The 144,179-nt window shown below is 39.5% G+C and overlaps 4 protein-coding genes, 1 long non-coding RNA gene and 1 pseudogene across 13 annotated transcripts; 2 read left to right on the top strand and 4 right to left on the bottom strand.

Annotated features, from left to right (window-relative positions):
- Positions 1–28,850: 28,850 nt before the first annotated feature.
- LOC148126035 (uncharacterized) lies at positions 28,851–48,681 on the bottom strand. Its single transcript, XR_015742709.1, has 2 exons — positions 48,548–48,681; positions 28,851–29,040 (listed from the first exon to the last, which is right to left on the bottom strand). It is a non-coding gene; the product is annotated as an uncharacterized LOC148126035 (long non-coding RNA).
- On the top strand, positions 48,608–113,639 carry ADA (adenosine deaminase). Of its 3 annotated transcripts, none has more exons than XM_087929056.1 (11): positions 48,608–48,737; positions 53,099–53,160; positions 54,694–54,816; positions 58,823–58,966; positions 63,821–63,936; positions 69,604–69,725; positions 73,984–74,055; positions 74,999–75,100; positions 77,179–77,246; positions 77,474–77,603; positions 113,493–113,639. In XM_087929056.1, exons 1-11 carry the CDS (start codon positions 48,702–48,704, stop codon positions 113,499–113,501), a joined length of 984 nt encoding a protein of 327 aa, XP_087785182.1. In that variant the 5' UTR covers positions 48,608–48,701; the 3' UTR covers positions 113,502–113,639. The 3 variants fall into 3 exon arrangements, with proteins under 3 accessions (XP_087785182.1, XP_026553337.1, XP_087785183.1); XM_026697552.2 differs by lacking the exon at positions 113,493–113,639 and adding an exon at positions 82,144–84,815; XM_087929057.1 differs by lacking the exons at positions 48,608–48,737; positions 53,099–53,160; positions 54,694–54,816; positions 113,493–113,639 and adding exons at positions 54,938–55,135; positions 82,144–84,815.
- On the bottom strand, positions 60,746–62,850 carry LOC148126034 (uncharacterized; annotated as a pseudogene).
- Positions 83,207–109,634, bottom strand: PKIG (cAMP-dependent protein kinase inhibitor gamma). Of its 4 annotated transcripts, XM_087929060.1 has the most exons (4): positions 109,368–109,553; positions 105,437–105,613; positions 89,636–89,811; positions 83,207–86,973 (listed from the first exon to the last, which is right to left on the bottom strand). In XM_087929060.1, the coding sequence occupies exons 3-4, from the start codon at positions 89,781–89,783 to the stop codon at positions 86,906–86,908; spliced, it is 216 nt and encodes a 71-aa protein (XP_087785186.1). In that variant the 5' UTR covers positions 89,784–89,811; positions 105,437–105,613; positions 109,368–109,553; the 3' UTR covers positions 83,207–86,905. The 4 variants fall into 4 exon arrangements, with proteins under 4 accessions (XP_087785186.1, XP_087785187.1, XP_087785185.1 ...); XM_087929061.1 differs by lacking the exons at positions 105,437–105,613; positions 109,368–109,553 and adding an exon at positions 109,570–109,634; XM_087929059.1 differs by lacking the exon at positions 105,437–105,613.
- Positions 113,640–121,705: 8,066 nt separating the features above from the next.
- On the top strand, positions 121,706–133,906 carry SERINC3 (serine incorporator 3). The gene is made up of 10 exons (XM_026697548.2): positions 121,706–121,842; positions 124,088–124,249; positions 125,336–125,493; positions 126,059–126,138; positions 127,729–127,866; positions 128,932–129,101; positions 130,014–130,104; positions 130,349–130,523; positions 132,559–132,780; positions 133,112–133,906. Exons 1-10 carry the CDS (start codon positions 121,804–121,806, stop codon positions 133,248–133,250), a joined length of 1,374 nt encoding a protein of 457 aa, XP_026553333.2. The 5' UTR covers positions 121,706–121,803; the 3' UTR covers positions 133,251–133,906.
- Positions 133,907–134,426: 520 nt separating this feature from the next.
- TTPAL (alpha tocopherol transfer protein like) lies at positions 134,427–143,657 on the bottom strand. Of its 4 annotated transcripts, XR_015742708.1 has the most exons (6): positions 143,560–143,632; positions 141,341–141,794; positions 140,609–140,802; positions 138,631–138,741; positions 137,055–137,416; positions 136,899–137,011 (listed from the first exon to the last, which is right to left on the bottom strand). XR_015742708.1 is itself a non-coding variant. In XM_026697551.2 (5 exons), the coding sequence occupies exons 2-5, from the start codon at positions 141,777–141,779 to the stop codon at positions 137,141–137,143; spliced, it is 1,020 nt and encodes a 339-aa protein (XP_026553336.1). In that variant the 5' UTR covers positions 141,780–141,794; positions 143,584–143,657; the 3' UTR covers positions 134,427–137,140. The 4 variants fall into 4 exon arrangements, 3 of the variants coding, with proteins under 3 accessions (XP_026553336.1, XP_026553334.1, XP_087785181.1); XM_026697551.2 differs by having other exon boundaries at positions 134,427–137,416; positions 143,584–143,657; XM_026697549.2 differs by having other exon boundaries at positions 134,427–137,416.
- Between the last annotated feature and the right edge of the window lie 522 nt (positions 143,658–144,179).

Here is a 144,179-nt window from a genome sequence, read left to right as displayed (position 1 = left end):
TGAATAGATTAGGTACGCGCAAGTGGGAATAGAGAAATGAGCACCTATATCACAAAGCCAGGCAGTCACCTTGGTCATTTTGCAGCATCAACCCACATTCAGTAGTCCTGAAGAATCTACTCAGGGGAAGAGGGAACAGCAGCTTGATATTTCTGCAAACCCGGGCATTCCCAAACACAACCTATTTCCATCTTGACCAGTGTTTCTTCATGAGTGGAGGATTTGGGGAATTGAAGTCCACGCATCTTAAAGTTGCCCAGGTTAAGAACCACTGCTCTTGACAATGGAGATATCATTTGGCTCTATGTATGACCTAATTCCCCTAAAGTTGGAATGTAAAATAGTCATTTATTACGCCAAATTATTAGCCACTTACCAGTCACAGAAGACGATGTCCACAGTGGTGGCATTTGTGCACAATACTTACTCATGATTAATTAAATATATTCAATCTAATTCTCTTGGATTTGTACAACCTGCTCAGTTGTCATCCATATCTCTGGGTTTGCAGAGATGTGTTTGTGACACTAATATGATTGGCTAATTTGTTAATCATTGTCTTGTACAAAAAGACAGGACATGAAATGAGCAGGAGTCTGGACTAGAACCCATCCAAGGTTCCTTCCAGCTCTCTTCTGATTTGATTTGTATAGAATATACTGGCTCAGTGAGTTACTTTCTTCCTTAATTTTAATAAGGAATGTTTGTCTGTGTATAAAAATGTCAAGGTGACAGCAGTGATTGCAATTCAAATCTTGCCAATTTTTAACATGCATTGCATGCACAATACATGTAAAAAAAGGGTGGGGTTTTGACCACTCAGTCATACTGAATTTTTTGGCATTCCCCACCCAAATATCCCTCATTTTATCCTTATTTCATAGTCTGGACCTGGACCTTGTCTCTCTTTCCTTCTATTTTTTAAAAAAACCCTTTCACAGATAATAAATACAGATTCTTTAATAAGAACAACTTGATCTCATAATCATTTTGTTAAGTTGGAGCAAAAAACCATGTTTTTGATATGCTCTCCTTCATTTCAAAGTTATCATGTGGGATGAATTCATCACTCTTCTGGAATTTCACATCTGATTTGACCAAAGTAAAAAAAGAAGAAAAAAGTGTATGTTGTGTTTGTATATTTTGAGATCTCTTTGTTCTTTTATACAAGAAGTCAGCCTACAGCAGGCTGTAGACTTGTGCTTTGCAAGCTGGCAGATGACTTCCTACTCTAACAAATGGGTATTTTCTAACTGGCAGCCATTTTGTGAATGCAATGCTTTCATGGCTATCATTTTGTGAATGCACACATCACCTGCTGTTTTAATTTCAAAATGTTCTCCCCGCCTAAAATGACTGCTTTCCTCTGGTCTAAATCTCCAGCATCAGCTTTCCCATCACCTGCCTCTCAGAGCCTTTTAATAGGAGTTTCAAGACTGTCTTTTGACATATTCTGACTTTGGAGAGATGAGGTTAGTCAAGTGCTGCCATTTTTCACAATTTATATCCTCTAAACCAAGCGGCTTAATTTTTTTATCCTCTTGAGCCAATAAAATCAATAAAAATGCAGCTGCAACTGTGTGTGTAAGAGACCATGAATGTGCCTGTATTATATGTGTGTGTGATTCAGCCGATAAAAATAAACTTTTGGTCTAGTCTGGTTATGAAAGCAACGATGTCGCCTAAAAGCTATGTAAGGCCAAAAAACATCCTGTATTTGGAGGCATAGGCGGATGGGAGGAGCCGGATGGATTCAAAATCAGTGGAAATCATTGGGAAACATAATTGCTCTGGCTCCAGCCGTGAACTGTCTGAGCAATATAAAGAGGCTGAGAATGTAGGGAATGCAGAGTAATTTGTAAAAGGTGTTTGGCTTCTATGTTAAAACAAGTTGCCTTTATGATAAGCAGATGGCAGTTTCTCTGCTCTTGAAACAATACTGAGATGATGTTTCATGTTTCTCATATTCATACATATTACTGTATTCTCTAATATTGAGTGATGTTTATTATCATCCCAGTGCATGGAAACACTTGGTATTGGTGGAAATCTGTTCTGCATTTAATCAGAATGGCTTTACATAGCTATATATTGATGTATTCATTCCAGATCTAATCTGGAGGGGCTCCTATCACAATTCCTTCCACATTGATAGGATAGCTATCCTTAACGAAGACTATGTTTTAAACAAGGGGATCTGCAACCTACTAATCAAATTTAAACAAATAAGCCTAACAAGCAAAAAATCAGCCTATGAGCAAAACAATGCCACAATAGCCATTCCCAACAGATCCTGTTTCCCAACAGATCCGGAGTCATTCAGTTATCCAGACCAGGGATATCCACCAGAGGGGGGTGTTCGGGTGTGTCCAAGAGTTGAGTTGAAGTTGAGGCTAACCTCCCTTAAATATATCGTATGTTTTTGATTCAAAGATAAGGTACTTCAGAGCATGTAAAAATACTTACTTTGCAACTCTCTAAACCAAACTAATCTCTCCCACTTACTCATCCACCCCTCCCAGGATTGTGCTGTTGATGCAGGGAATAACTGTGTTATCCAGAAAAGATACAGAAATTTTAATAGAATAGCAGAAGGGACTTTGGAGGTCATTTAGTCCCAACCCCCTGCACAAGCAGAGAGACCCTATCATTCTGGGCAAATGACTGTCCAATCTCTTCTTAACAACCTCGTGATGGAGCATCCAGAACTTCTGAAGGCAAACTGTTCCACTGGTTGATAGTTTTCAATGTCAGGAAATTTCTCCTTAGTTCTAGTTGGTTCTTTCCTTGATTCGTTTCCATCCATTGCTTCTTGTCCTGCCTGTTGGTGCTTTGGTAATAGTTTGACTCCCTCTTCTTTATGGCAGATTCTCAAACACTGGAACACTGCTATCATGTCATCTGGTCCTTCTTTACACTAGCAATTGTTCATGTGTTTTAGCCTCGTTAATCAACTTTGTTGCTCTTCTTTGCATTCTTTCCAGACTCTAACATCTTTTTTATATTGTGGTGCCCAAAACTGGATGCAACATTTCAAGTGTGGTCTTACCAAGATATTATAAAATGATAGTAACACTTCACATGATCTTGATTCTATCCCTTTGTTAATGCAGCCTAAGGTTGCATTGGCTTTTTTGGTCGTTGTAGCATACTGCTGGCTCATATTTAAGTGATTTTCCACTAAGACTCCAAGATCACTTTTGCAGTTACTGAAAATTGAACCAGATTCCACCTAGTCTATACCTGTAGATTTGATTTTTCTTGCCTAAGTGTAAAACTTTACTTTTCTCACCAATGAATTTCATTTTGTTAGATAGGGCTCAGTGTTCAAGTATTTTGAGAGCTTTCTGGATCTTGAGCCTATTTTCTGGGATGTTGGCTAGTCCTGCCAACTTGGTGTCATCTGAAAATTGGATAAGTTCCCCTTATCAATTATATAATTATGGTGCTATTAATGCCAGCTTGTTGTTGTCTGCAAATTTAATAAGCTTTAAGGAGGAAAGCAGGTAAGTACTTGCACATTTCTGCTTCATTCAAAAAACTTTCTGTCTTAAAATCTAAATAAATATGCAGCCCTCTAGAAGAGAGCAGGAGATAAATACTACTTTCTCTCTCAATGCTTCTGATTCAATCTTAATTAAGGAATCTTTCAGATATGTACCTATTGTAATTATGTTTTTGAATTATGAACTTCTCATGTTCAGGCCACTTTGTTCAAGCAATCCCAGTTACCAAAGGATTTCTGGCTGTAATTTTGTTCTGCTCAACAAATTCTGCTCTGCCCAGATTCTGAGCTATGCTTACAGTTCATGTTTTCACTTGCCCTTAAACACATGGCTGTATCTCCAGTATGTTGCCCTTCATCAGACTGCATGAGATGGGGTGTTGGTTCTTACCTGATATGCCTGTTCTCTTTGAGCTGCGAAGAGCATCCAGTAGTGGGAGGTGCTTCAGTCTCTGCATCCATAGGCTGAGCTTGAATTGAGGAACGCTCCTCCTCCATGTGACTCCTCCACAGCGTTCTCCAGTTTTGGCGAAGACGGGAGGAACAAATGCTCTCATCCTCATGACCTAAAAAGTTCTTTGGCCGAAACAAGACCCCACCAGATGGAAAAAAAGGGTGGGTCTGGATGCTCTTCGCAGCTCAAAGAGAATGGGCATATCAGGTAAGTACCAACGCCCCTTCTCCTATGAGTTGCTCAGAGCATCCAGTAGTGGGATATACCAAAGTTTGGCCTGTCCTACGGGAGGGGCTCCGTCTGGTCCGGAATCCCCTCGGGGTCCCTGTGAACCCATTGCAGAACTCTCCTGCCGAATGAGGCCTCCGCAGAGGCAAACACATCAATTTTATACTGTCTAATGAAGGGCGATTGGGAAGCCCAAATCGCCGCCTGGCAGAATTCAGTTATTGGAGCCTGTGTGGCCCAAGCTGCCAAAATTGCTGCACTCCTACTTGAATGAGCTGTTATGCCCTTGGGCACCTGCAGAGATTGAGACTGATATGACTTAGCTATTGCCGCCCTTATCCAACAGCCTATTGTAGATGGTGATACCTTGTAACCCTGTGTATTGGGCTGAAAGGGAATAAATAAGGCCTCCGATTTCCTGAAGGACTCTGTACGCTTGATATAGATTCGCAGAGTGCGCCTTACGTCAAGCTTGTGCCATTGGCTTTCCATCGCCTGCGATGGCCTGGGACAAAAATTTGGAAAGATGAGCTCTTGTGCTCTATGGAAGGACGAATTGACTATGGGCATAAATGTGGGATCAGGACGAAAGGACCACTCGAGCGGCATGAAACACACAGAGGTCTTGTCTGACAGACAAGGCTGCAATTCCCGATATGCGACGAGTGGAGGTGATCGCTACAAGAAAAAGTACCCTGTATGTCAAGAATTGGAGACTTGACTTCCTCGAAGGTTCGAAAGGCTCTTTGGTGAAAGAACCAAGGACCTTGTTAAGGTCCCAGGTGGGGTAACGGTACACTGCTGGGGGACGTAAATTGGTGGCCCCTCTAAGGAAAGACCTTATGCATTGGTGATGTGAGAGAGAACTGAGGTCCTTGCAAGAAAGAACTGATGTCAAGGCAGCTACCTGCCTTTTCAGTGTATTAGGTGACAACCCCTTATCAAGTCCCTCTTGTAGGAACTCTAAAATCTGAGCGACAGATGGGTAAACAGGGTCAATTTGAAATCTACTACACCATTTGCAGAAAAAGGACCATGTGGCATTGTAAATCCGAATGGTTGAGGGGCGTCTGGCAACTAGAATGGTGTTGATAACTTTATTGGAGAGCTTTTCGCTCTTCAAACCACTCTGCTCAACCTCCATACGGTCAATTGAAACCATTGAGGGTCCAGGTGTAGGAGGGGCCCCTGAGATAATGAGATCCTGTCTGATGGAATTCTCCAGGGTAGGGCTACCGAGAGGCTGCAAAGGTCTGCAAACCATGGCCATCTAGGCCACTGTGGTGCCACTAGAAGCAGTTCTGCTCTCTCATCTAGTAACTTCTGGATGACCCTGGGAACCAGTTCTAATGGACGGAATGCGTAGAGGAGCCCCGGGGGCCATTGGCAGTGGAGCGCATTGTAATTCTCCGCCCCTTGGGATGGATACTTTGAAAAGAATCTCGGGAGCTGAGTGTTGAGAGGGGAGGCGAATAGGTCCACCACCGGTTGACCAAATGCCCTTGCTGCTTCTTGAAACAGGGATGGGTGGAGGCACCACTATGACTGATCTATGGTAAACCTGCTTAGCCAGTCTGCCTGTATATTTGACAGGCCCGAAATGTGTTCTGCTTTGATGGACAGTATGTTGTTCTCCGCCCAGCGACACAGGTGCTCCGCTTCCCTCATTAGCTTTTTGGATTGTGTGCCCCCTTGCTTGTTTATGTGAGCTTTGGCTGTCACATTGTCTGTCAGGATCCAGTTATGCGCTGACCGCGTACCTGGGGAAGGAAGCTGCGAAGGGCCAGATGTATTGCGTGAAGTTCCAGCCAGTTTATGCTGCACGACTGTTCTATTGCTGACCATCCGCCTTGGGTTGTGAGTGACTGGACATGAGTGCCCCATCCAAACAGACTGGCATCTGTGGTGATGGTGAGCCTTTGTGGCTCCTTGAAGAGACAGCCTCTGTTGATGACCAGTTTGGACCACCAGAGGAGAGACATGAGGACCTTGGGTGGTACACTGACCTTCTGTTTGGAATTGCTTCTGTCGGATCTCTGGTACAGTAGCAGGAACCACTGGAGTGATCTAGTCTGAAGGCGGGCCCAAGGGATAATAGAGATACATGATATCATTTTGCCCAACAATTTTGACAGATCCAGCAAGGACACCTTCTTAAGCCTTCTGATCTCCTTAACTGATTTTTGAATACTATTTAGTCTATCTGGTGACAGATAAACCTTGCCTTCCACTGTGTCTATAACGGCCCCTAAATGAATTATTCGAGTCAATGGTGTTAATTGACTCTTCTTCCAATTTATTAGGAAACCATGTTCTTGTAGGGAATTTAATGTGGCCTAGGTGTCTATAACTGCGTGATGGATGGAAGGGGATAAAATCAAAATGTCATCCAGATAGCACTGGAGGCGAACGGGGATGTTCCTGAGATGGACAGCTAGCGCTGCGAGGACCTTGGTGAAGGTCCTGGGGGCAGAGGCTAATCCAAATGGGAGGGCCACATATTCAAAGTGATTATTGTAGCAGAATCTCAGAAACTTATAATGTGAAGGCCGAATAGCGATATGCAGATACGCTTCCGTCAAGTCTATGGACGTGAGCACGTCCCCCTGTCTAATGCCCAGTAAGATTGATTGGAGGGAATGCATTTTAAATTTGCGATATACCAGGAAACGGTTGAGATGTTTCAGATCTAAAATCACTCTCCACCCCCCCTGAATGTTTTGGCACAATGAAAAGATGTGAATAAAAACCCCGCCCTCATTGCTTGGTCGCTACTGGTTGGATGGCTCTTATGTCTAAAAGATGTTGTATAGCGGAATCCATGAGATTGCACTTAATCGGATCTCTGGAAGGGGGCATGACATGAAGAAATCTGGGGGAGTGGATTGAAACTCCAGAGCAAGGCCAAATCTAACCGTGTCTCTGACCCAAAGGTCAGAGGTAGAGGAGTCCCAATGGTCCGTGAATAATTTGAGGTGACTGCCAATGGAAAATGGGTCCCTTGAATGATCTTGGTCATCGGAAGGGCCTGTTTCCTGTTCCCTGAAGGCCTTTTTGTGTTGACCGCCCCTTCTACTCCTGTCCACTGAGTCGGACCTATCATGTTGATGTCCTGATCTGAATGAAGGAGGTCTCTGGTATATGGGAGGCGAAAGGTCCCTGATAAAAGGAGTCGAAAGGATGCCCTCTGAAAGGACTGGGGATTTCCTGGGGATCTGATCTTCGAACAAGGGAGGGCAGGAATTTCTTTTCGCTGCAGGTTTCGTTAGCAATGGATCTAGGGAAGGGCCAAACAGTTTGTCCCCCACAATGGGGGAGGAAGCCAGCTTGGATTTATTCTTAAAGTCTGCTTGCCAGTGTCTTAGCCATAGCAAGCGACACTGTGACATGAGATGTGATTGCCCTCACTGAAAACTTGACTGCGTGATATGTGGCATCAGCAGAGAATTCAGCAGCGGCAGTGAGTTTGGCAATGTCTTGGTGAGCCCTAATGTTGGAAGTAGGGATGTGTTGTTTCAAAAGGTGAAGCCATCTAAGAGATGACCACGTGAAGAAGGAGGCGGCCCTAGCTGATCTGATAGCCCATGCATCAGATTGATGTGCTCTGCGCAGGGCTTGCTTGGCCGTTTTTCCTCTGGCTTTAAGACTTCCAGCGCGTCACTGGTAATAGAGGGGGATGCTAAACCCACAATGGGTTCATCTACCTTGGGGGTACTGAGTAGTTTTGAAAAATCGGGGTCCAGGTTTAAATATTTTCTATTGTAGCCAGTTGGGGGTGAGTACACCGCTGCAGAAGCCCACTGCTTCTGCACCAGGTCGAGAAAACATGGGTGGGACTGGGATGACCTCTGCCTCAACAACCGGTTGGTTGAAGATCAGGTCCTCAGGCCCCTCCTCTGAGGGGATAGGAGTGTCAGATGGTGATTGCTTGCTTAGGTGTGCGATGTTCTTCAGCCTTAACCAATAGGGATTTGAAGCGCTGTGGCGAAATAGGCCCGTAAAAACAGGCTGGTCAGGGATAAGCCCTTCATCCTCAGACATTTCTCCCTCTAAGGGGTCTGCCTCTGACAGGGGGCTCGCTATCCTGCATCGACCCCAGTCGGACTCATTTGCTTGCATGATCTGATCCACTTCCTCCTCCTCCTCCTCCCGCCCTTGGAAGGGTCTCCCCCTGCCTAAATATATCTGGGTCTGGTGCTGGTCCGACCTGGGCAAGGACCTCAGTGATTGTGACTCCAGGTCCAGGAACCACAGGGTAATGTCTGGGCATGGTTGCTTGTTGAAGCCCAGCCGTGATCCCCTGGCAAATAGCCAGCTCCATCCATGTTCTCATTCTTTCCAGGACCTCCTCAATGGGGTTTCACCCTGGCAAAGGCCATTGGCTATTGGAGTGAAAGTGGCCTCTGGGGCCCTTCTGGCCGGTGTCCAGGGAACTGGGATCTAAGGGTAAGCTTCGCGCCTGGATGAGAAGGAGAGATCTAGGGGAGGAGTGGGGGATGAAGTAGATGGACTGGAAAATGGGAAGCCCTGAGGCACAGGGTGTGCTTCCCTGGTACGCCCAGGCAATCTCTTTCTCTAAGGCCTTATGGCGCCTTAAGGCGTCCCTTTCTGAGATTTAGGAGTTTCTTTAGCTTGTTTGTGAGTTTTGGTCTTTGCCTTCAAGGAAGGGGTCTGAGAGGTGTTACCACCTGCCATTCTGATTAAATTTGTATTGCAGCAATTTGGATTTAAATAGGATAAGGCGGTTGGCTTGCCCAGGGTCGATCTGAGTCAAGAAGCAGTTGCCCTGATAAACACTTCGCCCCCTTTTAAACTGATATCTGCATGTATGTGTGTATATATATATATATATATATATATATATATATATATATATGAGATATGAGAGATATGACTCACTATATAGTGACTCACTATATGTGTGTGTGTGTGTGTGTGTGTATATATATATATATATATATATATATATATACACACACACACACATATAGTGAGTCATATCTCAGTATAATATTCTATAGTTAAAATATTATACTGTCAAAATATGTATTAATATTGATGATCATTAAACTTGTAATAAATATTGTAATATTGTTGTTAAAGTTGTGTTGTTGCTCCCTAAGGGCAGAATTATAAATGATAACTTCAATATTATTGAGAAGAAAAGTATTGGAAAGAACCCAATCAATAAATTTGAATGCCTAAGGCCCAGGGAGTATAAGGGCCTGCCGCAGCATTCCTGCACAGGAGGACACAGGCCTGGGTGCCTGCTGCTGCGTAGCTGAGATTGAAAGAGCTGTGAGGGTTAAGCCAACATCTTCCAATAAAGAGAATAACCTCGAGTGCTATATAGCCAAAGCGAGGGTAACTCGAAAACTCAAAAATCCAGCAAGGATCCTACTGCCTTGAGTTTAGAAATACCTCACACAGCTTGGATGGTGGTTGAAAATGGTGCGCAACCACAAGGTGGCACTCAAAATGGTGTCTGCCAGTAACTTTTCCTACGCATGCTTCTCAGTAGCTGCTTCCCGCCTTGCCACAAAACTAGAGATTGAATTAAGGCAAAAAAGTGGCGGAGAAAGGGAGAGTTTACTCAAATCAGCTTCCCCACTAAAGGAATGGCGTTCGGAGGGAGGAGCGATACGACTAGCTGCGTTTTAAAGCGGAGCGAAATCAAGCCGCTGACAATGAAAATGGAACAAAGGCAAGCGGCAATCAAAGCAGGCAGAGAGTAAGGCTGTGGGGTGGGGTGCAGAGCAACACCAAGACCTCCGCCACACCTTCTTGGAGGCGCAAATGGCGCTTTCCTAAATAGCAACTCTCAGAATAGCTAAGGAATGAGGCTAAGGACAAAAGAGCAAAAATGCAATCAAACCTGTTCAAAATGGACTAAAATTCCTGTCTTCGGCTAAGGAATGTTGAAAAGCACTGCCTGTCTCGCATGAGGCTGAGCAAAAACTGGGGAACACTGTGGAGGAGTGACGGGCGCATCCAGGGCGGACACCACTTGGAGGTGGCAGACCGCTCGTCCCCCTTTCTGATCTCCTTAACTGATTTTTGAATACTATTTAGTCTATCTGGTGACAGATAAACCTTGCCTTCCACTGTGTCTATAACGGCCCCTAAATGAATTATTCGAGTCAATGGTGTTAATTGACTCTTCTTCCAGTTTATTAGGAAACCATGTTCTTGTAGGGAATTTAATGTGGCCTAGGTGTCTATAACTGCGTGATGGATGGGGATAAAATCAAAATGTCATCCAGATAGCACTGGAGGCGAACGGGGATGCTCCTGAGATGGACAGCTAGCGCTGCGAGGACCTTGGTGAAGGTCCTGGGGGCAGAGGCTAATCCAAATGGGAGGGCCACATATTCAAAATGGTGATTATTGTAGCAGAATCTCAGAAACTTATAATGTGAAGGCTGAATAGCGATATGCAGATACGCTTCCGTCAAGTCTATGGACGTGAGCACGTTCCCCTGTCTAATGCCCAGTAAGATTGATTGGAGGGAATGCATTTTAAATTTGCGATATACCAGGAAACGGTTGAGATGTTTCAGATCTAAAATCACTCTCCACCCCCCCTGAATGTTTTGGCACAATGAAAAGATGTGAATAAAAACCCCGTCCTCGTTGCTTGGTCGCTACTGGTTGGATGGCTCTTATGTCTAAAAGATGTTGTATAGCGGAATCCATGAGATTGCACTTAATCGGATCTCTGGAAGGGGGCATGAAATGAAGAAATCTGGGGGAGTGGATTGAAACTCCAGAGCAAGGCCAAATCTAACCGTGTCTCTGACCCAAAGGTCAGAGGTAGAGGAGTCCCAATGGTCCGCGAATAATTTGAGGTGACTGCCAATGGAAAATGGGTCCCTTGAATGATCTTGGTCATCGGAAGGGCCTGTTTCCTGTTCCCTGAAGGCCTTTTTGTGTTGACCGCCCCTTCTACTCCTGCCCACTGAGTCGGACCTATCATGTTGATGTCCTGATCTGAATGAAGGAGGTCTCTGGTATATGGGAGCGAAAGGTCCCTGATAAAAGGGTCGAAAGGATGCCCTCTGAAAGGACTGGGGATTTCTGGGATCTGATCTTCGAACAAGGGAGGGCAGGAATTTCTTTTCGCTGCAGGTTTCATTAGCAATGGATCTAGGGAAGGGCCAAACAGTTTGTCCCCCACAATGGGGGAGGAAGCCAGCTTGGATTTATTCTTAAAGTCTGCTTGCCAGTGTCTTAGCCATAGCAAGCGACGCACTGTGACATGAGATGTGATTGCCCTCACTGAAAACTTGACTGAGTGATATGTGGCATCAGCAGAGAATTCAGCGGCGGCAGTGAGTCTGGCAATGTCTTGGTGAGCCCTAATGTTGGAAGTAGGGATGTGTTGTTTCAAAAGGTGAAGCCATCTAAGAGATGACCATGTGAAGAAGGAGGCGGCCCTAGCTGATCTGATAGCCCATGCATCAGATTGATGTGCTCTGTGCAGGGCTTGCTCGGCCGTTTTTCCTCTGGCTTTAAGACTTCCAGCGCGTCACTGTTAATAGAGGGGGATGCTAAACCCACAATGGGTTCATCTACCTTGAGGGTACTGAGTAGTTTTGAAAAATCGGGGTCCAGGTTGAAATATTTTCTATTGTAGCCAGTTGGGGGTGAGTACACCGCTGCAGAAGCCCACTGCTTCTGCACCAGGTCGGAAAACATGGGTGGGACTGGGATGACCTCTGCCTCAACAACCGGTTGGTTGAAGATCAGGTCCTCAGGCCCCTCCTCTGAGGGGATAGGAGTGTCAGATGGTGATTGCTTGCTTAGGTGTGCGATGTTCTTCGCCTTAACCAATAGGGATTTGAAGAGCTGTGGCCGAAATAGGCCCGTAAAAACAGGCTGGTCAGGGATAAGCCCTTCATCCTCAGACATTTCTCCCTCTAAGGGGTCTGCCTCTGACAGGGGCTCGCTATCCTGCATCGACCCCAATTCGGACTCATTTGCTTGCATGATCTGATCCACTTCCTCCTCCTCCTCCTCCCGCCCTTGGAAGGGGGTCTCCCCCTGTAAATATATCTGGGTCTGGTGCTGGTCCGACCTGGGCAAGGACCTCAGTGACTGTGACTCCAGGTCAGGAACCACAGGGTAATGTCTGGGCATGGTTGCTTGTTGAAGCCCAGCCGTGATCCCCTGGCAAATAGCCAGCTCCATCCACGTTCTCATTCTTTCCAGGACCTCCTCAATGAGGGTTTCACCCTGGCAAAGGCCATTGGCTATTGGAGTGAAAGTGGCCTCTGGGGCCCTTCTGGCCGGTGTCCCGGGAACTGGGATCTAAGGGTAAGCTGCGCCTGGATGAGAAGGAGAGATCTAGGGGAGGAGTGGGGGGTGAAGTAGATGGACTGGAAAATGGGAAGCCCTGAGGCACAGGGTGTGCTTCCCTGGTACGCTTGGCAATCTCTTCCTCTAAGGCCTTATGGCGCCTTAAGGCGTCCCTTTCTGAGGATTTAGGAGTTTCTTTAGCTTGTTTGTGAGTTTTGGTCTTTGCCTTCAAGGAAGGGGTCTGAGAGGTGTTACCACCTGCCATTCTGATTAAATTTGTATTGCAGCAATTTGGATTTAAATAGGATAAGGCGGTTGGCTTGCCCAGGGTCCGATCTGAGTCAAGAACGGTTGCCCTGATAAACACTTACGCCCCCCCCTTTTAAACTGATATCTGCATGTATGTGTGTATATATAGATAGATAGATAGATAGATAGATAGATAGATAGATAGATAGATAGATATAGATATAGATATGAGATATGACTCACTATATAGTGACTCACTATATGTGTGTGTGTGTGTGTGTGTGTGTGTATATACACACACACACACACACACACACACACATATAGTGAGTCATATCTCAGTTATAATATTCTATAGTTAAAATATTATACTGTCAAAAATGTATTAATATTGATGATCATTAAACTTGTAATAAATATTGTAATATTGTTGTTAAAGTTGTGTTGTTGCTCCTAAGGGCAGAATTATAAATGATAACTTCCAATATTATTGAGAAGAAAAGTATTGGAAAGAACCCAATCAGCCAAATTTGAATGCCTAAGGCCCAGGGAGTATAAGGGCCTGCCGCAGCATTCCTGCACAGGAGGACACAGGCCTGGGTGCCTGCTGCTGCGCGGCTGAGATTTGAGCTGTGAGGGTTAAGCCAACATCTTCCAATAAAGAGAATAACCTCAAGTGCTATATAGCCAAAACGAGGGTAACTCGAAAACTCCAAAAATCCAGCAAGGATCCTACTGCCTTGAGTTTAAATACCTCACACAGCTTGGATGGTGGTTGAAAATGGTGTGCAGCCACAAGGTGGCACTCAAAATGGTGTCTGCCAGTAACTTTTCCTATGCACGCTTCTCAGTAGCTGCTTCCCGCCTTGCCACGAAACTAGAGATTGAATTAAGGCAAAAAAGTGGCGGAGAAAGGGAGAGTTTACTCAAATCAGCTTCCCCACTAAAGGAATGGCGTTCGGAGGGGGGGGAGGCAATACGACTTGGCTGCGTTTTAAAACAGAATGAAATCAAGCCGCTGACAATGAAAATGGAACGAAAGGCAAAGCGGCAATCAAAGCAGGCAGAGGTAAGGCTGTGGGGGTGGGGTTGCAGAGCAACACCAAGACCTCCCACCACCTTCTTGGAGGCGCAAATGGCGCTTTCCCTAAATAGCAACTCTCAGAATAGGTAAGGAATGAAGGCTAAGGACAAAAGAGCGAAAATGCAATCAAACCTGTTCAAAATGGACTAAAATTCCTGTCTCGGCTAAGGAACGTTGAAAAGCACTGCCTGTCTTGCATGAGGCTGAGCAAAAACTGGGGAACGCTGTGGAGGAGTTACGTGGAGGAGGAGGAGCGTTCCTCAATTCAAGCTCAGCCTATGGATGCAGAGACTGAAGCACCTCCCACTAGTGGATGCTCTTTGCAGCTCATAGGAAAAGCACTGTAGTTATTTCTACACTAATGATGTACATACAATGTCTTCATAGCATCACCCAGCTTTGGATGGTGGTTTTCCAGTGATAGCTGATGAGACAAGAAGTGGGAACCAACCAAGTCAAGCAAATCTACCAATGCTTTTCCTAACTTTATCCTGCAGTAAGTAAATAAGGACAGTGCCATTCGCCAGCTTCATCATTGTGGCAGAATACGGATCAGCAGCAAGAAGCACACATTATACAGCCGTATTTTTTCTGCTAATTCAAGGATTAGTGAAAAAACAGCATATTAACTGAGTCATGAGGAATACACACAAACACACATCCAATTACTGTATATGGCGTGTATTTATGGCATGGTTATGTATGCATCAGAAAAAGGTCAGGCTCTAGGAACTGAAGCAATTGGGACAGTAATTTTTATGCTGATATAATTTTCTGCCAATTCAAGAGAGGATAGATTATAACTCAATAATACGGGCAGGAAAAAGCTTAGAAGGAAGTCCTATATGGGTGCTCCTTGGTGCAGATTTTCATTCCATATAATGACCTTTTGTAGCTCAATTCATTTTGTTTTTGTTCTTGATATTCTGTATTCTTATCTGCCAACATACTCACTAACAGAGAAAGCCTGGGAAAGCAATCAAAGGCTTTCTTTAAAACAAATCAGAGCAATATATCCTTTACTTGTGTCATTCCACCCACCTCCAGCTGTAGTAAAAAGAACTTGAATTTTCATCTAAGCCCATTAGTCAATATGTCTCTTTCCCTATGACTTTCATGATTCACTATTTTTTTATCCAATTTTTATCTTGTTTCTCAGTAGAGTTGCTTTCCAGATAGGAAGAGCACAATGTGAAATAGGCTCTGGGAAAGCTATGGAATCTGAGGAATTTCCTCAGTGAAATGGGCAGCAGCTGAAGTTTCCACTGTCTGGATCTCCATAATATGAAATGGCAAAAAAAATTAACATCAGGCAGACAGACATTGCTACTATGGAAAACAGATGTCTATATATTTTCTATTTGCCAGACTTTCAGCAAGAACATCAGATTATAGGAGGAAATCACTAATTTTGTGGGAGACTGGCTTGCACTCATTCAGCAACAATCCTATTTATCTAAAACTGCTGTTGTTTAAATGGAGTGACTGTGATGGCAGTAGACAAGGACAAAATTGCATGTGGAGAAACACATGAATATAGCCCTGCTGTCTAATGTTTTTGCAGATAGCAACATGAAGTCCCCAGCAGAAACAATGATATGAGAGAGGCTTGAGACCACACTTAAGGAAAAATATTTAGCATTTAAATCTTCTCCAATACTTAAAACAGTTTAATATGCTCTAATATAGTTTTCCATTGCCTTCTTCTCAATTTTCTCATCTAACCTTTACATTTGTGGGTGATCCCTCATCCAAGTACTCACAAGATCTAAGTCTGCTTTGCTTTTTGAAGTCATCTAGGTACTCACACCTAGTCCTACATACTCCGTTATCAAGCATTTGGTTGCTTATAGCTTTGTATCTCATGCTTACTCCAGGAACTCAAAATAATGTACCCAGTGGCCTAGTACCCACTATAATATTTAAAATTATTATGCAATCTTACAAATGTTACTGAGGATATTGTAACCTCTGTTGGTCTTTGCTTTGTTTTACCATCTTGTATATTAGCCAACATTCCATAAAAAGGGGTGCAGTCTATTATAACACATAATTTGGTCTTCTGATGTCTGAATGAATGCATGCAGGGTTTCTTTTGGCTGTTGGAGCAGCACATGAACTGCATTAGAATCAAGTATTTATTAAACACAGAATACAATGATCACTAAGCATCACTACTGGAGCAGACAACATGCTTTCAAATATGGAATCTGATCCAGAGACATTTGTGTTCGTTTTATCTGCTGAGATTTGTTTTGCATACTTCAAGCAGCATAAAGAGGGGCAAAAAAGATGGAGGGAACAGAAGATAAAAAAAAAACCCAGGAACTAGCTATGACTCTTTCCTGACTCTTTTTAAATATTACAAGCATCTTCATCTGCAGCAAATTCAGAACAGAAAAGTAAGTGTTTCCTGTCTCGGCCATTTCTTGACATATTTATTTAAGAAAACTTGAGAGGAAATAAGGCAAATACAAAAATGCAAATTGAACTGCATCTTGCATTTGTCCATAAGCTCTCAAAGGACAGATGCTTTTTTCATAACTGTGGTTTTGTCAGTATGGGTCATACTCAATTGCAAACCAAGAAATATATCTTCCCTTTCTTGCAATATTATTCTAAAAACTCATGTCCAAGATCCCCAGAACTCCTTTTTTGGACAATAGCAGATAGGCTAGTCATTGAAGTGAAAAGGAAATATTGCTTTATAAGGTGATCAAATTCAGAATCCAATTTGAGTCAGTCACTGGGACCAAAAGTTTATTCTTACAAGCTTTTGGGCTGGTGCTTGTGTTCTTGCAATCTGATGGAATGAAGAGACCTGAACTCAATGGTAGCTTCACACTGCAATGAACAGACATGCATTCAATTCTGTAGCTGTTATGATTGTTGACCAAGCAAGGATAAAAATAGCCAGAGAAATGATTGAAACTTGGGAAATGGGCCCTACAATCAAAAGGAATGCTGATTTACTACCAGATTATCAACACTTAGGGTGCAGCAGCATAAGGAGCCAGCCATCAACACCCTTATTAACAACTACAAATTTCACACAAAGAGGCACCATGTAAATGTAAGGAGTAGAACAGCCCAGTGCACATATTCTTGAGAGAGACAAGTTCCCTGATTATGGGCTCCAGCATGTGCCCGAAACTTGGAAGAATAAAACTTTGGATTTGCAGGATTGGATCTTACAATGTTGTCCTGGAACAAATATTCATTTGTGATCAAATTCAGCCAATGTTTAACAACACAAGGTTACTGTAAGCAGTGATATTTAAGAAATCTGAATCAAAGAAGAATCATTTTGCAACTTTTTTGGCAGCACTGAAAATTGTGTTCCGGGGATCCTAGGACCAATTTTTAATTAATCTTTCAAATAATTAAAACAGTATGATCAAATATTGATTACTATGGTAAACCTTTCCCAGATGGAGAGTAATTACACTCACTGCAATTTGGCAGATGAAAAACTGAAATATGGGAGATATTTCTCCCACTGCTTCATATTCTTTTTTTTTCCTGCTTCTTGTTCAAAGAACACATTTTCATCCCTATGTATGTTGACTTGACCTCAACAAAGGCATAATTTCAGCAGAACATGGTGCACTTGTTATACTTATCCAAACCTACTAAGAGAATAAAACAACAATTTTGGATACTTTTAATTCCTACGCTGAGTGTTTACACAGCCAAACACCACAAAGGTTATTAGCAGTTATAAAAACTGACAGCACATGGGTTGATTTGTACATAGGCATTGGGGTCATTTCCAAAATAGTGACTTACGGCATTTAGCTGTACCCAGCCATCATTCAAAGGATATAAAAATTGCTATTTTGGCACAACAACTGTTGGATGACTTTAGAAGACCCTATAAATTACTAATGAGGAACTGAACTAGGTGGCAACATTTTGTGATTATTTGCTTTGTCTATAGTGTTCTACTGTGATATGTAGGGAAATATATACTGCATGTCCGACCGAGAGAACATGTAGCATAACATTATTTAAAAAAAAAACCCCACAATCCCTCTGGAAATAGATTTCTGGATAACACTAACAAAAATATGTGGTGGGATAAACATAAAGACTGAATAGTATTTATCCTTCCTTCAAACAAATCTGCAAAGACTTGGAAATGATTTTTTTTTTCTAAAGGTTTTAAAAATCTGGGAAAAAGCTCACCAGATTGGAGGAGGATGAAGAAAGCTTATTATTTTTACAAATAACTCAAGGCAGTGAACATATCCAACGTAGCTTCCTCCTTCTATTTTACCAACAACAACAATCCTATGAGTTAAGATGCCCTGGACTGGCCCAAAGTCACCCAGTTTTCATGGCTAAGCTGGGACTTGAACTCATGGTCTTTTGCTTTCTAGCCAGGTACCTCTTAACTTACCTCTTTTACAACAAATATACATTTCTGAGAGATTCTATTTGCGTTTTCTTTAACTTTTAAAGATTTTGATGAAGCTTACAACAATGCCACACTTTTTTTCAAACAAAAAGCACTGGTGATGTTACCCAAATTGGATAATGAAACATCTGCAAGAAAACAACCAAACTCAGAGGACACAGGGACCCTTCTAAGTTTCTTCACTTCTCTTTTACTTTCTGGGACACTCATATGACTGTGTAATGTTATATGTTCACATAGTCATTTGAAAAAGTATGAGAAAAAAGACTGGTGCTGTGGTAATGTGTTGGACTTTTAAAATCTAAAGTAAACTCTCAGATACTTTGTAATATCCTACCAGCCCAGTGGTCTAATGGATAACTGTTTTTGGATTTAAAAACAAATTCTTATAAAAATATAATAGAAACAGAACATTGTCTTGTGGAAAGAGGCAGAGGAATGATTGCGGTGAAGGCTGGGGCATCTCCATAGATTTTTGGCTCCAATGGCATTACACAGAACCCTAAATCCAATTGATTTATTGGTCCTACCTCAATGTGTGGTAGTATTACATCATGACCTTCAGACACACTGAGAAGTTCCATGTCCCTGCCCATACTTCTTATGTAGCAAGTGTTCTGGAAAAGGTAGTAGGCTAAGTGTTCCTTGAAATTAAAGAATTTCTAAGTTATTCAAGAACAGGCAGGACAAAAATGGATTAAAAAAAAAAACCTTTCTCCAGAATAAATCTGTGCACACCTATGTGTTAGAGAAGAGGAAAGGGGCCATGTATTTTCACTTTCTTTCAAAATCCAAACTTTTGTGATGTTTTTAGAGAAAAAAGAAAACTTATTTTAGCCTAGAATTGCATCACAATCAAGGAATGGTTCAGAAGAGTGCCAATTTCCTAAGAGACGGTCAGCCGCCTGCAAACTAAAGATGATGATTCCCCAATGATATGTTCCTAATTTTTTTACACTTTTTTCCTTGCCAAGATCCACACAAAATAAATGGTTTTAGTATTTCTATAGAGTAGCCAACAATGTGAAGACAGGGTCCCTTGAAAATTTCTGGGGAAGAAATGGGTATTGTTGGCTATCAATGCTGTCCATATAACATAATGAAAATGGACAATGGTTCTGAGTATGCTAACTACAATTCCCAACAGCCCTAGACAATATGACAATGGCAAAGTTATTTTAGTTTAGAAACTGCTGGCTCAAAGTTTTAAAGATATTTCCCATATTTGATAGCTTCTAAACATGGGAATGTCAGCTCCTAGAATTTCTCAGCCAACATGCCATGTTCAAAATTCTGTAAGTTACCAAGGCTAGTAAACTCTACTATACATAAAACAGAATGAAGCATTTGGAAGCTCTCTTGGGTGAAATAGAGCTTATAGATCTATTTCAGCCAGAATTTAAGATTTGTTTTGGCACCGAAACTATTACCATTTTCTGGATGATCTTCATTGGAGGAGAGACAAACTTATTGATCCTTCTGAACTTCTTGGTGACTTATAATGCTACCAGCTATGTCATCCTTCAAGAAAAATTATCCAAAATATTTATGGGAAAACACCATCCAAATAAACTTCTCCAAAAGGTGGATTTCTACTCAATCTCATGTTGTTTGCACTGTGGGGCTTTATTAGCTTTCACTTACTTCCCATGATATTTATCTATGAAATAACCAAATGCTAATCACATCCTCCCTACACACAGAATCATACCCTACTCCTGATCCCATCATGATTGAGGGGGAGCAGTGTTTTGAAGTTAAAGACACATTGGACTCTCACATACATCGAGGGAAAATCCAGTATTTAGTAGCACGGAAGGATGGACCTCTCTCAGAGACTGAATAGGTTGGTGCCAAACATATTAAAGTTTCCAGACTGCTTAAGAAATTCCACAAACAGTACCTAGAGAAACCCCAATGATTGTGCACTAAGTATGCCTTTTCTGTATGTTTCTCCCTCTCTTTCCTTTTCTCTACAAGACTAACGTCTCTGTCAAGGGAAGCAGAATGTCAGGTCGGCCATTTTTGGCTTGGCGCTTTGCCGGCATCCTGCCATCAAAGGATAGAAGGGAGGGGGGCATGTGGGGGAGCAAATGGGGAAGCAACCTGCCTGTGTACATGATGGGAAATTGGAGGAGGGAATGACAGCTTGATAAACAGCAGGGAAACTTGGAATCAGTTTGACCACACACATACCATGAGAAAGAATGTGGATTACCCTAAATATCTCAGCATTCTCAAAACACCTAGGCAGCCTCTTATTGGCTGAAGACGGACTAGATATGGGGGTGGGTGGGCTGGGATATGCCAAAACTTTCTGTATTGTTTGAGCATGGGAAATTTAGTTCTAGCCTGACTCTACTGCAACCAACATCTTTTAGTAAAAGAACCTATCAATTCAACCAAAAGGAATTCAGGGTCTTTCTTTCCTAAGGGATTGGACTGGGACAGGTCTGACAGTAACTAAGGTTCCAAGTTTAACTTGAAGGTATCATAAGCTACTCATAAGGTATTGAAGGATGGCATTCAGCATGTTAAAATAAATATATGAATGTTATATGCATGGTATGATGAATGAAATATATGCATTATTTATATTCTGCAGTATGAATGTCCATAACAATAATAATTTTCTACGTAATAATCTTGGAAGAATAGGTCCTTCTGCAATGCCCTCCTCTTTATGCTGTTTCTCTAGTCATGAGGAACTGTTTCTACTGGGATACCCAATATATTCTTGGGTATGTGAATGTTTGAATGAAAGGATCTTTGAGTTCAGAAAGTAAACATTAAAAGAGGTTTGTTGCAGTAGTCAGGCTAGAACAAAATTTCCCATGCTCAAAAGACACAGAAAAATTCCACACATCCCAGCCCTCCCGCCATGACCAGTCCACCTTCAGCCAATAAGAGTCTACCTAGGTGTTTTGAGAATGCTAAAATGTTTAGGGTAATCCACATTCTTTCTCAGGATGTGTGGCCTTGAATGCTGGCACAAACTTGTTCCAAGCTTCCCTGCTGCTTGTCAAGCTGTCATTCCAGAAGTCACTTTCATCTTTACCTACTTTGAATTTATCTCACATATTTCTGATATTGATTCTTCAAATATTTAATATTAACTCATGCTTCTGCAATAGGAGACTGCACAGTTAGCAGTCTCATTCCTTTGGAAAAGGTAAACAAATAAGTTATACCTACTTTGAGTGAGTGAGTGTGAGTGTGTGATTCATAGGGTTTGTTTTTAATCTCTTGAAACACGTAAGCATCAGTCTACAGTCACAATGAAATGAAAATGGTGATACATGTGTCATCTTTTTGTATTGTGTTGCAATGTTATCCAAAAGGATATAAGTGTAAGAAGGAAGTGTAAGAAGAAAGATGACAAGAGTGGGGCATGTAATGAAACATGCATCATAATATCATGATGCATGTTTCATTACGTGCCCCACTCTTGTCATCTTCCTGCAGACACCAAAGTGCAGACAGGAACAGGAAACACCTTAGTTTAAAACTTTAAAAACCTAACAACCAGTACAATACAACCAGATGCCTTGACTGCAATACGGTGTTTATATCTGCATCACTCTCAAAATTCCCCAGACAAAATGATCTTCCCCTGTTGGTTAAGAGTTACAATATGATCATAGCTGGATGGTCACAGTATATCCTCCTTCACTGTGTATGGAGCAATTCATCCAGGGAGTTTCTTTCCAACTTACTGAAGAAGTGCTTAGAATAAATTAGAAGAAGGAAAGAATCAATCAACCATTTCCCCATGTATCACAGGGGAAGTATAAAAAGTATATTTAGATGTTTTGTTTCATATATTTGTAATGTTTCCTATTTTGTACAGACCAAATATTATTTATTTGTTTGTTTGTTTGTTTTACAGTATTTACAATTGACCCCAATCTACAAGGATTACAGTGGCTAACAAACAAACTCAGAAGAATGATACCCAACTAAACCAAACCAATGATTACAATATATGCAATAGCATAAGCTTGCAAAGAAGCAAATGACAATAAAGAAGCAGCTATACAACTGACTGTGTGAAACAAACTAGCTATTACATGATTAATGATATGGTTGGTTGATATGCCATTAGCAAAGATGTTAGCAAATATTCAGAATCACTTTTGAGCAATATTTGCACAGAGGTTGAACAACAATATTCCTATCTAACTACATTATCATTTAGCACCTGGAATATTACATCCAATTGTAGGTACAGAACTTCATTTTAGGAAGAACATTCATACTTACAAAGTGGAGTATGTCCTGTCAAAGATGGCCAGGAACCTGGTTAGAAAAACTTATGAGAAAAGATTAGTGTCAATTATATTGAGTCTGGAGAAGACTGTGTGGTCATGATATAAGGTCAGAAACAAGAGTTTTAATTCCATGGAGCAAACATCTGCTGATATCAAGAAAATATTCCTAATGGTAAATACTATTTAGTGAGACTGCTTTGGAAGATGGCAATTTGAAGATCCACCCACCAGGAATGCTATAGTACAATAAGTCCTCAGTTAACACCTATCCTGTTTAACAATGGTTCAAAGTCACAACAGTTGAGAAAAGGTGACTTTATGACTTAATGATTGAAATTACAACTACCACAGCATCACATGATCCTCCCTTGCAAGCTTCACACCTGGCTTCTGACAAGCAATTCAATGGAGAAGTCAGCAGTAAAATGGCAAGTTACAGTCACATGATGTTTTATTTCACAGCTGTGGGTCAGTCATAATTCTGGCATAGTTGTGTGATGTTTCGGTTGATGTCTACATCATTTAGCAATAGAGTTGCCAGACTCAACTGTGGTCTTTAAGTAATGATTATCTGTACTGGATTCCTTCACTGGACAGGGAGTTTAGTCAGATGACCTCTACAATCCCTTCCATGCTATGGCTCTTGAATTTGGTATAGGCTGTATCAAAGAAGCCTATACTGTATGCTGATGATTCATAATATCACATGAAGCTATAAAAATAGTGAGCTAATTGGGTAACTCAACTATGATGAAGCTAGTCATGAGGAAATCTTGCAATCACCCTTTTCCTTAAGTTTTGCTCTGCATTTATTTTTTGTGGTTCAAACTGCAAAATAATGTCTTTTCATAGCCTCATTGTATAAAGCATTCTCACACTTAATTGATTTCTAAATTCTTCACCAAAATGGAAAAAGTGAAAGAGGACCATAAACAGCAATAAGCCAGTGCAGAAAAAAGTTTGAATCAACACATTTTCTGTTTTCCTCATCTGAATTGTCTTTTCAATAAATGTGACTCTAAAAGGAAAGTGAAATCAGAAAAAAAGACAACCAAAAGCAGCACAAAAATATTCTGATTCTTAGTGTGTTCCTTGAACTGATAGTCAAAAGCTTGATAGAATAGCAATCCCCACTCAATCTCAGAAAGAAATTGGAATAAAGTCCTGACATATTTTGTTAAAAAGATGTTGGAGTCAAGATTCAGTTCTGAGCTGAATCTCTGATATTAGAGAACTTCAAAAAATACAGCATGTGGATAAAATATTGGCCATGCAGCTAGCACATAGTGTCCTCTAGTGGCTGATCTACAGCACATAGGTAGAGAAAGAGTCATCAGAAACGCTTTTAGAAGAGCTTGTATTGTCTATTTAATGTTTACTAGGAAGGGGGCTCATTCACTGAAGCTTTGCAAATATTACATAACATTACAATAGGGTAAACTAGGCTTTTGTTATCTGCTATTGTGAATACATAATTGTTCACAACAGCAGTTGATGAAAATCAGCTTTAATCATTTAGTCTCCTAGAAGTGAGTCATATTGCTGTTTGTGAGCTTGGATGTGTAAGTAGTGACTGCGTGTAATATTTAAACATTTTTATTGTTAGATGTCTAGAACAACTGGTTTGAGATGGACAACTATTTAAGTTGAATGAGCAAATGAACTGACAAATAATTAAGACTACAAAGGAAGGAGCAAACATATTTAAGTGCCTTTTCTTTGGTGCAATAAACCAGAATTTCTCCAAAATTCTGATCTCTACTTGTTTTAGGCTACAGGTCCCATCATTTTTATCTCTAGGCCATGCTGGCTCTGGGGATCCAGAAGGAAGTATATTTATGGAGGGTTTTGCCAAATATTTTTCCTTCATAACTGGAATGTGCTCAATCTTATCATTCTTATTTAGCTACTGCAGTGGTGTCAAACTGGCGGCTCATGGACTGGATACATCACATAGGCCATGCCCACCCCAGCTCCACAAATGGGAAAAACGTCACAAAATATCACTGATGACATTATTAATATTGACCAACACTATCACCATCAATGAAGGGGAAAAAAAACGGTTTTCAAGATGGCTGCGCACATGGATGCTGTGGCTAACCGCTCCTTCTTTCAATGTTTGGTGTGTATGATTCTGTGTGTGTTTTGGATCCTTTCCTTGATTGAATCCTGTGGGGCAAGGAGCATCTATAGTTGGCATATTGGACTGAAATGTGTAAAGGCTATTATGGATGATTTTATACATTCTCATAACATACCGAAGGAGGCAGCTAGGCCCCTGGGGGAGCCATGGATCACTATCCCTGTAGGAAGGAGGAAGAGGTGGAGAAAGAAGAAACAGGAAGAGGAAGAGAGGATGCCGTGCTGGGGTTTTCTTTAGGCTGAGTAGTTTCCACACAAGCCTTTAATTCCAAGTATATTTCTACCAATGCAAGATCTCTGATTAACAAAATGGATGAATTAAGGCTACAGATTGCAAAGACTAAATTCATCAAGAACCGCTGTGTTTTGCTAATCACAGAAACTTGGCTTCATTCACTCATTCCAGATGCAGCTGTTGAGCTGGAAGGCTATATAAGCCTTCCAGTCCTAAAGTAGGAAAGTCCTAAAGTAGGACAGGAGTAGAGATTCTGGCAAGATCAAAGGGGGAGGTTTAAGCCTTTATGTGAATAAAAGCTGGTGTATCAGTACAAAGACTGTAGACAGCCACTGCTTCATGGATTGGGAATATACGATTCTTAAATGTAGACCCATATATCTTCCACAGGAATTCAGCGTGGTTTTGATTACTGCAGTCTATGTCCCACCTGATGCCAATACTACCATAGCTTTGGGATTCTTATATAACATTGTTAGTAATCAGCAGAAAAGTATCCTGATGCTGTGCATATCATTGCAGGGGACTTTAATCAAGCTGATTTAAAAGAAGTTATCCCTAAATTCTATCAGCATGTTAAGTGTGCTACTAGAGGAGCAAACATATTGGACAATGTATATACCAACATCAAACATGGCTATAAGGTTATACAATTACATTTGGGACAATCAGACCATAAGTCACTGCTTTTAGCACCAGCGTACATCCTTCTTAGGAGACGGGCTCTGCCTATAATAAAGACAGTGAAATCTTGGCCAGAAGATGCTTCCCAACAACTTCAGGATTGTTTTGAGAACACAAATTGGGATGTCTTTTACCACCCTGACCTAGAGGAGCACACTGCAACTGTTCTGTACTATATCAAACACTGCACAGATACTATAACTGTGGGTAAACATTTTAGGATCTATCCCAATCAGAAACCCTGGATGACCAAGGAAGTCCAGCGCCTCTTGCGTGACAGGACCAAGGCCTTTAGGTCTGGTGATGGGGCAAGATACAATGTTGCCAGAGCTAATCTGAAGAAAGGTATTTGGAAGGCCAAGACTGAGTATAAGAGGAAGATTGAGGATAATTTTTATAGCAATAACATGAGGCAGATGTGGCGAGGGATTCAACAAATTACAAACCATCAACCTTCCAATGTCATCCCTGCTGAGGGGGATGCTTCATTGGCAGAGGAACTGAATCATTTTTTTGCTTGCTTTGAAGTGGAGACATCAGAGACAGATAAAATACAATCACCAGCCAATTGTAGCCCCCGCCTCATTGTGGAGGAACAGGAGAGGAGCATTTGGGGGCTGTGGACCCTAGAAAGGCTGCTAGTCCTGACAGTATCTCTAGCCGAGTGCTTAAAGACTGTGCTGATCAGTTGGCTGGAGTCTTTACCAGGATCTTCAATTGGTCTTTATCCCAGTCCACTATTCCATCTGGTTTGAAGGCTTCCACCATTGTTCCGCTGCCAAAGAAGTTCCCTATCAATAACCTCAACGATTACAGACCAGTTGCACTCACTCCTATCATCATGCAGATGATACAACAGTGGTGGGACTCCGGGGGGGATGAGTCGGCCTACCGAGATGAGGTGAACCTGTTGCTTTCGTGGTGTGGAGACAATAACTTGGTCCTCAACACCAATAAGACCAAGGAGCTTATAGTGGATTATAGAAGGAACTGATCAGACATTCAGCCCTTGCTTACCAATGGAGACCAAGTGGAGCAAGTGGCCAATTTTAAGTTTCTGTGTGTTACCCTAAAAGAGGACCTGATCCTAAAAGAGGACCTGACCTCATTTTTGGGTGCCCACATTGCAGCCCTGGTCAAAAGGGCCCAGAAGAGATTATACTACCTGAGACTTCTCAGAAAACATCAACTGAATGAAAAACTGCTGGTGACCTTCTACCGCTGCACCATAGAGAGCATTTTAACATACTGCACCTCTGTATGGTTTGCCAATTGCACAGTGGCAGATAGGAAAGCACTCCAGAGGGTCAATGTCATTGCCCAGAAAATCATTGGTTGCTCTCTCCCCTCTTTGGAAGAGTTTTATAGCTCCCACTGCCTTAAGAAAGTTCAAAGCATTCTCAAATATCCATCTCATCCTGGGTACCCTTTTTTTGAACTATTACCATCTGGCAGACGGTACAGAATAATAAAAACAAGGACAAATAGGCTGAAAAACAGCTTCTATCCCAGGGCAGTAGCTCTTTTGAATTATGCTGTATAGTGCAGTGTTGGTGTAGTGTCTGGGATTTTCAGTTCAATGTGTGAAGGGTAAAGAATGTGTGTTTGTGTTTATTTTCATGGTCATGGCCATGATGTGCACTGAAGTTGGTGTTTGATTTCGTTGTACGAGGTGCAGTGACAATTAAAAAAAAGTAAACAAAAGGTTTCTTACACATATTATTTGAAACAAGAGGAATATTCAAAACTAAGTAAACATAACCCATGCTCCTTGCAGATACTGAAGAAAGAAAAGCAGGAAACAAGGAACTACTTTGGAGCCTATAAATTGTCTGAAAATTTGAAGGGAGAGGGGGGGGGGAATGCAATAAATTAATGATAAATACATTTTAGGGAAGGTCTTACCCTATAGGGCTTTTATGTTCTTAAAACTTGCATCATAGGAAAATGGCTATGCTAACTGATTTCGTGGAGGTTTTGTCGCCTAAAGAAAAAGGCTGTATCAGTTTTCACCCTTTAACTGTATGGTGAAGGCTGATAAACTTCATTTTCTCAATGAAAAAAAGCCTCAATCTAGCAAGGGTTTCAAAGGTATGATGCATACATTTTATATTGACTGTGTTTTATTCATTCTTTTTTTCTGAAAAGAAACGAATGGAAAAAGATGAACAAAATTAACTTCATACTATCACTGTAGAAAGTGGATCTGATTAACTTCCACAAGCGTTGTTTGGTCATTTGCATGTGTCTTAAACAGCTTTCAGGATTTACCCATCAAGCAAGCAGATTAAAGCCATTTCTAGAGGATGAGAAGATTTGGATCAATTCTAAACATGTACAAAATACCTACCGTAACTAAGACTCAGTAGAATGGTATGTATTCCTAATTTAAATAATAGCAATTGTTTCTAAACCCATTTTCCCCACCTCTGAAAGAGAGAGGTACTTGTGTGTAACTTGTAACTTCAGGGCTCTTCTGTTATTCTTAGAGCTCCCCCTACCATGACTAATAAAAATCAGGTAGGACACCTGAGTACTGAGGTGGTAATATAAGCCCTAAAATAGCCGTATCACAGGAAACACATTTCCCTAAACTCACCTCTCAAATCAGTCTGAAGCACTTTTCCAATATAATCCTACCAATTTGTGGTCATTAGTCCTTCAAAATATGCACACCTTAGTTTTTGATCCCTAAATAGTCTATTCCTTAAAATAAATGAAACTAAACTGAAGTTAGTGTAGCAATAATGGTGTTGGGGTTAAGATGCTGGGCTTATCAGCATCTTATTACCCTTTTGGTTAAAAGGGTTGGCAGTTCAAGAACCAAGTACCAAATGATGGGGTGAGCTCCCAGTCTTGTTCCAGCTCCTACCCATCTAGTAGTTCGGAAGTATGTAAATGCAAGTAGATAAATAGGTATTACTTTGGTGGGAAGGTAACAGCACCCCGTGTACCTTGGTGTATAAGCATCCTGGCCATGTAACTATGGAAGCCTCTTCAGACTATGTTAGCTCACTCAGCTAGGAAATGGAGATGAGTACTTTCCCTAGAGTCCAATACAACTATGATATATACAGAAACTTTTATCTTTAAAATAAAATTAAATATTTCAGAGGAGACACTTGGCTTCCAGCAAGAGTTACAAATGAAATTCAAGGCAGACGCAGATATGTTTTCCTGACAAGTTTCAAAAGGCTTCCATTATTCATGGCTCTGTTCAAAATACTGAAAAAACACTGAATCATTCAATATTAAATTGTAAAGAATGATTGTATAATGAAAGTAAACGTCATTTATTTATCCATCAAGTCACTTCCTTTATAAGATCTCCAAAGTCTTCCACAAAGTTGAAAAAGGATAATGACCAAACTTCTTAAGCAGCAAGAAGGAAAAACGTCAGGAGGTTGGAGTAGACAATTTCCAATGTTCTTTCCATTTCTTCCATTCTATGAGTCTGTGAAAATTATCTGTAAATAGGTAATGAAATAATTTATAAAATGACGGTCATTAATTCAACGGGACTATATATGATCTCAAATACAGATAAAGCATATGACAGAATTTAATCTATTTTGGACAATCTCAAAAAAGAAAAACCTTGCAGACTTGAACCCAGTTAGTAATTCAATAGACGATGACAAAGAAATTGCAGGGGTATAAGGAAAGGTTGGTGGCTATTCTACTGTCTTCTTCATGTTAGACAAATACCTCCCAGCCGAACATTTAATTTAATTTTCTTCATCTATGCTAAAACAGCTTTTAATCAGCCTCACCTTTGTTTTAATCCTGATGGTTTGATAGCTTTAATTTCTCATTTTTGCCTATGGATACTGAATTGCTTGTTAACATCTCAATGGAAACTGCCGCTGGAAGGCTAGTAAACTGTAACAAAAAGTAAAATAACTGACTTGGCAAAAGACAGTTTTTATGTTCCTCAAAAATTACTTGGACCTAAAATAAAGTCAAGAGAATTTCCCTAATCTTTTCTAGATTTTAATCTGATTTAATCTCTCAGGATCAGTGAGACTCTGTTCAGATAAATATAGCTCTTCCCAGGGCATCTGAATGGCATCTGAACGTGGCATCTATCTCAATGCTAAAAAAAAAGTTTTTTTTCCAGATTTCTACCAGCTGCAGTTGTGAAAAAATATGCAGCTATTTTAGGGACCTTCTCTCACATTAAAAAAAAGTTTCAGAGAGGAGAAAATACAGTATTGTATCCCTTGGCTTATAAAGAGAAACTTCAACTAGACTAGGGCTGCTAAAACTCACAGCCCACGGATGGGATGCGTCATTTGCTGCCACAGCCATACCTGGTTTAATGAAGGGGGTAGTTGCAATGTCATGTGACAAATATGAATTTACACCCCTGAACTACACAGACAGAAAATTTGTTGATCAATATAAAGTATCTCTATTTAATCCAACATATCCTTAACTGGAAGCAAGTAATAGTGCTAGTTCCTAATCAAAGTACATGCCACAAAAATGAAATTCCTAATTTTTTAAAAAATATAACCCATCATGCAGGGACAAATCAGATTCCCCGAATTTGAGTTATCTTGAGCTATAATTCCCATGATTTTAGGTCAGAAATGATGTGAGTTCACAACACCTGGGCAACAGGTTAGAATAAGTTAATGTTGACAGGGGAGAGAGATTTTTTTAAACACCTCCTTTTGCCACATGATGAATTCACATTTTAGAAAGAATTAACATCCCATGTTAACATTAGCATAGGACTTTTACTATGGATTGTACACATCTCAGTGGATATTCAGTGTACAATGTTAAAGAAAAAGCAAACAAAATGGAGATGATCTGATTGGGGCTGCAGAACCAGGTGGCCTCTACATGGGCAATGAAATGGGGATGGGTAGTGTATCTGCTGGCATATCTAATGGTGGTATAGAATTTTGCAGAGCAGACGTGGCAGGTCCAAAGAGATAGAAAGTATGGCTAAAGGAATAAAAGTAGCTCTGCCCATCAACAGCCACCCCACCCTTTGGCAGCTCTTCTAACAAGAAAATAATCTGTACAAACTATCTGGCCTTCCAGTAAAAATGACCTCTGTCCTGTTTCTTTTTCACAGACACACAGGCACCATTTTTCTGCATTTCCAAACTGTAGTTAGTCTGGGTTCACACATCATATGCATCATGCATTATATCGTTTGTTTGGTTTTACTGGAGCATGATGTATAAATCCAGCCAACTGTGGCTTGTTCATCAAGCAATACTGTAGTAAAAACAGCTTACACATTCAGTTTATTTTATACAAGTACCACATGTAATTAAGTTAACATATTGTAGTAAATTATAACATGGTATATTTGATTTTGGCCCAGTCCATTTTTTGGTTTGTAAATTGTAACTTTAGATCTAGATAGATAGATAGATAAATAGACAGACAGACAGAAAGACACCGTGTTTCTCCAACAATACGGCCTCCCCCAATAGGAAGACCCAGCATGTTTTTTAGGCATAAAATGAAATTAAGCCTCTCCCCCCAAATTTAGGCCTATTTTAAAACATGAAAATGGGGGGAAGGGCGGGGGGACTTGCCGTTAGGAGCGCCCCGTGGGTAGCCATGCCTTGCCACCAGCTGCTCCTAATGGGCGATCATGGTGGAGCACGGAGAGCTCCCTACTCCTGCCAAGCACATTTGCTGCAGACCCGAGACCTATAGTGCTTGCCGCTGTTGATTTCCCTTCTGCCCATACCGCGCCACGTTTGGAGCTACCGCTTCTACATTTGGAGCACCATCGCCGTTTGGAACTGCCGCTTCCGCATTTGGAGCTGCTACTGTGTTTGGAGCACCGTCACTGCATTTGGAGCTGCCACTTCCATGTTTGGAGCGCCGTCGCTGTTTGGAGCTGCCACTGCGTTTGGAGGACCACTGCATTTGGAGCTGCTGCTTCCATGTTTGGAGCATCGCTACTGCTCCAAATGGCAGCCGTGCTCCAAACGCAGTGGCAGCTCCAAACATGGTGGTGCTCCAAACACGGAAGCGGCAGCTCCAAACGCGGTGGCAGCATGGGCAGAAGGGAAAGCAACAGCAGCGGGCGCCAAAGGTCTCAGGTCTGCAGCAAAGGCATTTGGCGGGAGTAGGGAGCTTTCTGTGCTCTGCCATGATCACCCGTTAGGAGCGGCTGGTGGTGAGGCTGCCTGCGGGGTGCTCTAGACGAGGATGCAAGTGGGGGAATTAAGTCACCCCCGAAAAGACAGCCTAGCCGTTTTTTCGGGGCTCAAAAAAATGTAAGACCCGGCCTTATTTTATGAGAAACACGGTAGATAGATAGATAGATAGATAGATAGATAGATAGACAGACGAAAGAAAGAAAGAAAGAAAGAAAGAAAGAAAGAAAGAAAGAAAGAAAGAAAGAAAGAAAGAAAGAAAGGAAAAGAAAAGAAAAGAAAAGAAAAGAAAAGAAAAGAAAAGAAAAGAAAAGAAAAGAAAAGAAAAGAAAAGAAAAGAAAAGAAAAGAAAAGAAAATTCTGGTAGTTGATGAATTGTGCTAAAAACAAGCTAACAGGTTGGACAGTGAATTTAGTCTTTTAAAAAGACAGCTGCCTAACAGCTAAAGAAAGTTCAGTGACTTTACTTGAAATCCTAGATTTATTTCCTGCAATTGAAAAGTAACTATGAGGTCTTCAGCAAACCATAAAGATGCAAAATCATGACACATGATGGTCATCAAATATTGTACTATCCTTCCTTCCTTTGTCCAAACATCTGGCATAATTACATTCGGTAAACCACAAGTATTTATATGAGATTATCATGTAGCGCATTTGCTGCCTTTTGCTCTCAATAGCCATGAAAGTAACCTCAGAATACTTAAAAGAATTTTTGTGAATCTACTTCTAGTGCCATTGGAAGACATCTGTTTTTGTTTAAAACATGGGAAATCCCTTGCTTAAAAAGAAAATAGTTTCTGCTAATGTGATGTTCTACTAGTTAAAAATGCTAAAGATTTTGCACACAGGCATTGTTAAAATTTCTCCCAATAATTGCCGTAAAGAACCTCTAGATGAGAAGCCAAAGCAACTTATTACAGGATAAAAATAGATGCCCTGGATCAAGATCAGCCCAGTTTAAAGCACCCTGACCCGAAAGACAAAGCTTCTCACAAGAGGATTGTGTGCTTTATAAACAAGAATACAGGTGTATACATTCTTTGGAAAAGTATCCCGAGCTGTGCTGACTCAGTAGGACAAATACATTTGACTTCTCCCTGTAATGCTTTCTAACAATCAGACCTTTGTTACATATCCATACTCAGCCTTTCTTGTCTTGTTTAAAAAGAAACACCTGCTCACACACAAATAAAAGCCAAGCAAAAGATTGTGGTGGCTTTAAGTGTTTAAATGGTTTTATCTTGTTTTTTTCCTATAACCTGCAGTAAATTACCATCCGGTCACTATTTAGAGTTGGCATACTAATGCCTAGTTTGTACATGAAGGACAGAATTTCCATTCAGTGCAACATGTAAGGCAGCAAATTAAAATTCAAGGTGTGTCCAAATTTTAAGAGCAGTGAAGGAAGGATTTCTTGGAAGAAGAAGGTTACAATCATTAAGCTAATGAGTAACAAAGAAGTGAGGGGGCTTTTGATTCTCAGTCCTTAAATCAACAGAGAAGTGCAGTAGCTTACTCTGCAAGATATTTGCCCAGAACCAGAGTGATGTTTGAAAGTCATTAAACCTGTCACTCTGAGCAATTACCAAAGCTTGTTTCTTCCCCAGCCCATTTTAATGTATATAAGAGAAGCACCTCTCGAAGCTTGTAGCAGCCTAATTGAAAAATGTTGGACAGGGAATTCTGGGACCTGAACTCCACACACCTTCACTTTACTGAGCGTGTGAACCACTGGTCTAAAGCTATCCTACTAGGCAGATGCTGCTATGGGAATATGTCATTCATTGCATCACCAATGAGTACAGAGTAGAATAAGCTTAAAAATGCTTTTAAAGTGAAACAACAAAGAACCAATCTAACATATTCTGTCTGCACAACAGGCTGGGAATGAGACAAAGGCCACCCCATACGAATGGGTCCTTCCACATCAGCTAGTGAGGCATTATTTTGCTACACTGCAAAATAATGAGCAGGTGTCCTGTATTATTATCTCAGTAGCAATTGTGTTTCCCTGTTGCTATTTATTTATTTGTTTGTTTGTTTATTTATTTGATTGCTATTTACTCTATTTCTATTATTTCTGCTACTATTTATTCATTTATTAATGAAGTTTCTCTATAGTAGAAGTGTCAAACTGACGGCCCATGGGCCAGATGTGTCATGAACAAGCCACAGCCACCTCAGCTCCGTGAAGGGGAAAAATAATGCAAAATGGGCGTTGGTCTTACCTGACACGCCATTTCTAGTCGAGCTGCGAGGATCATCCAGAGAGTGGGAGGTGCTCCAGTCTGCGTCTGTGTAGGCTGAGCTTAATTATTAGGGAACGCTCCGCCCTCTGTCACGTGGTCCCTTGTAGCTTCCCAGTTTATGCAAAGTCGAGAGAGGAGGAAAGTCGTCTAACTCTCATCTAACTAGACCTAAAGTATCATTGGCTGAAACAAGGTTCCCCCAGACGGAAAAAAATTAAAAAGGGCGGGGCTGGATGATCCTCGCAGCTCGACTAGAAATGGCGTGTCAGGTAAGACCAACGCCCATTCTCCCTCGAGCTGTTCGGATCATCCAGAGAGTGGGACATACCAAAGCTTGGCTGTCCTACGGGAGGGAATCCGTCTGGGGTGGGAGCTCCCCTGGGTCCTCGATGACCCGCTGGAGGACTCGTCTACCAAACGAGGCCTCAGCTGACGCAAAGATGTCAATCTTATAGTGCCTAATGAAAGGGGAGGGGGAAGCCCAGGTGGCGGCCCGACAGATGTCTGAGATTGGAGCCTGGGTGGCCCAGGCCGCAGAGGTGGCCGCACTCCTGGTGGAATGCGCCGTAACCCCACTGGGAACTGGCAAGGCCTGAGACAAATAAGCCTTGGCGATGGTGGCTCTGATCCATTGCCCGATGGTGGAAGGGGACACCTTGTGGCCTAAGGACTTGGGCTGGAAGGAGAGAAATAAAGACTCTGACCTTCTAAAGGGTTGTGTGCGGTTAATGTATATGCGGAGGGCCCGCCTGACATCTAGGGTGTGCCATCGTTTCTCCCTTTCCCGAAGGATTGGGACAAAAGTTCGGGAGTGTAAGCTCCTGAGCCCTGTGGAAGGCTGAATTGACCTTGGGCAAGAAGGTCGGGTTGGGCGTAGAACCACCCGATCGGAATGGAAGATACAGAGGTCCTTTCTCACCGAAGGGCAGCAATCTCCGAAATTCGGCGAGCGAGGTAATTGCCACCAGGAATACTACCTTAAAGGTCAAAATTTGGAGAGAGGATTCTCTAATGGGTTCGAAAGGAGGTTTGGTGAGGGCCACCAGGACCTTGTTAAGGTCCCAAGTGGGGTACCGGTGCACAACAGGGGACGGAGGTTAGTAGCCCCCTTAGGAAGGCTCTGATATGGGGATGGTGAGAGAGGACCCAGATTGTCGCCAGAGACGACAGTTGAGAGGGCCGCTACCTGGCGTCTCAGGGTATTAGGTGAGAGACCTTTTTGAGCCCATCCTGGAGAAAATTCACAATCTGGGCCACCGAAGGCAAGAGCGGGTTGACCATGTATGAATGGCACCACCTGCAGAAGCTGACCCAGGTGGCATCGTATATCCGATTGGTTGAAGGCCGTCTGGCGGCCAGGATCGTGTTAATGACCTGGTCAGATAAATTCTCCTTCCTCAACTTTTCCCGCTCAACCTCCACACGGTTAGTTGGAGCCATTGGGGCTCCGGATGTTGAATGGGCCCTGAGACAGGGAGATCCTGTCCGGAGGGATTCTCCACGGGGAGACACCGAGAGGTTGCGGAGGTCTGCAAACCACGGTCGCCTGGGCCAACAGGGGCCACTAAAATCAGATCTGCCTTCTCCTGGATCAGCTTCTGAATGACCCTGGGAAGCAAAGCTAACGGGGGAAGGCGTACAGGAGTCCGGGGGGCCACGGACAGCGAAGTGCGTCATGATTCTCGGCCCCAGGGGAAGGGAACCTGGAGAAGAACCGAGGGAGCTGGGTGTTGCGGGCGGATGCAAAGAGGTCCACTAACGGGAGATCGAAGATCATGGTCGCCTCCCTGAAAAGGGATGGATGAATGCGCCACTCGGACTGGTCCACGGTGGCCCTGCTTAACCAGTCCGCTCGGGTGTTTGAGGCCCCCGAAATGTGTTCTACTTTGATCGAGAGGAGGTGACGCTCTGCCCAATGGCAGAGTCTCTCGGCCTCTCTCATCAACCGAATAGGCCTTGCCTGTTGACATGGGCCTTGGCGGTAACGTTGTCCGTGAGAATAAGGATGTGCCGCCCGCGTACCTGAGGCAGGAAGTGGCGCAGGGCCAGGTGGATGGCGTGGAGCTCCAGCCAGTTTATGCTGCAGGCCCGCTCTGCATGGGACCATTTGCCCTGTGTTGTAAGGGACTGGATGTGAGCGCCCCAGCCGCTCAGGCTGGCGTCTGTGGTGATGACAAGACGCTGGGGATCTTTGAAGAGATGACCCCTGTTGATGGCAGGGTTGGTCCACCAGAGGAGAGACGAGAGGACCTTTGGAGGTACCTTGATGGAGGATTTTGAGTTGCTTCTGCCGGACCTTTGAAATGGAAGCAGGAGCCACTGCAGGGACCTGGTATGAAGACGGGCCCAGTAATTTAGATAAATCTAACAGAGAAGCCCTCTTTGATCGGCGAATAACCTGAATTGAATTTTGAATACTCTGGAGCCTTTCCGGGGAGAGGAACACTTTTTCCTGCACCGTGTCAATGATGGCCCCCAAGTGGCAATTCGGGTAGAAGGGACCAGTTGGCTCTTTTTTGGTTGACCAGGAAACCATGGGCGTGGAGGGCAGAGAGGGTAGTCTTGGTGTCCAGCTCTGCTTGGGATTGTGAATGGGACAGGATGAGGATATCATCCAGATAGCAGTGGAGACGGACCGGGCAGTCCCTTAAGCGAGCTGCCAGGGCCGCGAGGATCTTAGTGAAAACTCTGGGAGCGGAGGCTAACCCAAAGGGAAGGGCCACATACTGAAAATGGTGGTGATTGTAACAGAATCTAAGGAATTTAGAGTGTGAAGGCCGGTGGGATGTGGAGGTATGCCTCAGAGAGGTCTATAGAAGATAGCCAATCTCCTTGCCTGGTACCCTGCAAAATGGATTGGAGGGTGTGCATTTTGAATTTGCGGGGGGTTAGGAAGCGATTGAGCCGTTTGAGGTCCAGGATAGCCCTCCATCCCCCCGAGGACTTGGGAATCACGAAGAGGTGGGAATAGAAACCCTGCCCTCACTGAGAGGGGGAACTGGCTGGATGGCCTGGATGGAGAGTAAGTGATGGATGGCCGCATCCATTAATTTGCGCTTGGAGGGGTCCCTAGAGGGGGGAGATGACATGAAGAACTCGGGAGGTTGAGAGTTGAACTCCAGAGCGAGTCCAAACCTGATGGAGTCCCTGACCCATTTGTCAGAAGAGGTAGAATCCCACAGGTCAGCAAAATGCCTCAGCCGACCACCAATGGGGGGAAAAAGACAGGATTCATTTGGAGCGCCGGAAGGGTCTTCCCCCGGAACCCCTGAAGGGACGCTTAAATCCTCCGCCCCTCCTATCTCGATCGCTCGGGACGGAACGATCCTGGGAATATGATGCTCTATACGAGGGAGGTCTCGGGTACCTGGGGGGGAAGGGGGACTGGTAGAAGGACCGGGAGGATCCTCTTCGAAAAGGCTGAGGGGTTCGGGAGTCAGGCCTCCGAAAAAGAGGAGGAAGGAATTTCTTCTTTTCCCTAGTTTCGGCCAAAAGAGGGTCCAGGGCCAGCCCAAAGAGCTTCTCCCCTTTAATGGGGGCGGAGGCCAGCTTGATCTTGTTCTTCACATCCGCCTGCCATGGTTTGAGCCAGAGCAGGCGGTGGGCAGTGACCTGGGACGCTAACGCCCGGGAGGCGAATTTAACCGAATGGTACGTGGCGTCAGCTGAGAACTCTGCCGCCGCTGTGATTTTGGCTATGTCCTGCAGCACCCGTGTATTGGATGGAGGGATGTGGGCCTTCAGTTGACGGAGCCACCGGATAGAGGACCTGGTAAAGAAGGAGGCTGCGGTGGCTGATCTAATTGCCCAGGCGTCGGCTAGATGAGCCCGATGCAAGGCCAATTCAGACCTCCTATCCTCGGGTTTGAGGGCCTCCAGGGGGTCACTCGGGGAGGAGGAAGAGGCGAGACCAACAATGGGCTTGTCCACCTCCGGGGTATTGAGGAGGGAGCAGAAACCCGGTTCGAGGTTAAAGAACCTCTTATCCTGTGTGGATGGGGCCGGAGGAGCCCCCGTAAAACCCAGTTGGTTGGAAACCAGATCGTGGAAAATGGGAGGAGCGGGAATCACATCCTCGGCCACCTGCTTGAACATTGCGTCCTCCGGTTCCTCCCCAAAGGAGTGGGGGACAGGGGGAAGTTGAGTGGCCAGGCCCGAGGTGTTCTTGGCCTTGAACAAGATGGACTTAAACATGTGGGGCTTGAATAACCCCACAAAGGAAGGCTGGTCGGGGGTAAGGCCCTCGTCCTCCGACAACTCTGCTTCCATCGGGTCTAAATCTGAAAAAGGTTCCCCATGGAAGGTGGATCCCCATTCAAGGTCCTCTTCCTCCTCCCTGTATTGGTCTAAAATTTCCATTCCCTCCTCCGGTTCCCTTTCTGGAAGAGGGCTGGCCCCCCGGGAGGATACCTGACCAGGAGCAGGGTCCAGGGTGGGCATGGACCTAGTTGGCACCGGCTCTTGAGCGGGAGCCGTCTGAGGAAGGCTTGATCCGGCCATCTGCTGCATGCCTTGAGCTATCCCCTGTCGAATAGCCTGCTCCATCCAAGTTCTCATGTACTCAGGCATCTCGATCGTGGGTGCTTCTCCTGGATCAGCTTCCTTCAGGCATCCGGCTGGTAGCTGGTCCAGGGGCGTGAGACTCTTGGGATGAGCTGTGCCTGGAGAGAGGGGAACAAACTGGAGGGGGGGGGTGCCTGGAAGTAGGAGGGCGGCTGGGGGTGATGGTTGAGTCACCCTAGAGCGCCTATCGAACTCCCTCTCTAGTGCCTTATGACGCCTTAAAGCATCCCTTTGAGAGGCCTTAGAAGTCTCCTGGGAGGTTTCCTTAGCCTGTCTGCGCACACGATGGGACTTAGATTTCGCCTTCAAAGAATGGCGGGAGTTAGGGTTATCATCTGCCATGGTAAAACAACAGAAGTATCAATATGAATGTATAGAAATATATATATGTGTGTGTACAGGCGGTTGGCACGCCTAGGATACGACCTGGGTAAGGCCGGGTATCCAGAAACTGGCCCGCGCCCCCTTTTGGAATTTGCAATGAATAATCTGAAAATATGACCAAAAAAGGAAAAAAAAATTTTTTAAAAAAAAAACTGCCACAGATATAGACTTTTAATGTACAATTATATCCCACCAGGATAAGGATCCAGGAAAACACACTGCAGCCACAGTGATGGAAGCTAGGTCTCTAAGCAAATCTGAGAGAGAAAAAATGCCAGTTGAATGAGATTGGATTACCAATGTAAGGAAATATGAAGATATTCTGTATTAGACTGAATAACAACCTGGCAGTTGGTAAAAGGAAGAGAAGCCAATCAGCCAAATCAACGCCACAATACAAGGCCTCAGGCAGCTTGCCCCCCCTCAGGGAGGGAGTGGCTGCTTTTCTAATTCCCCACCCTGAGATATGCTGCGGAAGCCAACACTTACACCAACAAATAACAGAGTAAAGAGTAAAAAACAGCTTTTTTTCCCTCTGGGAGAGGGAGATAGAGAGATCAGCCCTACTAGGCCTGGGAGCCTAAGCCTAGGGCCAGCAGAACGTCGCAGCAATAGGAGGCCTGCAAAATGTCGCCCGGCCACGAGGCGGCGCCCAAAATGGCGGCCGCCTGGAAATCGAAAGCAAAAGGCAAAGCGGGCGGCTCAGGGTGGGTGCGTCCTAGGAGCCACGAGGGCGAGGACGCTGAAATTGGCATTGGTGGGGGGAAAACCAGAATAAAAAAGGCTCCAGGACAGCAAGGCAGGAAAGAAAGAAATAAACGGCAGAGAGCGGGGGGGTAGCACTAAGCGCTGCTAAGCCACCCGCTCAGCCCCCTGGGGGTGAAAACGCACACCCCTAAGTCTCAAGACACCCCCAGATGCGCAGAGGCTAAGGAAATAAAAAGCTTAAATCAAACCTGAACTGAAATATTATCCTGCTTGAATCAGCCAAAGAATGGGAAGCACAATCAAAACACACAGCCTAACTCTGCAAAGGCTGAGCATAAACTGGGAAGCTACAAGGGACCACGTGACAGAGGGCGGAGCGTTCCCTAATAATTAAGCTCAGCCTACACAGACGCAGAGTGGAGCACCTCCCACTCTCTGGATGATCCGAGCAGCTCGAGGGAGAACGTGATGTGCATTTGACAGACGTGCTATAGAGTACAAATAAGTGCTATTATCCAAAGAAATAACAGAACTAGCAGTGGCATTTTAAGAACAGTTACAATACTGGCTTCTAGCAGTTCCCTCAGATTCCTGAGTGGCTGTGTTGGCTGTATTAACCAGCCATTCCCAACCAGGTGCTAGATTCCAATTCCCATGGGCAATGGGATTTCCTCTCCTAATTTTCTGGGCTCAAATTAGAGACCCAACTCATTTCTCTTAGTTTCAATAGCAGCTATAACAAAGGACAAGTCCTGACCGGAAGCCAGCCACACTCTGAACAGATCTATTTGGGTTGCTAAACTGAATTCATTAAGCACCATCAAAAATATATCTATCTATTGCTTTCTTAGTAAGCTATTTAGAAGCAAAGAAAGCACTGATCTGTAGTTCTATTTTGTAAATTAGATGTGCACAACCTGAAGCCCTTGAGGTACAAGTACTATTCCAAGTTCTTGGGTACGGTCAGAGATGCTCCATGTTTCCATCAAACTGTCTTTAGTGTAAGAAAAACAGGAAGCTTTAGATGTATACTGAATAACTGAACAGGGAACATTCTATTAATTTGGCAAACTCTAATTTTGTCTGGGCTGAGGTTGTTGTTTTTACACTTTCCTAACAAGAGAACCCAAGCCTATAGTTCTGGTATTTCCGGATTGTTTCCCACCTAAGTTTCCCACCAGGTTTAATTCTGCTGAGTTTTTTGAGGTCAGCCAAGGTCATCTGAGCGTTGCCAAGGTAGAACTTTTCTGCAGCAAGCTATAAAAACAAACCTTGCTCTAGAGCTGTAAATAAAAACCTGCTTTCATCTTCCATTTCCAGGCCAATAAAAGCCATGTACTAGGCTAACTGACAAATCAATTATATTTATATTTAATATAATAAAATAGATATAAAATAGTTCATAGTTCAGAATTTCCTCCTACACATAGTTCAGAGTTTCTCAACTTAGCACCTTTAAGTTGTGTTGGCTTCAATTTCCAGATTTCCCCAGCCAGTATGTTTAAAGCATTCAGCCATTGTATTTAAATTGCAGTTCTTTTGCATTGACTTGATTGTGTTGGAGTCACTATTCATACTGGTTATATTTTTCTCAGGTTTGCAAGGGGACTGTGAATTACAGTAGTCTTCATTTAGTTATTTCCTCATTTAGTGACTGGTCAGAGTTATGACAGTGATGAAAAGTAATTTTGCAACCAATCCTCACATTTATGACATTCATGAACCTTTAAAGTAAAGGAAAGCTGAAGTAAGATCCTTAGCACTGTCATGGTTTCACTTAATGAACACTTCACTTAACAACTGAGTTGGTCCCAATTGTGGTTGCTAAAAGAGGACTATTTGTAAAAGGCTTCCAAGTTGGCATTCTATAACTTTACCATACATAATGCCTGTTTGTGTTTAAGTCTTGGAAAGTACATTTAAATGTTGCTATCACTTATTGTTTGACATTTATATTTACAAAAAATGTTTATTCAGTGATGTTTATTAGCTCCTTTGCGTCAATCATGATAACTACCCAGACACATCTATGCAGGTTTTTTTTTGGCAACATTTTCTGGAAAAAGTTTGCCACTGTCTTCTTCCTAGAGCAGGGGTCTCCAAACTTAGCAACTTTAAGATTTGTGGACTTCAACTCCCAGAATTGTATTTGAAGTCCAATATGGCTGGCTAAGGAATTCTGAAAGTTGAAGTCCACAAGTCTCAAAGTTTTCAGGTTTGACAGTTGACAGATCCCTGTCCTAAAGCCAAAGGAGGTTAACTGGCTCACAAGCATGTCACCAGGCTAGCATTCATGGTCACAGAGTTTTCAGCCAGTATACATACTGGTAGTACATACAGTACAGTAACCCCTGAACCCCCTTGGCTTTCTGTTACTGTTTCCTTTTTTTTTAGTTAGTAGTTTTGTAAGAAACAAATGTTCTATGTGACCTTTCTATGTAAAGTTCACAATTAAACATAAATGAATTTTGTTAAGTTGTGCAAGTTTTCAGAATGAAAATAATTCAGCGGATGAATGACAGACCCACTGTGAGAGCTAAGAATGAATGAGAATAGTGACCCTCTAATACAGTGGTTCCCAAAGTGGGCGGTACCACCCCCTGGGGGTGGTGTGATGCCTTAGGGGGGGCGGTAAGAGGCAAGGGGGCCAGCAAGGGGGCGCTAAGAGGTGGCAGGGGGGCGTTCAAGGTGCCAGCCCCGCAGGCTCACTGACTGCCGGCCACACAGTCCATTGACTGTTTCATCACTCCGTAGCTGGCACCTTGAATGTGGAACCCACGCGTGGTGAGCCTTGCCAAGCCTAGGGGGGGAGAGGTGGGAGGTGGTAGAAAGAGGGTGCCTTAGCTTGCAGGCTGCCCTCTTCGGTGGAAGTGGCTGAGGCATGTCAGAAGGCCCGAAAGCAAAACCTTCCCAAGGCGCGTAGTGGAAGGGGTGGGTGATCTGGCGTTAGGGCCCCCTTCCCCAAAGAACAAGGGAGCGCGCAGTGCCCACCCAGCCTCTGCCCTTCCAGCCAGCCGGGCTTGCACGCAGGATGCGGGTGGGTGCAGCTGCGGCTCTCCAAGGCGCATGGCTCGGTTCGGTTCAGCTCTACGTGGCCATCCTGGACCTAAAACCTAGCCTCCCTCTGCAGCCCGGTTCTTCCAACCGAGCCCTGCGCTTGCTTGCTTGCTAGCTTAGTTTCCAAGCGATCGTTCCCTCTGCCTCCCCTGGTCTGGGCTGCTTCTGCATGCCTTCCTCCTCCCAGGCGGAGCATAAAGATGGGCGGAACACTTCACTGAAGTTGGAAGTCTCTGAGCATGTGCAGAGTACCTCCCCTTGCTTGGTCCGATGGAAGTAGACCTTGGGTTGAAGCAAAGAGGGTGAGGTTGGCTGCATCGCTGCCCCGGGGAGGTTGGCATTGCAAAATTGGATGCCAAAGGGGGCTGGAGAAGGGGCAGAGGGGCAGCTGCAGGGGGCTGCAGAAAGGGCAGAGGGGCAGCTGCAGGGGGCTGCAGAAGGGGCAGAGGGGCAGCTGCAGGGGGCTACAGAAGGGGTAGAGGGGCAGCTGCATTAAGGAACAGGAAGATCTTAGCCATGGTTTATTCATTGACTAAGCCGGAATCAAATAGCATGCTAAACTCTAAACCAGAATGGCTGGGTTGATATATTCAGCCTGTGTTTCTCAACCTTGGCAACTTGTGTGGACTTCAATTCCCACTCTGGCTTTGCTCTACTTTCTCAAAGTGCCACTGCTGTCGCATTCATTCTTTCTGTCTGTCCGTCCATCCATCCATACAAAAGGTCTGCCTGCCTGTCTGCCTGGCTTTCTTTCTACCTACCTACCTACCTACCTACCTACCAATATAGATCGATCTATCTATCTATCTATCTATCTATCTATCTATCTATCCATCCATCCATCCATCCATCCATCCATCCATCCAAAATGTCTGCCTGCCTTCCTGCCTATCTGTCTTTCTGCCTACCTACCTGCCTATCTATCAATATAGATCTACCTACCTACCTACCTACCTATCCATACATTCATCCAAAAGTTCTGCCTGCCTGCCTATCTACCTACCAATCTATCTAGATACCTACCTACCTGTCTCTGTCTGTCTGTCTCTCTATCCATCCATCTATCCATATTCGAAGCACCAGCCCTGCAGGCACATTGGGAAAGTAGAGCAAAGCCAGTCTGGGAGGGAGGGGGAGGGAGGGGGAGAGAGAGAGAGAGAGAGAGAGAGAGAGATCTGATGCATCAGATTGAAATGAGGCCTAGTTTAGACTGAGGCCCTTTTCCACATTGAAACATCTTTGCCAGCACATTGAAACATCTTTGGCTTCTATTAAAGGTTTTGTGGACAAAACATGGTCAAGACTATCAGGAAGCTCTCACATTTTGTTGAGGCTGTTAGGTATAACATTGGTCACCTAACTAGTTTGGGTAAGATAATATATATATAAGCTATGATTCTTAGTTTAAAGTGTGTGTTACTTTAAATGCAAAGCATGTATTTTGGGTGTGGTGTGAAAACACCATAAGAGGGAGCAAGAGACGCTGATGAGACGCTGACGATTTCCCTGACGATTCCCTGACGCTTTGCTGGCAATTACTGGAGTTGCAGACGGAAGAGAGGAGTTTCTGACTTTGTTGCATATCTCTCTCTACTGCGAGGAGATAACTCACCGGACTGTTATTTTGTAAGTGTACTGACCTCTCATTTTGGACATTGGAATTTGCAAATGAATAATCCCTGGACGGACTGAACTAAGTGTATGATATATGGACTGTTTTGACTATGCTTAAACTCTTGCTGGAATAAAACTACTTTAATTGGCACTGTGTATGGTTTACTGAGTGTAAGCTACACAACAGGATATCTCACATATTTTGCCTGCCTGCCTGACTGCCCTGCAGATCTTGCTAGGGTATATCCCTAACAGAGGCTTTAAACAGGATCCATTGGACCAGATCTCCATTCTAAAAATTACTTTTCCCCAATGTATTACAGTGCCAATTGTACAGAAGGCAAAACCAAAATGTACTGCTAAATTACAAGGAAAACACACACACACACACACACACACACTCCCTTCTAACCCTGCTGGAGCAGGTGATTGGACTAGATTAGATATCTCACTATCTTTCTCCTCCCTCCCTCCCTCCCTCCTTCTTTATTTCTTTTTCTTTCTGTCCCTTCCTTCCATTCCCCCCCTTTCTTTATCCCTTTTTCTTTCTTTCCCTTTTCTCTTTCTTTTCTTCCTTCTCTCTCTCTCTTCTTTCTCTCTCTTTCCCTCTCCCAGGCTCACCCCATTGACTTGACTTGGTTGGACAGATCCCTCCAATGCAGTGGGCTCAATGGGGTGGACCTGTGGGGCCGGCACCGAGAACACGGCAGTGTCGGCATGTTTGAAAAGTAGAGCAAAGCCAGAGGTCGGTAATTTTTGCTGCAAATCAACAACAAATCAACAAGAATCTGCAAAAAACCTCTGATTAGATTTTATTCACTGCTAGAGTCTAATCAGAGATGCTTTGCAGATTCTAGTGCAATGACCTGCTCCAGCAGGGTTAGAAGGGAGTGTGCATGGCTCCAAAAATCTCTGGAGAGGCCAGTCATAAATTAGAACACTTGCTAAACAACCAGCCATTAAGTGAGGACCACTTGTATTTGGTTTGCCAGTCACTTGGCCACGCCCACCCAGTCACATGACCACCAAATCATATCTACCCCGTCATGTGACCAGCAAGCCATGCCCAGCCAGCAAGCCACGCCAGCCAGTCACGTGACCAGCAAGCTATGCCCACCCAGTCACATGACCAGCAAACCACGCCCACCCAGTCATGTGACCAGCAAGCCACACCCTCAAATTAGGCCATGCCCACAGAAATTTGACCCACCCCTGGGTGGAGGGCACTGAGGATGAGTTTGTAGAACTAAGGGGGCGCTGGACTGAAAAAGTTTGGGAACCACTGCTCTAATGGGTATGTGTTTAGAGATAGGTCTCAATTCATGCCTACAGCATTCTTTCTTTGTATATTCATACCTTTCTATACCTTTCAAACAGATAACTCTGGGTGGTAAACAGGACAGGTCAATGTAACATAAAAACTATCCCCGAAGCATTTTATCTATCCCATTAATAAAACAACCCCTCAACACAGCATATTTAAGTCAATCCATTTCACTCAGACACCATCAACTAGGAACCAATGTTCCATTTTCAAATAAATGTTTTAGTGTTTTCCTGAATGCCAGACATGAGGGGCCATAATGTTTCATTATGCTATGGCAGCCAGAGAGGCCTGCCTTCTTGGTAGAAGCGTATTCAGATCCTTCTGGGATTGACTGGATGTGACAGAATCATAATCAAGGTGACATAATCAATCTCAGTACTGTAATGCTAATTATAATCTATTGGGTGGGGGGTTTTATAGGTTATAATTAGCACTTGGGGCAGAAGTGGCCTAATACAGCTGAATAGAGAGGTGGTCATTTCAAGGAAAGTCATATTACCACCTCTTTAAAACCTATGGCATTTTGCCCTTCCTTAGAAAAGCATTAATCACCTTCTGAATCTAGCTGCAAAACCAATTCCAGGAATTGCCTTATTTTTATTTTGGTATTTAGTTTCACCAAGCAAACAAAAGAACCATATACTTCCTTTCCCAGTGAGGTTTCCTCAGTCTTATCTGCACTTCTTCATATCATCATTAATTTGCAATAGTTCATTTTAGGTTAATTAGAATTAGAAAGCAGCAGCAAACAAAGCAATGAAAAATGCTAATAAAAATGGGAGGTCAAGGAAAATCCTAGTATTCTTATGGTCAGACATTAGAATTGATTTACACTAGTTAATACACTGTGCTAGGCCAAAGCCTGAACACACAATGTATGATGCATGCTATCTTTCATAAGCAAGTTTCCCCAGAACTAATCCCCACTAATATCATTAAAAAAAAGATTCAAATTCAGAATATCCAAATACCCAATGAAAATAATTTGTAATTTCCACAATAAAAGTTCAAAATAAATGAAACATTTTAAACTATTATAAGTATTGGTTTGGAGTGTCACTTCACACCTCATTGCAAACTGTAACAAATATGAGAGTTTTGCATTAATTGATGTATTAATATAGCTAGCATGAATACTTGTGTATAAAAATAAGACCAAAGGAGAAAATGAGAGTGCAAGCATATATGGAACTGAATATGGGGTTTTAATTTTTAATATGGATTGATGTCTGAACAATAGTGAGCCATGTTGGAAGTGAAGAGATTGGAGCTCCCAGACTGATGAACACCAAGATCTGGTTTGCCTGCATGATAAAGCAAAGCACTAGATATGTGTCTTCTAAAACTCTGATATATGTATGGATAAGTAATCTATGGCTTTTTACATCTAATTTGAACTACAACTCACTGCATCCTTTACCATTGGGAATATGATTTGAGGCATTGGAAGCTATAGTTAAGCAACATTTTAAGTTTTCAACTTTACTTCTGGGCTAAGGGAAGGTGTAATGCCTTTTAAACTTACAAGGCTATTTACAAATCACTTGAGTCAGCGTACAATTTGATCGGCATGTAATCTGCTTTCTTATTACTGCTGTAATCCCTATCTTAATTTTACTGCCAATTTCCTGGCTTCTCTTCAAGCTAATGCATGGAATCCCTAACAGGTTGTGCACTTGCTGAAACTACCTTTGAAGGGGTGGGGTGGGGGTATATGCTAGTCCAACATAGGTAAAGATGACTTCAGAAGTTGCCAGGACTGTATTTAACTGAAGGAGGGGAGAGGCCCTAGGATGACTCAGCAATCAAATAGCAGGATATTCTTAAAAATACATTTTAATCGCGAGACTAGAATCTACACATAAATATTAGTATAGAATAAGCAGTGACAAGCAGAAATACAATGTAGTATGCCACAAAGATTATGTAACTCTGACAATGCCAAATCATTATTATTTGAAGTCTTACCAACACAGAGAATGAGAAACTGGAATATTTCATTTTAATACTGAAAAAAAAAACCCTAAAGGCTGTTGTTCATAATTTTGACTGAAGTAATCTTCATTTTATTTATGTCCAATGACACCATCTTGTAGATAGATAAATAGCAGTTAAACAGTAGAGTTAAATATGTTATATTATTGGCTATTACTACAAGACTACTATATCTTAAATGTTGCTAAATGCAAGGCATAGTACACAATTCAAACACTTTGTTCTGAGTTGTGTACAAAGATTAATTTAAACCTGTCAGTTAGTATGGGAACAATAAGCATATTTGTAAAATGCTTTCAATAACATCTGTACTTTAAACTTGTCTATCTTGCAATATTTTTTTTATAAATATAACAGGAAGGAAGAGAATTTAAACACCCAATTCTTACGAACATCAGGTCGAATAAAAGCCATTGGGTTAGGCAAAACATTCGTCATAGTTTCAAATACTCGCTTTTTAATTTCTAGTTTTAAAACAATTCTGCTCTGAATGCCTGTGGTGCTTATTCCCAAGACCATTCAGTATTTGAAACCATGAAATCTATTCTAATAGTCTATCGCATTGCTAAATGGGATCCCTGGAAAGATTTAGGAACTACAATAACACGTGCTCATCAGGACAACAACCGTTCTGCCTTTGCCATTATTTTGTTTTCCTCCGATCTTCTAAAAACCCTGATTCCAATCCAATTTATTACTCTCCTCCTGCCCTCCCTCCCCCCCCCAAAAAACACACCCCTGTCCATGCAACAACTACTTTAACTCTGAAGCCTTTGGGCGAGCTCGGGGGTTGGCCCAGCCGCGCTTGGAGGGGAAGCAAAAGCACGGGGAGAATTTATTGTTCTACAGTTTTGTTACACGCTTCCCAGAGTCGCTTTTCGCTGGAAAATATATGAAATACATTATATATATATAAACAAATACGGTACTTTCTCACCCCAGCCGCCCTTGTAGCTCCCGAAGAGTCACTGGCGGACGAACCAGCTTCGAAAACGACCACTGGGCGGAGCTACCCCTTCAAAAGCCTGACAGGACGGGCCGGCGCAGCCACAGGAATCCTGGCTAACTCAGCAGTTGGAGTTGGCGGCAGCATGGAGAGCAGTCCGCCTGTTTTCGATAAGCCCAAGGTGAGTGAGCAGTCGGTGCGGGGTCTGACTGGGCGCTTTCTCTGCTACTTCGGCGGGGAATTGGAGGCACTGAGACCCCAGCTAAGTGCCTCCCTTGAAGCTGCGGGCTTCCTTTTCTGCTCTCTGGTGATTCAGAGTGCCGCGGTTTATTTCTTTGTACTTGGAGAACTGCTTCAATTACCCTTGCTTCCCCTGCCTGAGTCCACTCCCCATCTCCGAGGGGCTCTTCCCTTCCGTGTATTTTCCTCGTTGCTGAGGTGCCTCTTCCACCGACTTAAAGATTACCCGCTTTTCGCTAAAAATGCAGCCCAAGGCTCATAATGACTGGATAAAACGCTTCCTTTTTACGACTCTGTAGTCCCTATTCAGGGTAGAGTAAGGGCGACTGGATGGAACTGAGCATTTACAGATAGTCCTCAACTTACAACAGTGCATGTAGTGACATTTCCACATGTACAAAGGCACTGAAAAAAGTGACATGACTGTTTTTCATACTTAAAGACCATTGCAGCATGCTCTTGGTCACATGAACAAAAATCAGACCCTTGGCAACTGACTCTTATTTATGACAGTCAGTGTTCTGGGGTGTGATCGCTTTTTGCAGCATACCCAGATTCACTTAATGGCAGTGATTCACTTAACTGTGGCAAGAAAAGACGTAAAATTGGGAAAATTTGCTTAAATGTCTCACTTTAGCAACAGAAATTTTAGGCTCAATTGTATTTTATTGGCTCCATCCAATAACGACTGAATCAGGTAATCTGAATTACACTTGTCACCAAACTAACTCATGGTTTCCCATCCTTTTGACGCCTTAAGATTGCTATCTCATCTCTTAGCCCAAGTTGCTTACATTATATATTTCACCCTTTGACATTTCATCTCTTTCCTGTCTTTATTGCCTCTATTGTCTTTCTGCTGTCACTTCCCACAGCTATCCAACATTTTACTCTGTTGCAGTTTCTTGTTTCATCAGTAATTCTGCCTGTTTAATTACTTTTTTAAATATACTTTATTGATTTTTACAATTAAAATAGACCAACAATACACACATAAATGCAAGAGAGAAAAAGAAGACAAGAAAGAGGGGAAAAAAGAATAGAAAGAAAAAGAAAGAAAACAGTTAAAAACATTTTAATCTTCAACAATTCGTGAGACCTCCTTTTATCTTTATTTTATACCATATACACCATTAATCCTTACATATATCCGTATATCACTATTATTATTCTATCATATCTTCTTTTGCCTTTTAGTGTGAAGCCTATCTTTGATCTATCCATTTGTACCAGCTATTCTATGAGCTGCTGGGAGCATCCAGAGATGGGAGGTGCTTCAGTCTCTGCTTGCTTAGGCTGAGCTTGAATTGAGGAATGCTTCTCCCTCCTCTTCCATGTGACTCTTCCAGGGTGTTCCCCAGTTTTTGCTCAGCCTCGTGCAAGACAGGCTGTTCTGCTCTTTGCTCCTTGGCCGAAGCAGAAATTTTGGATTCTCTTTACTCCTTCGAACAGTGCTAAATCAGCTTCATTCCAGGTTTGAATTCTCTCTCCTTAGCCCCCTACGCAATTGTTCTATTTGGCACTCTTGCCATTAAGGGGAAGCGCAATTTTTCACCCCCAAGGGAGGCAAAGGGAGGGTCAGTAGCGATCCTCGCACTACCTCCCAAAGCCAGAAATCCCTTTTCCCTCTCTGCCTTTTTCTCTGCTCCGTTTGTGTCGTACAGCAATTTCCCCCACACCCTCAAACGCCGTTATTTCCTTCTGCCTCTTACTACTATTTAAAGGAGAAAACCCATTCTCTCCTCCTGGCCCCTCTCTAAACTGAGCTTTGGTTTAGCTTGCCAGGCAGGGAATTGCTGCTGGAAGGCACGTCGTCATTGGGGCCACCATTTTGTTTTCTTCCTAAGTGAAGGCTGTGTGTGGAATTGAAGTATTAGGTCCCGCCTGGCCCTATTTCAGAGATAATCCCTGTTTTCTCTATTTCTGACTTGTATTTGATTGGAGTATTCGTTGGCTCAACCCCACAGCTTTCCTCCAGCAGCGCAGCAGCCACACCCAGGCCTTTCGTGTCAGCCTGTGCACAGAGGCTGCTGCAGGCCCTAGCTTAATCTTACCAGGCCTAGGCGTTTTCAAAATTAGGCTAATTGGTCCTCTTGTTATCCCAGGAGCAGGGATCCATCCATATCAACCTCGATTATAATATTGATTTCTGAATTACAGTATAATATTTTCATACTCAAATATTATCACTGTGGTATGGCTCAATTGTTCTCTTTGACTTCATAACCATATATCTCCACAGAGATATATATAAAGAATAAAAAAAAGAACAACTAAACTAAATTTACACTAAAAGGAGGAGGTAATGTTGATCAGAGACACCGTCTTTGCATAGATCGGGCCCTGGGCGTGCCAACCGCCTCATTTTGATATCTAATATACTACAATTACATCTAACTCATTGCAATGGCAGATGGCAATACTTCTAGGGGATCTTATTTGAAGGCAAAAGCAAAAACCCACCACTTGCGCAGGCAGGCTAAGGAGACCTCCAAAGCGGCCCAGAGGGACGCCCTAAGGCACCACAAAGCCCTGCAAAAAGAAATTGAAAGGAGATCTAAGGAAGCACTCCAGGTGCCTCAAGTCCCTCCATCCTCCAGTCCCTCTACCTCTGTTCAACCTCCCCCTCCCAGGTGTTTCCTTCTCCCCCAGGCGCAGCTTGTGACTTCGATTTGGGGCCCATGCACTATAGCGAGCCCCTATCAGACATAGACCCTCTAGAGGATGAAATGTCCGAGGACGAGGGGCTCACCCCTGACCAGCCCGCCTTTGCGGGCCTCTTTAAGCTGCAACTAGTCAAATCCTTATTGTTTAAGGCCAAAAATATTTCAGGTCTGAGTAAACAATCCCCCTCAGTCCACCCTGCCCCTCCTGGAGAAGGACCTGAAGACCTCATTTTTAACCAACCTGTGGTAGAGGCCGAGACTATACCAGCTCCCCCTATCCTTGCATCTGTAGTGGTCCCCCCAGCCCCCTCTAACCACGACAAAAAATTCTTTAATCTGGATCCGGACTTCTCTAAACTATTGAACACCCCTGAGGTCAACGAGCCCATTGTGGGCCTGGCATCCTCCTCGATTCTGACTGAGGCGTTAGAGGCCCTAAAGCCCAAGGAAAAGCGGGCCGAGCTGGCCTTACGCAAGGCCCATCAGTCAGACGCATGGCCATAAGATCGGCTACGGCCGCATCTTTATGAGGTTCTCAATTTGATGGTTGTACCAGCTCAAACAACATGTCCCCGCATCTAACACCAGGGCGCACCAGGACATTGCTAAGATCACCGCCGCAGCCGAGTTCTCATCCCGACCAACGAGGTCGGGGTTTTTATTCCCACCTTTTTGCTAGGCTGTTTTTTGGACCTTTTGGGGGGTGGTTTTTCAGGGCATTTTTGACCCAGAAAATGGCCTGAAAATAGCTTGAAAATGGCCCCAAAACAGGCCTGGTTTTGGGCCCTTTTCAGGCTGTTTTTTGGACTGTTTTGGGACCATCTTTGGCCTGAAAAACAACCCAAAATGCCCCAAAATGTCTTGAAAACAGCTCTCCAAAACAGTCTGAAAATGGCCCAAAACCCAGACTGAATACTGCCCCCAAAACAGGCTGAAAAATGGGTGGGGGCAGGGCCAGCCAGTGGTGGGATTTGCCGGTTTGCCAAACTGCACCTAATCTTAACTACTGATCCTCCAGAACTGGTGTGAACTGGCGGCAGCCCACCTCTGGCTCCCATTACTTGCCCCAGTTCCTGCCCCCCAGCAGTTCGAAAGCATATAAATATGAGTAAATAAATAGGTACCACTTTGGTGAGAAGGTAACATTCTGTGCATCTTGGCGTATAGTCATTCTGATCATATAACTCCAGAAATGTCTTTAGACAACCCTGACTTCATTGGCTAGGAAATGGAGATGAGCACCTCCCCACTAAAGATGGACAGGGAAAAGCTTCTTTTGGATACAAAGATCTTTCACAGAATATAGGTACCGTTGTATCTTCCGTTACACATTATTTTTCTCATATAACAAATAGTCATGGATAGTCATCAACCTCTGTTCAAAACACCTCAGCAGAAGCAAGGCACTTTATGTGTATGTAAGTTAGGGTTTTTGTTGTTGTTTTGCTATTGTTTTGAACTTGAAATTTCCTATGTTGTTTCACAAGATTATTTGAATTTTCATCAAATTTTAAAATGGCTTGCATTTTGATGAAGGGGCTGAGAATACATTTGTTATAAGGGAATGAAAATGCAGCTGGATGTGAAGATTAGATGGCTAATTACAGTAGATTTATATAACTTTTATCTCTTGCAGGTTGAACTTCATGTTCACTTGGATGGAGCCATTAAGCCAGAAACTATTCTATACTTTGGCAAGTAAGTTAACAACTCTGGGTTTTCTTTTTTAAAAAAAACAACCATGTCATTGGTACTTTATCCTTAATCAATATTGTTTCCAGACTGTTTCTCAATTATTCTATTTAAATTTAGAAGGGGAAACATTTTGACGTTTGATCCCACTTCTTATATAATGTTGTTGTTTTATGAATTGTGAGATTATTATATAAATAAATCAACAGACTTTGATAATCTGATAATCCATAGGATGCTTTATTACATAAGATACTGCAGTACCGGACTCCTAACCCTAAAGCAACCATTTTAGGAGAAAGGAGACACTTCCTTCTAGTGAATACAGCTTATATAGTATCATAATCACATGGTTACATAACACTTCCTATTTAGCATAAATAGAAATTATACAACATTCCTCATAAAACAATTGCATCCTTCCATGGAAATCTCCCAACATTCTCATTATCGTCAGATTTCTGTTTTCCACTTAAAAGATCACACACAAGATCATCAATATCCCTATAACATCAAAATGATCTTATTAACCCAAGCCAAGAACAAATGATTTCACAACCAGACAGGACATTAGCAGAACAACACGTTGCATAAGTGTTCTGATCTCTAACAGGTCACAAAGAGAACAAATATGGCTTCAGTCTTGCTTTTTATATTTTTAGGTGTATAAGGCAAATTTCCTATATATAACCTAATTTAGCAGTAAAATTCCATATAGCTGTTCTAGAACAAGCAGGTTTTATTTCAGGAAGTAAATTAATGGTATAGTCATCTGTAAATTAATGGTATAGTCATATATTTACTCATCTGCTTAAAAGTAAGCCGCATAGTTGTACAATCATGGTTCTCATTGTATCAATAATCTTTTCCATAATTTTCTCAGATTTGATCCCCAGTAAAATAGATGGAAAAATCTGAAAGTTAGGAAAGGATAGGATACAAAAAACTGGGATCTGACCCCACTACTTATATCTGACTATTTTTAAACTTCTGAACATGAAAACTTCTTTAAAAGCTACAGGACATTTATTACTAAAACAGATTGCATCACAAAATGTTGGCAAAATGCTAGGAAAATGGAGAACAGGGCTTATATCCCAGTAGAAGCTGTTGCATAATAATGTAACTCCAGTAATCAAAAAGTTACTACTCCAATGGTAATTTATGCTTTTGGGTAAGGGTTAGAAATTCCTGTTTGTGAGTTAATAGTAAGACAGTTTTGTTTATTAAGGTGTTTCATAGCACAAGGAAATGAGACAATAGAAATGATATTAAGATTCAGGAAACATCTGATGTGCATGGATATAATTTATCAATACAGTCATACCAAGAAAGGAAATATGTATTTTATTGGATGTTTCATTGTTAAGGTTAGAAGTTAGCTGGGAATACATTAAAAAGTATTATATAACGATTAGCCAGGGCTATTTGACTATTCAGTTTTTTTATCAGCATATGCACTCACAAAAGAATTGACTGTTCAAAACTAATCCTAAATAAATTTCAGCAGTTGATATACAAACTTTTTTAAATTCCTAGGAAAAGAGGAATACATCTCCCTGCGGATACTGTAGATGGCCTTATGAAACAAATTAGTTATAGTGAACCAGAATCTCTCACTTATTTTCTTCAAAAGTTTGATTTGTACATGGCAGCTATTGCGTAAGTGAAATAATTTGTTCCAATTTTCTTATTGTAAAAAAGATTTTCAGTTTTTAAAAACTGATACTCATTTTGCTAGGTTAGCAGTATGATATGCTTATCCTTTTTTATTACCTGCCTGTATTAGCTTGTGCTTGTCACTGTGTTATGTATCTGTATTTATGCATTCTCTGATATTCTCTCTTTCTCCCTCTGTCTCTCTTTCCCCCCTTCCCCTCCTCTCTTTCTCACACACAAACTCACATTCTAATTTGCTGCTTAAAAATCAATGCCATTGTTCCAATTGAGAGAATACTAATCTACTGTACATGACTCACAGGTAAATGATAATCCTCTATGCTTATCTATCTCTATGCCAAGTAAGCAGAATAGTTTTGAAGGGGAAGGAAAAATTATCTAGTTCTTCAAGCCATGTGGGCATTTCTGCTGTCAAAAGAGATTTCTTAAGACCAGCACCACATGCTGTCAGCACAACTTGCTGTGATCTTGAGATTAGTGCAATTTTAAAATTGAATGCTGCTCCTTACACATTTTCTTGCTTTAATGTATATAATGTTCTAATTTGTATTGCTAGAAAAATACCCTCCTATAACAATATGTTTGTGATTTTCTTTTCTTTTAGTTTTTATCATATCTTTATTATTTTTATAAACAACTCAGTGCAGCAAACATAACTAATACTCCTTCTCCCGTTTTCTCTACAAGTCTGGAATTAACTACATGAGAAGTTTATCTTACATGGTATTTTTATTATATTGCTATATAAAAGCAGAGGAATATTTTTTTATCTTTCAACTTTGAACTAAATAATGGTGGGATTTTGTTAAGGAGAATTGAGGTCACAGGTTCACAGCTGTCACTATATATCCAGTTGGTTCTAATGTGGACAGTGGATGTTCAACAAATAGTACTGTTGGCTTAAGAATCCAAATAATTTCACGTAGCAGGTATACTAGTATAGATTGGCTCCAAAGTGGATACTGTCATGTTTTATTCTTGCTAGAAGATATGATTTACAAATTATGGATATCAAACGGGAAACTATATTTGCATTTCTCTAGAGCAGGAGTAGGCAATCTGGTGTCCTCCAGATATTTGGACTTTAATCTCCAAAGTCCTTATCTTTGATCAGGCTGGCTGGGGTTGATGAGTATAAAATCCACAATTAGTTGAGAGAACCATCTTTCCTGATAGGCAGCATTTCAAACGTTTAAAATGTTCCCCATGCTTACTCAGGGATACATGTCTGTTGAAGGGAAGTTATGAGGTTATGCAGTTTTTATTGAATAAATTCAGTCAAAACTGTATATGTTTGTATTTTCTGTTAGAAGCTCCCATGGCATTTGAATCTGTCTGTGCTCTTTTAATTTGTAATTATTTCTTAAAGTTGAGTTTAGCATTCATAGGCTATGAAGTTTAAGACAATCTTTTGGGGAGTGGTTGAAGAAAAAAACCCAGGTAGTTAGGCAGTCTTTGTTATAGTCTTTCACAGATTAAGAGCAAAATGAAGAAATAGCAGGATTAATGGGTAGGAGAAATAGCATTTTGATAAAAGCTAGTTTCTCTGCATTGAGTCAAGATAGCTAGAATATCAGATAATGTTTTTGGGGTTTTATTTATCCGTTTTGTCCCTGATACCAACTTGTATCATGATTTTCAGCCAATTAAAGCCTGTTTCATCTGTATGGGACAGCTATTTCTGAAATCTAGGTTTTAATACTAGTTTACAATAGACAAATTATGACTTTTTGAGAATCTAGACCTAAGATGAGAAATTGAGGGAAAGGAGATGAGAGAGGAAACACATGACTGTGAATCTAATACAGAAAAAATCAAAGTCATGTATTTTGTTATTTTTTGACCAACACTAGCACTGGGTACCAATGCTAATAATGATTTAGGTGAGGCATAGTATTTAAAAATTGGGAAGAATGAATGGCATATTTCTTTGTGGCCCATAAGCCTCTTGACATTCCATACATTGCTTGATTTACAGTAGTGGCCAAAATTGTGGAAACCTTAATGGAAAAGTGTCTCCTTACATATTTTATGCCATCGCTACCAAACAGGGAGATCTTGGTCTCATCACTCCAAATAACACTGTCCCATTGTTCCTCTGTCCAGGTAACACGGGTTTTAGCCCAGTTTAGTCTTTTCAACCTTTGTTTGAGAGAGAAAAGTGGATTTTTTCATGGAATTCTAGATTTTAGACCAAATTCCTACAGTCTGCGCCGAACAGTCCTTGCATTCAACTTCACATTGCTTTGCACCATTTCATCTTGTATACACCCAGATGATTTTCTTCTGTCACATAGGCACAGTCTCTTAATTCTTCTATCATCACTTGCTGTTGTGCACCTTTTCCTACCTTTACCAGTGTGGTTTAGTAGTGACTGAGACTTCATATACCTCTTCAGAAACTTAGAAATGCCACCTTTGGTTAAGCTTCCACCAATTTTTCTTCTAATTTCCTTATAACTGTAGCCTTATTTACTTAATAATACTATTTTACATCACTTACTGGGTGACCAGTCAACTCTTTGCACCATTACTTTAATTTTACTACGTTTTACAAGCTCACTAAATGAAAGAACACAAAAAAACCCCAACCAACTTGATAGCAATCACATAACACACTGACAAATGTCCTCCTCTCAGCTTCAATACAGGAATGACATCAATAACTGAATCCTATTGTGATCTGATTGGCTCATTGCCAAAACAAGATGACACCTGTTTGACTCTCTAAACACTCATGCTCATTGGCTACAATCAGATGAAGGAAAGCTACCTGATATCAATCTAAGGAAGCTATGCTTCCTTTTTCTGGTTATTTGCTATAACCTTTGGTAGAATACAGATAACTGAACAAACTTTGTTGCATTACATTCTTGATTAAATTATCTTCCCATTGATATATAATTTTATCGTACTACTCTCAAAAAAGTGGTGTTATTAGCAGGGATGGGTTTCAAAAATTTTAGCAACGGTTTCTTTGCCTGGTTGCTGGGTGGGCGTGGCCATGATGGGTGTGGCCTAGTTGGTCTCCTGCAACACGGTGGGGGGGCATTTTTGCCCTCTCCAGGCTCCGGAGGCTTTCCTCAAGTTTCTGGGAGGGTGAAAACAGCCTCCCTGGGCTCCAGAGGTTCTCTGGAAGCTGGAAACGGGCCCATTTCTGGCCTTCCTGAACTTCTGGAAGGCTGGTTTTTCGCCCTCCCTGAGCCTCTGCACGCGCCCTACACTTACCTGCATCCAAAAGAGGTTGTGTGGGGACTCCAGCCAGGAGTGGGACTTGGGGGTTCTCCAAACTGCACAGAATCTTAGCTAGGGGCACTCTCGAACCCCTGTGAACCTCCAGCAGCCCATCCCTGGTTATTAGCCATCAAACCTCAAAAATACACTTTTCCCAAAATGTTTCCACAATTTTTACCACTACTGTAATAATGTCCCGTTTCCAGATCAGAATTGATGCAAGGAATATCGCCAATAATTTCTGATTATACATTAATTTGTTGCTCTTTTGCACAGCTAGAATTAAAACATGTGCCTTGTGACCTGTACATGTTTTAGAGGAAAATTATTGGACTTGGATGCAAAAAGGACTGGAAGGAATCTATGTTTTAGCTAACTGGAAATTTAATTGATCTGAACTTTCCCATTAACTGAATCTATTTAGTTCATGTTCAAATAAGGAAAATATTTTCCCTGCATAATTTTGTAAATATAGCTTATTGCATCACATTTTGGGGATTGGATCTGAATCAGAATCTTGATCTTTTTGTATGATTTTTATTATATACTACCAAGCTTCTTTGAAAAGCCAGAATATTGCGGGGGTGAGGGGGGGTGTGTTGTTTTTGTTTTGGTTGGGAACACATTAGAGTTGTAAATAGTATGTTGCTAGTTTAGAACTTTGTTTCCTGGTACTCTTATAGTTCTGCAAATCCATGTTTTACAGACTCTGAATTAGCCAAGACTACTATAAAACAACCTTTTTTATTTGCAGAGGTGACCGAGAAGCTATACAAAGAATTGCTTATGAATTTGTGGAAATGAAAGCAAAGGAGGGGGTGATCTATGTTGAGGTGAGGTACTGCCCTCATCTTTTTGCCAATTGTGGAGTAGATCCTATCCCATGGAAGCAGAAAAAGTGAGTTATTGTTTAAATGCATAAGATAGTACTTCCTTGTCTTTGCAACTTCCTAATATGCTTCACCTCCCAGAATTCCCCAGCTAACATGGCAGTTACTGAGAGGTCTGGGAATTTAAGTTCACATCCCTGGAAACAGAAATAAAAAGATGTAAATTACAGTATTTAAGAGGAACAATTAAATATTATTGGATGGCAGGTGAATATGCAGTTTTGTGACTAATGGCAGACTGTATTTGCATTCAGTGAACATGCAAGTGATGTTGACAGTATAATGACTGCATGTCTTTTAATTTTTCATAGCATAAGAGATCAGTATACAGTTACTTTGTTCACTAAAAAGTGGGCACTATTACTATTTTGTTCTTCTGGTTCAGTACTTAGCTCTGATAAACAGTACTATAATTACCATAAATAAGTTTTATCATTTTCAGAGAATGACAAACAAAAATATAAACCCAGTGTGACTAAGATTAAGCATGTATATGCTCTAATCTTGTGAATTTCTTTTAATTATAAATATTACTCCATGTATTGATGCATTATAGTATTTATTTATTTATTTATTGAATTTATATTGCCACCTATTCGCCCATGCGACTCGAGGCGGCTTACAGAATGTAAAATCATATTTAAAATAAAAAACCAATACAACTAACAAAAGAATCAAATAAATTAATAAAGTACAATAGAAAAAAATCTTGGAATAAATAAAATCAACCCACAATTCCCACCCACCGCCCCGACGACAGCAGATCACACAAACTGTTTGATGGGCTCCATCCCACTCTGGGTTCCCCAGGCCTGGTGGCAGAACCAGGTCTTCAGTGCCTTCCAGAAGAGTATTAGAGACGGGGGGCATTCTAATATCTGGGGGAATGATATTCCAGAGAGAGGGAGCCACCACGGAGAAGGCCCTTCTTCTGGGTCCCACCAGGTATATCTCAGAGAAGGGACCCGCAACATTCCCTGCCTTCGCACTCTAATGGGTCAGGTAGATGTAATTGGCAAGAGACATTCCCTCAGATAACCTGGTCCCAAGTCATGAAGGGCTTTAAAAGTGACAACAAGAAGCAAATTGGCAACCAATGCAGCTTCCGTAGGAGAGGTGAAACATGTGCACACCATGGTCTGCACAAAACCATGCGGGCCGCTGCATTTTGCACCAACTGGAGCTTCTGGATGTTCTTCAAGGGCAGCCCCATGTAGAGCATATTTTAATAAGACGGGAAGTGACTAAGGCATGAGTGACTGTGAGTAGGGACTGTTGGTCCAGGAAAGGGCGTAACTGATGCACAACCCGCACTTGCGCAAAGGCCCTCCTGGCCACAACCAGCACCTGCTCTTCGAGCAGGAGTCGTGAGTCCAGGAAAACCCCTAGATTACACACAGGGTCTGTTTGGGGTAGTACCACCCCATCCAAGACCAAAGATGGCAATTCTCCCTGAGCCAACAAACCCCAAACCCAGAGCCACTCAGTCTTGCAAGGGTTTAGTGTCAATCCATTGCTCACCATCCAGCCTCCAGGCACTGCAAAAGGGAGGGCACAGCAACACTTAACTCACCACGGGCTGAGACATACAGCTGAGTATCATCAGCATATTGGTGATACTTCAGTCCATGGTGACGGATGATCTCCCCCAGCGGCTTCATATAATTGTTGAACAGGAGCGGAGAGAGTACCGAACCCTGCGGAACCCCGTAAAGCAGTGGGCGAGTGCTGGATTTCTCCTCTCCTATCAACTCTGGCTGAGAGGAGCCACGGAGGAAGGAAGTGAACTAGGATAGCACAAGTCCTCCCGCTCCCATCCCCTGAAGCTGCCCCAGGAGAATCCCATGGTCAATGGTATCAAAAGCCGCTAAGAGGTCAAGTAGAGTAAGGATGGGTGCACTACCCACATCCTGCTCCCACCAGAGATCATCCAAAAGTGCAACCAATGCACTGTTCCAAATCCAGGCCTGAATCCTGACTGGTAGAGGTTGCGATAATTCGTTTCATCCAGAAACCTCTGGAGTTGCTGCGCTGCCATCTTCTCAACAACCTTCCCCAAAAAGAGAAGATTGGACACAGGTCGGAAATTATCCAACTGGGTGGAGTCCAGCGATGGCTTCTTAAGAAGAGGGTGGACTACAGCCTCCTTAAAGTGATGAGGCACCATCCCCTCCTGTAGGGAAGCATTGATCACCACCAGAGTCCTCCCGCCTGTCATCTCCTGGGAAGCTTTCACAAACCAGGACAGACATGGGTCTAAAACACAAGTGCTTCCATGCATATTCCTTAGGATCCTGTCCACTTCCTCAGGAGCAACAGGGCCAAACCATTACCAGATAACAGGGCAAGAACCTGCCTCAGGAGCTTCCACCAGACCAGCAACCACGCCGGCATCTAACTGGGAATGAAGTCAAGCGATTTTGTCTTCCAGAAAATCGGCAAATTCCTCAGTGCACTCCTTCAGGGGGACCTCAATCTCCTCCTTCCCTAGGAGGAGATGGCTCACCTTAAAGAGGGCTGCTGGGTGATTATCAGCAGACGCAATTAGTGCGGAGAAGTATTTTTACTTTGCCTCACAAATTGCCACAAAATAGGCCTTAGTAGCAGCTCTTATCTGTGTTCGATCAAATTCTTCTCCTGTCTTCCACCAGTGGTGCTCTAGACATCTCCTCATGTGTTTCATCCCTCTCAGTTCCTCTATACCACAGGGCACAGAGAAGGCCACGGATAAGGAGAGGTCACAAGGGTGCAATCCTATCCAGAGCCTCAGTCACCTTCCGATTCCAAACAGCGACTAAGAACTCGACTGGACTGCACAGTAGATCTGCAGTTATAAGCCCCAGCTCCTTCTGGAACCCATTCAGGTCCATTAGTCAATGGGGTCAGACTAATCTAATAGGTCCTGTCTCCCTGCGGGGCGGGGGAGGGTGGTTTCAGCTTTTGAGAAACTCATTGCCACCAGACTGTGATCCGACCATGACAAGGGGACCAAGGACAGGTCCATCAATTCTAGGTCACAGATACTGCTCTGACAAGAACACCAAATTGGGTGTGGGACCACTATTACTAGTCAGGCTCTGGATGATCTGGGACAGGCCCATGGAAGTCATGGTTTCCATGACATCTCGGGCTACCTCCGCCCCTGCCCCCAGAGAAGGCAGGTTGAAATCCCCCAGAACTAAATGCCTGGGGAATTCCACCGCCAGCCCTGCAGTGAGGTCCAAGAGCCCAGGTAGGGAAACTGTCACGCAGCAGGAAGGCTGGCACAGCAGCAGCAATCCCACCTGATCCCTTGAGTCCAAGCTAAGAAAAAGGGTCTCACAGCCAGGCACTTGTGAAACAGTGCCTCTGGAGGCTATTAGAGATTCTCTGATAACAACAGCCACACATCCTCCCCGGCCCTGAGGTCTAGACTGGCGCCATGCTGGATAACCCACTGGCACACTTCTACAAGGGGAATGCCTCCCTCTGGGCCCAGCCAGGTCTCATTAATTATGACATTAATATCTAATTATGATATTAATATCTTAATTAATATCACTGGGATGCATTTTGTGGCTTTACTGGCTTTACCAGTTTAACTCTAGTACTTTAAAGGATTTAAACTGGTTCATGCTTCAAATTTTTCACTTTGTGGGATCAATAATCAGAATAACAGAATAATAGAGTTGGAAGGGACTTTGGAGATCTTCCAGTCCAATCCCCTGCTCAAGCAGGAGAGCCTATACTACTTCAGACAAATGGCTGTCCAGTCTCTTCTTAAAAGCCTCCAGTGATGGCCCACCCACAACTTTTGAAGGCAAACTCTTCCACTGGTTAATTGTTCTCACTCAGGGGTGGGATCCGACTAGTGTAATTACCGGTTCGGTAATTTACGATTTTCTGCTTGCATGCGTGTGTGAATCATAGTCAGCTTGCTACCTGGACAGCTGAGCAGCACTGCACGCGGGTGCGCAGTGTTTGAAAAGCCTCTTTTTTCCTGCTTTTTCAACCGCAGCTGTGCTGCACAAAGCAGCTGAGGTTGAAAAAGCATGAAATAAAGGTCAGGTAAGAGCCTGGGCGGGTGGGTGCACCAAAACAGCAGCAGACATAGAACCGGTTCTATGTCTGCTGCTCTTCAGAGATACTGGTTCTACAGAGCCGGATAAAACCGGTAGAATCCCACCCCTGTTCTCACTGTTAGGATTTTTTTTCCTTAGTTCTAGGTTGCTTCTCTCCTTGTTTAGTTTCTTGTCTTGCCTTCTGGCCATTATGTATAAAATTACACATAGTAATAATATGACCTTTCTGGAGAACTTTACAACACTTACATTTGTTTAGATAGAACTGAAGCATTATTTGACAACTAACTACAAACTTAGCTCTCAAACCAGTTTTGTAGGAAAACTTCTTGAAAGGTTAAAGGAGTCAAGAAGATTTACTGCTCCTGTTGGTTGTAAATTCCTGCCAAGGTAGTCTGGTATGCTATATTTTCTTGTTAATTAGCTTTTCTGAAATTTGAATTCTTCTCCAAGTAGAAAAGAAACTATCTGCCCTATAATAAGAAAGCTTAAATAAAGCTTTAATTCCATAGTTATAAAAACAGCAATTTAATAAATGCAAAAATGTGAAAAAAAGTACCAATAAAGAATGGTAAAGTAAACCTGACCCTGGAGAGATTGAAAATGTATGATTCTGAACTATTCTTTATCTCTTCTTCCTGTGTTTGACATTGGTGATAGGAATAATGAATATTTTTAATGATCTAATAATTAAATTACTAAAGCAATCCAGATAGCATTAGTCATATGATTATTAATATCTAAACAATTTCATAATAATTATCATATATATATATTGCATTGTTCCTTTGTTTTTCACAGGGGAGATGTTACTCCAGATGACGTAGTTAGCTCTGTTAATCAAGGATTAAAAGAGGGAGAAAAAGTTTTCAACATCAAAGTCAAGTCTATTCTCTGCTGCATGCGCAACAATCCATGTAATGTATAACTGTTCACGGATAGTATTGCTCTTTCTGTTTTTTCTCTATCTTCCTCCCTCCTCACATTAAGCATTAAATCCTTCTGTAATTTAGCAAAGAATATTATTTATCCTTAGCTGAGATAAACGCAAGATTTCATAATGCAATATTGGGGAAAAATAGCTAATATATCAGGATAAAAGTTGTGATTAAAGTTTAGGACTGTAGTTATTCTGTAGTTGTAGTTGTAAGTTCTGCTCATTCAGAAGAGATAAGTGCAACATGTGGTTACAAACTCCCAAACCACTTAAGCTTCAGGACTACAATCGCTTGATAATGAGATGGGCGGCATTTAAATTTAATAAATAAATAAATTTGGAACCTGCTCATGGGTAGGTTTCCACATTAAAAGGTATGCATGATGTAAAAGAGTTTTGTGAATAAAACAGATGACTTTGAACTGAAATAAGCACGTTAGTTGCTCTGGGTTTCAGCTGGGATCTTGTGGGATGAATAGGGCAAGTCTCTTGCTTGTGCTTCTTTCCTCCCACCTCCAAATGCCTGTATGCTGACACACCCACTGATCTTTACATCACTTTTTCCCAAAGTGCTATGCTAGACAAATTTAGCCATTGTTTAATAACTTACTCATCATCTTCACCCTTAATTCAGGCACAGGATATCCAACTAGCCAACCCATCCCTCTATCCAATTTAGAGCTTAGACACAGTGGCTGGGTGTGTGTGAAAGAAAGGTAATGGGAAGGCCAACGCTATGTGGATTTTGTAATATATCTAGCTGGTCACTTGTCTGTCCCCATATCTTCCCAGTGATATCCTTTCTGTTTTTCCACAGCACTGCCCATGACCTTGCCTTTCCCCCCACATCTCTATCCTAAAACATATTTGTTGAAAGACATTTGGGACCCTGATCTGAACAAAAGGCACGAGTTGGAAAATAGCCAGCTTACTTAGTGCTTCTATGTAATAATGTTTTTTTTTTAAGTAACTTGATGTTGCTCCTTAAAAGTTCTAATTGACAAATTAGTTGTGCCCCTGTAACTTAATTCAATATGTCTAATGATTGCAATGATATTCCTGCTGGATTCTGGTACACCAACTTTTAAAAATTAGGTTGTCAATCTAAAAGTTTTGGAAACAGCTTTATTTCTAGATATATTGTGTGCTATGTTTCTGTGCATGTATAAATATCACATAGAATGCAATGAGAAATGCCAAGACAGGATTAACACAATCTTGAAGAAAGAAATTCCTATCTTTCTTGTAAAGATGGAAGTTTCAGTGATTGGAGTGAATAATTTTAATGAACTAAATCTTATTTCTCAGAGTCAAGAGAATCTATAAATTATTTTCTTATCTGACTGTTGCTATAACTTCACATACCTCCAGTTATTAAGAACTGCAATTGGGTAATAATACTTGCACTTTTGTGTAACAGGGCGTAGTAAACTTCCCAGAAATGTTTTCTCCAGGGAATATTTTTTCTAGCTTAGATATTTATTTATTTATTTAGTAATGTGTTCCTTTGAATACAGGCTTGCATTTGTACAGTGAGCTACTATCAATTAATCTCATGATCTTTTATAAATGCGCTGTAGTCTATAATTAATAATTTATATTGTAGTCTATTTTGGCTGCATTACTCTCTGTAATACTGTACATTTTTTTCTAGTTACCTATTCTATGAACTGCTTTATTATTTTGTTAGCTTCTGTTTTAAAATATTAGTGAAATAATTTTTAATTGAAAATTAAACAATGTGAGAAAAGATATATTTGTTACTTTAAAATTATGTATAAAACTTTTCATACATTAATAATCTTTCAGTGGAGGAAAAGTTAAACTTCGACAACAGTGCATAAATTTGGTTATATAGAGAGATGGTATTCAGCCGGTTCGCACTGGTTCTCATGACCCGGTAGCAAGAATTTGGTGTGGTCATGGAATTGGTAGCACTTCCGGCTGGCCATGCCCCCAAACCGGTTCCCCAGTTGCTCAGTTGCCCTGCCCACCCATTGCTTGCTTGCTCGCTCAGCTCACCCATCCTCCTCTTGCCCCACCCAGTCACTTCTCCCTTCCTATATGGCACGCTGGGCCCTCATGGCTTGCCTAACCTGACTTCCCCACATGGTGCCTGTGCCCCAACTGAGCAGCCCTGATCTGCCTGATCACAGGTAAACCTGCGAGTCACGTTAGCCCCTCCCCATTCCTGGATCTTGGCAGGGGCCCCCACTGTACCCAGGCTCAGCTGGCAACCAGGGAGCATGATGCTATGCTGCCTGTATCGCCCCTTCCTCTCCCACCCATCGACCTGTGCGCTTTGGGCGAATGCAGGCAGCCGCTGTGAGAATGCTGTGATTGAGCCCTAATGCTGATGGCAAGGAAGGAAGATCCACATCAGGTTTGCTGTGATCAGCCAAAGGGCTGCCTGGGGGTGGGGCATGATGAGGCGAGGCTGCCTTTTGGGCCCAGCTTCAGCTTCCATGGGGCCTTCCATGTGGGTGGCCTGAGAGAAAATGCCTCCCCCGAGGGTTGTCTGCTTGCCCATCCACCGTCCTGGATGCCCCCTTGTCGTGGGCTGATGTGGGACCTGAGGCGGGGTGGTGGTCAAGCAGGCGGCAGCCCCGAGTAAGCCCCAAAAGGCAGTCAAGCTTCGCCAGTGCAGATCTTCCTTCCCCACCATCAGTCGTACCTTCCAGCCCATGGACCTCTTTTAGCGGCGGCCCGCACTCTACCAAAACACTTGGCCCAGTGAGGGAGGGGTGGCTGCCTGAGGGGCAATGCAGACAGAATAGCCTCGTGCTTCCTGGTCATCTCCCTGGCAGACGAGCCCCAGAAGCTGCTGGAGAATCCGGGCAGGGGATGAGTTGTGGGCTGGCAGGGAGCCGAGTGGTGACAGCTCTGACCTGGATGGCTTGCCTTTCCCTCTGCCACCAGCTGCAGGAGCAAGGAACATTTCAGGCAGTCAGGAAAGCCAAACCACTCCCTAGCCCAGAGCTGCCGGAGGGGGAGGGAGCATGATGCTGCAGCAGATGCATCACTTGAAGTTCTCAGCCCTTTCCCCCAAAAGCGGGAGGGGAGGATTTCTTTGGAAGTCTCAAAGGGGTGGTCCCTTTGTTGGACCCGGAAGCCTTGCCTGTCAGCTTTTCCGAGCAACACAGGACAGGATACTGGCCAGGAAGAACCCTCATAAGGGTTGCCGTACACGCTGCCAGGTGCTTGAAAGTTTGTGTGTGTGTGTGTTTGTTTCAGGTGGGTGGGTCTCCTCTCCTAGCTTTAGATGGAGAGAAGGGAAGGGAAGGATAGAAAGGGAGACAGAGAGGGGAAAGAGAGAGAGAGGGGAAAGAGAGAGAGGGAAAGAGAGAGGGAGAGAAAGAGGGAAAGAGAGAAGGAAGAGGAAAGAAAAAAGGGAAAGAAAGAAAAAGGGGTAGACAAAGATGGGATGGAAGGAAGGGAGAGAAAGAAAGAGAGAGCAGGAAGGAGGGAGTGAGTGAGGAGACAGGAAAAAAGGGAGAGGAAGGAAACAAACCCTAGCTTCAGAAGACTCTTTGAAATAGGACAGGAATCTAGGGCTGGAAGGGATCTTCTTCGAGTCCAAGGTTTTTCAAAGTTTGCAAGTTTAAGACTTGTAGACTTCAACTCCCAGAATTCCTGAGCTAACATGACTGGAGGAGGAATTCTGGGAGTTGAAGTTCACAAGTCTTAAAGCTATCAAGTTTGAAGACCCTGTTCTAGTCCAACCCCCTGCTCCAGCAGGAGATCCTTACAGAATCATAGAACAGCTGAATTAGAAGGAACATTGGAGTCCATCTAATCCAACCCACTGCTCCAGCAGGAGACTTTATATCATCTGGAATCTGGATTATTTGGTGCTGAATGGGACATTAATAAATAAATATAGTAAAATATATTATAGCATTAAATAGAGAGCTGCTCTATAGGCATTTGTTATCTCGCTGTTGTAAAAAAGATTTCCTTAACCTTTTTCTTGTTGTAAAACAATTATAAGCACATGCCTGCAATCAATTATACCCCTCTCCTATTAAGACACATGATTGTCCCATATAAATCAATCTGAATCCATTTGTTTTCCTGGATTGATACATTTCACCCCATGGGAATGAAACATACCTCTCTGGGAATGTAAAAACCTCAAATCCACACTTTTGACATATGCTGTTAATAGCCTCCTTAAGTGGTCAATTGTGATTAATTAAATGGACAATAGGAGAAGAGATAGGGAGAGATTTGTCTTTTGCAGGAAAGATGTGAATCTCTGAGAGTTTTACATTGCAGTTACTCCACTTCTAAGAATCTTAAAGGTACAGGGCATTTTTCTGTATTTTGTAGAATTTTCTTCCCATGTCTCTTGTGATGTGCTAGGAACTTATTCCCAGATCTTTAACTTTAATCAAAGAATAAAAGTCTGCTTTCTTTGATTTGCAAGCCTCCATTTAAGTCTTTGTTTTGGTTCATTTTTGGCTTAAGTGTCCTGCCAGACCTTACAGTGCCTCTAACAGAGAGGAAAATTGGCAGAGGGGTTTATTAGGACAAGGCTGCCATGCAGAGGAAGCAGAGATAGTCCTTCACTTATGACCACAATTGAGCCCAAAATTTTGGTTGCTAAGCAAGAATGTTGTTAAGTAAGTTTCACCATATTTTACTCAATCCATGACATCTCCTGGGTCTAACAGTCATATGCAGGCTAGGGAAGTAAATCTGAAGGCATGTGCAATGTTCTAATGTACAGAAGTTATAGTTAAATGTGTGGCAGAAAGTGAACTATGGGTGTGTTTTTTCAAACGCAATGAGGTTGAATGTATATAGTTTTAGAAGAACTCTGTGTGTGGTTGTGCGTGTGTACATACACACAGTATATATAGTAGATAGAGTATCTTTTTGTGTGCATGTAATATGTATATACACATATGGCATATATACATAGGATTAAATAGTGTATTTTGGATGTTCAATAGTAGTAAATAAATAAAGAGGGAAATTATATCTCTGAGGTGAGGAGAGGGCAGGAAAGGCATCCTTGATGTGAGTGATGTCAAGTTGGCCATTCCCACCCAGTCACATGACCACCCAGCATCCCCACCCAGCCACATGACCACCAAGCCACACCCCACCCAGTCACATGACCACCAAGCCATGCCCACCAAATAAGTCACGCCCACAGAACAGTTAGTAAAAAATTTTGAATCCCACCACTGCTATAACTGATTCTTTCTTGTATATACCAAACCTGCACAGCATGCAAAAAAGTGTGCCACAATTAGGAATCTCCATGTCCTTGGTTTGATTATGTACTTTCCTTGATCAATTAACTAGTTAGAAATTCTAGGAAGTAGTAAACTGTAATACTTTTACACTGTAGCATAGTTTATGGAGAATCTTCAAACCCTTCTAGAAGTTTCAATAATCACACTTGAAATGACAAAACTAACAAATATATCTTAAACATTGTAATTCTTTGTGGCTATTCTGCTATTTGCAATATCTGCTTGATCTCCACAGAAGTTGTTAAAGGGAAGTCAACAAAATAAAAGTATCATTTATGTATAACCATTTTTGATTAATGATTACAGGTCTTATTTAAGCAAGACCTTGGATTCCCCCCCCCCCCCAAAAAAAAGACCCTTATTTATGTTTTTCTTTCCAGGCTGGTCGCCAGAAATTGTGGAACTGTGTAAGAAGTATTGGAATGATACCGTGGTTGCTATAGATTTAGCTGGAAATGAATCAGTTTCTGCATCCTGTTCAGACCACCGAAATGCTTATGAAGTATGTTCAGTTTTATAATCAGCCTAAGATTCTCAGTAAGGGAGGAGTTCAGGACCAACCATGTTCTTATTTTCAGCAATATTTAATGTTCCAAATCATTGTTCAGATCAAAATTTCTATTTTCCTGTGTGTAATACTGGAACACAATATCCATTATTTCAGTTACAAGGAATGTTTCAGCCTCAAATGGAAAAATATCTGGTTAAAACTGAGGAAAGGATTTATATGATCACTCCTATGTTTTAGACTTCCCTTCTATTTATGTCTCTTACTGATTAGTTTTAGGGTTGTGTTTGTTTAAAAATGATTTGGAAGAAATCCTTTGGCTTTCACATTTGGCCTTTATTCCTTGAAACAGCCTGACTTTTCCAGATTTTGGCAGAGCCTGAAGAAAAGCTCTAATGTTTTTTGGTCACATTATTTTTAATGAAAAATAATATTTTCCAAGTTTGCATAGCCTTAGTACATATATCATCAGTAAGAACCTGGGACAAGCCTAATCTTGTGAACTGGGAGGAGTAGAGTTTTTTTTTTATTCAAAATTACTTTCCCACATTTGAGAAGTATCTATTTATCATTCTAAATAATGATTATTCAGGGATAGACAACCATCCTACCAAAACACTTCCTTTACATAAAATGTTTTCACGTGGCCTTCATGGCATGCAGTATCCTGTGTATATTTCTTGCAGAGAAAAATTGAATTACACATTATTGTTTTATTTATTAGTTTCCAAAAGTACTAAAAATATCAATCTTCTTTCTTTTTCATCCTAATGTGCTGATATTTTCTGCTATGAACTATCAAATTTAGAAGCAGGAGACCTGAGTTCAAGGCCCACTTTAGCCAGAAAAGCCAGCTGGGTGCATCTGGGCCAGGCACTCTCTCTTAGCCCAATCCACCTTATATGGTTGTTGTTGCAAGGAAAATAGTCCTCAACTTACAACAGTTCATTTAGTGACCACTCAAAGTTAACAGCAGGACTGAAACCAGTGACTTATGACTGTTTTTCACACTGAAGCTGGAATAGTACTTTGGGGAGATGCTGTCTGCTTCATTTCAGAAAAGCTGTAGAAACCATTCTACACAAACCCTCTTGAGTGGTGGTAAAATCCATATGATTTCAAATGGTTCATTATTTGAACTATTTCTATTTCATCCTTTTAGTTTTTGATCGGGAAAGGCTTCCAAGGTCACTTAGAATCCATCCTTGTATTTTTAATCTAAAAAGATATGACATTAATGAAACATAATGGGCTTTGATTTATAGAGAAGGAAAATAGAACTGTAATGGAATCAAAATTATAGATTTTCTTATCCCAGTTGCCTTCAAAACAATTCAAATTGCTGGTTTTCTAGCTGAGCTGAGAATAGGTTCAGCTTAATTTTTCTTTCCTTCCCACTCTGGTTTGGGCAACAGGGAAGAGACAAACCAATGACTATCCCAAGAATTTATGTCTCCCAATGCAAAATTGCCTGTGTTTATGAAGAAGTTTAAATTTCATTAGTGAGCCTTACTCAAGACTAGACAAATACCGTGTTTCTCCAACAATACGGCCTCCCCCAATAGGAAGTCCCAGCATGTTTTATCGGCATAAAATCAAATTAAGCCTCTTCCCCCCAAATTAAGGCCTATTTTAAACATACAAAATGGGGGGGAATGGGGGGGACTTGCTGTTAGGAAGTACTTCTGTTGCATACCCAGATATGGTGCTGCCTGCGTTGACTTTGACATTGGAGGGGCACTTCATTTCAGGAGACCTTCCACCACTGTTGCTTTCCCTTTTCCCCATGCTGCAATGGCATTTAGAGCAATACCATGGCATTTGACGCAGCCACGCGCGGCCAGCCAGGGCTCCTCCCTGCAACCAGAGCTCGGTGTAGACACTCGGTTTCAGGCGCTCCTGTCGCCTCCTTCCCTTCGCATTCAAAGGCAAAGCCAATTCTTTTAAAAACAACGCCCTACTACCGGTACGACAAAGCCTCCCCTGCCTGAGAGGGCAGCCCAACTCCACGTGGAGAGGCGAATCTCCCGGGGCCACAGCACAGGATCGGCCCACCCCAGGAGAAGCACCCAGCCGCCATCCCTGCCTGGCGCCAGGAAGAGTGTGAAGAGCTTTGCCTGGGGTGCCCAGCGCAGCTGACAGGCGGGCCCTTCTGCCCGGCAGTGGAGCTCTTGCCAAGGCAGTGAGCGCCTCCCCGCTGGGCCCTCCACTCATCCCGCCAGGGCTGCGCCAGAGCTGTGCAGGCTGGGTAGAGCTGGGAAAGCAAGCCGCGGGTGCGCACCCGCCTGCCAAGCAAAAGAGCAAGGCCAACCCAAGCTTGGCTTCCTTCCCAAGTCCCTCCAGCCCAAACCCGAAGGGGCTACCGGGAGAGGCTGCCTGTGGCAGTGAAATCGCCCACCCATCCATGGACAGGGAAGCAAGGCGACGGCCTGGGCTGCGTCCTTCTCCGAGCTGAGCCCCACCGAGTCAGTGCCTCTGCCTGATGCCTGTGCTGCTTCAGCGTTTGGAGCTGCCAGCACATTTGAAGATGCGTGGGGATGGGGACAGGCTGGGTGAGGGGTGGAAAGGAAGGGCGGCTTCGGGCTCTCTCTGCCGGACCCGCCGGCCAGGGAAGCAGTGCTGCCATCGCCTTGCCTCCCTGTCCGCGGGCGGGTGGGTGCTATCACTTCTTCGGGCAGCCTCTCCTGGTGCCACTTCGGTGGGCCGATCCTGCACTGTGGCCCCGGGAGAATCGCCTCCCCATGTGGGGTTGGGCTGCCCTATCGGGCAGGGAAGGCTTTGTCGTACTGGTAGTAGGGTGTCATTTTTAAAAGAATTGGCTTTGCCTTCGAAGGCGAAGGGAAGGTGGCGACAGGAGCGCCTGAAACCGAGTGTCTCTGCTGGGCTCCGGTTGCAGGGAGGAGCCCTGGCTGGCCAGGTGTGGCTGCGCTGAACGCCGTGGCATTGCTCTAAATGCCACGGCAGCACGGGAGAAGGGAAAGCAACGGTGGTGGAAGGTCTCCCGATACGAAATGCCCCACCAACGCTGAGATCAACATCAAGCCGTCGCTGCTCGCCCACCCAAGGATGCAAGGGGGGGGGGAATTAAGTCACCCCCAAAAAGATGGCCTAGTCGTTTTTTCAGGGGTCAAAAAAAAAATAAGGCCCGGCCTTATTTTGTGAGAAACATGGTAGGATTACACAAATAGATACAGAAACAAGTTTTGATTTAAATCAATATTTGTTTGGCTTTTATATCTAATTAAATTAAACACATTTCCTCATTTTTCATTGACTGTTCAGTTTGAATTAACCATAATTCTCAATTAAGTACCAACATTCAATAAATTCATTACAATTTGTGAAAAAATGGGAGTATATATTTTGCCTTAAGATATTTTAACAGTATTTTGAAGGATGCAATAATGCATCAGAGTGCAAAAATGCTTATACATCTTCTGTATATTTTTCTGCAACTGACATTGTTCATAATAATATTTCTAGCTTATTGATGACAGAGAAGCTCAGAAATATTGTGCCAGATGATTGGAAAATAGCAATAACAGTTCAGCTATAGAAACTTGGGTTTCTATGTATTAATACTATAATAGTATAACTTCTTTATGTATCTTATTAAGCAACTGGTAATTTTTTTAAAATGATTATTAATATATACAGTATGCACTTGCATGGCCTTTTATTAGTAATCTTATTCTTGGTATCTATTCTTCATATGTATATATAAGAAAATGACTGCGTTAAAAATTCATGCATAAAATTTGTTACTATAATACACACACAGAAACACAAACACACATGGTGTACCAAAAATCTGACCCCATAGAAAGTTCATTATATAAATTACATTAAACATTTGAATTCATTGCCGTCTTCTTTTAAATACTTCCCGACTTGTTTGATGCATGATCTTTGAACATTCCTAAGATCAATAACTGTTTTTCTTTTAAAAATAATAATAATAATTTGAGTGGCCTATGGAGCCTGGCTTTTTGGTACACCATATATATGTATATACTTATATATGTACATATGAATGTGTCTTTGTGTCAACATTCTATCAACATTCTGAGCTTTGCATTCATTTTAATAATCATTTTTCCTCTTTAAGAGCAAAAACAGTTCTAAATAGGATGTATTTGTTTGGCAATTCCATGTTCACCACTAACAGAATATGAATTAGCAGATACCTTCCTCAAAATGTGTTGTCTTCTTCAAAAATGGCAAATTACAGTTTCTATTTCCTGTTGCCCAGGAAGCTGAAAGATGTGGTATTCATCGGACTGTTCATGCCGGAGAGGTTGGAACATCCCAAGTCATCAAAGAGGTAGGAAATTATACGAAAGAACTTGGGTGTCATCTGGAAAGCTGCCACGTAGAACTAATATACAAAATTGTGAAATTCTGTAAGGACTGCTTAACAAAAAAAAAAGTTTTCAATTTATTTTAGAAGAGGTTAAAGAAAAGAAGAGGTAATTTAAATACTCTTTTTGTTATAGCATCAGTAATTAGGATAGTTTGCAAAACATCTTGTCCAGCAAAAAATTCAGTATTTGTCCCAAATTGTTTCTTAATCATTAATTAAGTAGCACCTTTTCATTTCCACTCATTATTCTACTTACTGTTAAAATTGTGCTTTTTTTAAAAAAAATAATATATTCTGATTTTCTAGGATCAGACTGCAAATAATGTTGCCATTATTTTCTGTTATACAAGGGTTACTTTACAGAACACTGTAGCTCAATTCTTTTCTGTCAAAATATGAATTAGAAAAATCCAGCTATACAGGACAAAGCAAACTATAAATGCCCAAACCCTACAGGCATAAACAAAAGGAGAGCTCCATTACTTACAATGTTAGATCTTTTTTTGAAATCAGTTAATTGTTTCCGTCAGTTTTAAACTATTCAAGCTTTGCTGTGCTTTCTCTTAAGTTTATGCGAAAGTGATTTGAGGTTATAGTGTGGAGAATAAACTCTTATCATTTGAGAATTCCTACATAAGAGAAATTCAGGTTTAGTCAGAAAAAAAATGAGTATGGGAATGATATTAGAAGGAAGTAATATGTAAATCTAAGTCATGCTCATATATTCATAAACTGTACTCTTGAATTACTATAAATGTATCTACACTGTACTTTATAATTTTGTGCTAGATATTCATTAAACACCATCCAACTTTGTTGTTTTAGCTTTGATGTATCTATTATATAAGTAACCTAATCTGCAAATAGTCATTTCTTCCTATTTTCTCCACTTACATCACTATAGGCAGTCGATATTCTTAAGGCAGAACGAATTGGCCATGGCTACCACATCTTTGAGGATGAACAGCTTTATAAACGGTTGTTGGAAAAAAATATACATTTTGAGGTAATAGAATATCTTCTGCAAATCTCTGTATGTACTTCCTTAACAATTTTTAAAGACAAAAATAATTGTTTTATAGAGTCAGAACGCTAGTCAGTCTGCTTTTCTCTACTTTTTTCTGCCTTTCTTAGAAATGCTGTAGCTTGAATGAGGAACCTTTGAAATAAAATCCTGTGGTTTTACTCTGATTAGTATGAAATGTATTTTGCATACAGCATGCATATCATCAGTCTTCATAAAAGAAAAAACTTCTAAGCCTTTATTTTTTTAAAAATCAACTTTAAGTTTCAAAAAAGATAAAATACAAGTTAAAAAAGAAAACATTAAAAGAAGGGGGAGGGAATTAAAGAGGGGGGGAATTAAAAAGTGTTAAAAAAAGGAAAAGAACACAAAAAATATTTTCAACTTTCTTCAGTACAAATATATAATATAATAACTTCTTACTGTAAATTATAACAAAAGTATCATAAACAATACATAAACTAAATAATCCAAATTTTCCCCAAACTACAGAACAAAATGACTACTTACTCTAAATTTAATCATAGATCTTAAAAATATACAATCTATATATTGAATAATTATAATATGCCAATATTTCTATAATCATAACATTTCTAATTAACAAAAACTAAAGCTTCATTTTTATCTTTCTCAAGCAAAAAATTCAAAAGTGGACTCAAATAGAAACCAAGTAAAAAAAACTTTTATCTTCCATTAAAGCAGTCAATTTTGTCATTTTTGCCAGTTCCATTAGTTTTGCAATCCACTCTTTATTTGTGGGCAAATAAGAAATAAGGTTAAATAAGTAAATAGTGAAAATAGCAAGTGGACAAATTTGTACATAGTTCCGTGTGGATACATTCCTTTTTTTAAACTGTAACGTTTTAAGGCCCCCAAAGGTGATTGATTTGTTAGGCCTGCAGTTAGCTACAGAAAAACAATAGCACAGAAAGTGCAATTGTTAAATGCAAAGTATGTTGCATTTAATTCTACAGTGGTAACTCGGTACTCATTTTTAATTGATTCTGGGAGGCTCAATGAGTATCAAACAAACTTTTCTCATAAGGAATAATGTAATGAATCATAAGGCAGCTAACACTGAAAAGTTCTAACTTGTGCATTCAGTACCAAACAAATGAGGAATTTGGTACTCAAATTTTTGCGTCAAAATGTGTTGAGTACCAAATTTGATGAGTTTCAAAGCAGTTGAATACCAAGGTCCTCCTGTATACAGTATTATGTGAGGGTTTCTGTTCATTTAGAGATTCTTTGGCGCCTACACCTTGACAGGGTGTGTGTAAACTTTTGGATGCTTGCATTATGTACAAGAAATACATAATGCAAGCCTGATCCTTATTTGTCACACTGCAGGTTATAAATATACTGTCCTATGTGTAACCTGATTGCTTAATGAAAGAAAACTATATTCATATTTCATGTCTTATTGTTTTGCTTTTGGGGATATCACTGAAGTGTATCTGTGTCTACAGTTTGATACCAAGAGACAAGTTCATATGTTAGAGCCATCATATATAACTAGAATGATAAGATGGCTATCAGATCCATACTGTTGCATTTTACTGCAAATGAAAGGTATAAATGAACTCTTTTAACAAACATGATTTGGTTCTTGGTCTGTATCTGACTGATCTCAAATCTTTGAATTAACTATCCTTTAACTGGCATTAATTAATTATTCTTTTTACGACTGACAACAGTTCATTCTTAATTAGATAGGTGTAGTTTATTCCATAATCTTTCCATGAAGAGTCTGTAGAAATAGACTGCAGAGGTACAGATTAATAATAACAAATGCATCATGTGCATTTTTCAGTTCAGATGTTCACTTTACATGAAGTGGTTCAGATGATTTTATAAGCCATATTTCAGGATGAACAAAAATGGATTGTTTGGTCTGAATCTATACATAGAATTACTCTTAGCTGTTATGAGCTTTTTATAGAAACATTCTCAAGTAACATTTTCATGTTATTATTTTAATAAATATTTATTCACCTTAAACACTTTAAAAGAGACCTGTATTGAGCATCTTTATTTCTCTCTGCTTAAATATATAGCTCTGTCCTTGGTCCAGTCGTCTCACTGGAGCCTGTAAAACCAGCTTCGAAAAACATCCTGTAATAAGGTAAGTATTGTTGCTACTGGTATTACTATAATTATTTCAAATAAATTATACTTCAGCTCACTTATGTTTCCTTTGGATTACTTTTTGAATTTGCAAGAAACCCTGTTATAAAATATTTTGAAAAGCTAGCAGCATCGTTTTAGGTTTTGGTAAATGTGTAGCAAAATGCGGTATATTTCTATCCATGGATAATAAATAATTTAACATTTCCATTTTTGTCTTTCCAGATTTATGAAGGATGGTGCAAATTATTCCTTGAATTCAGATGATCCACTCATTTTCAGATCCACAATTGACACAGACTATAGAATCGCTCGAGACCACATGGAATTTACAGAAGAGGAATTCAAGAAATTGGTAAGTTGGTCTGCTTTTCACATTGGCAATACTTTGCCCTTCTTGTAATGTCTGGCTTGTTTTGATCTGTTTGTGTTAAAGTAAATCTTCCTAATAAATTGATATTACAAGTGTAGACATGGTTAATCTTTTCAGGTTTTTTAGAAATGGAAATATAGGCACCAAACATGGTAGTCACATCAAGACCATACTGTGGAGAACAGAAGGGACATTTTATCCTACTCCCATTTGTAGACAAATGCTAATATTCTTATTATCATTTAAATACATCCTTCAGGCAATGGCTTCTTATGTAATCATGCCCATTGTGGCAAGATATTTCTTAATAAAGAGCCACTTCTGAATGCCATATGAACCTTCATGTATTCACAAATACTGTCAGCTGAAAACTTGAATAAAAAAAAAATCTCACAATTCTCTGGGATATAGTTACTCCTAATCTGAAATACTTAAGAAATTGGAATTAATTAAGAAATTAATGCTCAGAAAATTATGTAGGCTCATTAACACACTATTGTACCTTATTAATTTTAGATCACATTTTACTTCATTGTGGTCATTTTCGTTGTCTTTTGACTTGATGTGTGGGTTGGATTTTTTTTCTTTTTTGCTTCCTTAAAATATTTTCATTGATAATCCTCAGATTTTTGTTCTAGCCCAGCAATCCTATCTTATTTCTGATAAATCTGTGCATATTCACAGACATTTTGTTTTGCTATATTGGATTGTTTTTTTCAAAAAGAAAATTAGTTATTAGTTTTCCATGGCTCTTTGCAATTTATATGACTTTCTACACTAGATGAAAGGTTAAGTTTGACCCCAATTTAATTGATTTCAAAATTAAAAAATGTAACTTGTTAACATCATATCTTAACTTTATTTTAAATCATTTAACTCAAGTTTGTAGGTTGGTACAACACACTGAACTATAAGCATATGCATAGGTGTTGTGCAATGTAATAGGCTAAAATAGCAATAGCAATAGCACTGAGACTTACATACCGATTCACAGTGCTTTACAAGCCTCCTTAAACAATTTACACAGTCAGCATATTATCCCGCCCCCCCAACAATTTTACCAACCTAGGAAGGATGGAAGATTGAGTCAACCTTGATCTGATCAGGATCGACTGCTGGCAGTCAGCAGAATTAGCCTGCAATGCTGCATTCTAACCATTGCGCCCCCACACTGAATCAAAATATGATTGCAAAGTTTGTAGTTTAATATCCCATGACCTCACTGTTATTGAATTTGCATTACCAAGCCTTAAAGCATTTTGCTGAGTAACAGGACTTTCAAACTTTCTATTGTTTTAAGCTGCTGCCAGTGAATCTTCTAATTGCTTAAATGATCTTTATTTATTTGATTTATTTTATTTTGTCAAGCTAACAGGTATAAGTATAAACATAGTTATGAATACATGAAATGGATACGCATAAGAAAAAAAAGAAACAATAGAGCAGGGACCGTAGGCACATTGGTGTGCTTATGCACGCCCCCTACACACCTCTAAGGAAAGGGGTGAGGTCAATAGTAGACAGTCTAAGGTTAGTTTTTGGGGTTTGGGGAAGAAACCACAGAGTCAGGTAGAGTATTCCAGACATTGACCACTCTGTTGCTGAAGTCGTATTTCCTGCAATCAAGTTTGGTGCAGTTTACCTTGAGTTTGTATCTATTGTGTGTTCTTTTATTGTTATGGTTGAAGCTGAAGTCTTCATTGACAGGTACTGTACTTATGTAGTACATGTACATTTTGACCATTTGTTGTCTGTTTGTTAGGAATGCTTCTATCCAGTTATGCAGGTGTCCAGAGATACCATAAGATTTTAGTTTTAGGATTTTTAGTTTGTCATGTACCACTGAATCAAAGGCTTTACAGAAGTCTATGTAGATTGTGTCTATTGTTTTGCCCTGATCGAGTTGTGTAGTCCATATGTTTTTGCAGTGTAAGAGTTGCAGATTACAGGATAGTTTTTTTCTGAAACCAAATTGTTTATTGGAGAGTAGGTTGTTTGTCTCTAAGTGGAGGATGATGGATTGGTTAATAATTGATTCCATGACTTTACAGGTGACGCAGCATAAAGAGATTGGTCTGTAATTTTCAACTAGGCTGAAAATTCTCCCTTTTCTAGGTCTCCCTTTTTGAAGATGGGGATGACCATGGCTTGTGACCATAGATTTGGCAAGGAGCTGGTCCTGAAATATTTTGCAAAGATTATGCATAGAAGTGGGGGGGGGGTCAATTTTTTTAACAACCGGTTCTGTGGGCATGGCTTAGTTGGTGGGCATGGCTTGGTGGTTATGTAACTGGATGGACGTGGCTTGGTGGTCATGTTATTGGTTGGGTATGGCCAGCTCAATATCACTCACACTGAGGCATGCATCTCCTCGCCTGCTTCTCATGACTGTGGGGATGCTGCAACAGTCATAAGTCTGAAAAATGGTAATGTCGTTTTTTTCAGTGCCACTGTAACTTTGAACAGTCATTCCACACAAGCAAAGTACCAGCAAAGGAGGGGGGAAAAACTCCAGCGACGTTCCTGAGACAGGAAGTCTAGTCCTGCCAAGAATGTAATAACGGTTAATGGAGAGGCAGTTTCTGTAAGCAACACCAGAATGTTTCCTTCCTGCCTTCCTTATAGGATTAGGCCAGTAATTTCTTCTGACAACTGGTTCTCCAAACTGCTTAGAATGTTAACAACTGGTTCTAGCGAATAGATGCGAACTGGTAGAATCCCACCCCTGCTTAGAGGTTCGGCTATGATAGTGGATAGCTTTTTTAAGAAGTAGGCACATATTCCGTCCAGTCCAATAGATAGAGATGGTTTTAGATTGAGTAGTCCTTTTTCAACATTATCTGGGCCTGATCCATTGCTGTTTACAAATAGTGAACCAAGGAATGTGTTAAAGAGGTTCGCTTTAATAGTGTCGTCATTGCAGTCTTTACCATTAGGTCCTATCAGGGGTGGGATGGACCTTGAGTCTTTTAGTTTGTTGTTTACAAAATTGTAGAAAGCGCGGGTGGAATTGGTGTGTAGAAGGTTTTCCTCTTGTTTAATGTGATAATTGTGCATTCATTCTTTATCTAGTAACATAAATTTTTCTATCGGCTTTTGAAGTTGGCAATGTGACCAGATTTGTTTTTCCGCCAAAGTGATTTCTTTTTGCATTGAAGCTTCCCTATTATTATGGGTAATTTGTTTTTTCTGGTTTTGGGAGTTGTTATTGGTACATATAGTTTGATGACTCTTCTGACTTCAAGTAAAAATACGTTGTAATGGTCTTCAACAGTATTGCATCCAGTGAATAGAAGTTGCCAATCAAAAGATGAGAGATCGTTGTCTATAAGATCATAGTTGCCTTTTTAAGTTATAATTGGGGATCCCATCGTTATAATGATTTTTGTGTAGACGTATGTTGAGACAAAAGTCAATCGTGTTGTGGTCACTGTTGGAAAAGGGTTCTTTAATTTGTATTCCATAAATTGAATTCAAACTATTGCAGAAGATGAGATCGAGGCAGTTGTTAAGTCTAGTATTGTTGGTTACTATTGTTCCAGTCCCAGATTTGTTACAGTATTGTAGAAGGTTGCATGTATGGGTTCAGTTTTACATTCGTTTAGGGTCCAGTTAATATGAGGTAGATTGAAGTCACCAAGAAAGATAAAGATAAAAGCATGTGGACAGGATGTTGCCCATGTTAGTAGTGAATTTAACTTGTTTACATGTTTGATGTCATTATCAGGGGCTCTGTAACATAGTAAGAATCGAAATGTGATATTTAAGGACAGTTCACAAGACGATAGTCTCAGAAAGAGCATGCTCCTGGGTAACTTGGATGTTTTTTAGATGTAAGGACTTTTTATATAAGATAGCAACACCACCTCCTCTATGGATTTCACGATCTGATAGGTAAACATGATAGTCTCTTACTGTGGTAATGGAGTCAGGGAGAGATGCATTGAGCCATGTTTCACAGACAAATATGAAGTTGAATTTAGCTGTATTTAGTAAGAGGAGAAATTCAGGTATTTTATTTACAAGGCTTCTTGCATTGAGTAGCTTGCATTTAAGGCCAGTTGTAGTTGGAATACAGGTAGTTAGGGGCAGACAGGCCTAGTTTTGAGTGATGATGGGTTGGATGAGGTAGGGTTGGATGTGGAGTTTGGTACCAGTAACAGAAGAACAAATAGTATGTTGAATTCTGAAAAACACTATCAGTCTATAAGTTTGTACTGGGTTACCCATTTGCTTTGCCTCAATGTAAAAGCTGTCGAATCTGCAGCATATATATATAAATTTACCTCAGTATTTGAGCATCCTCGGGTGAACTTTTAAATGAGAAAAGTGCTTGCCTAAAACCCCATCTGATTTATGTTTGTTAACTCCATTTTAGGTTTCTGTAAAAACACATTCTTTTTGTTTTCAATGATAAAAGTATAGCATTTAAAAGCAGCATTGACTGTCAACCATTTAATTAAAATAGTACAGCCCACATTAGTAGAATATGATCATGAATGCCCTCTTCTTCCTTTCACAGAATATAAATGCGGCAAAGTCCTGCTTCTTGGAAGAGAAAGATAAAAACAAGCTTTTGTGCAAGCTACATGAAGCCTATGGGATGGTAAAAAGCAAAGAATTCTGAATTCTGTACCAGCTTTTTTCTTGACCAATGTTATACTTGCCCAAATTCTTTGTTTTGCTTCTTGGAAGACAACAAGCAAACTTCGTATTACTCTTGTTTATTCTTAATAACCACAAAACAGGGCATGTATAAAGCAGTATTCTTACGATGCTAGGTACCGTAAATTTAATTTTTTTAAAGATGGAATGTAAGCTGCTCAGACATCTAGAGATTGGAAATAGAGATACATTTATTGCAATTATATTCATTTAAGTTCCATCTCAGGTACACCAAATCTGCAGGCCATTTATTATTTCAAAACTTACCAGTAGGTCAAATGAACTGTTCAAATGAAATGAACTATTTGCAAGAGCAGACAAAGCCTATTTCAGATATTTTTTAAATAATTTTTTAAAAAATAATCTGCCTCACTAATTTGTCTACAAGTGACATCTATTGTGCACTCCTACATTAACAAAAGGAAAAAAGATAAGTATTTTTACTATTGATTTTTTTAGAAAATCATATTGTACTCATCAATCTCAGAAAAACAAACATACCTTATCATTTAACTTGATAATAGACCAATATTATTTCTGTACTTTATTTTACTTACACTAAATAGCAGTTCATGTTTTTTTTTCATTTCATTCATTTCAATGGTATCAAAATCTAAAAGTAGAGTATTTGATCCAGAGAAAGTTGTATAGGAGAAATTCTTGTAACACTGATTCAACATTTGCCTTTTCAAAAACCAGTCTTGCCTAAAATGTCTTATGCTGGAGATGTGCCATGGGAAAAACAGTATTTTAAAAAATAGAATTTCATAGAATTTCTGTTCATATAGGGATTTTATAGAAATGCAGATTTAAAGTTTGTATTCCCACCTATTTACTGAGCCATTTGCCTTGTTTCTTATCTATACTATATTGTTTAGTTTAACTGGGAATTATGTGATTTAACTATAGCATACTGACACTTTTGTTTTTGTTTTTGATTATTGAGACTAACAGATAGGCAACATTATCTAATGGTGCTCAGTTACTTTGTTTTAACTGAAATAATACCTCCCAAAATTAGACTAAACAGCTAGGACCAAACTGGCTATTTTGCTAGATTTTGTTCCCTAAGAAAACTAAAACAAAATGGTTTAACTGTAAGTTTTTTAGTTTAACTAGACTATGAGGAAAGCTGTAATCAAATATGCAGTTAATGATATTCTGTTTTGAGCAGGAAAATACAGTAACAAATGCAAATCTAAATCATAGCACTATAAAGCCAAGAATTCTCATTCCCAAATAATATGCTAGATGCCTTTAGTAATTGTAATTTTTATTTTGCATCAGCTATCTTTGAAGACCCCATTTATATACTCAGGAACTTAGGTCCATGTTTTTATATTATAGTGTGAAAGTCTTACACATTCTAGGTTTAAGCTGGTATATTATAAAATTAGTCTCTTAGATTGATTTATATTTTTTGTTGCAAATATAAGTTCTAAGGGCTTAGATCACAAGTAAATCTTATGTGCAAATCACACTGTTACTTGTTTCTGTATTTCTTGTAAGTAACAACAACATGAAGTTGGAAGTGAGAAATCATTGCAGCATCAAAGCACAATAATTTGTGACAGTGAAGAGAGAGTAGCAGTTAAACACTCAATTGCTATTTCAGGAGCAGCTGCTGTTAGCATAATTCAGTTCAGAGAGACAAATCTATAGCCACTTAAGAATAATTTGCTTCATTTTTTCTTTTCTTTTTCCTCAATCAACAAAAGATTATTTCATTTACTTTATGGGTTTGATATTTCTAGACTTGAGTACTTGTGTGTGGGACGTTATGAAAGTGTGCTGAATAAGTGAATAATACAGACTGCTTGAAAAATTAAGCCAAGTTTGGGGAAAAAATGAGAGTAGAAATCTGACATTGCTGCCAGAACTTAAAACATTTACTTTGGAATATTTTCATATGACTCAGCAAACTAATCAGAGAGTTAAAGCATAGAATCCAAGCCTTTCTTGTACTTCTCATAATTTTCTCTGTATCTCTAGTTATGCAGTATTTTTTGTAATTTGCTAGAGCTTGTCTCTAAATACAAACTGACACTTATTACTTATTTTGTCTACAGAACTGGTTCTGGTTTGATTTGATTTGGTAATAATTTTTTTAGTTTGTAATCAATGCTAAGGAATTTGTACATGTTTGTGAAGCAATGTTGTTGGTGACTATAAACATAAAAAGTTTTACCCATGAAGAATAGTTTTTATATTAATGTCATATGTGTGCAGAGGTGTAGGCTTAGCTACGCATACTACTTATTTCAGAAAAAAAGCAAGCCAGTAAATATTGGTCTATTATAAATGAATGTTAAGTAAAATGTTCTTAATGGACATATCATCTATATTCAAAATTATATAAAAGAATTGTTTTAATATTTTTGTAGTACCAGTAGAAATTATCCTGCTTGTAAATGGTTTTAATATTGTGATCCACATTCACATAACACAATATATCTTCAGAATTCATTTTGAGGAAAGAGCAGAACATAAGTCTTCATTTAATGAAATAAAGTCCATTTTTACTTAAAAGGTATATTTCATTTTTGTCTTGCATTTCAGAAAAAAACAGTCAAGCCAAAATCAGCTATGATTCTACAAATAAAATAATTTAAGAAAGTATTAAATGAAAAATAGGGTATGGGTCTTTGTTTCATCTTTCACTACAAAATAAGTAGATGTTTCATTGTTTTAGTAAAACAAGAAGCAAAAAAAACCCCTTTTATTAAGCCAGAAGGGGGCTAAAATCTTCGTAGTGCTGACAGTGACATAACAATATACAGTACAGTATCTTTTCTAACAAGACTTAAGCATGTATGAGCATGGCTCACTTTATTAGATGCATAATAAAAATGGTAAGTTGGAAAAGATGCTACCAGTTTCTGATTCTTTGCTACCACAGTTGAACTTGGCCATCTTCCCACAATGTATCCATTTACAAAAAATACATTTGGAATCAGGTGGCATTCTCCTCAATGAAAAATTTTGATTATGTGCATATAGCTTAAAACAACAATAGTATTTTTTGCAGCTCCATCGGACTGCTGGCTCATACCATTTGTATTCAGATAGTAATCTAAGGTTTTCATATGTAATATTACCGAGACAAGTATTGTTGTGCTGCTGAATCTCTGCATTTGATCACTGTTCTCTAAATAAGAACTTTGCTTTTGACAGTGCACAGCAGCATCCAAAAAAGCTAATGTAATCCTAAATTGTATTAACAGAGGGATAAAATCAAGATTAAGGAAAGTACTAATACCACTCTATAAAGCCTTAGTAAGACCACACCTAGAGTACTGCATCCAGTTTTGTTCACCACATTATAAAAAAGATGTTGAGACTCTAGAAAAAGTACAGAGAAGAACAACCAGGATGATTAGGGGACTGGAGACTAAACATACGCAGAACAGTTACAGGAACTGGGCTTGGCTAGTCTAGTAAAGAGAAGGACCTGTACAGACCTGCATTCTGATGTTTATTTGAGAACCCTGTCATACTCCATGGATAGGCAGGATTAATACTTTGGTTTTAAATATTTCTATAGTACACATTTTACATTTCTAAATTTTTTGTATTTGTTCCTGTATTTATACCACTCTTAGCATCCCAGAATATTTTAAAAATATTTGCTATATTGATTTTTAATGTCACATTATAAAATCAGCAAAGCCACATTGCAAGCTTACAGAGATAAATGTAGGAAACAACAAAATGCATAATACTCAATTTTATTTGCTAAAAAACAAATGTATAGAATTGCATAATATTCGCAAGCAGTGCTGGAAGACGACAATGGAAAATGTAAGATTATAAGGAAAGCAGCAAGCATGCATCTATGTAGTCACCAGGAGTCAACCTCAGCTCAAGAGAAATATACTTTTACCTAAAAAGAAATTGCTATTAACAGATGATGCAAATGTATTGGAGGTATCTGAATTGTATACAACAAATATTATGTCTTAGCCTGTATCACCTTTTCCTTTTTTTAAAAAAAGCTAAGCAAGCCAAATGTTAAAGTGTACCTGTTCAGAAATACTGAATCACCAATACTTGGTGACACTTATAGCAGGAATGGTAACATTTCTATAGTATTTGTTTAAAACAGAATATGGTGAACTTTTGCCAGTATCGAGCTCAATTATTTAATGAGGTTCATACTGTTGAAATGTCTGGTATATTATATCCTATAATTCCCATATTCACAGCTTAAAAGATCAACTGGGTCTGGAATTTTATGTATATATCATGAAGAACACAATAAACCATCTAATAATTTACAGGAGATAGAAATAAATAGTTTAAATTTACTAAGTGAACAAAATGCACCTTTTACAATAAAATATGAAATACATATTTTAGAATTGTTTATCTGTACAGAAAATAGCTGCTTAAGGCTCTCTAACTGGCTCAGATTACCAGAACATATTTTATTTTGTAGCATTATAGAAAGAAATAACTTTGGAGGTACCAGTTGCTTGCCATACAAAGTGACTATGACATTCAAAGGGCCTCTGAAGAGATCTCAAAGTAAAGATCTTCCTGTTGCAGTCTGATTTCTTAGCATATAGAGTAGTACTATCAAGTGTTGCTATGTAGTCTTCCACTTTCTGCATCCTAAATCAGAAGGTTGAGCTATCATTCTTCCCTTCAGGGTTCTTTTCAGAAGCAGCTTCCTTTCCTTGATTTTCTGCAAAAAAAAAGTGGATTTTTTTTTGATCCAATAAACGCACCCAGTAAAAAAAATTGAACATGTGAGTTGCCTACAATTATTTGCATTGGGAGAATGCAAATAATTTATTTGCAAAATGCAAAAAAAAAAAGCAAAAATTTATGCCACCAGATAAAGACTGAATGCACCAATTATCACATTAAACAAGAGGAAAACCTTCTATGCACCAATTCCACCCGCGCTTTTTACAGTTTTGTAAACAACAAACTAAAAGACTCAAGGTCCATCCCACCCCTGAAAGGACCTAATGGCAAAGACTGCAATGATGAAACCATTAAAGCCAACCTCTTTAACACATTCTTTGGCTCAGTATTTGTAAACAGCAATGGATCATGCCCTGTATTTCCTAGTTGAACCACAGACAACTACAGTGACCTAATACACATTGATTTTACAGAAGACAATGTTGAAAAAGCACTATGCAATCTAAAACCATCTCTATATATTGGACCGGATGGAATATGTGCCTACTTCTTAAAAAAGCTATCCACTGCCATAGCCGAACCTCTAAGCATAATCTTTGAAAAATCTTTCAGGACCAGCTCCTTGCCTAACCTATAGTCACAAGCCACGGTCATCCCCATCTTCAAAAAGGGACACCCCAGCCTAGTTGAAAATTACAGACCAATCTCCTTATGCTGCGTCACCTGTAAAGTCATGGAATCAATTATTAACCAATCCATTATCCTCCACTTAGAGACAAACAACCTACTCTCCAATAAACAATTTGGTTTCAGGAAAAAACTACCCTGTAATCTGCAACTCTTATACTGCAAAAACATAAGGACTACACAACTTGATCAGGGCAAAGCAATAGACGCAATCTACATAGACTTCTGTAAAGCCTTTGGTTCAGTGGTACACGACAAACTACTCCTAAAACTAAAATCTTATGGTATCTCTGGACAACTGCATAACTGGATAGAAGCATGTCAAACAAGACAACAAATGGTCAAAATTGGGAATGTCCTATCAAATTCTGTACCTATCAATAGTGGTGTCCCCCAAGGCAGTGTTCTAGGACCAACTCTCTTCATACTCTACATAAATGACCTCTGTGATCATATTAAGAGCAACTGCGTTCTTTTCGCTGATGATGTAAAGCTGTTCAATACCATAGACAAGACTGCTACCCTTCAAAAATACCTTGACTATGTATCAGAATGGTCAAACAAATGGCAACTTCAAATCTCAACAAATAAATGCTCTGGCTTACATATTGGCAAAAAAAATCAGAAAATAAAATACAAGCTGAATAGTCAAGATCTTGTTGATGATCCAAGCTCTGTAAAGGACCTTGGAATACTCATCTCTAATGATCTAAGTGCTAGAGCCCACTGTAACTACATAGCCAAAAAGGCATTAAGAGTTGTTAACCTAATCCTACGTAGCTTTTTCTCTGGTAATATCACACTACTAACTAGAGGATACAAAACATTTGCTAGACCAATACTCGAATACAGCTCATCATTCTGGAACCCACATTACGTATCTGATATTAGCACAGTTGAGAAAGTCCAGAAATATTTCACAAGAAGAGTTCTCCACTCCTCTATTCATTGTAGAATACCTTATGCCACCAGACTTGAAATTCTAGACCTAGGAAACTTTGAATTACGCCGTCTTCGGTCTGATCTAAGTATGGTATATAAAATCATACATTGCAATGTCCTACCTGTCAATGAGTACTTCAGCTTCAACCATAACAACACAAGAGCACACAATAGATACAAACTCAAGGTTAATCGCACCAAACTTGATTGCAGGAAATACGACTTCAGCAACAGAGTGGTCAATGTCTGGAATACTCTACCTGACTCTGTGGTTTCTTCCCCAAACCCCAAAAACTTTAACCTTAGACTGCCTACTATTGACCTCACCCCTTTCCTAAGAGGTGTGTAGGGGGCGTGCATAAGCGCACCAACGTGCCTACTGTCCCTGTCCTATCGTTTCTTTTATTTTTTCTTATATGTACCCATTTCATGTATTCATAACTATGTATATACTTATACCTATTATTTTGTAAGCAATTGACAAATCAAATAAATAAATAAAATAAAGTATGTTATTCCAAAGTGGCTAATTCACTATAGGACTTTTATCTACAAAAAAGAGAGAAGTGTGGAGATTGGATACTCAATTGCTGCCTGGTGCAGGATCATGGGAAAAGTTCAATAGAAGATATGTGAATTAGACTGCTTAGTTTTAAAAGATTTACATACTGAGTACAGAAAAAAAAATCCAACAAAATAAAAACCAGTAGATCACAGTAGATCATCACAAGGAAGAATAAGATATTACTCAGAATTTGACAAAAGGCATACTGACAAAAGAAACCACAGAGGAATAGAATCTTCCACTGAACAAGTGACAAAAAATATAATAGGCCCTTTATATAAAAGTAGGACGGGTGGTATGATCCTTTGAATTTGAATGATTGATTTAGAAACCTCCTGATAGTCATGATAATGACATGCCAGCAAATACGATATTGCATAATATACAGTTTGCATAAACATTCAAACAAACACAATATGAATTATAACATTTACATCTGAGCTTCCTGAATGGCACTTGCTCCTTGAAAAGGAGGTTTCTGAATGAACAAAGAAGGGTTCACCTTCATCTGCAACAGAAATATCCATGGTGTTTGCTGGTTTCTCCAACTTAATGGCAGCTGCATCTCCTGGAAGGTCATGAATTGCATTTCTCCGACCAGTCCGATCAGAGCTGATGAAGTCAGCATATGCAGGCTCAGTCTCCATCATCTCACCAACATTGTATGTGACAGGATCCCTAGGTAGCACACGTGTAGTAGAATAATAAGATGTTAATGGGCATAGGATACCTTCTTATTAAAATATATTAATCACATAAAGATACCTAGGTAGTCACAAGATATGACTGATACAAAATGGAATATACAGTAAATCTTGGGAGGCAGGAATGTTGCAGGGAGGAAAAAGGATACAATGTTTGGCTATGGTCAGGATTAATCCTACATTCCTATCTTTTTCCTTATCAGAGGTGGTATTCAGCAGGTTCTGACCAGTTCTGGAGAACTGGTAGCGGAAATTTTGAGTAGTTCGGAGAACCGGCAAATACCACCTCTGACTGGAGATTTTACTGTATCCTTTCCCTGCCACGCCCACCAAGCCATGCCCACAGAACCGGTAGTAAAAAAAATTGAATCCCACCACTGTTCCTTATGCTATGTTATTACTTGTTTATCGCCTTACCAAGATGATACTGTGTTAGACCATTTTGAGTGACAGCATCCTATCATGCCAGTAAATTTCCAAAATTAAAATTTGTCATGTAGAACTGAAATATTAAAATATTTTGCAACTGTCTTAGGACTCAATTAAATTAAGATCAACCTACCAAATATTTGCATTCTATACTGAGGCAAGTACAAGTACTGTGAAATGGTTTGTTGGTTTCTTCAGATGTTATGAAAGATAATTAGAAACCGCTACTATTACAATGCCTTCTCTTTTACAACCACAAATTTATGTACTGGCTTTCAGTGAAGGGAAATGTGTTAGGAACTATAGTTTCTCCGATGAGCTGTTCAGAGCATGCAGTAGTGGGAGGTGCTTCCATCTCTGCATGTCTAGGCTGGGCTTAATTTCTGGAATGCCCCTCCTCCTCCACGGGACTCCTCCCCAGCATTCCCCAGTTTTGGCTCAGCCTCGTGAGGGATAGGCAGTGCTTGTGATTTGTCCTTGGCCAAAACAGGAAAATTCATTTCTTTACTAGCAGGTTTGAAAACGGGCCTGTCGAATACACAGGCAGACTGGCTAAGCAGGGCCACGATTGATCAATCGGAGTGGCACCTCCATCCGACCCTGGTTCAAGAGGAAGTCAGGAGATTCGGGCAGCCGGTGGTAGACTTATTTGCTTCCCCCCTCAACTCTCAGCTCCCCAGATTCATTTCCAGGTACCCCTCACAAGGACTGAAGAACTTCAACGCGCTCCGCTGTTGTTGGCTCCAGGTGGTTGGACCACCACTTCTTCTGATCCCCAAGGACATCCAGAAGCTGCTGGACGAGAGGGCGGAGCTGCTGCTAATAGCTCCTTACTGGCCCAGACAGCCATGGTTTGCAGACCTCTGCAGTCTATCCTTATCAACACCATGGAGAATTCCCTTGGACAGGGTTTTGCTAATCCAGGGACCCCTTCAACAACCAGACCCTCAATGGTTGCACCTGACCATCTGGAGGTTGAGCAGAGACATCTGAAGAGCGAAAAGTTTTCCGACAGAGTTATCACCACCATCCAAGCTGCCAGACGCCCCTCAACGACTCGCATCTACAATGGCACGTGGTCTAGTTTCTGCAAATGGTGTACTAAGTCTCAAACTGATCCCATCAGTGGCTCAAATCCTAGAGTTTCTATAAGAGGGGCTTGACAAGGGATTATCACCTAATACATTGAAAAGGCAGGTGGCAGCTTTGGCATTGGTTGTCACTTCGGAGGGTCTACTGTCTCTTTCTCATCACCCACGCATACGGAGCTTCCTTTGAAGAGCCACACATTTACACCCGCCAGTGGTTCACCGTTATCCCATTTGGGACCTTAACAAGGTCCTCATTGCATTCACTAAGTACCCTTTCAAACCCTTGAAATCATCAAGTCTCCAATTTCTGACATACAAAGTAGTTTTCCTTGTAGCAATCACTTCTGCTCATCATATTTCGGAACTGGCAGCTTTGTCGATTAGAAAAGACCTTTGTGTCTTCCATTCTGACTGGGTGGTCCTTCGTCCTGATCCTACATTTATACCCAAAATTAATTCGGCGTTTTACAGGGCACAAGAGCTGATACTTCCTAACTTTTGTCCCAGGCCATCTCAAAGGTTGGAACTACAATGGCATCGGCTTGATGTGAGGTGAGCATTGCAAATATATATCTACCGCACAGCGACTTTCCAGAAAACAGAAGCTTTATTTGTGTCGTTTCAGCCAAACACTCAGGGATGCAAGGTCTCTTCTTCCACAGTAGTCGTTGGCTACGGGCTGCGATAGCAAAAATGTATCAGACTCAATCACTACAGGTGCCCAGGGGCATAACAGCTCATTCAACAGGGAGCGCAGCAACATCGGCAGCATGGGCCCCGCAGGCACCAATAACTGATATTTGTCAAACTGCAACCTGGGCCTCTCCATCGCCCTTCATTAGGCATTATAAAATAGATGTGTTTGCATCCGCTGAGGCCTCCTTTGGCAGACGAGTTCTGCAACAGGTCCACGGGGACTAGGAGGGAATTCCAAGCCAGACGGAGTCCTTCCCATAGAACAGGCCAAGCTTTGGTATGTCCCACTACTGGATGCTCTGAACAGCTCATAGGAGAAAGGGCGTTGGTACTTACCTGATGCACCTGTTCTCTTTGAGCTGTGAAGAGCATCCAGCCCCACCCCTTTTCCCATCTGGTGGGGTCCCATTTCAGCCAACGAATCGTTAAGGCATTCAGGGAGAGTGGTATTTATTCTCTCGTCTTTGCCAAAACTGGGGAACGCTGGGGAGGAGGAGGAGCATTCCAGAAATTAAGCCTAGCCCTGACATGCAGAGACTGAAGCACCTCCCACTACTGGATGCTCTTCACAGCTCAGAGAGAACGGGCGTATCAGGTTAGAACCAATGCCCTTTCTCAAAATAGTAGTAGAAAATGTTAATATACCGCCTCTTACAATGCGCTGTGGAAAATATTAAGCAAGATTTCTATTTAACCTCTGGAAAACCTGAAAGGTAAGGTCACCAAGACTGAGCCCAAAGTATTATACTATCATATAAAATGACAGCTTAGTCAGTAATCCGAGATTAACAACTACTAGAAGCAAGTTGCAATAAAATATAATTCCCCTAGCTGTGTTGTTTTAAGTTTCTGGGGAAACTATCCATGGAGGCAGACAGTGAAGAATTATTATTTCTAAAGCAGAACATAAATTAATTCAAACAGCCATTCAGATCCAAACAAACTCCATTTTTAACATATGCACAGAAGAAAAATACATCCATAAATATAAGCTGAAAAGCAGCTTATAGTAATTAATATCCTGCTTTTACTCATTTATTCTATTTCTAAAGGGAGAATGAGAGAGAGAGTGTGTAAGTCTGTGTTAGGCAACTGTGGCAATGAGATATTTATGATAGGGGCTAACTATAAAGACTTTTGGCAGAAATTTCCTCAAACTCTACGTTTTCTGCTTGACCACCACCACTGATATAAAAAGCAACATCTCAGATATAAGCCTGAGTATGTTAGAAATCTCTAAAATAATTCAAATAGGTTGCTCACAGATTATAGAATTCAAAGGCTTTCACATTTTTTTCTCCCTTGGGAGACAGTACAATATGAATGATCATCTTGGCAAAGAAGACAATTAAATAGTTCAGGAAAAGGAAATTCCAGTTAGGCATCAAAAGGAAGTGAATAGGACAGGAATGCAAAGAAATATTTTGAAGATTAAATGATTCATATCGACAAATCACAAAAATAATGAGTCTGCAGACCAAAGGAAAATATTTGCATTTTGGATGAACAGAAGTTACAAAGCTTAAAATAAGGAATGTAAATGATTCACTGAACTCAAAATGGAATCGGATAAAAAGTACAAAACCATACTCAAAAGTTTATTGCATACAATTGCATTTAACTTTTTAAAAATTACAATAGATAAGGTTAACATACTTTCCTTGTACTCTCAGAAATTATCATAGAATACTTGCAAGCTTAATATTCATGTGCACTCTTAGTTGATTCATATTTTGAACTGCTATATTACTGTTCTTGTTCACATTTTTAAATCAATAATTGCAAAGAAGAGAAACAGGTTCATGAAATTGATAAGCCTCATCCCACTTTCTTCTCGAGGTGCTATAAATGCAGTATTAAAAAGTTAATGTACCTTTATCTCGATATCAATTATATTAAGAGTTAAATATCACTAGTTTTAAAAAATATTAAAATATTTGATACTAGTTCACGTGACAATGTGCTACTTGAAAAACAAGAAACTAATGGCATCTTAAAGATGAATGCATTTTTGGGGGTAGACTATCGTTGGGAACAGCATTTTTATCAGATGGCTAAACAAAGAAGAAACTTTGTTACTTCTTAAATATTAACTCTTTAAGGCGGACAACTGTTGGTCTCAACTTTGAAATTTTTGTTTAGATTTTAAAATTGTGACTGTAAGTTTTTACATGTTAGATTCGGTGCATGTTTGGCCAGCAGAGGGCAGACTTGAATTACCGTTTCCTTCCCACCCCTTACAGCCAAAACTATAACATATGTGGAGTGTTGACTCGATTTCAATGTTTAATAAAACAGTTTTGATTACTCTTGAATCAGAATAAATGAGCTGGTTGAATTGCATGGAACTGTTTTGAAAATAGATTACCATATGAAATGGTAATATTTTCATTTTTAAACAGAAATACTGAATTATATAGGACTTGATAATGTCAGAAGCAGAGAAGGAAGAAAATCTACAGATTTTCCCATGTGGTTACATACTTTTTCCCTGAGGCTTGAGATGATAACAAATTGATATAAAGAAGGCAGGTCCAGAAAATGACTATAAATTGTTGAATCTAACTTTTCAGCAAAGCAAGATTCTCAGAAGGTATCTGAAAAAATAGGCAACTAAATAATTAAGATCTGATTAATTTTACAGTTATTTTAGCTCAATTTAACAACAATAAAATGAAAATCATCATCTGAAAATCTTACAGGAAAGCCACCTTATATCAATCAGTTTGCAATATGAAATGAGTTCTCCAAAATAACAACAACAATAATAGTAATAATAATAATATCATCAACAACTTCTCCTTCTCCTTCTCCTCCTCCTCGTTTTGTCAATATTAATGCAAATGCTTGCAAAAAGCATATCATTTGCACTAGGTGCTGATCAACAAAGAAATCATAGATAATTTTCCATCCTGAACCCTGACTTCTCAAATCAACATTTAAGCCTCATTTATCAAGACTCCTGATGTCCTTAAATAAGACCACTCCTGGATCAGACAGAAGAGGCTTTGAATCTAGCATTGTATGTCAACAACTAATCATTCCAAAAGTTTTCAAGAAATATACAGGGCTGGAAAATAATTATTCCCCCCACCCAAAAAACAAAAAACAACCCTGCTTGTATTTACAGACAGTATACTGTATAACAGGATAAAAGCAAATTTACTTGACAGGGACTATATTTTGACCCATCTACCAAAGACAATAAGAATTGGAATAATAACATAATGTAGGGATGGGGATGGAAATTTTGGGCCCTTTGGCAGAGTATCAGGATAGTTCTTAAAATGTTGTTGTATCAAACCATCACATCTGCTTATTAAAGATTCTGAATGATGATCAGAAAGCAATAACTAGAAATGCATATGGAGCAATTTAGTGAATCAAAGTTGGGAAAAGAATGTGCCATGACTATATAGTATACTGGCAACGTTAATTGATATGTAGAATGGATTATGAGAAATACTGGATATAAAGAAATAGGAACTGAAATTAAAATTGCTAAGCGACAACTTCATATGCTGATCATACTACTTTGATAGATGAATGAAAGACTTAGTCAATCCCTTGTTGAAGGAAAAAGAAAAAAAATGCAAAAACATCTACTTTACTCAATTTCCTCTCAAAATCAAAGTGTTGTGATAATTATTTAGTGACTTCCAGGAATAGCAAAAATAGAACTTTGGGACTGCATGCAATTGGTGGTTGTCCATACCTGATTTAGAGTTATAATGCCTTTGAATATTGATATTTGTCTCAATGTGGCCAACAACTATTGAAAGGCAATCTGTCCATGGATTTCTTTGTTTATTGTTTGCTTATTTCAAAGGCTTTCTAACTGATCACTAGCTATCACATTTCTTCATGTGATGAGTTCTGTAAGATAATCCGAGCCTATTCTTTTACTCTACCTTACCTTTTGCTTTTCTGATTATTTTGATGCTCTTCTTTTGTCTCAGTTTTGCAGTGAAGACAAACACCTTGTGCATCTAACATGTCTCCATTCATTTCAACATCGCACTTCTGACATTGTTTGAGACAGGTTCCCTTTCTGTTTTCAGACATTCTAAATGTTAACTTGGTCAGCTCAGTTCTTGGATTTACTGCAGTGAATGGGAATGGTAAAAATTTATATCAACTTAAAAATAACAGTTATTTTGGTCAAAGCAGTTACATCCATTGTAATAGATAGGATCCATAATATATTACAGTTCAGCATGGTTAGATCCATTTGCTAGACCATAGTATAGGCAACCAAATCATTGGACTTTGAAATCTATCTTCATTTTCCCCCCAAGAACACAACTAAAAATAATTACTCATCTAAGGAAATAGTCATAGCTGCTCTACCCCTGAGACTGAGTAAAATAGTTGTGACTTTACTACTATATTCACCCTAGCAGGAACCCAGTTAATAATATCTTCTTGAATTACCCACATTTTTGTGCCACTGTAACAATAATAAAACAGTTTTTATATCACTTGAACAATGGCTGGGTGATGCTAAAAGACTCTTTAACACACACACACACCGAGAAATAAACGTTTTCTTCTGCTTTGCCCTCAAAAATTTAAGTCATTGTTTTAAACACCCTTTTTCAAAAGCAAGTTTAAAATTGTCATGTGTGGAGTTAGGTCTCTCTGTGTATGTGTGAGTTTTTCTATACTAGTTTGCCTTCTTTATAAAACTAAGCTACTTTTCTGTTACTTGTCATCTATCTGGTAAATAAAAGACAATCATTTAGGAGAGCATTAGTAATTCAAAACAAATTGCAGCAACAAAATGTATTAAAGGGCAGGACACACACAATGCATTCCACCTTACTTTAGTCCATAGGGGTTTAAGAAGAGATCCTCTCCCAACTGTAGATTTAATTCATGAACTCAAGAGAGGTTTAAACATAGAGAATTATTGCAACAACCCACATCAAGATAATTTTTCTGAGATTCCCTTGCAGCAAAAGTAGGGACCAAACAAATATACAAAAACCAGTGTGTTCCCAGATTGCCGCTGTTGGCAAATACAGTAACGGTGACACAGATATAGAATAAAACGGACATTTCATTCTAAAATTCTCCTGGCTATTTTCTCTAGCAGGGCATATTATTCTTCCAGTCTCTGCTTTGTCAACGTGTACCATCTGTTCCTGGTTTAGTTTCTACCCTTACCTGATGACCTGACTACTATAGGATCTGGTGTCAGTCTGAGGCCCTGCTCTTTCCAGAACCCCACCTATAGAATAAAGGGAGTGCCATGGCAACCAAAGGAGGAAAGCCAGCCAGGCCTCAAATTAGGCCTTGTGCTGGCTTCAGGGCAGAATCACCTGTCTCATACTTAGCCCTGTTGATCTCACTTCAGACATAGAGAGTGGAAGACTTGCACCTGTTTCTCTGTGTGGCATCCCATTCAAATGCCTTGGAAGTTAGGTTCCAACAATTCCAATGGTCAGACCACCTGAAGTTCACACATGACTCTTGAAGCTGTGGAAGTTGGAACAGAGTCATTCGCAATTTTAACTTTCTAAAATGCAGGGCTGGGATATTGCCTTGGGTTTGGGGGTGCCAAAATAAGGAAGAGCTCTTCTCAGACTGTGCAGTCTTCCTTGTTTCAGTGTGACTTGATTCTTTCTTTTTCTTTTGACCAATGATTCATAACTGGACAACAATGTTATTAGAACAAGAGGCATCTGGCTTAGGATTACACACCTTAACAAACACTAAAAAAGTTGCACGCTATCTATTTCTAATTTAAACTTATTTAGAAGTAACATTTTTCTCTTCATTAGGCTAAACATATCGAGTTATCTTAGCTATTCATCATATATTTTAGTCTCCAGACTCCTTATTTACCCTCCAGATCTATACATTTGTAGCTTTTGAAAAGAGTATCTGAGTTGTATTGTGTTTAGATTTCAATTATACACTACTCTTCCTCCCCAAAAATGTGTCACCTAAAAGAGGAAACAAATTTGCATATTATTTGTATATGCTTATTTGCATATGAATCTCAGAAATATCAGCTTCTGACCCATAAATTTGCAGACCACTACTGAAGTCTACAGTCTAGTGGAAGAAAATATACAGCATTTTGTATGCAGAAAATTCTCATTGAAATCTCTGAAATTTAGTTTAAAAAGTTCTCAGCAGGCATCAATTATCTAAGTATGAGACAGCTTATACTACTAGGAAACATTGCCGTTCATAATTGACCAACTCCTGTTGCTTGAAGTAACTCATGATAGGACCTCCCAAGATTGGTACTCCACTTGCCCACTTTCTCTAAGGTGGCTTGGAACTTTGTCATTTCACCCTTAAAACCAGCATTTCAGGCTATATTTCATCCAAGGTTTTGCCCCTTTATGCCCATCCCCAACCCCTTTAAAACAAAAAAACAGGTCGCTTCCGGTTTGACAGGCTTCGGAGGCAGCAGGAATTCGTTTGTGCACGATTCCTGCTGTGCTCGCTGCTGGAGTGCCTTCGATCCAATTGGATTAGGAGGCTATAGTTATCCCGTAGGGATAGCTGAAGAGAGGGGGGGTCCGGGCAGGGGTCGGGGGATATCGCACCCCCCCTTCCCAACCGGCTTAACTCCCTTTTCCAAAGGTGGTGAAGCGATGGTCAGTAATGGCCGTCACAAAGAACCTCTCAACCGGACAAGTTATGTGCTGGAGGAAGTGAAGACAGAGAAAGCTTTTGGCTGAACTGGGACAACAATTAACATCTGAATACCCTGGAACTTTGGCTTTTTAAGTGATATATTGTTTCCCAGAGGATCGTTAAGCTGCGGTGGAAAGTAAAGGGAAAGTTTTTTCTCTCCTCACTTTCCTTCCCACGGAGACAGCAGATGGAAATCGAAAATACCCGCTTTGGCAGTAGAAGGTACTAACTTTCAAAATTGAAGCCAAGGGGACATTACATTCCTAAACACTGATATTTTAAAATTTAAATCTTTTTGCTTTAAGTGGGAATGAAGAGAGGTAAATGATTTATACTAACGTTTGTTGAAGGAGACTGCTTGGAGTTTTATAAGATTAGAAATTAAATCGCAATAAAACTTCCAAAAAATGTCTTGGAATTATGTAATTGAATTCTGCCCCAGGAAGAGAAAGTAAGAAAGTGAAACAGACTGTGCTGACTGTGCTGACTTTGATTGCTTGATGACTTTGGGACTTTAACTATCTTTTGAAAGACTAAGAAAACATTTGGATTGCTTAAAAAAAAATATCCTTTTTTTTTACAATGGTATCTTTTGAAGAACTGAAAATGCAATTTGAAAGACTAAGAGAAGAAGAAGAGGACTCTTTTGGATCTATCTTTTGCTTTTTAGAAATGGCGATTTCTGCTTACCAGGAAATGCAACAAGAAAAAGGCTGGGATGATGAAGAAGAAGCCATCTTTAATGGACATATGATTTTAAAAAAGGGTAAAAAGGAGAAGAAAATCAAGAATTTAAGTTCTAAAAAAACAATCAAGAAAGGGAAAAGTAAGGTGAAAAATCGATATAATGATAGAAAGCAACGGAAAAGAGGAATACAACAGAGAGGGGAGATTAAAAAGTTGGAGATTGAGAGAGGGGGGGGTAAAAAGGTTAGATTTGATAAGGAAGGAAGGGACAAAGCGAAGGGAAGTTATAAAGACTTAAAACAAGATGTTAATAAACAATTTTTTTTCAGAGATAAAGGGTAAAATATAATTTAAATAGAGATTCTGCAAAGGTACACAAGACTGTATTTTAGTATTTGTATTTGAAATGTGTTAATAGAATACTGTAGGGATTGTGTAATTAATGTTTAATTAACTAATTTGTTATGGAACACTATTTTTAATATACTATAAGATTATTATGTCTTTTATTTGAAAATGTCATGTAGAATGTACTAAGCAGAATCAGAATAGAAATAATGTCTAATTTTAAGTGTTGAATTTGGGGGGAAAATAGAAAGGTGTCATACTTCAACCAGTCATTACAGGAAAAAGTTTGTGTTTAAGAGAAAGATAAATGGATAATTGAAAAAAAACGGACAAAAGATACAAGTGTAATGATTTAAATTGAGATTAAATAAATAAAATAGAATTAAGAGAGTGAAAAGAGGGGAGAAGATATATGTAAAATGTAGAATTTTAAATAAGATATGAAATAGTATATAAGCTGAGCATGAATTTGATTTACGTCTGTACCAAAAGTTATAACCCGGGGTTAAACCGCTTTCTAAAAAGAAGTTTTATATTTTTATGTTATGTGTTTTGTTAGTCTATGTTTGTCTATTGAGGAGTAATGATGTTGGATAAGAACATATGAAATAGTAACAATATGAAATATAGTAATATGAAATATATGAAAGTATAAGTCTAATGAATAAAATTGAACAGAAATAAAGGAAGGAACAGTAAGAAGGTGGAAAACAGTAATAAGATATGAAGTTGAATATATAAGATGCATATTAAATTGTGTGTGGAAATGTGATAATTTAGAAATATATTGTACTTAAATGAGATGTCTTATTTGTTTTGTTAAGTAGTTGTTAGAAAAGATGTTTTATGTTCTTATGTTTTATGTTTTGTTTGTGTACTCTCTTTGAAAATTAATAAAATTTGTTTTTTTAAAAAACAAAAAAACAGGTCCAACATGTTGCCTCTACTCAATCATGATGTCATCAATTATACGATCTCTGGTTTCTAAGAGAAGAACAATATAAAATCCTCACCTCTAAACTAGAATGAATCATGTCACTTTCTATTTCATTCTCTTGCATCTCAGTATTGATGTTTTCCATCTCGGATGAGTGCTGTTGTTCCTTTCATGAGATTATCTAGGTTTTAGAAACCACATTATTGAAGCCTGGCAGATTTTGGGCCTCTCTACTAGATCCCAATGATTCCCTTCAAAGAGATCTAGAACAGTCTCACATTAAATTCCCAAATAAAACTAAGAGGTTTCATCTTGTAAATAGGGGAATTAATCTCTTCTCCCCTATTGTTGACCTGAGAGAAAATGAATTTCACTTTGTCTGTAGGAAAGTAGGAAACTCCCTTCACTCTACAGTGCTCCAGCTCTTAGTAAACAGAAATAAAACAGTACCCACGAGGGTATCACTATGGAAAGAGGTTATGCCAAATAGCAACACAGAGATTCTCAGAAGACATGATTATTTTTATTCCTCTATCTTCTTGATTAAAAAAATATAAGCCAGCAATCTTTCTCTTAGTTGCCATTGAAAGAACTGAACAATTCCAGTTTTGGAATATATTGTTAGAAAGCTGATAGAAAATTTTACAGACATATTGCTTTATGTGGCAAGAGTGCAAAATATATACTAAAATAACTAAGTTATATTCAGGCAATTTTCTCCAGTCTTGACATCACATGGTAGATTATTCATAAAGCAAAGAATTAAGGCTGTTAATTGTCTATGTACAGAACTTGCAGAATGTGGACTCCATTATAATGTACATGGTGGAAAATTGCCCTTAAACTGTAAGATGGCCAATCCCTTGAAATAAAATTAATTTTATTTCTATACAATGCAGCCCACAAATGCCTAGTATCAACACTGCAAAGTTCTGAGAAATTCTTTTAGCAAAGGGGAAAAGAATATTGTAAGCAAGATGGGCATTATATAAACTTTATAAATTAATAAATAAAATAAGCATGATAAAAATTCCTAAGGCATTTAGTTCTTAGCAAATTCTTCATCTAGTTTTTTTTAGACCAACCATCTGTGACTCCAAATGCTAAAATAACACGAGATTTGAATCAGAAGTTGTATCTTCAATAGAAACTTTCAAATTCTAAATAATTAATGAATCACAATTAATTGGTAGATATGTAGTTACTAAACTCTAGATTGTACAGGGTTTTTTAATATATTTTCTGAACTACTCGGTATGAATGAAATAGAAGCAATTTTTCTATTTGATCTAGCACTGTCAGTGTAACCTAAAGTAAACATTTTTCAATGTAGTTTAGACTTTAGATTTTCCAAACTGATCAAATATGTTCATTTCCCAAAGTTCCCAGTCTATGAGGTTTAGCTATATTTGGCAAAGATTACGGGACTTCAGCATAATGGATGAACTCAATTAGGAACTGATGAGATGTACCTTTTGATGGCACATAATCCACCCATCAGTGAGGCTTCTAATATGACATATTTGGAAGGACACGGATTGGGATAGGCTGAGTTGGTGTGACAAATAAAGGAACTCCAGGTGAACTTCAGCTCTTTCCAAGTTCATGCTGTATATCACAGCTGATCCTTACCCACATTTTCTTTTCTTGTGTACCTTTTACAATAGAGAAAAGTAACTATTAACACACTTTTCACATTTTGAATAAGTATGTTTTGAATAAGTATGCTAACTTCACTACTGACATGGGCTGCCTCTTGCCCACACCCTCTTATTTTTCTTGGTGACCTCAACTTACCTCTTATAAATTGGACACTAAATGAATGTACATCTGAACCCATTCATACAACCCTATACAATGCCATTACCACACCGGGACTGGATCAATTAGTATATAACACCAGACTAAACAACTGTCTCGACCTCATCTTCCGCAACAGCTCAAATTCAATTTATGGCTACAAAGACAGGAACCTATTTCAAACAGTGACCATAGCATGATTGACTTTTGTCTAAATTTACACCCCCTCAAAGAGGATTACAATGATGGATCTCCAAAATATAATTTTAAAAAAGCCAATTATGAACTCATAGCTGCTGACTTATCATCTCTTGATTGGCACACTCTGTTCGCTAGGTGGACATGACCTTGTTGATAACCCTCACTTTGTCAAGGACCTTGGAGTTCTGATATCAAATGATCTAAGCACCAAAGCTCACTGCATCAGTATTGCCAAAAAGGCTTTAAAAGTTGTAAATTTCATTTTATGAAGCTTCTCCTCTGGTAATACTGATTTGCAAACTAGGGCATTCAAAACATTTGCTAGACCAATACTTGAATTCAGCTCTGCTATCTGGAATCTGCACTGGATATCAGACATAAATACAATTGAGCGAGTACAGAAGTATTTTACCAGAAGAGTACTACATTCCTCTGTTCTCAACAGAATACCCTACACCATCAGACTTGAGATTCTAGGCTTAGATAACCTTGAACTATGTGTCTAAGATTAGACTTAAGCATAGTACATAAAATCATATGTTACAATGTCTTACCAGTTAATGAATATTTCAGCTTTAACAACACAAGAGCACAGAACAGATATAAACTAAATGTAAATTACTCCAAGCTTGATTGCAGGATTTCTGCAACAGAGTGGTCAATGTCTGAAACTCACTATCTGATTCTGTTGTCACCTGCTCAAACCCCCACTCTTACCCTCAAACTAACCTCTATTGACCTCATCCCATTCCTAAGAGGTCTGTAAGGGGCCTGCATAAGCGCACAATGGTGCCTACTGTCCCTGTCCTATTAGCCCCAATTATTAGTTCCTATTTCTTATATTTAAACTTATGTTTGTTCTTGTTTCTGTTACATTGTAAGCTCTTGACAAATAAAATAAATAAATAAACAAATAAATGCTTAAAACATGTGAGATTTTGTTACATATGATTCTTAGTACAAATATTATGGACTGGACTGAGTTTTGTTGCACATTACAAAGATCCAGTCATTTTTTTATCATCTGTACTAAAAACACCAGAATCAAGGAATATCAGAATATGTTTTGTCTTAGAGTGCATATACTTTTCTTCTGCCTTGAATTACTTCTGGTGGTCAGGTTCTTATCTTTGTGCATCTGATAAAGTATGCATGGGCATGGGCATATTTATGTGTAGGTCTCTCAAATGGGATTTTTACCCTTTCCAGTTTCTTTACAAACCCTGACTTCTACTTCTGCATCTATTTATAAATAAAATATATTTGAATTCAAGGGAAACCAAAGAAATTAAAGAGGATTGAAAAGGAAACTATATCCCAGGATAGAAGAAGAATCAAAGGATCTTGGAAAGAAATGAGCAGACTTCATTAACACACATAAAATACCCTAATTATAAATGATTCCAGATATCCAGCAAGAGAGTAAAGTATTTTGTTGAAAAATCTGGATTCATAGTCACCAGATAACCTATTGCCATTCAGATGCCTTGGGCTACAAGGCCCACCAGACACTGTTGCAGTGTTTGGAGATGATGACAGCTATAATCCAACACATCTGAGTAAAGCTAGGGTATAGGATTCTCTAAGATGAAGTTTCTGTCTTCTGTGGCTATAATAAGTCTTATCTGGGATAAAGTTGACAGATTTATCTCAGCTTTAGTTCCCAATCTGCCCAAGGGGCTGCTATGTAGATAACAGCCTTTTAATTCATAGGGTTTAGGACTGTGTGTCTATTGAGTTCAAAGTAACTCACCATAAATTTAGCAGATTTTCCATCAGATTAGTCATGACTAGTTTCAGACTATAAGACCTGTTAAAATAAATAACCCAAGAGACATACTCCTTGGGCCCTTTTAGTTAATGTACCACCATGCAAAATCCACCATAATAGAGTTTAGCTTATGCCCTACAAATAATTAATAATTTTCTATAACCCGAGCGAGAAACCAGATATTAGATTTCATAAATATATGTATATTCATTGACCTACACATATATCAACCCTAAGCATTAACCTTAGGCAAGATTGGACCTAAGCAATACTTAGGTGGAAGACAATCAATAAAGACTAGAATGGGAATATAAAGAATATTAAGAAGAAGATAATAGTAAACTATTTCCATTTTGGTACAAAATAAATTATATAAATATATCTATAAAGATACTACAAGTCATTCTGTAAAAGAATACAATCTTGATATAAATTGTAATTGAAGGTTGTAAGGATTATTATCTGAGTTACATTAATGATATCAGTCCAGATGCATTTGCAGCTGCTAAGCAAATGCTGTATGAGCTACTGTTTGTTCCAGAAAGGATATCCTTTTATGTGGCAAACCAAGCTGAATTACTAGTTATAGCATAAATTGCTGCATCAGTGTAAATAAATCACAGTATGAATAAATCCAGTAATAATCTTTCTTTCTTTCTTTCTTTCTTTCTTTCTTTCTTTCTTTCTTTCTTTCTTTCTTTCTTTCTTTCTTTCTTTCTTTCTTTCTTTCTTTCTTTCTTTCTTTTTCATGTGCCACCCATCTCACCAATAAGGTGACTCAGGAACAGAAATGATAAAAAAAAGATAAATATGGAAACAATTATAATTAAAAATTAAACTAAGAACTAAAAGGAGACAAATGGTCTTCCTATCATGCCAACCATCTCCAGCAAAGGAATGCTCCCATCAGGGCACCAAGCCAACAGACCAACAACAGGTTTTAGACCCCTCTGGAGGCCAGAAACTTGGGAACAGATCTCACCTCAAAAAGTAGAATGTTCTACAAAATGGAGGCCACAGTGGAACAAGCTCTATTCCTCAATCATGCCAGCTGAAATTCCTTAGCAGATGAGTAAGAGATGGATCAACAATAAGTCCCTTCTGCTGGAGTGACTGGGGCAAGCTAATCCCATTGGAGCGAGATGGTTCCTCAGATACCCTGGATCCATGACATAAAGGGCTTTAAGGATAATGATCATTTTGAATTGGACCCGGAAGCAAACCAATGCCTTTAAAGGTGCTCATTTCATTATGAAGGATAGACTTATGATATAAACTGATTTAATATACATGACCTCTGTTTTAAGATTTATGAAGGGCCCTTATTGCCTGCATAGAACTATAGTTCCCATAATCTTTGAGAAACAGACATGACTCTCTTCTTCTATTTTGGAGTCATTTATCATGGGAACACACTCAAAAGATGCTAAAGAATATTCATTGTAGAATATCCTGTGATTAAATGCCATTTGGTCCAACACATTCTTCCAGTATATTTATTTGTGAGGACTTTTCTTAAGATGTCTTGAGATGTAAATTGCAGTGAAAGCTTGGAAAAATACAGATTTCAGTATGCCTTGCATTCAGAAGTTCAAAATGAATATATTCATACATTTGGGATGGAACAAATTTCTTACCCATCCATATAGTTTTGAAAATGCATGCAGTAAACTTGGGGAAAAAAACCCTGCTAAAGACATATCTTATTACCTTATAGGGCTGTTGTTGAGGATAAATACAGGAGGTAGCAAGAGTATTAGGTATATTCACTTCCTTGAATTACAGTATATTTAAAAAGGACAGTTGAAACTCTTATATACAGAAGACATAAAACTAATTGGGGTTTGTGTTTTAGATTTTACTCTAATTCTTTTATTTATCTTGATACAAATATTCCCTTTTTACCTGGAACCTGCTAAATTTTAGCATATTCCAATTTTACACAAATTAAACAAGTTTTAAATAATCTAGCATTCCTCTGAGAGCTAGAGGTATGTTAATTTGATTACATTAATTTAAATCTGAGTTTCATTTATATTTTAAAAGTTCTTCCTATTTTTATTCCTTCACATAATTGTAAGTGAATTTATATGATGTTAAGTAACATTTTTGACAGGAACATCCTTTGAGAGTTCCATTATATAAATTGCATATTGGGAAAGATAGATTTAATTTTCCACATATGCAGTTCTATTATTATGTGTTTATTTTAGCTTTGGTCAGCTGGAACTTCAGGAAAAAAACAACCAGAAAGTGACTGTTCGATTGCACTGAAATATTGGAAACCTTCCTTGATTAGGAACATTCCTTAATTAGGGATTTGTTTGAATATCTGATTTAATGCTGCATGTCATTTATGGAAACTATTAGGTTGCAAAACAAAGTAAAACTTTATATTATGGAATTATATTATGGAATATAATTTAAAATATCACATATTTTAAGGAGTACAGGTAGTCCTCAACTTATGGCCATAATAGAAGCTGCTCATCACAGCTGATGGTCTTAAAATGGGTCAGTCATATGACCAACTCAATTTTATGCCCTTTTTTGCAGACCCTTTGTTAAGCATATGCCACGGTTTTTAAGTTAAAATATGGATCATTATGGATGAGGTTTTGCTGAAAACCAGAAATAAATGCCAGTTTTCAGTAAAACTCTTATAAAATGCAGTCATGTAACCATGGGTTGCTGCAAACAATCATAAATGAGGCCTGAAATTTGATCATGTGACTGTGGGGGGAAGACTGATCGCTGGAACTTCAAATTTGGGTGATAAGTACCTCCCAGGTCCACTGTAATGACTGGACATAGAAACATGGGACTATTATTAATCTTGGACTAATTCTGTTCTGTCAGTAATTTCTAAACATTTCTTGAAGACAACATCAAGTTAGAGTACTTTTTGGCAGCTTATTAAATTTAAGCATTTGTTATTTGGGCAGGAGGCCATTGCTGCTTCTGAAATTCCATACTTGTTAAAAAAAATTGGAAAAACCTGTTGCAAGTCCAAAGCCAGTAGGCTACAACATAAGAAATATATGAAATTCATAATAATTATTTATATTACTTGGGAGATAATGAGATTGATGTCTCTGTGATTGTGAAATAATGAAAACTTACTTTAAGAATTTAATTTATTTTAATCTTTAAAAATGAAGAGTAAAACTTTTTTGCTTTGCATAGAATGATCACTTCAGAAAACATAGAATAATAGATGATTGCAACTGCTGCTGAAGAATGCAAGCCTTAACATGTTCTAATGATGCATTATTTTAAGTTGAAATTTTCAGAATGAACATTAATATAACTTTAGGCTTTAGCTGCATTTTGGGTGGAAATGTTTTTCTTAGATAAATCTTTTTAATGTAAGAGAACTGTGGACATCTTGGGGAAAGTAAAAATGAATTATTATTCAATATAGATCTCATCAAGTGTTAAGCAATAGATCAAGTAGACCGAACAGTAGGTTGCATCTTGCCATTGAACTGAAAAGAAAATGGTTTTTGAGCATATGCATTTATACCCAGACAGAATGATGCCAAAATGATATTTCTATCCATTTGTATTTCTTTCATGGTATCTCACACACAACTATGTAAACGGCACAGGTTGCATTATGATGTATATTTTGCAATTTGCCCTTACGCTTTTCAGAAATTTGATCAATGCTTTTGTTTTGTGTGTGTATGAGTATGTATAATTATAACCATAGCTATATACTGTATATTAGAGAAACTGCTTCACTAAAAAGGACAGCAGAAAACAGTGCAATTTAGGAAAAAGTATATTTCAATTAAAGACAAGTTTAAGATAAAATGGATGTCTGCCTACGGTTTTTGTTTTTTTGCAATGATTCTAATCTCTTGCAGTTCCATCTATCATTGAATAACATTTGGCCTGGATTATCAAGTTAGTCATACCTTTTTTAAAAAAGTAAAAGAAAATGATCATCCTACTGCAGCTATGCTTTGCTGTATGAAACCACATTCTGAAGGCAGAACATTCTAAAAAAATTAAGTTGGAACTCCTTCCGACACAGGCTGAGAATAATATTTGCCTATTGTCAATTCTAAATTGCCTATTGCCAATAGTTTACTACAGAGGAATCAATGATGTATATGAAAGACAAGTTCATAGCATACATGAGTTTGCTACAGAGTGCTTTGTCAATTTATCATTTCATATTTTCCATTTCTCCTATTTAAACTGCATTTGATCATATAACCAGTATTTTAAAACTCAAATGTTTGTTATCAAACATTAGCAAACATATCCCAAATTATTATTTCATTGATATTGTTCAATGCTTTATTATAATTGTAAGGATAAACAACACAAAATCTTGGCTCTATGTAATAAATTGTTAATTAGGAAAAGTTTAAATAGTACATATGAATATTGATTACATATCAATATAATAAATGAATCAGTTTAACAATCATTAGTGACATCATTGAGATAACAATGCATTTCTTATTCCAGTTATTTCATCAGCAGAATGCAATAATTTTTAGAGCTAGCAGTTGTATACAGATCACCACAATGAGATATATCACTTCTATTTCTGAAAAAGACAAATTTTCTAGTAACTTTAATCTGCTTCATTTTCCCCAAGAAATGCTTCATATATTTATTTCAAATCTGTTCCCATAATATATGATTTCTAGTAGGAAGCACAAACTTCCCCCTAATTAAAATGTATGTTTAGTAAGAGGCTGGCATAAATATTTTTGAAAAAGTACAACGATACATTTGAAACAAATATCCTGAGGACTTGATGCCATCAGTCCAACATGCCTCTGTTAGAATTCGGCTGTCCGTTCAATATAATTCCCTTAACTCTGTGAGGTAAAACTCATTTCTACAGCTGTTATCAAGCATAGTTTAGCATGCTGCACAACTTTACTCACAGAAATGGCTTCAGCAGCTCTCAGGCTAGCAAGTTAAAGTCTCTTAAAATTCAAGGATCAGATACAGTTCAGTCCCACATGTGTGCTTGGGATGGCAAGTAGCCAGAGTTCCTAGAGATTCTTGCTTTAGACTTGCTGCTTCTGTTTCTAAACGCAGATTGATGAAGCTGCCCTTTCTAGAGTTTAGGAGGCGTTTCCTTACTTCTTTGTCAGTAAGTCTTGTTTGTTGTAATCCAATGCTCAGTCTGGGTGATGTCAAAGAGCTTCTTGCTTGCTTCCATCTCACTGTACACAGGAGGAATCTATTTCCTCTGCTTTGTTTAGCTGCATTGTAACCTCATCTCCCGACAGCTGTGTGCACTGAAACATCCTTCCTCCAATTTTCTCTATAATTCAACAGGGCTTCCGACTTAATGCACCCACCAAATTTTTAGGTGCAGACCCACTTCTGTGCATTTTGGGGTCAATGCATGTGAATTGTGACTCAACAGAAGTCACTAGAATGTGGCTTAGATGTTGGAAATTTTGATTATCAATTTTCACATGGAAATATATTAGCCCAACTGCCACATGCAACTCCATTGTGTAACTGCTAGTTAAACTATTGATGCAAAAATGTAGTCAGCCTGATGTTGCATAAAAAAAGTATTCGACCAACTGTTTACCACAAGCCAGTCTTTTAACAGAAATTTTAGACTATCTTTTATTCTTTAACTTACTGTATATTTCCTGAGACTTAGGTGCTGAATAAATATGGAATAGTCTGCCTATTTAGCAGCCAGTGTATTAAAGAGAGTATTCTACTTGTATCATTAGATTCAAAACACAAACAAAGCATAAAACTTGTAATTTATTAGATGCCATCTTATAGGTACTTTGACAGATTCACATAATGGTTTAATTCTGGCTTGTTGAATCAACTATAGTTGGCTGGGTTTCAGTGGCGAGATTCAATTTTTTTTACTACTGGTTCTGTGGGCGTGGCTTGGTAGGCGTAGCTTGGTAGGCGTGGCAGGGGAAGGATACTGCAAAATCCCCATTCCCTCCCCACCCCACTAACCTGCTTTCCAGCTCCGTTCTCCTGTGCAGGGCAACAAAAGAAGACCCAGCCAAACAGCTGGGACTCAGAGAATAGATGGGGTGGGGCCAGTCAGAGGTGGTATTTGCCGGTTCTCTGAACTACTCAAAATTTCTGCTACTGGTTCTCCAGAACTAGTCAGAACCTGCTGAATACCAAGTCTGCTGGGTTTGTATAATTAATTGATAATTATGATTGTTGGGTTCACACAAGTCAAAGACAAATAAACCATATTAGGAGTGCAAATTCAGCCACTACTGTTATTCTTAAAGTTCCATCAGTACTCTGGGAGTGAGTATAGATTTAAATTGCAAAAATGCATAATCTTTTGTTTCAAGAATTTTCCAAAACTCAGGTAACACTACTAGATGGTTTATAAAACTTGATTCTAATAAACCTGCATTTCTTTCTTTCCTTTTTTTTTTTAAAAAAAAAAAAGTACAGGCAACTTTTTTGAGGTCAGGGTTACTTTTCTTTTTAAGAAAAGGGCTGCAAGAACAAATCGGTGTTTGTCAACCTTGGCAACTTTAAGATGTCTGGATTTTAACTCCCAGAATTCCTCAGACAACATGCTTTTTACCTTTTCAGACTTTTATGCAGAGGAGGTTTTAAAGACCAAATTTAATGTTTAAATTACTGCAATTATTAACCATAAATACACCGTACAGTGATAGAAGAATTTTCATTCCTAAGAAACATGTAGTTTACATGTAAATCTGAAAATAGATAGGCATCTGGATATCTGATAAGCTACCGAGTTGTTTTCTACTTGTAACCAGTTGAATAAAAAATAGTGATGGAAGGCATGTGCAAAATTCAGATACCCTAAATTATTTTGGTGCCTGAGCTAAATATCTGCCAAACTTACATAAATATAAGAAAAACAATTGACAATTGCCTTTTATTGGTACACTGCCTTGGCAAGTTGACTGAAACAGTAATGTCTTGGAGCAGTGCTTTTCAAACTTGGCAACTTAAGACATGCAGACTACAATTCCTAGAATTTCTAGTCAGCCATGCTCACTGGGGAATTATGGGAATTGAAATCCATACATATTAAAATTGCCACGGTTGGGAAATACTACCCTGAAGCCTTATTTAGAGTTTATTAATTTAAAATATTGTCTGTCTGTCTGTACTTACAAAGATGACAAACTGTAACAAATGACTATGAGATACTTTTCACCATTAAAATCAACACATGGGATGATGAAAAGTATAGTTCAATACTTTTTTAGGTTACCAGACTCTGAGGCAGCTAATCTTCAGCTTGTCTACAGATAAATAACATTCTGGGAAGTTGCTATTTTATTATTCTTGTCAGCCACCAAACCAAAATTGGCTTGGAAACTTAGTTCTCTATGAGTAATCTTCAACTGTATAAAAGTATCTTTAAAAGCATATTATCTTAACTATTGGGGTTTGTGCCTCTTGGTCTCTGAAGAAGTGTGGACGTGCAAAGAGAAAACATGGTTCTTTGAAAACTGCACTGAAGACCAAGGCAAATGTTTACTCTCAACTAGCTATTTATAGCTGTAGTAATCTGTATTTAAATGATAAACTATGGAAGAGAGGCAAGATAGTGATGTTTTTTTTCCATCCCTTGGGATTTCATTCCACAAGTGTAGTGAGTTACTTCCCAAGAAAAACTGCTCTCTGGTCCTTTGTGGTTATTTCTTCGATAACAGGAATAAGAATGTGTATACTTACTTGGGAAAAATGCAAACATATTTCTCAAATGTAATGTTTATTAGAAAATTGAATCCCTCATCTTCTACCAAATAGTTGGAATTAAGTATATGTTATTAAATGGCAGCTTGTTAAATGTCTACTTTGAAATGGAAGATTTAACAAAATATTCAGCTTAACAAATTGTATTACAAAGAGATTCCAACAAATTATTGCCTATAATTAGCTTAACTTTAGTTTTCCAATCCAACAGTATCAGTGGTAACTCTGGAAAACTTGTGTAAATTATGTTAGCTGAAGTAATGGGAAGAAGTCAATTAATCAATCCCTTAAAGTATTTCTTTATAGAACTATGTGAGCAAAAGTACTTGCTCCATATATGAATGTGCCTGAGGTCAAAACTAGACTAATGGCAACTATACAATAGGTATTGCATGCCAGAATTTTAATAGCAAGACTTAGCAAACCGGAGATTCCAGATTGGGATGGTGAGATGGGATATTTTAATTTGTGGTCCTATTTAGTACAATTTAGGATTCAAAATAATGGGTAGATTCTGGGTCAAAGTACTGGGTACATGATCTAGCCTAGCATTATTGACACTGACCAACATGTGGTTTCTAAAGTTTCAAACAGGAGTTTGTAGCAGGACCTGGGGATTGAATTTAGGCCTTCCTTCATGTAAAACAAGGGTGTCAAACTCAAGGCCCACAGGCCAGATTTGTCCTGCAGGGTGCTTAGATCTGGCTAGTAGGGCCACCCAGTGAAAGACCAGCCCGCGGGGCCTCTGCCAACGAAAAAGGAGCTCGGGAGGGCTATGCACCACTCTCCTGAACTTTGTTTTCACTGGCAGAGGGTTGGAGGAAACTGTTGCAGCCGAAAATGGAGATCAGGAGCCCGTTTTCACTGGCACTCGGGCCCCCACATGCACCACTGACATGAGTAATATTGAGCTGGCCACACCCACCCTGGCCACGCCCAACACCATACACGCCTATCCTTGCCCCCCGAGATCAAACACAACCCTGATGTGGTGCTCAGTGAAACTGAGTTTGACATCCCTGATGTAAAAAAATGCCTTTTTTCTTTTAGATAACAGAATAGTTACAGGTTATGCCAGTTTGATCTGTTTAAAAAATGTCTAATACTAATGCTGCATAAAGCTTTTGAACGGGCAAGAGTGTGAATTCAATACTGTTGGGAACTGTACAATCTCTTCCTGTGCCTATTTGACCTCTAAGAGAAATGGTAATAAATAGATGGAAGGATTTTCTTGAATTCAACTGTGTCTGTTTTTCATTGGGACAATTGTTAGGTAACTAACAAAATCTCTATTTCTGTTTCTTTTCTTGCTTCAGATAGAATAACAAGATAACAGAATTGGAAGGGGCCTGGGTAATATCCTTAGTGTTACATTATTGAAGACGTAACCACTCCTGAAATTGTTACCTGCATGGTAATAAAATGACAGCAAATGGAAAACTAAGCTCATAGACTCCTGAAACCCAACCTTGATTTTATATATAGGAATTTCCATTGTAAGTTTATGTCTTTCAAGAAATATAGGTTAAATGGTACAAGACATGTAGAAAACTCATACTGTATAAAATCAGCAGCACATTTGTTCCTTAAATGGTCTATTATCCTATTAATCACTTATTGATGGTAAAATATGCTTGAAATATAAAGTGCATTTATCTAAAAAAGTATATGAGTAAAACATTCACTATGTTCTTAACTTTCCATTTTATAGCCTTGGGGTTATATCTAAGTCTTTTTTTCTTAGTAAAAAAGTAAGATAAAGATTGTTTCAGTCAGGGGTCCTCAACTCCCGCTCTGTTGACTGGCACTGGACCACAGCATGCCAGAAACTGGGCCATGCAAACAAGCAAAGCCCCATTCGCAGGATGCAGGCAACATGCGAAACCGTGGCCCCTCCAATCCATGGTAAAACCTCTCTTCATGGAACCAATCCCTGATGCCCAAAAGATTGGGGGTTGGTTGTTTAAGTTATGAGAGAAAGAAAATTATGTCAAGTTGCTGTCAATTCTTAGTTACCACAAGATTTTCTCCAGCTTGTCCTTTCCCCAACCTGGTCCTTCAGACTGAGTCCATCGATCTTGTGCTGATTGTCTTCTTTTTCTCCTTCCTTTCCCCTTTCACAGCATTATAGATTTTTTTAAAAGAGATCTTTGGATTATGTGTCCAATATATAGTAACTTAAAACCTGGTTATTTGTATTCTTTAATATAGTTATATGCTCAAATACACTTTGATGTCTGGACTACGATTCTCACCTGCCCTAACTAAAATGGATTGGTGGAAAACAAACAGTTGCCCAAAACAGATGGAGTGCACAGATCTTTTGTTCCAATGTGCTCTCTATTCCATAACAATACATGGTACAGAAGAAGCACAGCAAACAGAGAAGTATTAAAGGAAAAAAAGGCAGCTGTCATTTCAATGGTAATATAAAGATTAAGAACTGCACAATATTTTTGAGTGTTCAAATGTCAATTCAAAAACTAAAAAAAAAGGGAGAAAATCTCACCTGATCCTACATTAAATGTTAACTGGCTGTTATGAGAAGTAAATTGGATATGTGTGTGCGAAGTCTTTTCTCCTGAACTGCTTGATCAGTTGCAATCCCGCTCTCAAACTTGACCAGGAGGGGAAACTTGCTAGTAACTGGATGGTATACATTTCGGGTACTGTGAATTAAGTCCCATTTATTATTCATTAAATCTAGATTATTTAACTTTAAAATAAATTGTTTATTCCTACTCAGATATTGTAAAGATATTACCACATATTTTATCTTCCTTCCAAAGAGCTCGTGGTTGTATATGTTTTCTGCTGATAAGCAAGGCTCAGTACATAGTGCACAATCATCCAACAACTTTCATGGTACTGGATTTTGAAGCCGATTATCACAGACATAATGCAGCTACTCTAACCTGTTTAAAATAAAATGGAGACCCATAAAATGGTAGAAATGCAGACATGGCCCAACCTTCTGATGATCCAAAAACATTCATTACTATCTTAAATATTTCTGAAGTCCTGCTTTAGGACAAAGCCAACTTTGGATAAATAACAAACCCAAAATAAGAATAGCTAAATGTTGCTGTTCTAGTCAAGAATTTGACTGCTAAATTGTTCCAAATGTCCTGAATTTGCTAAACGAAATAATTGAGAAAGTTAGATAATGCAGTTAATATATGTGATCTGCCCTGTGACAAACATTATTCAGTTCAGCAAATAAAAAGTCATGGGAAGAGAGCTGTATACAGAGAAGATCATGTGAAACTATTTCCTAGCCTGGGGGAGTCATTTGAGAAATTGTGTAAACAATGAAACATCTGAAGTACTTTATAGTGTTCTATAAAAATCTGGAATATAAAAACATTAGCAATGATGCTAAGGAGAATGTTAAGCTATTTAAGGGGGAAACTATTAACTCCTTTATTCAGTCACTGAATTTGGAAATGTGTAAATACACTGGGAAAAAAAGGACGAGTTGGATCCCAGCCAAGTGAGTGTTACTTGCTGAAATTAATTGAACCTAAAATAGTAATTTAATCTAAAAAAATTAAATGTTACACCATGGAAGATTTTTTAATATGTGAACACTGCTGTGAAACAGTTAGATGCACAAAAGTGGAAAGATTCTGAAATACCATCAATGGAGGAATGGTTGGTGAAGATGATAGAGTTAGCAGATAATGGCAAAATTTGCTTAGACTAGTAACATCAATTCTTACCATTAGTAGTGACTGTAAATCACTTGTGGACTTTTTGCTGAAAAACTGATGATTTATGGATTTGAGTATTAGAAAAAGTAGGAAAAAAGGAGACTTTTAAAGGGAGTCCTTGAATTACTATAGTTGTTTAGCAACCTTTCGAAGTTATGAGAGACTCCCCAAAAACTACTCATGACGTTATCCAAAACAGACCCAGGAAACTACAGACCAATCACCCTAACATCAATACCCAGGAAGATACTGGAAAAGATAATTAAAAACAGATCTGCCAACAACTAGAAACAAGTAAAGTAATATTTGAGGGGCTGCCACAGAGAGGAAGGGGTCAAGCTATTTTCCAAGGCACTTGAAAGTCAGAGAAGGAATAATGGGTGGAAAATGATCAAAGAGAGATTCAACCTAGAAATAAGGGTAAATTTTCTGACAGTGAGAACAATCTACCAATGGAACAGCTTGCCTTTGGAAGTTGTAGGAGCTTCATCACTTGAGACTTTAAAGAAGAGATTGGATTGCCATTTGTCAGAAATGGGTAGGGTCTCCTGCTTGGGTTGGACTAGATTACCTACAGGGGTTCTCAAATTTTTAAAACAGGGGGCCAATTCATGGACTCTCAGACTGTTAAGGGACCAGACCGGCTAGGTGGTCATGTGACTGGGTGGGCATGGTCAATTTAGCAGTCCATTAAACAATACACACAAATTAAACTTTAATTTGGTTTGTTCCTTGGGGTGTTTTATTTGCTTTTGTTTGTACGTTGCTCTTTTGGTTGACTTCTTTTTACTAGATTGTTTTTAAGTTGTTTAGGAGTCCAGTGGTCCACTTCAGAAACTCAGTTTTGCAGCAATTCTTCTCAGCCCCAAGGAGCTTACTTACAATCAACAAGTCTCTCTCCCTTCCCAGCCTCCAGTACCACTCTGCCAGCCAAAAAGAGGCCTGTTTTTGTCCTCCCAGGGCCTCCACGCATTTCATTTTTGGCTTTCCCGGCCTCCAGAACCCTTCTGCTGGTCAAAAACAGGTCAGTTGTTGGCCTCCCCTAGCTTAAGTAGCTCTCTGCCTTAACTTTCAGTTCCAGTTTATGAAGGTAAGTCCTGCACTCGGCCGAAGGATGGGGGCCTATGGGTGGATGGGGCAGCCTTGTGGTCCCATGCAGGCCTGATTGGCTTCAGCAGTCCGTATCCTGCCTGCAGGCCAAGTTTGAGGACCCCTGATCTAATAGGTCCCTTCCAACTCCGTTAATCTGAATAACTTACTATAGAAGCATAATATACAATCAATCCTATCTCCCCCTTGGTGATTCTGTGTGCCAGGTCTCTCTGCATCTTCTGATTCTGCATTACTTCATTGAGTTTTTCTATGCTGTGGCTGGTGTCGGCTTTGATGGTGTCCAGGCACCACTAACTCTTCCAAACATAATTCCCCAGGGAATTCCTCATGGCCAAACTTAGTGAGACTCAGTTGTATGATTTTGTTTCCAAAAGCTACTAACAGCCCAGTTTCAAAGTTATGGCCACTGCAGTGCTCCCACCGTTGTTCACTTTTACAACCAACCACAGAGATGCTGCAGAGGCCTCCCCTCCATCCTGCTTGGTCCCTGCAGGCCTTGATCTGCTCCCAGTCCAGCCACTCAAGGGAGCTGAAAGACAAGCAGCAGATACTACTGTTGCATGCAGGACTGTGAGAGCTTGCAGCTTAAGGCCTTATTCCCACTCAGCCATTCAAAAAGCCTAAAGCAGGGCAGAAGACGCTACCAGTGTGCGCAGAACTGAGAGTTTGTAGGCCAAGGCCTTTTTCCCATTCGGCCACCTGGGAACCTGCAGGATTCAGCCTGCTCTTCAAGTAAGTCCAGAGTACAGCAGCATCCAACTTTTTTGTTTTTGCAGAGTCAATGTGATGGGAGACTCAGTTTTTTTGCAAAGGCTACCTCATGGTAACTATGTACTATTCTGCAAGCAGTTTCTGTTGTCATGTAGGAAGATCAGTTCTACAAGGAGGCTCTACAAACTCCAAAACAAACGGAGTGTCTGCAGAATGGGAAGTTGATCTTGGCCTATAAGCTCTTACAGCCCTGTGTACCCCAGCAGCATCTGCTGCCCAGCTTTAGGCTCCCTTGAAGCTAAGATATCTGGGGATTCAAAGAGCAGGAAGTGGAGCCTGAGATGCCCGGGAAGAAGTGTGGAAGAAGCCTTTGAAGGCCTAGGGCAGGTGAGTTAAGTCAAGGACGACCTGTATTATACAACCTTAAGAATGAACAATAAAATATAAACGTATGTATAACAGCTGTTAAAAAGAAAATTTATTTTTTTTCCTTCTTTTCTATCTTTTTCACTTTTCTATTAGTTTTCCTTTTCTTGTCTTTAACTTAAAATTTGTATTGTTTTTCCCTAGGTCATGTGTTTTCCTATCTAATGAAATTGTAAAGATCATATATAGGCTTGTCAGCATAAAGAGAATTACAGCAATTAGAAATGAAAATTGGTATTATATTTTATACTATTTTGTATATAATGAGCATAAGACTTTTAACATCCATTTTGTATATGTACCAACTTGTAGAAACAAATGGCAGGGTTTGGACTGCATCTCTGATTGCAATCTTGTCTGTTTTAAGTCCTCCAAAGCAGATGCTGTTCACAAATATCCTTCCCCCCCAATCATTTTGCAATATGTGCTCTTCACTTCAAAAGATTGGTAAGCTGCAGGACATCTGTATGCTCCTTCCCCCTTCCCTCATGAAGAGATACAGTTAAGTTCATGACAACTGATGTATTTATCTAGATAAACTTAGGTTGCAAGAGATTCCCATCGCATGATTTTAAATATTATTTCTTGTTAACATATTCAAATGCATTTGTACTTTCTCACTGAGGCTGTTAAGAAAAACTTACATGGCTTGAAATTGAAAACAATTGGCAACTCCAAATCTTGACTAACAAATGCTCTGTCCTACACATTGGTAAAAAAGATCAGTACACCAAATAGCTAGGCAGATATGACCTCATTGACGACCCACACTTTGTCAAGGACCTCGGAGTACTCATATCTAATGACCTAAGCATCAGAGCTCACTGTAACAGCATTGCCAAGAAGACATTAACAGCTGTAAATCTAATCTTATGAAGCTTCTCCTCTGGAAATATAGAATTGCTAACTAGGGCACACAAAACCTTTGCTAGACCAATACTCGAATACAGCTCATCTGTCTGGAATCAGCACTATATATTGGACATTAATACAATTGAGCGAGTCCAGAAGTATTTCATGAGAAGAGTACTACACTCCTCTGCTTCAGTGGTGGGATTCAATTTTTTTTACTACCGGTTCTGTGGGTGTGGCTTGGTGGGTGTGACAGGGAAAGGATACTGTAAAATCCCCAGTCAGAGATGGTATTGCTGATTCTCCGAACTACTCAAAATTTCCGCTACCGGTTCTCCAGAACTGGTCAGAACCTGCTGAATACCACCTCTGCTCTGCTTGCAACAGAGTCTTACATATTGGCAAAAAAAATCAGAAAATAAAATACAAGCTGAATAGTCAAGACCTTGTTGATGATCCAAGCTCTCTAAAGGACCTTGGAATACTCATCTCTAGTGATCTAAGTGCTAGAGCCCACTGTAACTGCATAGCCAAAAAGGCATTAAGAGTTGTTAACCTAATCCTACGTGGCTTTTTCTCTGGTAATATCACACTCCTAACTAGAGCATACAAAACATTTGCTAGACCAATATTCGAATACAGCTCATCATTCTGGAACCCACATTACGTATCTGATATTGGCACAGTTGAGAAAGTCCAGAAATATTTCACAAGAAGAGTTCTCCACTCCTCTATTCATTGTAGAATACCTTATGCCACCAGACTTGAAATTCTAGACCTAGAAAACTGAATTACGCCGTCTTCGGTCTGATCTAAGTATGGTATATAAAATCATACATTGCAATGTCCTACCTGTCAATGAGTACTTCAGCTTCAACCATAACAACACAAGAGCACACAATAGATACAAACTCAAGGTTAACCGCACCAAACTTGATTGCAGGAAATACAACTTCAGCAACAGAGTGGTCAATGCCTGGAATACTCTACCTGACTCTGTGGTTTCTTCCCCAAACCCCAAAAACTTTAACCTTAGACTGTCTACTATTGACCTCAGCCCTTTCCTAAGAGGTCTGTAGGGGGTGTGCATAAGCGCACCAACATGCCTACCGTCCCTGCCCTAATGTTTCTTTTATTTCTTATGTACCCATTTCATATATTCATAACTATGTATATACTTATACCTGTTATCTTGTAAGCGATTGACAAATCAAATCAAATAAATAAAGATAAGGACAAAATATTAAGAAAATCCAAATGTTTCCATTTTGTACCTTCCTACTGCAGAGGATAGTTTAGTTCATTTTCTCAAGAGGGAATCCATGTCTGGCCAAGCTATTTATTTCAAGCTCCACTGATTGAGATAACCTTCTGACACATTCTGTTTCTTTTCCTTTAACAGTCAAGACAGCTAATCTCCATTTTTTTTTAAAAAAAAAGCACCTAGTTAAGAATGACATTGAACAAAAGCAGTAGTCTCTTATTAAACAGAGACAAATGAATGTCATCAATTTATTTATTGATATGATTTACATAACTGCCTATTTCGCAACAGATAGGATGTCTCTGGATGGTATACAAGGATTAACCCTACAATAGTAATCTAGCCCATGACAACCAAACTGTAAAACTGAAATGGAGAAACAAGCCCTGAATCAACCCAAGCAATAAAATCCAGTCCTAAGCATTTATGAATAAATCCCACCATGTTCAGTATCATACATCCCAGGCAAGTGTTCATTAAATTATAATTTTGAATCAAGCTCTTAAACAGAAATTTACTGCTAAATACCTAGCTAGAGGATTCCACAATCGGATATTCATAGTGTCCACTATTTGGATAAAGCAGATTTTTGTTTTTGTTTTGAGCGTTCAGGATTTAATGAATATCACACGGATCCCTTTGCAAAATGATCCCTTTGCTATGGTAAATGTCGTTTCTAATCTCAATAATTAAACAATAGAAACCTGTTCTCTTCCTGCCCTATCTTTCCAAGCTGCTGAAACAACGCATCCAAAAGGATAGTTTCGAGCTCATCCTACTCAAGGCTAATAAAACGTTGGCAGTGGGCAGTTGGCGATCGTTTGCTAAAAATGTTTTGCTTGTTTTTAAAAAGCGGCACTTCAAGTGACACAAAGCATAGGGGATTCTTTTTAAGAACTCAATTTCACTTTCCATCCGACATTTTTCCACTTGGATTGAGCACGTGGACTGCAGCTACGAACCACCCCGGATACAACGGGGTACAAGCAGCTAAAACACATCAAGGCTATCCAGAGCAGCTGAGCGCGATGGCGGATTCGCGCCAAACAACGATGCCAACGAACGAATCTCATCCTTCTTTATTTAGGCACCTGCGGGCCCGTTCTTGAAGCAACCGCGCATTTACCAAGAGACGCCCCAGACACAATACTGTATCCAAGTCTGCGGGACTACACACGGGTGGAAATGCTTTTGCCCTTATTTCATCCACCCCCCTCTGAGAATTCTAACTTTTCCATTGGTCAATTCAGACAATAATCTCACAGCCATAATAACCCTCCACCCAATCAGCGCACTTCTCCTTTATTAGGTTTCCCCCACCCCCTAGCAGCTGGCCGCCATTTTCCTTCCTGGCTTCGCGGAACAGCGGGCCGAATCTTTCCATTGGTCTGTTCATTCTCCGCCCCGCCCCGCCGGGCTTGGGGAGCAAGCGTACGCGCGGCCAATCAGCACGTACCGACGGGGCTGGGCCAGCAGCGCCCGCGGTGGCGCTGGGTGCCCGAGGTTCGAGAGAGTCGGAAGTAGCTGCGCGGGGGCATCGTTATCACCATGGGGGCAGTGCTCGGGGTCTGCTCTTTGGCCAGTTGGGTGAGTCCGGGGAGGATGGGACGGGATCAGAGGGCCGATCGGACTGAGATGGATCCCAGGCGAAGTGGGGTGGATCGCGCGCGAGAGGACCCGGATTCCAGCAACCGGGGCGGGGGGGATGAAAGACGAACGTCCGCAGCTTTGTATCTTATAAGGGAGCAAAGCCTGCCGTGATTTATTATGGAAAATCGGACAAGATCATTACTCCAGATGTGGAGTATTTGTCTAAAGCAGGCTAGATAAACAAGGGGGCGGGGTCTTCTCTTCCTCTTTTGAGGTATCCGCCTAGCGACAGGCGAGACCTCCAAGAGGTTGGATAGGCTGTAATCCTAAACCTGGGAGTGAGCCTCGTGTCTATTTAAATAAACATTAATTCTTCCAAGAACTGTAAAAAGCCCAAGTCATCCGATCAAACTATTTAAATTACTTCATTAAATAGTTGAAACCCGCTGAACCAGAGAAGGGGCAATAGGTAAAAGCCCCACCAAGTTGTGAAAAACGCACATGCTTGGTTATTTCATGTAAACATAACTCCCGTGAGGTAGTAAACGTTGGATTTTGTTTTGATTTTGTTCAGGCAGTTTTGTTCAGGCTTACTTTCATTTCCTTCCCTCCGTTTCCTGTGGCTTGTGATTTAATCTCTTAAGAACGATATTTACATCTCAGCCAGGAAATGGCTGCTGAGTCATAACCTTTTGAGTGTGGTAGATGGCATGTCCACATAATAACCAAACCGTCGGGGTTACTGGAGCCATGGCAGTATTCCCAGCCCTTTAACTTACCCTTCTTTCTTTAAACCCAGTGAATTATTCTACACAGGTTTAGAAGGTCATCCTTACTCCTTAAAAATAGTTTGTAATCTTGGATATCTTTGCAGGCTATGGAGGAGATAGTACATCTTATTCATTTCCATTGGTTTGGCAGGCAATTAGAACAAAGAAGTTTACAATGGAGGCTGACAAAAGGGAATAATTCTTTAAAGAAGGCACAGATTGCAAAGTGAACAAAGGCTGCTTTCATATTTCTGTTCTTCAAAGAGATCAAAACATTAAAATGCTTGGGAATCGGGATGGTAAAAGCTTCCACTAGAGTGCCTCTGGGTTGCTTTCAGTTTGAGCAGAATGAAGACTTATTCAAAGTACAAAGGGCTATGTTAGTTGGCTGGTATATATTTTCCCTACAATAAAATATAGTACTGTATGTTATGAATTGCTAAACTTTCAAAAACACCCAGTGCCACACTAATTTACATAGTAGTTCCATCCATTCCAAACAACCATTGGAAAATTAAAGTTTTTCTATTATTTTCTATTAATCTTCATCTTTTCGGTATAATAATAGTTTTCTTTACCTTGCTCTCTTAATTTGGTTGGCATTTTAATAATACGGAGTTGGTTATTTCCCAGAGTTGATATAGGTTAGGTAGTGTGCTCAACAATGTTCTAGTTAGTATGAGCAGACAAATTGTAGGTGTGAATTAAGATATGGAGCATGTGCAATACACACATTAACAAAGAACAGCATTTCTGTTACATTTTGCAGCAGTTCACTAGGGCTGACTAGATTGACCCCTATAGAGCAGTGGCTCCCAACCTTTTGGGCACCAGGGACTGGTTCCGTGGAGAGAGGTTTTTCCATGGACCAGAGGTGGCGTAGTTTCACATGCTGCCTGCATCCCATGGATAGGGCTTCACTTATTTGCGTGAACCAGTTGTTGGCATGTTGCAGACAGATGCTAGTCCATGAACCAAGGGTTGGGGACTCCTGCTGTAAAGAACACTAACCCTAAATATACTATGTCATGAGAAAGTAAAAATATATTGCCAGAAATAAGTTTAATTGAAGGCTTCAGTTAAGAAAAATATATAACCTTTCATTAAGGTGGCTATCTGCAGAGAAGTTGCATGTTTTATTCATTTGGCTTCACTTCTACAACTTTCTTGCAACAACTTTGCCATTGTTCTTTAGGGTTTCCAGATGGGCTATTCATGTTAATCCAAGCGTTAAACTTGTATTGGATTGCTCATATGCTAGATATTAGTTCCCTCCTAATCATAAGACGTTTCTAAATTGGCCTGTCTAATTTGGCATTCATTGTTACAATGCATTTCACATGGTGTGTGCCCTGGCCACATGTGGCCAATAGGGTAGTGGCTACACTTAAGACCATTATAAATAAGTGTCTTTGTAAGGATTATAGTACTGCTAATACTTATATATTCTCATTTATTCCTCTTTTTTATAGATTCCATGTCTTTGTAGTGGTGCATCATGTTTGTTATGTAGTTGTTGTCCTAACAGCAAGAATTCTACAGTTACTCGGCTCATTTATGCTTTCCTGCTGCTTCTTAGTACTCTAGTTGCATGCATCATGCTGGCACCAGGAATGGAGAAACATCTCAAAGAGGTACTGATATTTTAAAACCTTGCTTATAATATACATCACTGGGCACTGATTTCCTCCACTTAACATAGAGGCACACTGAAAGCCGAAAGAAAAAAACAGTGGAATTTCTGTTGAGTTCTTAATAATAAGATTTTATTAGGTGCAGTAAGACTCCAGTCCAGACTGATTTGAAAGATCAGCATTTCAAGTTTAAGGTACAGAACTTGGTAGAAATTTTGCCACATTTTTCGGTTTCTTGGGCACCCTGGTTTCAAAATCTGGAGCAAGCAAGCATTTATTTTTAATTTTTCTTAGAATTTTGTGGAATATATATTTCTGAAACGACAGAAAGGAATGGGGTCTATATTTCTCAAGCATTACAGTCAGAAAACCTTATTCAACAAGCATCTCTTGCATTTTGGCAACAGGAAAGAGAACGTTCATCTCTTCATGATCCTACAATCCCTCTCCCTCCCTCCCTCTCTCCCCCCCCTCTCTCTCACACACACACACTTTGTTAAAGGTAAATTTTCCCTCCTAACAATATCTAATAATATTGTACTAGACCTGAATGCTTTCAAAAAAACTGGAACTTAACTCAGATTATACTGCTTTCAATAAGCTATGACCAAATTAGGAAGTCTATTAAATACTGAGCCCTAGACATGAGCAAACTGAGTTGACTTGGTCTGTACCAGCATTAAGTCTTGAATCGGAATCTGCAGCCAGTCAAATATTTTTTCTCCTTGGAATCGTAAATAATTACAGAGTCTTCACAAGTCAATGGCCATAAAGGCAACCAGTTGCTAAGTGCTTAAAATGTGATCATGTGATCAGTTGAGGATGCGTACAGTGTTGTATCTTCAACATTGAATTGTAAGTAGTTTTTGTAGGCCTGTTGTAACTTCAGACTGTCACTAAATGACCACTTGTAAATTGAGGATTACCTATAGATGGTCAGCTTGATAACATGTCTTAACCTGGAGTTGTACAGAATAACAACTTATAAACCATGGATTTTCAACCATAGTCATAATCTGTAAGAATAAGATTTGAGGAAAATGAATATTGTATAATCTACTTGCATAATTTATTGTTCTCTTTCAGGTGCCTGGTTTTTGTGATGGCTTTGATTGTGAAGCTTTGGTTGGATATAGAGCTGTCTATCGAATCAGTTTTGCTATGGCCATGTTTTTCTGCCTCTTTGCCTTATTTATGATACAAGTGAAATCGAGTAAAGACCCACGGGCTGCCATACACAATGGGTGAGCTAGATGGAAAACAGGGACTAATCCCTTATTTATTTTGCCCACAGCCTGAAATGATAAATTTCCAAAACTGAATGGGGTTAACTCAAATGTCAAAGTAGGAAACATTCATTGTTCCAAGCAGGGAAGTTGAATAAATACATACCCATGAAATGAAATGGGATAAAGATTAATTTCAGTTTATATATTTTCAGATATAAATTTAACAGGAGAAGGTAACCTGGTAATCGCGACATATTGCAAATAACAGTTCCTTATTCCCTTATTTATATAATGGTATAAATACCCAACTTCTTGGCTATATTGATAATGTGATTGTTGTATGTTTAGTAAATTGCTTGAAGTCCTGGGGATTATAATGGTATAAATGCCCAACTTCCAAACTTCGACTCATTGTCTTAGGGCATAGATACTAAAACTGCCTCTTAATGTGCTCTTTCAATTAAAAATCACCAGTGAAACTTATTCCTATAACCAGATGCATCCCATTAGAAATATTTACTTCTGTTAGCTTAATATAGGCAGAGAAATAATTCTCAGTTGTCGTCTTTATTTTTCATAGATTTTGGTTCTTCAAAGTAGCTGCAATTGTTGGAATCATGGTTGGGGCATTTTATATTCCAGAAGGGACTTTCACAAGAGGCAAGTGTGAATGGATCAGGAAATGTCATCATTTATTGAACTCTAATGGTAGTCAGTACGAATTATTTTTTAAAAATGTCAAATAATATCCAGTGAATGAAATGCTTATATAGACATAGCCGTTTGATAGTCCAAGGAAGAATTACTAGAGGAATTAGATGAATGTGTGCTACATAGTGGTTGCTATTCATTGCTTCATCAAGTTATTATAATCAATGGCTTCATGGAAGAGAGACATCTAATAGAAAACCACTTCTTTGCTTTCATATGCATGGGCACCCTCTGTTTTTTAACATTTTTTCATGTTAATCTACCCAAGAAAGCAAAAGTAAATGTTGCACAGGGGAGACAAACTCCAAACAGGCTATAAAACTTGGCTTCCAGAATGATCACGAGGGAAAGGGGGTGACATGAGCACGGTATAATTCTCTTTCTCTTTGTAAGATGATCAGACTTTAGGATTACTACTCCAGTAGTATGTTATCACTCTAAGAGATATAATAGAAGTGCAACTACTATGCAAATATTTGCAAATATGTCCCCTGCGGTATGTATAACCTTTCCCAATTTGCCATTCTAGGTTTTCTTCAAATGTATTAGGTCTTTATCCTGTCTTTATTTTTTATTTACTCAAGGCATACATGCTTAATGTTCCCATGTCCTATTTTCCTCAACAATAACCTGGCGGAGAGGGATGACAAAGAGTGACTATGGCCCAAAGTCACCAAGCCAGTCTTAAGAGAAGACAAGAATTCATGCTTCCTGGTTTCCAGGCCAGCAACTTAGCCACTGCATACAGTGGGGTCTCCCATTTATCTTCAAATCCACATTAGAATTCAACTCTGATCATTCTCAAGTAGGATGGCTTATCCTTAATTGCAGTTCAAAGCACCTCCTGCACAATATTGGAAGAATGGAATCATACCACCAGAAAGAGATAATAAGGAAAACAATGGCTTGTGCAGAATCGGATACGGCTAACCTTAGAATTGAAAAATAAGGGGGAATCAATTTATTATGAAATATGGAATAAGTTTTATCAGTGGTTGAAAAAAAGAAGGGAAGGTTGGAACAAAAATAATCAGGATGAAGAGAATTTAAAAGTAAATATTGTATCAATAATATGAATGCTAATGGTTTAGTAATATTTTTGCATGTATGGCAGATGTAATGCCAAAACGGTTGCACTGTGTTGTACACTCACAGTTGTAAATAATAAAAAAATATATCAATGAAAAAAAGCACTCCTGTGCCGCATGCACCTGGATTTCTTTTTTTAAAAATTGCTCGTAAATTGTTTTAAATGGATTCTTACCTGATCAGTAAATTCCCTGGTGTAGCACCAGCCAGAAAGACCTTTTGTGTCATCTTCATAGGGCCTGAAATAGCTTTATGAGTTTTAAAAGGCATACAAATTAAAGTGTATACCGTATATGAATGGAGATAATTATTGATCAGCTTTCTGTGTTCCCCTATTTGGGTTATAGCCCCATCATTCACGTCCCTGTTCAGTACATCAAGTGGAAGACAATTATTCTCTGGCTCCATTTACCCAGATGCTGTCATGATGGTTTCTTTCTTTCTTTCTAGTGTTATTTGTTTTTGGAACTGGGGGTGCCTTCCTCTTCATTCTCATCCAGCTGGTGCTGCTTGTGGATTTTGCTCATTCCTGGAATGAGTCCTGGGTTGAACGGATGGAAGAGGGAAATTCCAGGTGCTGGTATGCTGGTAAGATTCATTTGGCTGATGAATAACAAAATGAAACAGCAGCTTTAATGCATGCTGCGTTGGGTTTCTCTTTGCTTGGGCAATTTATTGGCTGTATTTAGAGCCACCTATTACGGTGTTTTTCAAACTTGGCAACTTTAAGACGTGTAGATTTCAACATTCAGAATTCTCAGCATGCTGAGTTGAAAGGAGTTGAAAGTCATACATCTTAAAAAGAGGCCAAGTTTGAAAAACCGGACCTTCTCTATAGCAGTGGTCGTCAACCGGTGGGCCACGACCCACTAGTGGTCCGTAAGAAAATGGTTGTCCACAGAGAAATATCACCCCCAGAGCAGCCCCCCAAAGCAATCCAGGCTGTGAAGGAACACAAGGCTGCGCCACCCACATGGCCCATGGGAACCCTCCCCGCCAACTCCTTACCTAGCAAACTTGCCTGCTATGTTGCTATTCCCCAGCCCCACCCCCCAGGCCATCAGCTGTTCTGCTGTGCCAGGAGATTTAGATCAGCTAGAAAGCAGGAAATCATTGGATTTCTTGCTTTCTAGCTAATCTTTAGATTTTTGGCTCTGCTTTTAAGCAATTCTACAGATAAACAAGATAAAATCTTAGTACTGAAGTTTCTATTATTCAGTGCAGACTCAGGAAGCTGATGGCAGAAAGATAGATCTCTGAATGAATCTGTGATTCTGTGCGCAACTCAATCTGCTTCCCTGCTTTGCCTGATTTTGGGTAGAAGTTGCTCTTTTTTTATAAAAAATCAATATTTACATAAATATTTATAATATTTACATACAAGCCATGCCCAGCCAGTCACATGACCACCAAGCAACACCCACAAATTAGGCAACCCTGATCCAGCCCTCAATGAAATCGAGTTTGACACCCATTTTTAGATGGTAGCATTTTGCATACTTAATAGGATAAAATGATGCTCTCTGTGGAGAAAACTTAGATCTTCCTACGTGACAACAGTTTTTTTCACAAATGAATTGCATCTTTAAACAATATTATTGGACCATTTTGGTACTTGAGTACTTCTAACAGGGATCTGCTTGTTTTCTTCAGCTCTCCTGTCCTGCACCAGCTTGAACTACATTCTGTCATTCATTGCCATTGTACTCTTCTATGTCTTCTACACAAAACCAGAAGGCTGTATTGAGAACAAGTTGTTCATCAGCTTTAATATGATTGCATGCATTGCTGTATCGATCACATCAGTCCTTCCCAAAGTCCAGGTATGATGATGAAACAGTGCTTTCAAGTGAACAAACTTAGTTGATTTATTTTTCTTTAGGTGTTATATTGGTGGATTATATATTTTGAAAATGCTTCTAAGAATAAATCAGTGAATACAGAACATAAATTCTTTTTGTCCTGTTTGAATAGCCTTTTGATGTAAGGACTAGGTTTAACTTTGGGGATAGAGGAAAGGTTGGAGTGATATGCCGATATAAGCCAGACATACAATTTTGAGTTTTGAGAAAGATGTCAAGTTAGTTCTTTTTTTAAAGTACTAAATGTATTTGTGGACATGTACAACAGTTTCCCTCTTCAGAATGGTGAAAATTACATTATGAGTTACTGATGGTTTGGTTCTGTGGATGATGAGAGAATGTTCTAGAGGCTGCAAAAAACAAGATGTGGACAGTTGTGCCCCAGATAATTTTATGCCTCTGACCATGCTGAATAAAAGTAGTTCTTAACTTATGACTAGTCATTTAGACCACAAAAAGGTTCTTACGACCCAATTTCAAAGTTATAATGGCTGCATACATCCTGCTGTCCTGTGATCTCATTTTGGGCATTTGGCAGGGAGCTCACATTAATGTCTATATGTAGCATCTTGCAGTCACAGTTTTCAATATTTTTTGCTGTTTTCTGGTATTCACTTCCAATTATTGATAAAAAATGCCCATTGGGTAAAATGGACCATCTTAACAACCATCACAAAAAATGCTGTAGAATCAGGTCTGTTCACATGTTGCCTGACTTACAACCATAATTCCAGGCTCAATTATGGTCATAAGTCAAGACTTACGATACTGGAGCAGAAATGAAGCATTTTTAGCTATAGCTTTTAATCTTAAACCTTCATGATTCCGATCATAAAATAATTTACATTATTAAAAATTACTTGTCTCAAATAGGAATATCAACCTCATTCTGGTCTTCTCCAGTCTTCTGTGATTACTCTCTACACCATGTACCTCACTTGGTCAGCCATGTCTAACGAGCCTGGTAAGCTACTTTCAATGCAAACAGTATGAAAGAAACAAAACCATTATCCTATATATTTCAATTGTTTTCTTTAGAAACACATGAATTTCTTAAGAAACATCTTGCAAACACTTCATTTTAGAGAGACTTCAGGTTATTCGACAACAGCTCTTCAATAATTCTCAGAGTGTGTGTGTGTGTGTGTGTGTGTGTGTTCATATATATATATATATATATGTTTTCTCTTTAAAATGTTTCTTTTTAGACCGTCAATGTAACCCAAGCCTTCTGAACATCATCAGCCAAATATCTGCACCTACTTCCATCCCGTTGAATGCAACTGTTATTCCTACTCCTATACCACAAAAATCACCTCAGTGGTGGGATGCACAGAGCATTGTTGGGCTTCTTATCTTTGTAGTTTGTCTCCTGTATTCCAGGTAAGATACAAGTTTTTTGTTTTCTGAATTACAAGCTATTCTAATGTGATCTATTATATCAAATTTGGATGTATGGAACAGCTTTTCCTCTCTCTTTAAATCAAGGGAAATTAGCTTTGATTGAAGTAGTGTCAATAGCTTGATTAAAAGTACTTTACAGTGTCTTCTAATTGTAGTAAGATCAGTACTGATTACTCTTTTGAGTTAATTAACTAAATACTAGTTTTTAAAACTCAACTTGTTTTAGCTCAAATTTGACCATTGTTGATCTTGATGTGAAAAAGATCCTTGTTGTTTTTGTAAGCTTAAACCAATGGTCTAGTTTCATTCTGCATCAGACTCTTGTACCCATGGCGTCCTCTAGTTGTGGGGACTTCTAGACCTTTCAACAACAGTCATGCTGAATCAGTCTTGAGAGCTTTACAAATAAAAAAAAGCATTTCAAGAAATGAAATCCATACAACTAGAGGATACCCAAGTTGGTCAAAGTGCTCTAATGAACTCTGAAGAACTTGCATAATGTTTCCAATTATCTACCTTCTGAAATAGCTTGGATATCTGGCCCCAATTAGCATTAACAGCAGTTTTTTTATTTATGCCTATTCAGAATCAAGTACTCAGAATAAAAAAGATACAAAGCACGTTAACAATAGATTATAGGAAAAAAATACCCTAAAAACTGGAAAATCCTCTAATCAACCAATAGTCAGATCCTAATGATCCATGGAATACCAAAATAATTGGGAACAATCAAATTTTGGGGCATATTATTTCAAAGAAGGAGCAATAATTGAGGAAGCTTTCTCCCAAGGTTCTTATGTCATTCCATAAAGGCAGAGATCCTGAGGGGGATCCAACCTCTTACAGCTTATTGGATGAGTGAAAACCTCTGACAAAAGACAGACCTCATCCTGAATCAGGAAGAGCATTAGATGTTATAATCAGCTTTGAAGTGTGCGGAAATGAGTTGACGTCTGATGCAGCTCTTGAAGTAATGGTACTACAGAGGTAAACTGATTTGTACCTAAACCATCCAGCTGCTGCATTCTGAACCATTTGCAACATATGAACACTGAAGGGCAGTCTCAATGCAGTCAGCAATGCAATAGGCTGAATGAGAAATAAGCAGGGCAAGAGTGATTGTGAGTAGAGTCTTCTGATTCAAGAATGGCCATGGTTGGTGCACAGTTTGCATCTGTGCAAAAGCCTACTTAGCCCCAGCTTATCAGTGGTTGAACTCTAAATCAGGACAATTATTGACCATCTCTGAACAAAGAACCATGGTCTAAATTGGTATATTACTAGAAGATTCCAGAATGAAGGATTAAGTTTGAGCCTTTGTCCCTATCCAGTAGAGCCTGTGGGTACTAGGACAATCTGAACCACATCTCCTACTGAGCCTGCTACAGATGAAATGTGTTTTATATATCTGATTATATTATATATGATATATTATCTATGTCCAATATGAATTCTCCCAGGAATTTAATGTAGATATGAAATAAAAGAGGAGAATCCAATCCTGTCACAACAGAGGGCCCAAGACTTGACTTCTCACTCCTCGCATTCAGTCAGACTGTTCCCAAGAAAGGAGAACCCTGTTTTTACCTGCCATTTTCAGCCATAAAAATGTTACAGAAAAATGTCATGATTGTTGATTTTAGGGAGCCAAGAGATCAAACGAGCATGAGGTTGCATTTCTGCATCTCAAATCTTGCCACAGGCCACCCACAAGAATGTGAGTGTGGTGTTAATTTTGTACCCAGACAGACCTAAAACCAGGCTGAAAAAAATCCGGATAATCTGCAGAACTTTGATTCAGGCCCCACTATTTCCTCAACAACTTCCCCCATGTTAGAGACAGGTTGAATGATTGCTGGGTTAGAATAATGGTTTCTTAAGAAGGGCCATATAATTATTTATTTTAACTACATAGCTGAAGTTTTCGTAGAATTTGAATAATGCTGGGCAACTGTAATTAGTTAAGTGTCCTTTTTTATAAGCTAGGTTTCTGAAGTCTCCTTTTTTTTGGCAGCATCCGATCTTCTAATAACAGCCAAGTGAGCAAGTTGACGTTATCTGTCAGTGACAGTGTCATTCTGGATGATGCACCAAATACAGTTGATGGAGAAGATGGAGAAGTCCGCCGGGTTTCGGACAATGAAAAGGATGGTGTCCAGTATAGCTATAGCTTCTTCCACTTCATGCTAACTCTCGCTTCCCTCTACATAATGATGACTCTTACTAATTGGTACAGGTGAGTATATTTTGGACAGCAACTTTAACCAAAAATCTTACTGCTGTAGATTATTAACTCAATATGGAATTGTTTAAATATTAAGAACATCTTGTTAAAATTAGAGATTTAATGTTAATTTTAATTTTTGCTAAAGTTAGGATTCATCTTGTGACACTGAATAGGATTTTCTCTCTATATATGCTGGGAAAGATGTAAATATTATTTCTGAATAATTCTGCTGTAATTAACCCCAAATATCTAGCAAGCATACCAAAAAGCTGTATAATTGAGTTGAATTAGACTTTCTACCAGTTGATTGAGACATATACAATTTTTATTAATTTTACAGTCCTGATGCTGAAACTAAAACACTGAAAAGCAAATGGCCAGCTGTCTGGGTGAAGATCTCCTCAAGCTGGGTTTGTCTTCTTATTTATGTCTGGACTTTAGTGGCTCCCCTGATCCTTACCAATCGAGACTTCAATTAAATGGTAACTTCTGTAAAAGCATGGAGATATGACGTTCTGCTCTGTTGAAAGCCAAAAGTTATGTATTGCTTCGTGGACCTAAGTCTCCAGGCATCATTCCTATAACACGCAGACAAATAAGAAGTCTAACTTGTGTAATGCTTAATGCAGAATCTAAGTGCTGTATATATTGATGTGTTAAATTCAAAGCTAGTATTCCTGTTATCTACTACAGCTGTGCTGTTGAAGGATTTCACAAAAAGTTTGTGTAAACACACATTACTAGAAATATGAACGGAAAGTAATATATTCTAAAGTTCTTCTGATTTTTCACTATCGAAATAAGTACCCTTGCTGCATTGCTTTACATTCCATTTCAGAAAAAAATGAATCCGATGGAGCTTTGAATAATGGATAAAGTGTTTTTCTTAACAGAACAGCATGCTAATGTAATATACCAAGCCTATAATTGGCAACTTTTGGGATCATTGTAGAAAACAAATTTTGTAAGAAATTTTGTTAAGCATACTGCTAAACTTTTAATGTTTTACTTTAAACACATTCAAGTCCTGCTTTTTGAAACAAGCAAATTAACAAGCAAATGCTTGTTAAAACTAGTACATCATTCCACTCAATTTGACATTATTTGCACTATAAATAAGTTTGATCAAAACAAAGTTTTTAGTGTCATTTTTGTTGCCCGGTTGTTTCAGCAGGTCTGCATATGGTTATCATTTAGATCAAGCAGTGAAGTTGGTCTGTGTCTGAAAGCAAATCATCATACAACTTACTTGTGATGTTAGGCAAAGAACCTCCATGTGGGGCTCTTGATTCATATGTTCACATTCTAGTATAAAAGTTTAGTTGGCATAAGCACTTAAAGTACCTGCTTATTTTTTAGCCTGTGACGGTACATAGTCTGTACATTGCAGAGAGAGACAACTCTGCTCAGCGGATTCCCTGCTCTTAGTTAAAGTCCCCTATGCTGGTGCCCATCATTCTGAGAACTTCAACATGCAGGAAAGCAAGAGGCAGCTTGAAAAACAAGTAGCTCTTCACAAATTGCATTTTTCATTTCAGATCTAATTCAGTTGCATGCTTTTTTTTCTTTACCATCTTATAAAGGTCCACTAGATTAGACTTTAATAGATCTGGACAGTCCCTTCAATGACATCAAACATTCATTGAAACAGCATGTTTATATATTAATATTTTAATATTAATAAGATTTAATATCCACTCATGCAGACAGACTGTTTTATAAAGTGCAGTATAAAAATAAATTCTCAAGGTATATACTCTAATTCTGTACAGAGAATAAAACAGACCCATGAACAAAACTGCAAAACTTAGCTATAGAAAACAAAGCACCTCAATTACCCTCTGGAAAAATTATTACCATTTTTCTACTTCGGATACAGATTAACAAAGGCAATTTGACATTTGTAACAAATTGCCAATGTCTTTTACTTAAGGCTTAGTATTCTTCCATCACATCTGCTTGGATTTTGTTTATAGAAGAACTAATATTAACAAAAAGATCCCTATGACCAAGATGCCAGACAATATGCATATTAACTAATTTCGTATGCTTAACTATAGGCACAACATCAATGTCTTAGTTCTGTCAGCACTGCTTTTAAAACCAATTCTACAGATAAACAAGATAAAAGCATGGAAGGCAATTTAGACTACGCTTAGAGGTAAATAATAGCCACAAATTTTACAGAATCTACTATTCCAATATATCTGGGCAAAGAGATGTGTTATACCAATAAAATTAGTCCAGGGAGGCAAACACTGAATTGGTATTTGGTTATTATTTAAATAAGAGCTCTTTGTTACAAAAAACATTAGGAAAAAAACAACCATAGCATTTTAACGTTTTATATCATCATCATCATTCATTGTCATTTGAGACAGGCTACTTATTTAAGGGAGAAAAAATAGACTGGGTAAAGTGTATTTTAGAATAGTGTCCTAGAAATTATAAGCTTCCATGCTTATAACTTTTTCCTAACATGTTACACTGATTTATAAAACATTTTGTCATTCAAACTAGTTCCTTTATGTTTCAATTTCAGCTGCCAAAGCCTGGCAGCGTTGATTTTTCTGCATAAAGATCACTTCCGATAAGGAAAAGAACATCCATTTTAACATATACTTCTCATATCTAAATTTGACCAGCATTTTCCTACAAGAATACATAAGGAGAAAAGTACATCTTGTGCCTTCTATATCTAAACTACTTTTCTTATGTGTCTGTAGGCAAAATACCCCCACCAATGTGGAAATAAATCTAGCAAGTCAAGAGAGATGGGTAGCAGCGTAGAAACCAGTTTCACATTTGTTTAGATAACTATAATACCATACTGGGTTTGTATATTTAGAACTCTAATTGAAGCACAGTCACATGACTAAACTGCTTCACTTTTTGGCAATAAGAGAAGCAAATCCCTAATTTAGAAAAACTAAAATACCTTTTGGCACTGGCAATAACATGATCAATCTACAGAAAACGTAATTTTTACAGTAAGCACCAACTTTCTGGTCTTGCTTGGCACTAGGCAAGAGCCTCCATTTTAGTTCCAACAATTTAAAAAGTGCTATGAGTTGCTACCTTATGAGCAGCAGTGAGTACAAAGTTCCAGCCTGTTACAGTTCCAGCCTTGCATGCGAAGAATGGGTTCAAAGGACCTGCAACTTTATGTAATTCAGAGAAAAAACCTGCTATCTTCTGAAAGATGACCCACCACTAAAGAAGATCTAAAACTACATCAGGGTTTTAGATCCTTTCCTATACAGTATATTTTAGCCTAAAGGTGAGACTACTGGCCTTAGGAAATGAAGCCAATATCAAAAACAGCACTGAGGTCTCACTGACAAAATAACATAGTGAATGAGGAGAAACTACCATTTACAAATGGAATATTGTGCTTGTAAACTGTCCTGTTTGGTTTGCAGAGAACATTTCAAATCTTCTCTGTCCCAAAAATAAACAAGTTTACCTCTTTTCTTATTAGGCAAAACTTTACAGCTATCATGTCTGTGTTTTTCCCCAACCTCTTCATGAGGCAAGTACCAATCAACAGTGCTATAGTGGTATGCAAAATTATGTGCCTTCTCAGTTGGTCCTGTCTTATGCAAGTTCAAGTACGGGAATAAAATTGGCTCATAGATTGATGCTTTCTTTATAACAGAAAAAAAATGAGCATGTGCTTTCAACGGAACATCAATAGCTAACTATTTTTGCAAGAGTGCATTTTCAAAGTGTGACACTCCCTGTAGTATACAAAGCTGCATTTTTGTAAATAATGCTGAACTTTATAGATGGCAACAGAATAAGAATTGGCTCTCTCTTTATATTACTTTATGGCAGATAAAATTTCTAGTCAATTATCCTTGTATCATATAGCTCACATTTCTTTCTTCCTCTGCAGAGTTAGCATTATATTACTACATTTCTTAATTTGTACATCATTTTTGTCCCCTTCAGCCTGAGAAAGAATATAGTGCTTTGCACCTAAACCTGCTCATTGGAAGCAAGTCCCACAAATTTTACCACAACTTCCTTCCAAGTAATTGTGCTTAGGATCTTGTTATCAAGTAGCTTTTCTTTATCTGTGTTCATTTGTGGCATCTGAGTTGCTTTGGGTCAGTTACCACAATAACTTCCTGGTTGCTCAAAAAAATTTTTTTCCATTTGCCAGTGGGCCACAGAATCTCACTTTCTTACAACTGTTCCACTTAGATTTGCTTTGGTTCCAAAGTAAAGTAACATCCATCAACACTCATATTTGGTTCCAAAGTAAAGTAACATCCATCAACACTCATATGTTGTAGAAGCATGAGAGAATTAATATTCCCTTTGTAAACAGCAAGGTGACCTTTGGGAAGCTTTATCTGCTATACTAATAGCAGGAATAGAGCTGTGTTTTGAAGCTTCGCAAAGAGTCATCATGCTGCTTCTCATCAATCTCTTCATTCATTAATGGATCATGTGGTGAACAGTCACTGGAGAGGGGCAAATGTGAGACATCATACTTGAAGTCATCCTCCGACGCCAGCAGTAGCTCATTCCAGGTAGAGATATCAAGTTTTCCTGCCGTGCCACCATATTCTTCAGGGAGAATTTGTGGTGGAAGGTTGTGTTGAAGAGACCGCAGGTCTGACCCATGAAGGAAAAACTGAGAAGAAAAGAACCATTTCAACACTGTTCCAATTCAAATTAAATGTATAGTATTTTAGAAAAAAATGATACAATTTCCCTTTTAAGCTTAGACAATGGTTCATGGTATTTCTCCATACTACAAGTCTAATTGGCAGCAGCATTTGAGACTAGATGATATTCTTGAGAATCACAGGATATAAGTGAAAGTTTCACAATCTTTATTAACTTTTAAAGATTCTTTTTCTTTAAACTGTCTCAAACAGTTTTAAGTCCTGTTTAACTTCATTTGGACAAATCACTGAACTCCATGAATAACCAAGATCACTACTGTTTGGATGAAAAGGAAAACAGTTCAGATTTGTATTACTCTCTACAGCAAGAGGCTCTACAGAAGACCATTTCCAAAAATTGATGCAGCTTAATAGTCACATGTATTATCTCCTTTTTAGAATGTTTGTATCTCCTGATTCTTGCTTAGTATACAATGGTGTATGGATTACCTAATGGAGCATTTTTAATGCTGATTTTCCTTTGTTTTTTGTAAACTGCCTTGAGGCCTTCAGAAATGGATGGTGCACAAACTTGTGTAATAAATACATGACTACACAGCAGTTATATATAGAAAAAAATGAAACTTCTATTTCATCGATGATTACATAAGCTTCAAAGTTGTGTCTAATACAAATAACAGTAATAAATAAACTAACTCAGTTTCTAACAGGAATATACTGCTTTTAGTGCCTAACTGCTTTCCCAGGAAGACTTATTAGTCTCCACTTCACTATACAGTATAAATGATACTTACAGAAATCTATTAAAAGAGAAAAAATAATAGATCTTTTCTGACTGCCGTGGAGAATTATATTGGGTTTATTTACAAACTCCAAGTAAACAAATATCCAATTTAAATCCAATATCGACTTATTGATTAGCTGCAGTTAAGGTTGAAGTTAAGACCTGCATAGAATAAATAAGACTTTTTCCAGATGATGTTTAAACATGTGTTTTACTAATTCAAAATAAATATTTTGAATTTGTATTAAATTCACCTTGCAGACAGACTGCAGCTTTCCAAAAGCAACTACCTTGCCTCTTTAAGTCCAATTTTCTCTTCCCTCCAGGGACAAGCTAATGGGTGTGGAAAGCCCGTAAGCCATGCATATATCCTAGAGCCCTCCCTAATATCCCTATAGACACTATATATTTCACACAACTATATTGAGTACTTACCCGATTTGCTATTTTTTCCTTTAAAAATGGTTTGAGAATAGCAAAAATGCCTTTGAATATGCGAGGTTCATTTATGATATTGACAGCTTTTATTCTAATTGGAAAGCCATCCTAAAAGAAAGAAATGCAGTAACATTTATAAAGATTCGTGTTTAGAAATAACTGGATGAGTTTTCAAAAAAACCTCATTCAGTCTTGTTTGGTTTATGTAAAAAATATTTTAACCACTGCTCCGTACACATTTCCACTATAAATTCTGAGTGGGATAGAAACTGTTTCTTTCAAAGAGAAATTCTTGGCAGAATGTGTGTTTCTCAAGAATAACAAAAGATTTTAGCACAAAGCTTTCCTGTACAAATAAGGTATTCCTCCTTTCTTAGTGAAGTCACCACAGGAAGGGCCTTTCTCATGTCAACATAAATATTTCCGAATTTATTATGCCTCAACATTTTATGGATAACTAAAACATGAAATATTACCCTAGGTTGGCAGAAGTGGGGTGTGTAGCTAGAGAGATATACAGCATTATTTGAAAACATTGTCTCATTCTATAAACTGCTGTTCAAGGACAAACCTTTTAAGATTAATATGTTAATACTGTTCAGTAGTTGTCTACATTAATGAGCACCAATTAATCCATCACAAAACTTGTAAAGAATACAATGTATCACTAAAGAAAATGTCCATAGCATGCATGCATAAAACAGAATTTTGCATTCCAATTCTTTTCATGCAGAGTACAATTGAAAAGCACATATAGGTAGCCCTTGCTTACTAACTGCCTCATTTAATAACCAAAGTTAAGACACTATTAAAAAACAGCTCTGTGATCAATTCTTGCATTTATGACAACGGCAATATCCCAGTTACCTAATCACCATTTGTGTGCTTCACAATTGGCTTCTAACAGAGTTATGGGAGAATGTGGAAGTAAAATTGCAAGTTGCTGTCATGTGATGTCTCGCTTAATGACTAGAGTGATTTACTTAACAGCCAAATGGGAAATGAGGATGGAAATCTGTTGCAGTCATGATTTCCCACTTAATAACCTCATTGCTTACCAATAGAATTGCCGGTCTCAACTATGGTTGCTATGTGATGACTGCCTCTAGTTTAGCACCCACAATTTAAGCAGAGATTGTCTCTTACAATAAACATGAATTATATCTGTGCTATTTATTGGTAAATTGGAAGCTCCATGTGCCTAAGACTTGACAGAGGGTACCGTTCTAAGTGGAACAAAACAACGTTCTGGGTATGAACTTTTCCTAGACACTGTTCTATATCTAATTCACACTCATAACTGCAAGAATACTATTAACACACTACTAGGATCATCCATGCTCTCCCTAACTGGCTCCAAGATGGGCTGCTTTACATTTTGTGGAGGACTTTTTCTCACAACACAACATCCATCTGGGAGCCAGCCTAACGCTGGTTCTGAGAGAAGCTAGTGACTAGAAGGCTTCAACTGCTGCAGAACAACTCTCTCCCATCCGGTCATGGGCTCTGTGCCTCCAAAGCCATTTTTTGTTTGCCTGTTCTCACTTGGCAACCAATGTTTTTCTTTTTGATGGGGTGAGGTGTGTGAGAGGAATTAGGAATAGCAATAACAGATGTGTGGAAAGTATGCTAATCCGATCCTGAACCTAAGACCAACTGCAAGCCAGGGCATCATTGCTGCCGCAGGCAATATCAGGCAGAGGATCAAAGAGGGACTGGGAAGCTAATGTTTTTTCCCCCAACATCAACCATAAGATAATTCCAAAAGCTTATTGTTCTGAAGATTACACAAATATTAACTTTGTAATATATCCCTTGCAAAAAAAATGACCAAAGCATTTACATTTTGCATGATTCCCACTACCACCAAAAGACCTGATTTGGAAAAGCAAAAAAGTTATATCTACATTTGCACCACTGAGATTCAGAAGCAGCAGTAATTTATATTATTTTCCTCTAATAATTTAAATCTTACCTGAAGAATGCCAATCACTTTTTTCGCTATGAAGGGGCCAAAGTGAGATGCCTTAGATAAACTGATTCCTTTGTAGTCTGCAAGAATTACAATTCCATTTACTTGAGTCTCCTCAGATTGAATGAGTTTTTCTAATGTCAAGTATAGGGCACGAATGTTTTCAGTAATTGGGTAATTACTTGGTGTCCATTTGTCTATGATTAAAAAGACAGAGAAGGAAGTTAGAAGTTAAAAGAAAACCAAACTACATTACAAACCTTAACAATTATTATTAATCCTGTAAAAATCTTTTTCTAAGTTCGCATTATCACTTACTTCAGAAAAAGCCTGCTGTTTTAGGAAACATAATTAAACAGTTATATCGGACAAACTTTTCATGGTTGGACTCCTAAGATCAAATTGAATTAAGAATAAGAATTACCTATAAGAAAATAATGCTGAGACTTATAGTCCTATACAAATATACAAAGATTACACAAATAATCTTCAGAACAATAAGCTTTTAGAATTATCTTGCTTAAACACTAGTAAACAAAATTATGTTAATTGGAAGGTATAGTAATATGTGCTGATATCTTTATTCAACAGGTGTGGGGAAAATAGGGAGGAGGGAATGGCACATACAAAATAAAGACAGGATATCAAATAAATAAACAATATAAAGCTGGGATATAAATCAAATAAATAAGCAAGCAAACAAAAGATTCATCCATCTTAAAAAGTTAATCATACCTGGGCGAATACAGACAACATGGCGTCCTTCATTATCTAAATGGGAAAGCACAGTGACAATGCCAGATTCCAAGGCAGTCTTTACAGCAGATGGCTTCAGATTTGTAAAAACCTCAGGCCAACTTCTCCTACAGCAATGATAGTTCACGAGAAGCTGAAGTGCCCGATCATAATCAAATTTCCTTGCTCTAAGGAACCTAAGCAAGAAAGCGTCGTCTAGGCATGTCCCCAGATTAGGATAATCTTTCCACACCATGTCTCTGAGGGCTTGAACATCTCGAAGCCGCCACTCAGGTTTTTCCTGCAGCTCTTCGCGTGCTTTGGCAATAAGCTCAGCAGACAGGGTACACACATATGTTTTCTGAACTGGCAGGATCTCAATTCCTGACAGAGATCCCTCAGAGGGACTTCTAACGGTGCCATCACTATCTCCTGACATTGGTTAGAGAAATATCTGGGGGGAAAAGCGTGACAAAATGCAGACAAAGAAAAATGACCAAACTGATCACCAACTTTTACAAATAAAGATTTGTAAATGTATAATTAGTACTTATACTACATAATAATAGTATACTATTTATGCTAATGTGGATATGTTTAAATGTGTCAAATAGCAGTTAAATCTCATTTGCCAGTAATATTTTTTAACAGCAAACATAATTCTATACATTTATAGGAAAGAGTGGGATATACACAATCACATGACCATGGGGAAATTTATCTCCTAAATTTTCAACTCCTCAGAATATTTGGATTGGTACTTAAAACATTTCTTTTTTGAGATGGGAACTGATAATTTATCATCCCAAGCAATGTAAGGCTTACACTAAACAAACAATTTATATTGACAACCCTGTACATGAGTTCATTTTCAAGTGAACATCCATAAGAGATACTTACTGTTAGCAGGTCACTTTGGCAACTCTGTTTCTAATTCTGTTGTTTAGGCTACATTGAGATTATTACTTTTGCTGTTCTTGTGGGTTGTTTTTTTTTTTTTTTTGCTGTAACAATCCTGCCTCAGGCCCTTCTGCTTAATTTCAAAAGGGATTTTTAAACTGAATTTTGAAGTTCAACTGCTTATCTTACAGAAACAAAAAGTTAATCTCTCACTTCTCCAACTCTTTGATTTATATGATACACATCTGCAAATCACATGGGAAATGGGAGGGGGGAATGGCCAAATATTTCATTAGCAGCTTCTGGAAATTTCACCTGTCAGTGATCTTCCCTGACATTAACAGCCTGGGGTTTCTTAAAATACCCACACTCTGCTAAGGTGATATTTGAAGGCTGGTGGCAGATTTGAAAAAAAGGCAAATTGCACATAGTCTATCTTGTATACACTTTGCTCTAAAATGGATGTATCTGTCTCTCTCAAAAATAGCTTAGTTGACTAAGGCCAAAAAACCTGTTTCATTTATGTAGGTAAATATAATTTTTTTTTGTGTGTGTGTGTGTATACACTGTTGATGGCAGATGCCTATCACCACGTCCTTAGCTGACCAAATCCAAACCGTGCTTTTCCATGTGATGTGAAAAGATGTTTGTGATGTTTCTCCTCTCTAAAAAGGCATTTCAGATGAGCCAATTTAGTCTAATGGTTAGGGCCTAGGCTACAAAGCAGAAGATTGAGAAATCAAGCCCTGCCCTAGTTGTGGAAACCAGCTGGGTGATTTTGGGCTTTGACTCTCTCTCTCAGCCCAACCCATCTTCACAGGATTGTTATTGTTGTGGGAAAAATGGAAAGAAGGTGTGTTGAATATGTTCACCGCCCTTGGGCTGTTGGTGAAAATGATAATAAATAAAATAAAATCTCCTAGCCAGTCACTGGGCGAGGCGAATCTCCCGGCACTTCCAGAGCTCTAATACAATGGAAGAGAGCAACCACGCCTAATACCACCCCCCCGCCCCAAATCATTCATACACTGCCAGAAACAGAGCCAAAAAAAAAAAAAGCCCTCCCTCCCATTAGCTAATTTCTGACCAGTTGATTTCGGCATCCAAAACTAAGCGCCACTGAAAATAGGATGCCTGCTAAGTACAGCTTCCCGGGACGCGGCTGCAATGAATTTCATACTTCGACGGTCAGTCACCTACTTCCTAGGAAGCAGACGGGGGGCGACGAAACCCATCCCGCCATCCCAGACGCAGCAGGAACCAACCACACTTGCGCATCCAACCAAACTAACAAGCGCCGCGCAAAGCCCGACACTCACCAAAACACCAACCCCGCCACTCACCGGAAGAGACTGTTTCCAAGAGAACCGGATCCTAACCTGGAAACACTCAGTCAGCCTCACCAAGGCTCTTTCCGGTTGAGGGGCGGAGGGGGGAAGAGATAGCGAGAGAGCGCATGCGTGGGGTTTCCTGGGCGAAGGACCTCTTACCGAGAATTGTAGTCTCTAGATTTAAATTTGAAAACTATAATTCCGGTTCCCGATGTCAAAGCTTAGACGCCGTGGCTAGGAGAGGTAGAATAAGAGCAGAGATATTGAAACTTCTTGAAATCAAACTTCTTGCTGGAGTGGCGAAAGTTTAACAACAACAACAGGACTGTTGAGCTATCAACCAGCCCCAAAGGCTATGAATCTCACTAAATAACAACAACAATAACAACAATAATAATAACAACAATAGGAAAGAGGAACCACTCCCACCAGTTCGACTGAAAAGCCAGTTGCTAATTGTGCCCTTTTGTTGAAGTATGAATTGAAAGAGATGTGTAAGAATTAGTGCCTGTATTCACACAGCACAGTGTGAACTGCAAACCGATTAATCGCATTTTCTCCTAAGGTGTTGATTTTTTATAGTTCAGTGTGACATGCAGTTACCGTTT

The sequence above is a fragment of the Pseudonaja textilis genome, chromosome 3, assembly GCF_049901715.1.
Source record: "Pseudonaja textilis isolate UNSWEBS1 chromosome 3, rPseTex1.2, whole genome shotgun sequence".
NCBI classification, from domain to species: domain Eukaryota; kingdom Metazoa; phylum Chordata; class Lepidosauria; order Squamata; family Elapidae; genus Pseudonaja; species Pseudonaja textilis.
Note: the sequence above shows the minus strand (reverse complement) of the source record. Positions and strands in the feature narration are given on the sequence as shown.

Bases quoted from the DNA above. Each gene is read 5' to 3' on its own strand.
- ADA (XM_026697552.2), top strand. From the start codon at position 48,702: ATGGAGAGCAGTCCGCCTGTTTTCGATAAGCCCAAG. The intron at 53,161-54,693 runs GTAAGTTAACAA...TTAAATTCCTAG, and splicing joins ACTATTCTATACTTTGGCAA to GAAAAGAGGAATACATCTCC. The intron at 63,937-69,603 runs GTAATGTATAAC...TTTTCTTTCCAG, and splicing joins CTGCATGCGCAACAATCCAT to GCTGGTCGCCAGAAATTGTG.
- PKIG (XM_087929062.1), bottom strand. From the start codon at position 96,118: ATGTCTGAAAACAGAAAGGGAACCTGTCTCAAACAATGTCAGAAGTGC. The intron at 89,812-95,969 runs GTAAGGTAGAGT...TGTGCTACCTAG, and splicing joins AATAATCAGAAAAGCAAAAG to GGATCCTGTCACATACAATG. The intron at 86,974-89,635 runs GTGAACCCTTCT...TTTTTTTTGCAG, and splicing joins TATTTCTGTTGCAGATGAAG to AAAATCAAGGAAAGGAAGCT.
- SERINC3 (XM_026697548.2), top strand. From the start codon at position 121,804: ATGGGGGCAGTGCTCGGGGTCTGCTCTTTGGCCAGTTGG. The intron at 130,524-132,558 runs GTAAGATACAAG...TTTTTTTGGCAG, and splicing joins GTTTGTCTCCTGTATTCCAG to CATCCGATCTTCTAATAACA. The intron at 132,781-133,111 runs GTGAGTATATTT...TTAATTTTACAG, and splicing joins ACTCTTACTAATTGGTACAG to TCCTGATGCTGAAACTAAAA.
- TTPAL (XM_026697551.2), bottom strand. From the start codon at position 141,779: ATGTCAGGAGATAGTGATGGCACCGTTAGAAGTCCCTCTGAGGGATCT. The intron at 140,803-141,340 runs GTATGATTAACT...TTTTAATCATAG, and splicing joins TGTTGTCTGTATTCGCCCAG to ACAAATGGACACCAAGTAAT. The intron at 137,417-138,630 runs GTAAGTACTCAA...TTTTCTTCTCAG, and splicing joins AGGAAAAAATAGCAAATCGG to TTTTTCCTTCATGGGTCAGA.